At 44.6% G+C, this 108761-nt stretch overlaps 1 protein-coding gene and 22 non-coding genes across 23 annotated transcripts; 9 read left to right on the top strand and 14 right to left on the bottom strand.

The window, feature by feature from the left end:
• Positions 1–17226: 17226 nt before the first annotated feature.
• trnaf-gaa (transfer RNA phenylalanine (anticodon GAA)) lies at positions 17227–17299 on the top strand. Its single transcript has one exon. It is a non-coding gene; the product is annotated as a tRNA-Phe (tRNA).
• A 719-nt stretch (positions 17300–18018) lies between these two features.
• Positions 18019–18090, bottom strand: trnah-gug (transfer RNA histidin (anticodon GUG)). The gene has a single exon. It is a non-coding gene; the product is annotated as a tRNA-His (tRNA).
• A 2481-nt stretch (positions 18091–20571) lies between these two features.
• Positions 20572–20644, top strand: trnaf-gaa (transfer RNA phenylalanine (anticodon GAA)). The gene has a single exon. It is a non-coding gene; the product is annotated as a tRNA-Phe (tRNA).
• Positions 20645–20753: 109 nt separating this feature from the next.
• trnav-aac (transfer RNA valine (anticodon AAC)) lies at positions 20754–20826 on the top strand. Its single transcript has one exon. It is a non-coding gene; the product is annotated as a tRNA-Val (tRNA).
• Positions 20827–22166: 1340 nt separating this feature from the next.
• On the top strand, positions 22167–22239 carry trnav-cac (transfer RNA valine (anticodon CAC)). Its single transcript has one exon. It is a non-coding gene; the product is annotated as a tRNA-Val (tRNA).
• A 621-nt stretch (positions 22240–22860) lies between these two features.
• Positions 22861–22932, bottom strand: trnad-guc (transfer RNA aspartic acid (anticodon GUC)). Its single transcript has one exon. It is a non-coding gene; the product is annotated as a tRNA-Asp (tRNA).
• A 1030-nt stretch (positions 22933–23962) lies between these two features.
• trnaf-gaa (transfer RNA phenylalanine (anticodon GAA)) lies at positions 23963–24035 on the top strand. Its single transcript has one exon. It is a non-coding gene; the product is annotated as a tRNA-Phe (tRNA).
• Positions 24036–24144: 109 nt separating this feature from the next.
• On the top strand, positions 24145–24217 carry trnav-aac (transfer RNA valine (anticodon AAC)). Its single transcript has one exon. It is a non-coding gene; the product is annotated as a tRNA-Val (tRNA).
• A 1340-nt stretch (positions 24218–25557) lies between these two features.
• Positions 25558–25630, top strand: trnav-cac (transfer RNA valine (anticodon CAC)). Its single transcript has one exon. It is a non-coding gene; the product is annotated as a tRNA-Val (tRNA).
• A 621-nt stretch (positions 25631–26251) lies between these two features.
• On the bottom strand, positions 26252–26323 carry trnad-guc (transfer RNA aspartic acid (anticodon GUC)). The gene has a single exon. It is a non-coding gene; the product is annotated as a tRNA-Asp (tRNA).
• A 1028-nt stretch (positions 26324–27351) lies between these two features.
• trnaf-gaa (transfer RNA phenylalanine (anticodon GAA)) lies at positions 27352–27424 on the top strand. Its single transcript has one exon. It is a non-coding gene; the product is annotated as a tRNA-Phe (tRNA).
• A 3792-nt stretch (positions 27425–31216) lies between these two features.
• trnaw-cca (transfer RNA tryptophan (anticodon CCA)) lies at positions 31217–31288 on the bottom strand. Its single transcript has one exon. It is a non-coding gene; the product is annotated as a tRNA-Trp (tRNA).
• Positions 31289–36601: 5313 nt separating this feature from the next.
• On the bottom strand, positions 36602–36683 carry trnal-uag (transfer RNA leucine (anticodon UAG)). The gene has a single exon. It is a non-coding gene; the product is annotated as a tRNA-Leu (tRNA).
• Positions 36684–40463: 3780 nt separating this feature from the next.
• Positions 40464–40552, bottom strand: trnay-gua (transfer RNA tyrosine (anticodon GUA)). The gene is given in 2 exon segments: positions 40464–40500; positions 40516–40552. It is a non-coding gene; the product is annotated as a tRNA-Tyr (tRNA).
• A 1354-nt stretch (positions 40553–41906) lies between these two features.
• Positions 41907–41962, bottom strand: LOC148662999 (U7 small nuclear RNA). The gene has a single exon (XR_015939018.1). It is a non-coding gene; the product is annotated as a U7 small nuclear RNA (small nuclear RNA).
• A 10668-nt stretch (positions 41963–52630) lies between these two features.
• LOC148662998 (uncharacterized) lies at positions 52631–59723 on the bottom strand. Its single transcript, XM_088631334.1, has 2 exons — positions 59094–59723; positions 52631–55915 (listed from the first exon to the last, which is right to left on the bottom strand). Exons 1-2 carry the CDS (start codon positions 59479–59481, stop codon positions 53931–53933), a joined length of 2373 nt encoding a protein of 790 aa, XP_088487460.1. The 5' UTR covers positions 59482–59723; the 3' UTR covers positions 52631–53930.
• Positions 59724–64215: 4492 nt separating this feature from the next.
• Positions 64216–64288, bottom strand: trnag-ccc (transfer RNA glycine (anticodon CCC)). Its single transcript has one exon. It is a non-coding gene; the product is annotated as a tRNA-Gly (tRNA).
• A 450-nt stretch (positions 64289–64738) lies between these two features.
• trnae-uuc (transfer RNA glutamic acid (anticodon UUC)) lies at positions 64739–64810 on the bottom strand. The gene has a single exon. It is a non-coding gene; the product is annotated as a tRNA-Glu (tRNA).
• Positions 64811–68800: 3990 nt separating this feature from the next.
• trnat-agu (transfer RNA threonine (anticodon AGU)) lies at positions 68801–68874 on the bottom strand. Its single transcript has one exon. It is a non-coding gene; the product is annotated as a tRNA-Thr (tRNA).
• Positions 68875–73781: 4907 nt separating this feature from the next.
• On the bottom strand, positions 73782–73894 carry trnal-caa (transfer RNA leucine (anticodon CAA)). Its single transcript has 2 exons — positions 73857–73894; positions 73782–73827 (listed from the first exon to the last, which is right to left on the bottom strand). It is a non-coding gene; the product is annotated as a tRNA-Leu (tRNA).
• Positions 73895–76581: 2687 nt separating this feature from the next.
• On the bottom strand, positions 76582–76694 carry trnal-caa (transfer RNA leucine (anticodon CAA)). The gene is made up of 2 exons: positions 76657–76694; positions 76582–76627 (listed from the first exon to the last, which is right to left on the bottom strand). It is a non-coding gene; the product is annotated as a tRNA-Leu (tRNA).
• Positions 76695–79092: 2398 nt separating this feature from the next.
• trnal-caa (transfer RNA leucine (anticodon CAA)) lies at positions 79093–79205 on the bottom strand. The gene is made up of 2 exons: positions 79168–79205; positions 79093–79138 (listed from the first exon to the last, which is right to left on the bottom strand). It is a non-coding gene; the product is annotated as a tRNA-Leu (tRNA).
• Positions 79206–102585: 23380 nt separating this feature from the next.
• Positions 102586–102667, top strand: trnal-aag (transfer RNA leucine (anticodon AAG)). The gene has a single exon. It is a non-coding gene; the product is annotated as a tRNA-Leu (tRNA).
• Positions 102668–108761: the final 6094 nt, after the last annotated feature.

Here is a 108761-nt window from a genome sequence, read left to right as displayed (position 1 = left end):
AACCACAGCGTCTCGTAGCGTGGCTCCAGGTCGCAGGGCAGGGCGGCGGCGGCGGCCCCGCCCGTGCAAGGGACCCGTGTGGGCGCCACGGGCCTCCCATCACCTAGAACCAGGAGATGGGAGGAAGAGCTGAGGTCACGATTTTGGCGAAATAACTTCCTCCACAAGAGTCAAGGGTCCCAGCACTGCTCTCTCTATTCATGCTTTTTAGGTAGGATTCCTTTTTTTTTTAAATTGATCCTGTTAGAAATGTAAAGGATCAAAAGGCAGGGCCTACGATGTAAGCCTCATTTTCAGCTTTTATAATGGGGAAGTCCTCTGGCTGTGAAGTCTGTCTATTTCTGGATCGGTTTTAATCTTCTGTCTCCTTTTTTTGTATTTCTGGTGTTTAAATTTAAAAAAAAAATAAAAAAGAGCCGCAAAAGGAGGTTTTATAAAAAAACTTTTTAAAACTTTTACAGGATATCACCTAATATGAACATAATGAAGCATTCGACTAAATCCAGTGTTAACACCGGTGTCCTGGCCAAATCCCTCCTGGTCTTTACCCATCATGGCCTCCTAATAACCCCCCTCTCTGAACTGGCTTCATCCCTCTGCTCTCCTCCCCACTGAGAGCTGGTTTGTGGGGAGAGGACTGCAGCATTATCCAGGTGGGGCTGCACACTTGTGGTAATAGTGGGATCCCCAGGACCTGTAAAGAGCTCTGAGTGGAGAGTCCAGAAAAGCGCTACAGACGTGTAAGGATGATTGACTATTCATGTTGTTATTTCAATACAAAACAAAACAGAAGAAGTATGTCAAAAAGTATAAACGCACACACAAAAAAAACAACAATAACACACAACACAATACATTATTATTATTACAAATCAGGACAATGTTGTTTTTCGCTTGCTTAATGTTTATTTTTTAATGGGGTTGAAATAATATTGCATTTCCACCTCATACACATGAAAGGACGGAGTAGCGGCGCACTATTTCGTTGTGTGAACGCGACATGAATCCACACGGTGGAAACAAATATAACATATAAATATAAACTATATAAACAAATTATTTCTATTTCTTTCCCACATTAGCTTGCGAGTTATAATGTGATATCAAGCTCCTTATATCGAACACATTTACCTGCTTGAAGGTAAAGGTTTGCAAAACAGCGTTGTAAATGTTTCTGTTTTCGGCTCCACGGCCGAAAAGCTATGTCTCTCTTCTCTTTTCAGCACAGGAATCAACCTCTACTTCTTCCTCGGACGCAGCTCCCTCCTTGAACTTTGTATGTTTATATACACACACAGCGCAGGTGCTCTTGTCCAGCCGAACAGAGCGCACAGACGTCACCTTGCTCACGTCTGCACCCAGAAAGCTGCCCGGTTTTGAGGGGATACAGTTTTTGCACTAAACAGTAAACTCTCTGCTTACATCTGTTTTTTTCCCGTTTACAACTTTTTTTTTTTAGCAATAGATGCCAGGGACTTGTGCAATATATTTATAATGTGCAATACAACTTTTTGTGTACTGTTCTGGTTTGTTCTTTGTGTATTCTGGACTGTGAGCGACTCTTCTTTGTGCACTTCTCACTGACTAGACTGATTGGATTGGATTGTTGTATTATTGTATCATTTCGTTACACTGTCGCTGCGTTGACAGTGCTGCTGTCGCAGTGCAATTTCCCTCACGTGATCAATAAAGTATCTATCAGTTCACACGTAACAGGTTTAAATTCCCTGCTGAAGAGAGAAGAAAGAAAACAACGTTTCGACCATGGAGCCTTCTTCAGGTTCGACTCGACTACAGACTCCACACAGAAGGATCGCCGCCCAGTACTTGACCACTCGGGGAAGTGAAAACGGGTGGCAGCCGTAACACCCCCTGGTGACACGCCACACCGTCTCCGTCTGCGACTCGACCCCGCTCTCAAAGGCGGGGCGCCAATGAAAGCGTGTCGATGCGTTAGCGCGTTATCTTCCCGCACCGGTGCGAGCTGACCACTGCGGAAAATCTCTTCTGAAAAGTGTCAACACTTGAAGCCCGACGTTCAAACACGAAAAGTCCCTGCCGTGATCTATCGACAACCGGCGCTCGGCACGCTCGGCGGCCAGGGGCTCTGGCAGCGGCGACGGAAAAGCCGATTTGCGTCTTGGAAATGACGCGCCCACCCCCTTCCTCATCCACTCCCCTACTGCTCTTACCGCGTGTTACAACACTCATTCCCGCGCCCCTGCGTGACCTCACATTTCCACCCACCCACCCCAGTCTTCCTCGTCTCGCCACCTGGAGCAGGCCAAGTGCCGTGCGTCACGTTGTCAACCAGAGTTTCGGAGTCCAGCGAGCCACCGGGGTAAAGTTAGCTTGAAGTTTGAAAACAATTTTGGCATGCCTGTACCGTATACACGAAACCTCTTAGAGTTGCGAGAATACTTGCTTTGTGTATAAAATACATTGTGAATGCTTTCTCAGCCTTTACTTTTTAGTTTTATGACATTTTTTTGACCAAGCACGAATATTCTTTTGTCCATATCTTCGCAATGGAAGCACAGAACGACGTCAAACCAAATGCATTTTAAAGACCAAGACTAGTGGAAATTTCCACAGCCTCTACGTAATTACACACTAACTGGAACCTGGGGGACTGCTGTGTGCACGTTCACAACATGAGAAATACTGTTCAATACGGCTTCGTGCGAAAAACCCATATATGACCATAGGAAGCAGAACAGCGCAGTCTCCAATTACCCAGACTGTAAGCACGGGAATAAAGCTTTGTTTGATTTCTGAAACCCTTCCTTTACGTCCTGTTTTCATTCAGGTAAGGGTCAACTATATTGACAATACTACTGACAGCAGGAAGATTAAAATATTCTTTACTCAGCAGCTTATTAAAAACAGCTCCCATGATGTTCAAACCGACTTTATACACAGAACACTGACAGAGCTTTTGTGTTCTGAATCTCTTTTTCTCGGGCTTTTATTTAATGTGGCACAATGCACTGGGATAGGGGTATTCTGTTCACAAACCAATAGGATTTAAACCACAGCACCCACAATGCTGCAAGTAAGTGTTTTGCACACTAAGCAGGTCCTCTGACTTTTCCCAGCTTTGTTTTGGGTTGTGGAACCTTTATTTTTTTATGCTTTTTTGAAAACACTACAGGTAATACACTGGGACAGGTCGTCTTCATGGCTCAATAGCATTTCAAATACAACAGCCACACTGCTGAAACCAAGTGTTTTACACACCAGATAGCCCCCTTAACCTTGTACAACCTTGCTTTGAGTTGTGGACCATTTCTTTATTTTTTAATTATTTTCTGACTGTGATCAAGTGTTGTGCTCACTAGGCAGGCCTCCTGACCTTTCACAGTCATGCTTTGTTGTGTGAAACTTTAATTCTCTTTTTAGGATTTTTTGAACATGGCAACTTCCACTGAGATGCGTGGGGGGTGTGGGGGTGCTCTTCAATAGCTTTTTCATCTATACACACAAACGGATGTAACCAAGACACTCAGAACCCGTCACACAGGGGCTGACTGCTGAGGATAGGGATCCAATGCGGTGCCCTTGGTAGGGTTGGAGCGAGACGCAGGCGTAGTCGGGGTAAACAGGCAGGGGTCCGAGTCCGGGAAGGCGTAGTACAGGCGTAGGCACAGAATCGACAGGCGAAGGCGTAGTCAAGGGACTGGCAGGGGTCGGAGTCCGGGAAGGCGTAGAAGTTGCGTCGGTAGGCAGAGGCGTAAACGAAGAGACAGGCTGGGGTCAGGATCCGAGAAAGCGTAAAACAGGCGAAGGTACAAAATCGAGTGGCTAAAGCGGTAGTCGGAAAAGCGGGGTCGAGGTCCAGGGGAGAAGTCATAGTAAGGCAAAGGCGTAGTTAGTAGGTAAGCTCCGGGAGAGAATCTCAATCGTGAGCAATGACCGGGGGACAGATGAGGGTTTAAGTAGAGGACTGATTGACGCGTGGACGTTTGGTACGGGGAGAGCTCGAGGGAATGGGGGAGCGCTTGCCTGCGTGAGGGAGATTCGTGGCAAAACCAACAGAATCAACCTGAACTCACAGAAAAACAAGAATGCCCCCGAGACACCTGCACCCCCCCCGGACCACTCTGGTATCGACACCCCCAAACCCATCCATACCAGCTAACAAGACTCAGAATCGGTGCAACCCTCCAACCTGGACCAAGAGCAGGATGGGACAAGAACCTGCACCACACTACGCACCCCTCATCCAGACCAGCAGGACAACCAGACCACAGACAGCACCATCATGTAACCCCCCTGTTCATTCCAACAGAAAAGCCGAACTGACCCCCACCACCATGGCGACGCTGCAGCTCTGGTCACACCAGCAGGCCCAATGGGCTCAGAGCTGGGGGACATACAGATGCAGCCATTCAAAATGCGTGGGCGATACCGCATTATTTTCCGGTACGCTGTACGCAGTCTACCGCAAGTTACCGGTAAATACCGCGAGTTACCGTAAATTCTCCTATAATATGACAAGCAAAATAATAGTATCCGGAATTTCGGCAAGGTGGAGCTAATAAAGCTCAACCTCTCATGTTTGAGCTGTGGCCATCAAAGTCTTTAACGAAGATATTACTAATATTATTAATAATGAATGACCTTGGACAAGCTGTAAGTGTAAACTCAAAGTATTGCCCTGGTCAACATTCTTTTTTTCATTGACCGTCTTTGTAAAAGTAACACCACACCATTTCGCAATCACGCATTTGTTTCCAATCATGCAAAGTACAGTAATTTTTTAGAATCGATTCACCATGCCTTTCACATGCTCATAAAAGAGATTGATTTAGGAACATAAACATATTACTGTATGAAAACTGTACTGTATACAGTATGTATATGTAGGGAAAACCGGTTCAGGGACGCCAAATATGTAATCATAGTGGCTCTCTGAAGGCACCAGTTCTGTAGGGTTTGGGCATTTACTGAGACAATTATTAATTGTAGCAGTAAATCACAAAGTTGATTCTTTTGGTGGCTTTAGAATCCAACCATGCGACATAACTCAAACAACGCGCACACAGGTACTAATACACGAGGATACACATTTATTAATACATAGAATATGCATATAAACCTAACAGTTCTTATCGAGAGGGTTATCAGAATACAAAAGGTATATTCGGTCAGTTACAAAGAGTTACACATATCAAGAGGACATACGTTCAGTATATCATTCATTAAGACCGTTTCGTAAATGAACTTGGTTATAACTTCTACATTAGATACTCAAAACAAGTACATAACTCTTAGGAATTAAATTGATATCAACTGGTTGGGATAACAATTGAATTCTCGAGCTGTAATGCATTGAAGTTGAATACTCATCCAATCTTTGGGGATTCAGATCTTCCTGCGGGCACAAAGAAACAGTTGCAGGCTGTTGCTGTCCAATCCGCACTCGCTGGCTCCGTGCCAGGCTGTGTTGTGCGGCTTGCGACGGTGCGCTGCTGATGCTCACTGACTGGCTAGTTAGTGTTGGCTTTAACTAGCACAGTTTGCGCACAGGAGAAAAGATGACTGTGGGTCCCAGCAAGTCAGGAAGAGGACCGGTTCGTTCTGGCACTTGGACCCATTGGCCGAAACCTTAAATCAGCCTGCATGAATAGTTTCTCTGTGGCTGCACCACAGAGATGAACAGAGAAATGGGGCTTCATTTGGGAAAGCTCCAAAACACTTAATTCTACCTTATTAATAAGCCTCGCCGCTACATGACCGATTAAGCAGGTTTTTTGGACACGCACGAAAAAGTAGGGTTTTTGGAAACTACTTTTTCGTGCGTTTCCCAAAACCGTACGTACAGATACAGCCATTCAAAGTGTGCAGCACAGACACGTACCGCGGGTAATTGGCTACGTCCTCGCGCATCATGATGTGAAATACCGCGGTACGTGATTGGTTGACCGTCAGGGGCACTCGTGGTGTGTTGGTCGGTCGTAGAAAGATTTAAATGTCTTTACTGTGCCTGTTTTAGTATTGAATATTTATATGGAATTTTACCACTGAAGGGAAATCTTAGTAGCTGAGCATTAAAAGAATAGTAGCATACTGTAACGCGTGTGAAGGCCATAAACGATATTCATTTTGGAACAAAAACAAACAGTATATGGCTGGTCTCTGTACTTTAAAGAAAAAATACACACCAGTATTCCATTTCTCCCTAAACATTTTAAGCATCAAAGTCTTTAACTAACATGTGAAATAGCACGTATAAAAAGTGGTAGTTTTAAGCTTTTCTGCTAATATAATATGGAATCGTGTATCTAAAGAAATTAATAACAATAAAATTATATTTGTGTAGGGCTGTTTCACCTACACTCATGTGACCTTCCTGGTAGCCTGGTGGTCTATGTGCTGGATTAGTAACTCACAGGTTATATGTTCAAATCCAGTTGGTACTGTAACTTTCTTTTTAACAAACATTTCTTTGAAAAAATAGAATAACAATATTATGAACAATTAATTGACTTTTTATATTTCTAAATATCACAACATGATCGAATTTAAGCCATTTTTAATAACAATGAATAGTCACCTTCTTTCCTTCTGACAACTGTCCCTGCTTCTGCTTCCTGCTTCTATTGTGTGTGTTTGTGGGGGGATCCCTTTACATCTCCCTTCAGATTTAAAAGGTTATTAATCATATCTTCTGTGTCGCATCTTCCCAGTGTAGCTGATCTTTTGCTGCCTGGGTAAAGATATCACAAAGCTTTAGAAAACTTAACATTTCTATTATCAACAAATTGTAAATATGACGTTTACATTGGCATTATTAATTTTTCACTTGAGTGTATGGAGGATTGTCAGCTGTCACCGAGAGTAGACCCCCCCTCTTAGGCTGTGCAAACGATCTTTAAATTTTTATTTTGTCTTCTAAGTATCTTAATAAACTTTCAGCATAGCTTTCTCCCTATTTAGATGTATTTTTCTTGGGATTTTTGGATCAAACGTGGAAAGATTAGATTGTAATCATTTTTATTTTTAAATACATTTTAGAAAAGTGTAATCTATACTAAAAAGCTGTATTTATTTAATACCACTAAATACTTATATTAATACTAATTAAAAGACCGCGGGCACTTTCCCCTTTGACAGCTGGAACTCCTATTCTTACAGTAGCTCAGCAGCTCTTTGCAATATAGGGTGTTCAAACCGGTTTTTTTTACACAGTGACACAGCGTCGCGGTGTGAATCTGTTTTTCCGTGTTTAGAAAAAAGTGGAATATAGTGAGACTTCCTGCTATATAGATACATATGTTTAGATATTTAGACCCGGTGCAGCACCGAGAGAGGGAGGAGGCACGGTGCTCAGTTCTGCTGCCTGGAGCAGTTAATGGCACCGATTATTCTGAAAATTTTCTTCTGGAAATAACTCATTTCTAAATACCTTTTTTCACTGTTAACATCTTGCAGCAACTCTGCAACAAAATATACACTTAGCTCAACCTGACAGTTCATCCTGCTACCAACATTGAATAAAAAAATCTTAAGATTTCTATATTTATGTCTTTATTTAGTGGTTTCATTAGTGACAAAGGCTAAACTTTCTTGGAAAAATGTATTTTATGTGTTGCGGAAAAACCGACTTGCTTTAACAAAATATATTTACAAATCCTTTCACCTGACAATCTACCTGAAGGCCCAACTATCTGAGAAGCCCTCCATGAAACCATGTTTGCTATTAATTCATTTAGGGCTCACTGACAGAATTGCTGTTTTTTATGCATGCCAAAAAATGTCTGTGCCGTCGTCTCCACTTTAAAGGTACACCCGTGCTGGAAGAATTTGACCTCGGAAAGTTTGCCCAGTGTACTAATATAGGCACATCCCGGAATTTTGACTTCACTGTGTACTGAAGAAATTTTAAAGTCTACTTCTTAGCGTAGATAAAAAAGTTTGGATTCCCATGGACAGTATCTTATACACATATCTTTTTCTGTTGTCTTTGTTGATCTCTTGAGGATCCTTGTGATATTTTGAGCTTTCGTTGAATGATAATGTCGCAGTTTAATAATTTTCGTTGTTAGAAATTATGAAACGCTCTTTTAAAAGCAAGGAAATTTTTATTTTTTGTTATAGTAAAAAAAATGCCAGACGAACTAGGGATTGAACAGTTTTTGTCCCATGTCCCATCCTTGTTAGTTAGATCAACGAAATGCTGTGGTGGGTGTTACTTTTTGTCGATGAAAAAATAAAGTCTTTTCATTTAAAATGATGGTTGCAAATAGTGTGGACCAGCGTAATACTTTGAGTTTTACTGGTGGAGCTCATACAGCTGTGTCTGGATATCTTGGTCAAATATTCGGCTAGTGTGTATTGTCTGTTTATGGTTCTGTAGTATTCCACACGGCTGGGCTGATTGTTCCCCCCTCCTGCTGAAGACTCGACCCCTTCTACTTTGAAAATACCTGTGAAACCGGTTTAATTCGTCACAGCCAGCACTCCCGCAGAGAGTGATGAAAACCACATGGAGTATTGGTGTGTATTTTTTCTTTAAAATACCAATAACAGCAACATACAGTTTACATAATATGTTTATGTTCCTAAATTAATATCGTTTATGAACTTTATGACCTTCGTTATGCTCCTCTGCGTTTTATGCTTAGCTACTAAAATTTCCCTTTAGTGGTAAAATTCCATATAAATATTCAATACTAAGTGGATTAAAATGTGCACAGTAAAGAGATTAAATGATTAAATATTTTCACTAACGACCAATACACCACATTATCTTCCATGTCGCATTAACATTGGAATGTTTTTTTTTTTACGTTTTAATCACTTTTTTTACGCGTAAATACGTTTTAGCAAAGTCATGTACCATAAAGTATGGTAATTAAAAACCATTAATACTTTCGCTGTAGTTTAAAGTCGATGTTTTCTCTTTTGGCTAGACTTGACTATTTAGCCATGAGATAAACAATAGATTGTCATTAGACAACCTTATGTTTATTAATCTTCCTTGTTATGCACAGTGAGAATGATAATGTAACGAGAATTAATTTAATCACAGAGTGCTCATAAATTGTGCCAGGAAGAAAACAGATAGGTGTTCTGAAAGGTCACATATAAACAGGTTTTCGATGGACAGAATAATAGTGTTACGATTTTGGGTTCGGAAAGGACGGACCCAAAAACTCAGACTTGCGGAGTTAAAAGCTGGCTTTATTTTCTTCTCCGTCACCACCTGCCAGGGAGCTCTCCCACGCCCCGACCAGAGAGAGACACATGACGAGCCCTGCTAATAAAGCACCTTGAATTGAATTGAATTGAGAGAGGGGGGAGGGGGTGCAGAACCAGGGAACTATTAACATATTAAAACTATTTCCAAAATTTAATATGTGCTTTTCGATATTTATTGTAAATTTATTGTCCATAATATTGCTATTCTATTTTTTCAAAGAAATGTTTGTTATAAGAATCACTAGCTGGATTTGAACACACAACCTCAGGTTTACAAGTTGGGAACATAGACCACAGTACCACCAGCAAGGTCACATGAGGAGTTGTGAAACATGCCCTACACATACAGAATCAACAGACATTGTACAGCGTGTACTACTCTGTTGCAGTACATGAATATAATTATATCGTTATTAATTTCTTTAGATACGCCATTCCATATTATATTCCCTATTAATCAAATTCTAAAAGTATGCTTGTTGACTCTGGTATCGAGCGTATTCGCAGAAAAGCTTATAACTACCAGTTTTTATACACGTTATTTCACATGTTAGTTAAAGACTTCGATGCTTAAAATGTTTAGGGAGAAATGGAATACTGGTGTGTATTTTTTCTTTAAAGTACCGAAACCAGCCATATACTGTATGTTTATGTTCCAAAATTAATATCGTTTATGGCCTTCACACGCGTTGCAGTATGCTCCTATTCTTTTTATGCTCAGGCACTAAGATTTCCCTTCAGTGGTAAAATTCCATATAAATATTCAATACTTAAAGGGCACAGTTAAGACATTAAATATACATATACATACTGTATACAGTACAGTTTGCATACGGTAATATGTTTATGTTCCTAAATCAATCTCTTTTATGAGCATGTGAAAGGCATGGTGAATTGATTCTCAAAAATTACTGTACTTTGCATGATTGGAAACAAATGCGTGATTGCGAAATGCTGTGGTGTTACTTTTACAAAGAGGGTCAATGAAAAAAAGAATGTTGACCAGGGCAATACTTTGAGTTTACACTTACAGCTCGTCCAAGGTCATTCATTATTACTACTATTAGTAATATCTTCGTTAAAGACTTTGATGGCGACAGCTCAAACATGAGAGGTTGAGCTTTATTAGCTCCACCTTGCGGAAATTCCTGGATACTATTATTTTGCTTGCCGTATTATAGGAGAATTTACGGTAACTAGTGGTATTTACCGGTAACTCGCGGTAGACTGCGTACAGCGTACCGGAAAATAATGTGGTATCGCCCACGCATTTTGAATGGCTGCATCTGTATGTTCCAGCAGTCAAACACTAGGGTGTCAGCCGTCTCCAAACAGACCTTCATCTCCTGAAAAGTGCCCCTCCCTGCCACACAGGTTGCTGTACCTGGTGCAATGCGTATCTCCATACAACCCTCCGCCCCCAGCAGAGCACACCCCCTCAGGACACTCCATCCTGTCCTCTCTGCTCACCACCACTAATGAATTGGCTGGTGCCGTCCCCACTGTCTCTCTCCCCTCAGGAAGCACCATCTACACAGCAGAACTCACAGATGCCACGTACAGTTCTCCCAGATGTCCACCTTTTGCCCATCAGTCAAGAGAAGGAGGGATTGAATGTGCAGTGTGTCGGCACAGAGGGGACAGAGCCGACCGCTACGCCACTCTTCCGTTTCGCAATTTTGGGACTGGGGGTGAACCACATCCATAAATTTTGACTGGGCCAGAGGCAAAAGGGCTTTGCATTCTCCAGGAAACCATAGGTATGTTGAATTGGAGATTCTCAGAACTTACTTTGTATGATTGGAAACCGATACATGATAGGATAAACAAAATGCTTCAAAGAAAGAGGTGCTATTTCTCTCTGGTTTTAGTCTGTGCAGCAATAAAACAATCAGATTAAACAAGAGAGAGTGCGACATTACTTTTCGTCAATGAAAAAATAGTTTTTTCATGTTTATTTAAGTGTCCTTCTTTCGTTTGGATTGCATTAAACAACCCGGGAGTTATTGTTATGATTACTCTATTATCGAATCCTCAACTCGTTCACTTTTTGTTATTTTGGGAACATTTTGACATGTTGCTTTTAGCCATCGATTCTGTTGAATTCACTCAGTTTGTAATGTAGGGTAAGTTAAACTTTGATACAGGACAAATGTATTTCCCACAAGCTGTACTGTAGTAGCATTAAAAGTATACAACATGACACTGTATGCACGTGGCACATCTTTGTTCAACTTAAGAAAAAACAGGACATTTGATTGTTGGTTGCCTTATGTTAAAGGCCAACAATGACACCAGAAAACTGAAAGTTCCTTCCCCTCCCCAAGTAGAACTGTCTAATCTACATAAACACAGTGGGGTGTAACACCTAGCCTAGACTTTGTGAGAAGTATGGAGCTGCGTTGCATTGGAATATACATAGTAGGCAAAAGTTAATTTCAAGCTGAAAAGAAAAGACTCAACATGTCTCCTCTATACATCTTCCATTTAGACCATCCAATCATTTATCATTAATATCTTCCATATCCCATTAAAATCAGAAAGTTTCTTACAAGTGTAAATCCAACTATTTTCGAATCGCTTTATCCAGGACAGGTAACAGTTTCACCAATACTATTTGGCAACTTTTTACGATTGTCAGACTTCAGAATGCTTCAACTGATGTTTAAAGATATGACATAATGTGCACTGTGTTAAAGAGCTATTGAGCACAGAACATCTTTACACTTGTGAAAAGATTTGCACGTGCAGTTTATTCTTATCTGTGTGAAAACAGGAAATATCGATGGAGTTTCAGAAAGTAAACAGAGGTATAGAACACCATATCTCAGATGTTTAATAAATTCAAGATTGTGAAAACAGTGACAAATCACCCCAAACAAGATACAATTTTAGAATACAAGCAGTTTGAAATTATTAGTTGTTATTAATAAATCACTTAACTTTGAACATGTTGTGATATTTAGAAATAGCAACAAATCAATATAATTTACTATTTTAGTTTTTCAAAGAAATGTTTTTGTTAAAGGAAAACTCATGCCAGGAGCTGGGTTCAAACAAAGCTATAGCTGAAAAGGGCAGGCAGAATGTTTAAGTAATCGTGGGTGAATGAGACAAATTGATGCAGATGTTTAGAAAGAAAGTGGACTACAGTAATATTTTGAGCTTACAGCCTATCCAATGTTATTCATTATTAATCTTTCATATCACATTAAAATGAATGTTTTTTTTAATGCAAGACGAAATACACAATTTGTGTCCTCTATAACACTTCAGTGTACTGTTTAATCAGTTTAATGTTTAACAATGTAATACAAAGCTTAAACTTATTAAATTGTATATAGTTTTTAATTTAAGAATTGCATTTAGGCGACAATTCACCTGATGAGGCTACATAGTTATTAATGAGATACCCAATTATAATCAGTCATGAAACAAATGAGAACAGCAGCTGTGCATTTGAAATTAAACACTACTGTATTATTGCAGAATTAATTTTGTTAAATACTCCAGATGAATAAGCAGACATCATTACAGCTAAATCGTTACAAAGGACACCGACTAATAATCAGTAAAGTTAAGTTTTATTTTTAACAGAACTGGAAATTAAACTTATGAAAATACTTGAGCAAAAAAAAACAACAACACAACTATTGTTCCTCTGACCTTCTAAGCATTTTTTTAAAGGCAATACATTTCTTTAGCAGGGTGTGCCTTGTGCTTACTTTTCAGAACTTTGATTTTCTCTCTCTCCTGTGTCAGTTCAGATTAAGCTCTTTAATCAGTTCCAACATCTTCCTTTCAAAGTGGGGAAGTGCTTGCTGGCGTGTTGTTTTGCTAACTCATGCTTATCCTTTATAACGGTATCTTCTGACACCTGTGCACAATCCAACAACATTACAAGACCAGCACTATAACAGGAGTCATAAAAACACAAGAAGCCACATTGAACGAGCTTTCAGAATTGTAAAACATTGCTTTGCTTGTCTGTCATTTGGTTTGCATACCAGTCCATCAAGAGCTAGCACAACCCTGGCTGTTTCAACACAGTCATTGGATCACAGCCACAGGACAGAAAAGGGACTGTAAACCATAATAAATCACTTAAGATGCCGAGTTTTTTCCTTTAACATGCTTGGGTGCCACCTATTTCCTCCTCATCCCTGCTTTCCTCTGATAACCACAAATACGGAGACCCATCACTAAAATATTTAACAAATCTATCCAGTTGACTCCTCGATTTTATAGAACACATTAAAGCCTCACGCTACATTTATATAAATAATAGTTTAAGTTCTGTTCTCTTCACTCCCTAGCACCTTAAACTTCACAGCTACTAGTAATGATTAACATTCAACATAATTAGTAAATGTCACTTTTGTAAATACACATATTAATCAGCTTCATTATGAATAAATGTGGTATGAGTGTTAAGCAATTTTAATTAAATATTACAATGTTTTCAAGCGACGGATGCATAAATTCAGTACGTGGTAACGATATTATTTCCACTATATTCTGGAGCCTTCTAATGCAATTCATCGTTACACCAAGTATGGTACTAAGTTGCTCAAGCCATATTAAGAGGTGGTTTAAAATAATTCACTAGTTTAGTCACTTCTAGAGGGCAACAACTATTACTCTGTGTTCGTTGCAATTGAGAACAGGTTTAGTACGGTGCTGGACTAAGCACAATAGCAACGTTCATTGCAATTGGACTTAAGGTGGAGCACAACTTCAGACCACAGCTGCGTACTAAACACGGGTTGAACGCCTGTTAGTACTTCACTTTCAGTTTGTTGCAATTAACCCCTAGACTTTGCACTACTAAGGTCTAAATCAAGCTCAAGCAGAGACAACCCATTAATGGCTTTCATAACTTCCATTAGTCTCCACCTCTGTCTTCCCTAACTCATTCTTGATCTTTCTAAACTAGGCGTTTAACTGAAATTCAGCCCAATGATACTGTTTAGCCTGAGAAAAAAATATAATAAGCGCTATTCCTGACAGCCTGAGAGAAACACAGATTCCTATAGCCTCAACTGAGCAAAAGAGTCAGTTCCTGCACTTTCTGAAGTATTATTTAAAAAAAAAAACTCCAGCACTGGCTGGAGAGGCTGTGTCCGGGCTCAGCGGTTATATAGGACAGGACTCAGCGCGCAGCAGGTGTGACTCATTGCTCTGCGCTGCCCGTGCGGAATGCGCGTCTCCTCCCTCCACACGCCACCGCCTCGCTAAACCGCCTTCATACTCCCCAGCAGCAATAACATCTCCATTTATTACATTTATTCTTCCATCTTAACCTAGAAAACTGCTGGGACGTTTCTGTGAACCGATAAAGCTCTCTCTGTTGGTTTTCACACGTAGAAACAATGCACGAGCTGAAAGCAGGAAGTCAAGCACTCCTCCCTCACTGTATATCTGGGTCCAGACTTCCGAAAACTCCTAAAAGTGAATTTCCAGAACGCCATATTAAAGTCTCCCACCCGTTCGTTTCAAATACATCAATTAGATGAGTTCGGGTTCTTTTCTGATGTATTTTAATAGTTTGGCACTGTGCCTTGTTAAATATGTTACAAGCAAAGTTTATCAACTTCATGCGAGATTTTGCGTGGATACAAAAACATTATATGATATCTATAACACACGTGAAGAGTGAATCTGAATTAATCAGAATGCTTTGCTGCACCAGAATTGTTATTTACGTATTTTAAAAATACATCTGGAGCATCTGAAGACAGAATAAAACCCAGAACTGTAAAAGGACGACAGACCATTAAACTGTCTGGTGATATTGCTGCATGTATAATAGAACACGTTATTGTAAAAAATGTTTACATTCGTGAATGAGTATTTTTTTAATTATACCAAATGTCCGTTAAATAATGAATTACGTTTATCAGACCATAAACACTATTATATGAAAAAAAAACATTTACTATACATGCATTTAACTTGCTTTTTTAAAAAACATGACAATACGGTAGATGAAAATTGTTGTTCAGCGCTTTTGTATTAAATATACTCTACCAGCCTTTTAAGTCATGTGTCAGAAATAAAGTGTATAAAATTCGCTAAATCAAACAAAACACAAGCGCTACGAAAAAGAAAAAAATGTGTTTACCCTGCAATTTTATCTTGCTGAAACGTTTTTTTTTCTGTGGCACTAACGGGCTAACGGTTAGGATTCCTGGTTTCCTGATTACATAGAAATGTGTCTCTCTTGTCTTACGGTGTCCAAATGACCAGTTCAGTGTAGAAAGGAGCAGCGTAAAACACCGGGGGTAAAGTTAGCTTGAAGTTCGAAAACGATTTTGCCACGCCTGTAGCGTTTACACGAAACCTCTTAGATTCGCGAGAATACTTGCTTTGTGCATAAAATACATTGTGAATGCTTTCTCAGCCTTAACTTTTTCGTTTATATTACAGTTTTTGGACCAAGCACGAATATTCTTTTGTCCATATCTTCGCAACGGAAGCACAGAACGCCTTCAAACCAAATGCATTTTAAAGACCACGACGTGGATATTTCCACAGCCTCTACATCAAAGTATCAGTGAGCTAATTATCTTTTTTTAAACCTCCGGTTTTTCATCGATGCGTAATTACGCACTAAGTGGAACCCGGGGGACCGCTGTATACACAAGTTCACAACGCGAGAAATGCTGTTCAATACGGCTTCATGCGAAAAACCCGTATATGACCATAGGCAACAGAATAGCGCAGTCTCCAATTACTCGGACTGTAAGCACGAGAATAAAGCTTTGTCTGAATTCTGAAACCCTTCCTTTACGTCCTGTTTTCATTCAGGTAAGAGTCAACTATATGCACAATACTACTGACAGCAGGAAGATTAAAATATTCATTACTCAGCAGCTTATTAAAAACAGCTCCCATGATGTTCAAACCGATTTTTTACACAGAACACTGACACAGCTTTGCGTTCTGAATCTCTTTTTCTCGTGTGTTTATTTAATGTGGCACAATGCACTGGAATAGGGGTATTCTGTTCACAAACCAATAGCATTTAAACCACAGCACCCACAATGCTGCAAGTAAGTGTTTTGCACACTAAGAAGAGAGCGATGTCTTCCTCATTAGTATAGTGGCAAGTATCCCCACCTGTCACGCGGGAGACCAGGGTACATCAGGACATGCATTGAAGTGAAAGCAGGATGCGCTGCGACATCCACTGTGCAGATCCCGCCACACTAAGAGGTGAGTGGGTCTGTTCGATCACAGCGCTAGGCGAATCCCCAAACAGTGTGCATGGCAACAAACGAAACGGGCCTGTGTCCGCCCGGTTTCGATCCAGGGAAATCGGGCCCAGTAGTGGCGGGATCTGTACAGTGCATGTCGCAACGCTTCAATGTGCTTCCTGATGTCCTACCCCGAGAACAGAAAAGACAGCATCCACAGCAACAACAGCTCAGGTCTCTACACGGGAGCTAAGCTGCCCCCATCTCCTCTGCTCTGCGGCTCCTGCGGAGCGGAGTCCTGCCTGGAGCCGTGTTTGCAGGCGGCGGCTCCCCGCGCCCTGTCTGTGCGTCGTGTCCAAGAGCTCCTGGGAGGAAGAGAGAGCCCTCCCACTCGGGGGCTTTTCCACGGTCTGTGTGAGGAGGGGCGGGTGTGTCCAGTAGCTTATCGAGCGGAAGCCTGGGGCGGCGGAGAGCTGTGATCGTGCAGACCTTGAGGTGTCACCTCTTTGTCTACTTTCCCGCCCCCCCTCCGCCCAAGCTCTGCTCAAAAGTAGCCCGGCAACCCCTCACACCTGCACGTGTCACAACCTAAGGTGCGGTCATGAGACACCCATGGGGTGTCGTTCTGTTCTTGCTAATTGTTTCCTGCCCCTCGCAGGCAGGAGTCCATGCGAGGAAGATGTGCTGGACAGAGCTCAGAGGGCGCACCTTGGTGGCTTTCCTTCTGAGTGACGTTCCTGCAACACTCTCCCGCTACTCTTGGTGCGCTCATGCCACAACACAGGAAGGCTGGAGCAGGTGGCTGCGGGCTTTGCGCACTGCCGAAATAGCTCAGTTGGGAGAGCGTTAGACTGAAGATCTAAAGGTCCCTGGTTCGATCCCGGGTTTCGGCATTTTGTTTCATCGCGCCCTTTGTTCCTCTCTCCAGCGCCCCCTGCCTAAAGTGACGCGTCCCTTTCTCAGCCCGAAACGCAAGCGAGACACCAGCAGCGGTCCCAGCAGGTTTCCGTAGTGTAGCGGCTATCACGTTCGCCTAACACGCGAAAGGTCCCCGGTTCGAGACACACAGAGGTCTTGAGCGACCGGTCATTTGTTCCCAATGTATTTCCGGTGCCTTCGTGCACTCTTGTACCAAACGCACGTTCCTTCTGTACGCGGAGCCGATCATTTGCAATTGGGCTGTGCCGACAGACCAGGACGAGCTCTGTCGGCTCAAAAGCAGCGCAGGACCTGCAAGAACAACAGAAAGATTAGCATCCAGCGGGGGCCTCTTAGTGAGCCCAAGAGCTCATCAAGAATCGGCTCCAGCAACAGGGCTGGGCGCATTGTTCCATTCTCCGCCCACTCTCGGTGTAAACAAGTCCCTCCTGGTCTCTGCTTGAAATGCACTTTCCTGCGTTTGCTTTGGTGTAACTGGCTTCCCCTGCATGGGCGAATGTGAAGAAGATCCTTAGTAAGTCATTGAAGAAAACCGAGAAGAGCTCGGAGTGGCCTCTGTCGTTCATGAACGATCCAGTCAGGCAGTACTCCTCTGTAAAGCGCCGTTCGTTCACATCGATTGGCTTTTTTTTGCCTTCATTCGTGCGAGTAGTAAAAGCAGACGCCCCTATTCTGCCGTGACCCGGATTCGAACCGGGGTTGTTGCGGCCACAACGCAAAGTACTGACCACTATACGATCACAGCGAGTTACCGAGACACACGCGGCAGGGCAGAAAGGGCTGTGCTCTCTTCGTGTGACATAATTCGGAAAAGTCCTGACGTTGCATTTCAACTGAGCCCCAGTATACATCGACCCTTCGACACTCTGAGTGACAACTCTCTTGCGTGTTTTCTCATATTTATGTAGTTTGCTTGCATGATGCCGGGAACAGCATGGTTGTTCGCTGCCATATAGTCTAGCGGTTAGGGTTCCTGGTTTTCACCCAGGCGGTTCGACTCGGTTTTGCCTCCTGCTTTCCAAAAGATCAGCACCGTGTACGAAAGAGCCACATTAAAACTACTCGAACGTGCAAAACGTGCGAGAAGAGGGGGCGCTTGTTTCCAACCGAAACTTCTCGCGTGTGAGACGAGCTGATCATCGCTGTGGGAGGGTTACTCTGGTAGACAGGGCTAACCTTCGGCAATAGGATTTATAGTCTCCAAGATGATATTTGCACTTTCTGGAGAGGCGATTTTCTCCACTTCAGTAGCCCGATTTCGTCAATTGCGTGGAGAGGGCTGTAGAATGTGGCGCCGCCTTTCCTGCTCCGTCCATGACAGGCGTGCTGGTCTCTGGAGAGAGAGCACGGTCCATCAGCGCACTCCAATAAAGGCACTGGAAGCAGCTGAATCGCATTGGCGAAGCTCAGCACTGGGCCGCTGGGCATGTCTTACCACCGTTGCTGTAGTGTAGTGGTTATTACGTTCGCCTCACACGCGAAAGGTCCCCTGTTCGAAACCGGGCGGAAACAGATATCTTTTGTCGCCAGGCACAAAAGGGGATTGGGGATTCGCCTAGCGCTGTGATCGAACAGACCCACTGGACCCACCTCTTAGTGTGGCGGGATCTGCACAGTGCATGTCACAGCGCATCCTGCTTTCACTTCAAGGCGCGTCCTGATGTACCCCAGTCTCCCGCGTGACAGGTGGGGACAGGTGACAGGTCCTATACTAACGAGGAAGACATCGCTCTCTCCGACCCCCGGCATCGTGTCCCGACCCACCGTGCTGGAAGCCGACGCGTGCTGTGATTCCTTTACGGAGCAGAAATGACAACCGAGGAGCCGAGAGATCATTTCAGCATTTCGCGTCTGAACGGAAAACACAAACGACCAACTCGGAATGACTTGCCTTTGACGCTTCTCAAAGCGTTCTTTGTGCATCGAACAGACCCACTCACCTCTTAGTGTGGCGGGATCTGCACAGTGCATGTCGCAGCGCTTCCTGCTTTCACTTCAATGTGCTTCCTGATGTCGAGTCGTGTGCCGTGCGGAGGCTCTGAAAGCGAGAGCAATGAAAAGGTGCACGACGCTGTGAAAGAAAACAGAGAAGTGAAAGGCAGTCATTTCTCTAAGGAGGTGAAAGAAAAGCTACCCCCCGTCGGGGAATCGAACCCCGGTCTCCCGCGTGACAGGCGGGGATACTTGCTACTATACTAACGAGGAAGATATCGCTCTCTCCAATCCCCGGCATCGTGTCCCGACCCAGCATGCTGGAAGCCGACGCGTGCTGTGATCCCTTTACGGAGCAGAAATGACAACCGAGGAGCCGAGAGATCATTTCAGCATTTCGCGTCTGAACAGAAAACACAAACGACCAACTCGGAATGACTTGCCTTTGACGCTTTTCAAATCGTTTTGTGCACGACGACTGCGCCGCCTAGCAGATACAAATGGGTTGTACAACTTTGAACTAGCAAATGGAAGAGGGCTAAGCCCCCTCTCTTTTAGCCCAGGTTCGATCTGTCTCCCAGAATCACCAGGGCGCGCACACACACACACCCGTGCCGTTGAAGTGCTCTGCTTCATTTCTAAGGGCAACTCAACATTCACTCCTACCCCGAGTGCAGAAAAGACAGCATCCACAGCAACAACAGCTCAGGTCTCTGCACAGAAGCTAAGCTGCCCTCATCTCCTCTGCTCTGCGGCTCCTGCGGAGTGGAGTCCCGCCTGGAGCCGTGTTTGCAGGCGGCGGCTCCCCGCGCCCTGTCTGTGCGTCGTGTCCAAGAGCTCCTGGGAGGAAGAGAGAGCCCTCCCACTCGGGGGCTTTTCCACGGTCTGTGTGAGGAGGGGCGGGTGTGTCCAGTAGCTTATCGAGCGGAAGCCTGGGGCGGCGGAGAGCTGTGATCGTGCAGACCTTGAGGTGTCACCTCTTTGTCTGCTTTCCCGCTCCCCCTCCGCCCAAGCTCTGCTCCAAAGTAGCTCGGCAACCCCTCACACCTGCACGTGTCACAACCTAAGGTGCGGTCATGAGACACCCATGGGGTGTCGTTCTGTTCTTGCTAATTGTTTCCTGCCCGTCGCAGGCAGGAGTCCATGCGAGGAAGATGCGCTGGACAGAGCTCAGGGGGCGCAGCTGGGTGGCTTTCCTTCTGAGTGACGTTCCTGCAACACTCTCCCGCTACTCTTGGTGCGCTCATTCCACAACACAGGAAGGCGGAGCAGGTGTCTGTGGGCTTTGCGCACCGCCGAAATAGCTCAGTTGGGACAGCGTTAGACTGAAGATCTAAAGGTCCCTGGTTCGATCCCGGGTTTCGGCATATTGTTTCATCGCGCCCTTTGTTCCTCTCTCCAGAGCCACCTGCCTAAAGTGACGCGTCCCTTTCTCAGCCCGAAACGCAAGCGAGACACCAGCAGCGGTCCCTGCAGGTTTCCGTAGTGTAGCGGCTATCACGTTCGCCTAACACGCGAAAGGTCCCCGGTTCGAGACCGGGCGGAAACAGCCCTGTTTTGCACGCTCCTGTACTTCACAGAGGTCTTGAGCGACCGGTCATTTGTTCCCAATGTATTTCCGGTGCCTTCGTGCACTCTTGTACCAAACGCACGTTCCTTCTGTACGCGGAGCTGATCATTTGCAATTGGGCTGTGCCGACAGACCAGGACGAGCTCTGTCGGCTCAAAAGCAGCGCAGGACCTGCAAGAACAACAGAAAGATTAGCATCCAGCGGGGGCCTCTTAGTGAGCCCAAGAGCTCATCAAGAATCAGCTCCAGCAACAGGGCTGGGCGCATTGTTCCATTCTCCGCCCACTCTCGGTGTAAACAAGTCCCTCCTGGTCTCTGCTTGAAATGCACTTTCCTGCGTTTGCTTTGGTGTAACTGGCTTCCCCTGCATGGGCGAATGTGAAGAAGATCCTTAGTAAGTCATTGAAGAAAACCGAGAAGAGGTCGGAGTGGCCTCTGTCGTTCATGAACGATCCAGTCAGGCAGTACTCCTCTGTAAAGCGCCGTTCGTTCACATCGATTGGCTTTTTTTTGCCTTCATTCGTGCGAGTAGTAAAAGCAGACGCCCCTATTCTACCGTGAACCGGATTCGAACCGGGGTTGTTGCGGCCACAACGCAAAGTACTGACCACTATACGATCACAGCGAGTTACCGAGACACACGCGGCAGGGCGGAAAGGGCTGTGCTCTCTTCGTGTGACATAATTCGGAAAAGTCCTGACGTTGCATTTCAACTGAGCCCCAGTATACATCGACCCTTCGACACTCTGAGTGACAACTCTCTTGCGTGTTTTCTCATATTTATGTAGTTTGCTTGCATGATGCCGGGAACAGCATGGTTGTTCGCTGCCATATAGTCTAGCGGTTAGGGTTCCTGGTTTTCACCCAGGCGGTTCGACTCGGTTTTGCCTCCTGCTTTCCAAAAGATCAGCACCGTGTACGAAAGAGCCGCATTAAAACTACTCGAACGTGCAAAACGTGCAAGAAGAGGGGGCGCTTGTTTCCAACCGAAACTTCTCGCGTGTGAGACGAGCTGATCATCGCTGTGGGAGGGTTACTCTGGTAGACAGGGCTGACCTTCGGCAATAGGATTTATAGTCTCCAAGATGATATTTGCACTTTCTGGAGAGGCGATTTTCTCCACTTCAGTAGCCCGATTTCGTCGATTGCGTGGAGAGGGCTGTAGAATGTGGCGCCGCCTTTCCTGCTCCGTCCATGACAGGCGTGCTGGTCTCTGGAGAGAGAGCACGGTCCATCAGCGCACTCCAATAAAGGCACTGGAAGCAGCTAAATCGCATTGGCGAAGCTCAGCGCTGGGCCTCTGGGCACGTCTTACCACCGTTTCTGTAGTGTAGTGGTTATCACATTCGCCTCACAAGCGAAAGGTCCCCGGTTCGAAACCGGGCGGAAACAGACATCTTTTGTCGCCAGGCACAAAAGGGGATTGGGGATTCGCCTAGCGCTGTGATCGAACAGACCCACTGGACCCACCTCTTAGTGTGGCGGGATCTGCACAGTGCATGTCACAGCGCATCCTGCTTTCACTTCAAGGCGCGTCCTGATGCACCCCAGTCTCCCGCGTGACAGGTGGGGACAGGTGACAGGTCCTATACTAACGAGGAAGACATCGCTCTCTCCGACCCCCGGCATCGTGTCCCGACCCACCGTGCTGGAAGCCGACGCGTGCTGTGATTCCTTTACGGAGCAGAAATGACAACCGAGGAGCCGAGAGATCATTTCAGCATTTCGCGTCTGAACGGAAAACACAAACGACCAACTCGGAATGACTTGCCTTTGACACTTCTCAAAGCGTTCTATGTGCATCGAACAGACCCACTCACCTCTTAGTGTGGCGGGATCTGCACAGCGCATGTCGCAGCGCTTCCTGCTTTCACTTCAATGTGCTTCCTGATGTCGAGTCGACTGCCGTGCGGAGGCTCTGAAAGCGAGAGCAATGAAAAGGTGCACGACGCTGTGAAAGAAAACAGAGAAGTGAAAGGCAGTCATTTCTCTAAGGAGGTGAAAGAAAAGCTACTCCCCGTCGGGGAATCGAACCCCGGTCTCCCGCGTGACAGGCGGGGATACTTGCCACTATACTAACAAGGAAGACAACGCTCTCTCCAACCCCCGGCATCGTGTCCCGACCCAGCATGCTGGAAGCCGACGCGTGCTGTGATCCCTTTACGGAGCAGAAATGACAACCGAGGAGCCGAGAGATCATGTCAGCATTTCGCGTCTGAACGGAAAACACAAACGACCAACTCGGAATGACTTGCCTTTGACGCTTTTCAAAGCGTTCTTTGTGCACGACGACTGCGCCGCCTAGCAGATACAAAGGGGTTGTACAACTTTGAACTAGCAAATGGAAGAGGGCTAAGCCCCCTCTCTTTTAGCCCAGGTTCGATCTGTCTCCCAGAATCACCAAGGCGCACACACACACACACACAAACCCGTGCCGTTGAAGTGCTCTGCTTCATTTCTAAGGGCAACTCAACATTCACTCCTACCCCGAGTGCAGAAAAGACAGCATCCACAGCAACAACAGCTCAGGTCTCAGCACAGGAGCTAAGCTGCCCTCATCTCCTCTGCTCTGCGGCTCCTGCGGAGTGGAGACCTGCCTGGAGCCGTGTTTGCAGGCGGCGGCTCCCCGCGCCCTGTCTGGGCGTCGTGTCCAAGAGCTCCTGGGAGGAAGAGAGAGCCCTCCCACTCGGGGGCTTTTCCACGGTCTGTGTGAGGAGGGGCGGGTGTGTCCAGTAGCTTATCGAGCGGAAGCCTGGGGCGGCGGAGAGCTGTGATCGTGCAGACCTTGAGGTGTCACCTCTTTGTCTGCTTTCCCGCCCCCCCTCCGCCCAAGCTCTGCTCCAAAGTAGCCCGGCAACCCCTCACACCTGCACGTGTCACAACCTAAGGTGCGGTCATGAGACACCCATGGGGTGTCGTTCTGTTCTTGCTAATTGTTTCCTGCCCGTCGCAGGCAGGAGTCCATGCGAGGAAGATGCGCTGGACAGAGCTCAGAGGGCGCAGCTGGGTGGCTTTCCTTCTGAGTGACGTTCCTGCAACACTCTCCCGCTACTCTTGGTGCGCTCATGCCACAACACAGGAAGGCTGGAGCAGGTGGCTGTGGGCTTTGTGCACTGCCGAAATAGCTCAGTTGGGAGAGCGTTAGACTGAAGATTTAAAGGTCCCTGGTTCGATCCCGGGTTTCGGCATTTTGTTTCATCGCGACCTTTGTTCCTCTCTCCAGCGCCCCCTTCCTAAAGTGACGCGTCCCTTTCTCAGCCCGAAACGCAAGCGGGACACCAGCAGCAGTCCCTACAGGTTTCCGTAGTGTAGCGGCTATCACGTTCGCCTAACACGCGAAAGGTCCCCGGTTCGAGACCGGGCGGAAACAGCCTCGTTTTGCACGCTCCTGTACTTCACAGAGGTCTTGAGCGACCGGTCATTTGTTCCCAATGTATTTCCGGTGCCTTCGTGCACTCTTGTACCAAACGCACGTTCCTTCTGTACGCGGAGCCGATCATTTGCAATTGGGCTGTGCCGACAGACCAGGTCGAGCTCTGTCGGCTCAAAAGCAGCGCAGGACCTGCAAGAACAACAGAAAGATTAGCATCCAGCGGGGGCCTCTTAGTGAGCCCAAGAGCTCATCAAGAATCGGCTCCAGCAACAGGGCTGGGCGCATTGTTCCATTCTCCGCCCACTCTCGGTGTAAACAAGTCCCTCCTGGTCTCTGCTTGAAATGCACTTTCCTGCGTTTGCTTTGGTGTAACTGGCTTCCCCTGCATGGGCGAATGTGAAGAAGATCCTTAGTAAGTCATTGAAGAAAACCGAGAAGAGGTCGGAGTGGCCTCTGTCGTTCATCAACGATCCAGTCAGGCAGTACTCCTCTGTAAAGCGCCGTTCGTTCACGTCGATTGGCTTTTTTTTGCCTTCAATCGTGCGAGTAGTAAAAGCAGACGCCCCTATTCTGCCGTGAACCGGATTCGAACCGGGGTTGTTGCGGCCACAACGCAAAGTACTGACCACTATACGATCACAGCGAGTTACCGAGACACACGCGGCAGGGCGGAAAGGGCTGTGCTCTCTTCGTGTGACATAATTCGGAAAAGTCCTGACGTTGCATTTCAACTGAGCCCCAGTATACATCGACCCTTCGACACTCTGAGTGACAACTCTCTTGCGTGTTTTCTCATATTTATGTAGTTTGCTTGCATGATGCCGGGAACAGCATGGTTGTTCGCTGCCATATAGTCTAGCGGTTAGGGTTCCTGGTTTTCACCCAGGCGGTTCGACTCGGTTTTGCCTCCTGCTTTCCAAAAGATCAGCACCGTGTACGAAAGAGCCGCATTAAAACTACTCGAACGTGCAAAACGTGCAAGAAGAGGGGGCGCTTGTTTCCAACCGAAACTTCTCGCGTGTGAGACGAGCTGATCATCGCTGTGGGAGGGTTACTCTGGTAGACAGGGCTGACCTTCGGCAATAGGATTTATAGTCTCCAAGATGATATTTGCACTTTCTGGAGAGGCGATTTTCTCCACTTCAGTAGCCCGATTTCGTCGATTGCGTGGAGAGGGCTGTAGAATGTGGCGCCGCCTTTCCTGCTCCGTCCATGACAGGCGTGCTGGTCTCTGGAGAGAGAGCACGGTCCATCAGCGCACTCCAATAAAGGCACTGGAAGCAGCTAAATCGCATTGGCGAAGCTCAGCGCTGGGCCGCTGGGCACATCTTACCACCGTTTCTGTAGTGTAGTGGTTATCACATTCGCCTCACACGCGAAAGGTCCCCGGTTCGAAACCGGGCGGAAACAGACATCTTTTGTCGCAAGGCACAAAAGGGGATTGGGGATTCGCCTAGCGCTGTGATCGAACAGACCCACTGGACCCACCTCTTAGTGTGGCGGGATCTGCACAGTGCATGTCACAGCGCATCCTGCTTTCACTTCAAGGCGCGTCCTGATGCACCCCAGTCTCCCGCGTGACAGGTGGGGACAGGTGACAGGTCCTATACTAACGAGGAAGACATCGCTCTCTCCGACCCCCGGCATCGTGTCCCGACCCACCGTGCTGGAAGCCGACGCGTGCTGTGATTCCTTTACGGAGCAGAAATGACAACCGAGGAGCCGAGAGATCATTTCAGCATTTCGCGTCTGAACGGAAAACACAAACGACCAACTCGGAATGACTTGCCTTTGACGCTTCTCAAAGCGTTCTATGTGCATCGAACAGACCCACTCACCTCTTAGTGTGGCGGGATCTGCACAGCGCATGTCGCAGCGCTTCCTGCTTTCACTTCAATGTGCTTCCTGATGTCGAGTCGACTGCCGTGCGGAGGCTCTGAAAGCGAGAGCAATGAAAAGGTGCACGACGCTGTGAAAGAAAACAGAGAAGTGAAAGGCAGTCATTTCTCTAAGGAGGTGAAAGAAAAGCTACTCCCCGTCGGGGAATCGAACCCCGGTCTCCCGCGTGACAGGCGGGGATACTTGCCACTATACTAACGAGGAAGACATCGCTCTCTCCAACCCCCGGCATCGTGTCCCGACCCAGCATGCTGGAAGCCGACGCGTGCTGTGATCCCTTTATGGAGCAGAAATGACAACCGAGGAGCCGAGAGATCATGTCAGCATTTCGCGTCTGAACGGAAAACACAAACGACCAACTCGGAATGACTTGCCTTTGACGCTTTTCAAAGCGTTCTTTGTGCACGACGACTGCGCCGCCTAGCAGATACAAAGGGGTTGTACAACTTTGAACTAGCAAATGGAAGAGGGCTAAGCCCCCTCTCTTTTAGCCCAGGTTCGATCTGTCTCCCAGAATCACCAAGGCGCACACACACACACACACACCCGTGCCGTTGAAGTGCTCTGCTTCATTTCTAAGGGCAACTCAACATTCACTCCTACCCCGAGTGCAGAAAAGACAGCATCCACAGCAACAACAGCTCAGGTCTCTGCACAGGAGCTAAGCTGCCCTCATCTCCTCTGCTCTGCGGCTCCTGCGGAGTGGAGACCTGCCTGGAGCCGTGTTTGCAGGCGGCGGCTCCCCGCGCCCTGTCTGGGCGTCGTGTCCAAGAGCTCCTGGGAGGAAGAGAGAGCCCTCCCACTCGGGGGCTTTTCCACGGTCTGTGTGAGGAGGGGCGGGTGTGTCCAGTAGCTTATCGAGCGGAAGCCTGGGGCGGCGGAGAGCTGTGATCGTGCAGACCTTGAGGTGTCACCTCTTTGTCTGCTTTCCCGCCCCCCCTCCGCCCAAGCTCTGCTCCAAAGTAGCCCGGCAACCCCTCACACCTGCACGTGTCACAACCTAAGGTGCGGTCATGAGACACCCATGGGGTGTCGTTCTGTTCTTGCTAATTGTTTCCTGCCCGTCGCAGGCAGGAGTCCATGCGAGGAAGATGCGCTGGACAGAGCTCAGAGGGCGCAGCTGGGTGGCTTTCCTTCTGAGTGACGTTCCTGCAACACTCTCCCGCTACTCTTGGTGCGCTCATGCCACAACACAGGAAGGCTGGAGCAGGTGGCTGTGGGCTTTGCGCACTGCCGAAATAGCTCAGTTGGGAGAGCGTTAGACTGAAGATCTAAAGGTCCCTGGTTCGATCCCGGGTTTCGGCATTTTGTTTCATCGCGACCTTTGTTCCTCTCTCCAGCGCCCCCTTCCTAAAGTGACGCGTCCCTTTCTCAGCCCGAAACGCAAGCGAGACACCAGCAGCAGTCCCTACAGGTTTCCGTAGTGTAGCGGCTATCACGTTCGCCTAACACGCGAAAGGTCCCCGGTTTGAGACCGGGCGGAAACGGCCTCGTTTTGCACGCTCCTGTACTTCACAGAGGTCTTGAGCGACCGGTCATTTGTTCCCAATGTATTTCCGGTGCCTTCGTGCACTCTTGTACCAAACGCACGTTCCTTCTGTACGCGGAGCCGATCATTTGCAATTGGGCTGTGCCGACAGACCAGGTCGAGCTCTGTCGGCTCAAAAGCAGCGCAGGACCTGCAAGAACAACGGAAAGATTAGCATCCAGCGGGGGCCTCTTAGTGAGCCCAAGAGCTCATCAAGAATCGGCTCCAGCAACAGGGCTGGGCGCATTGTTCCATTCTCCGCCCACTCTCGGTGTAAACAAGTCCCTCCTGGTCTCTGCTTGAAATGCACTTTCCTGCGTTTGCTTTGGTGTAACTGGCTTCCCCTGCATGGGCGAATGTGAAGAAGATCCTTAGTAAGTCATTGAAGAAAACCGAGAAGAGGTCGGAGTGGCCTCTGTCGTTCATCAACGATCCAGTCAGGCAGTACTCCTCTGTAAAGCGCCGTTCGTTCACGTCGATTGGCTTTTTTTTGCCTTCATTCGTGCGAGTAGTAAAAGCAGACGCCCCTATTCTGCAGTGACCCGGATTCGAACCGGGGTTGTTGCGGCCACAACGCAAAGTACTGACCACTATACGATCACAGCGAGTTACCGAGACACACGGGGCAGGGCGGAAAGGGCTGTGCTCTCTTCGTGTGACATAATTCGGAAAAGTCCTGACGTTGCATTTCAACTGAGCCCCAGTATACATCGACCCTTCGACACTCTGAGTGACAACTCTCTTGCGTGTTTTCTCATATTTATGTAGTTTGCTTGCATGATGCCGGTGAAGTGGAAATCTAATAAGTAAATTGATTCTTAAAAATGTAGAGAGCTTTGAAAAAATATATTGGTGCTTTTAGATAATATATTTCAAGGATGTAACTGCTGTGCTACAGTGCGTGCAGAATTTTAGAAAACAGTTTGTCAACAAAGTACACTGTTTAGGTTAGTTTAGAAGACAATGTACCAAAACAATATATGCTGTCTGGGTCATTAGAATTAGCTGAAAGTAACTGATAAGCTTTGAATAACAAATCTAGTTTTTCTTCTCTCGCTCTATGATGTAATCTGTTTTCTCTTAGAGAAAGGGGAAGTTTTAGAAGGGACCAAGTGCTGAACTTTTTTACAGCGCAACGTCTTATAAAAACCCTGTACTGCTTGTAACAAATTGAGTCTCTGGTTGCACTTTGCAGGGCTCCCAATATTGCAATATTGAAATAAAGACCTTACTCAGGTGAGAACTCTCTCTTGTGGCTTCCTTGATAGTTATATTTCCATGACAATTTGAGGGCTCGTCCGGGATCACAAACCTGAGCGCGAACGGCTGCTGAAACTCCATCCGGACCCGGACAATTTTAGCAAATTGGACGAACCTCGGAGGATAAACTGTTTATCCTTCCAGAGACGCGTCTGGAGAATTGGCAGCTGTCTGACGTCAGTAAGTGATCCTTTAAAATTAATAGTTATATTTCCATGACAAGAGAAAAACCATCAACACCCCTACCACCTCCACCAATCCTAACCTTGTTTTTACTATACCCTCTGACCTTTCCCTTTCACCCCTTTGCATCCTCAGCTAACATATTTTAAAATTACAATAGACTGTATAGTATTTATGTTTAAAATTAAGGTAAATATGTCAAAATATCAAAATCCAACTGCACAGTGCTATTGTAAGAATGCTTGTCAAGTTCTCAAACAAACCTGCATTGTATTTTTAAAATATTTCAGCAGAGGATTCTGGATAACTGGAGTATAAATGAAGATTCGACGATAATTTTTTTTGAGTGAATATGGTTTTCTGGGGAGTTGCAATGTTGGGCATTATTGGACATTTCCCGGTGACCCTGACACGTGTTAAACACTCGCATTTCCTGCAAATATTAAAATGGTTAAGGTTTCGCTGAGAAATCCAATCGACTGAAGACAATGTTTATATTGCAAAAGAACCCCGTCCCTGGGTGGACTCGAACCACCAACCTTTCGGTTAACAGCCGAACGCGCTCACCGACTGGTAAGGTCATTTCTCGAATCACAAGTTTTCGGTTAAAAAAAAATCTCTTCCCGTTTATTTTGCCAGCCTGTAATATTTCTTCTGCACTGATAACCAAGAATTGAATTTCATTTTTCGCAAGCTGTGTGAATTTCATCAAAAACAAGTTTTCCAGAAAGGAAATGAACACATGCATTTAACGAAATCAAGCCCTTTGTGATTGCCCGAAATGATACGTTCTGTACTACAAGATAGGAAGAAAGACACGGCTGGGATTTGAATCTCGGTTCTTTTGTTTAATAGAGAAGCGCTTTAACCAACTAGGCTACAGTGACAGGGTACCCATCACCTTTTACAGCCGCTTGGACACACCGCTCTGAGACATCTGCGTTCAGTAAGCGCTGAACCTGCGCTCAGAGCAAATTGCCTCTTTTACATAGCAGCCCCGACACTGAGAAACGAAGAGAACTGGCTTTTATCTGCCATTTTCATGTCCAATGCGTTTGACATCTCCCAAGGGCGACAGAGTTCTTTTGCGACACTATTTCTTCTTCTTTTTTATTTCTGTACGCTTTGATAAAAAACGAGAAATCGTGCAACGGAAAAATATCTTTTTTTCATAGAGAAAACGTGCACCAGGAAATGTTGTGTTGAGAAGAAATGATTTAACATGATACGTGACCTAATTTATCGGAGCAATTGCTCGACCAGCAAGATCTGGAGAGGTTGGAGAGTCTGGTGGATATGATAATTATACGGTGTTGTGGAAGAAAACAGTCTTTCTTTGAATTCTCAGTCAATCGGAATTTCAGTGCGAAACATAAACCCCTTGTCTGATTTAAAGAGATTATATTTTAAAACTCATAAAAAATCAGAAAACACATGTTTCTCACTTTGAAATTTTAGACGGAGCGGTGCATGACTAGTAGCGGCGCTGAGCACACTTTGGGGGAATTCAGGTCATGTGAAATGCCAGCGGTTTAATAAACAACGCGTCTGATTCCGGATCATAAGATTGTAGATTCGACCTATACCTGGTTCGTGTAAATTTTATTCAAGCTCCTCAGTAATAGATGTATATTATGTAATGAACCGCACCTGAAAGCAAACGTTGGGTCTGTTTCCTTTGTTTTCCAGCATGAAATAGCAAATCGTTACAAAAAGCACCTGCTAATGTCCAATAGCGGGTTTTGTTTTCAAATTACAGTTTCAGGCTTCAGACACTTTTTAATAAAACAAAAGTGTCCGGAAACTCATTAACTTTCAGGTTTGCTTGAACCTGTATTAAAAAAAGTTATCTGAAACTTCCGGGATTCCATTATCTGATGTAGCTGTCTCTAAAGTTGGACGTGATGTTAAGCAGATGTGAACTGTGCCTTTTCTCTTAAAAAAAAAACAAAGTTCTTTTTTCCCCTCCACTCCAATGCTGGAGACTGTAAGCCTGTGTGAGCTCCACACTGCGTGTCCTGTACTGCTCTATTTTGTTTTGATTATCTATGTGGTGTACAGATAGAACTCAACTGCATGGGGTGAATTCCGTGTTCAGGACCAGCAGAACCTGAAAAAGTAACAGCTGACCTCGACATGATTTGAACACGCAGCCTTCTGATCTGGAGTCAGGCGCGCTACCGTTGCGCCACGAAGTCACGGTTGTCAGAGCTGTTGAATTTCCCAAAGGAGACAAATCAGCTTCACAAAAAAAAAAATCTCCTGTGAAGAGCGCAGCTCTCCGAAGAGAGTCTCTTCTTCACAGACCACATTTTATTCTTCCTGCGCAGCTCTTGTGCAGGTGTTGTTCTCAATTACAGATCCAGGAACACTGATTTTTTTTCTATTTTTTTTTTAATTAAGTACCCCATGGTGCAACGGTAGCACGTCTGACTCTAAATCCCCAAGTTCATTTTCAAAGTATATCGGAGTCAACTGATACTGATCAGGTTCTGCTGCTACTGAACCCGCAGTCTTCACCTTAAGGTTCAATTCCTCAAGACTTTTGACCTTATATGTCCATCCCTTCTCGTCAAAACTCGTATTTTCACAGAGTACCCTTCAGAAATCGCAGTATACAATGAAAAAACTCCAGTAGATCTCGGCCGCTGTTGGTGATTTTCCTTTAAAAATAAATGAATCTCTGGAAATTTTACGGAGTGTATCACTTTCACTGAGACCGAGAAGTGTTAAGCTGTACATGAGTCTTTGTGGTTCGGTTGTTAACCAAAAGGGTGGTGGTTTGAGCCCTCCCAGGGACACTATGAGCCTTTTAATGTACACACCCGTCTCACTTTATCTCCACGGCCGGTCTTGTACCGCAATCAAATACAGAGCCCGTAGGAGGCAGTAAGCTCGCATATATAGCTCACTGTGTATATAATGAAGAAGCAGAGGTTAGTTTCTCATCTGCGCGTTACAGAGCCTTACGCAACTCGTACTGTACCAACAGTTAGGGTTTGATCCCTGCACGGGCTATTAGTTGAAAAGCCATTGTAAATGACGTGTAAGAGATTTATAGATACTGTAGATCAGTAGTTCTCAAACTGTGGTACGCGTACCGGCAGTGGTACGTGGAATGCCACCAGGTGGTACGCCAAATGACCCTGGAACTGTGTAGTGTGCACTGAAAAATCGGGACGGGTTTTCATATTTTGTATTTTAATACTTGTCGAATACGCAGGCTACATACTACGATACAGTGCGTGCTAATACTTCAGTGGACACAAGAGATACTCTGTAATTCTATACCACTCTATAGGAATGCGTGCTACGGATGCAAGTGACCAATTGTATTTAAAAAAAGCTATTGTATCTCCAGCAAATAGGGAGAAAGGAGAATTAGCGTGATTTTGGAACAATGCCAACATTGTAAACACAGGAATGCATAGAAATACGTGCTACGAACGCAGGCAATCTTGTGAGCACACGAAAGCGTGATAGAAAAATATTTAAGAACTGTTCGAATTTGAGAAAAATACACCGAGCGTCTCTGTGTTTCGCTCCCATGCGCATGAAATAAAAACTTTAAATAAATACGGAAATAAAAACGGAAACGCGGAAAAAGCTTGCGGATTGCTAAAGCAGGTAAGCTACACTATTTTTGAAGAACCTTATTTACAGTTGGCAAAAGAGCTGACACATATTATGTGTGGAAAAAAAGCTGCTAAACAGCTCAACCTGCTGCCCCCCTCCCCCTGAAAGACACAGTCATTTATAGAATTATTGAAATGAAGGATTATATCAAAAGTACACTGATAGAGCGCGTTAAGATGAGCAGATGTTTTTCACTGCAATTAGATGAGTCTGTAGTCGATTTGGCCAATTTGCTCGTTTACGTTAGATTCGAGTTTGAGGGTATGCCTCATGAAGACTTTCTGTTCTGTAAACCGCTACCAACAGGAACTACAGGAGAGCACATATTTCAGCTTCTGAATGAATTTATCGAAGAGAATGACCTCGACTTGATAAAATGCATCTGAGTTTGTACCATTGTTCTCCAAGAAGGAAAGCTGTTTAACACTGACGTCACTCCTTTTTATTTAACCCAGATTGTGAAGACAACTCCACCCTATCAAAGGAAAATGTTGCACAAAAGTTGGAAAGCACACTCTGAATCCATCTGTACTGTATATTTGATTTCCGCGATCCGTTCAAGGCTGCTTGGTGCTTCGCAAGCAAGTCATGTTCAGGGAAGAAACTCAGCTTAGAGAACTACTGGTGCATTTTCACTCATTGAATTTGATCTTTGTACTCTCTTTACATTCTCAGCTATAATATTTCAAAATTACAGTTCGGATTTGTTGGAAAACTTCACAGGCATTATTAAGTTAGGACTGTACAATTGTATTTTAATATCTTGGTATATTTACCTTCATTTTAATATGGATGTAACCATAAATGTTGTACTTTTGTCGTACATTTTAACTGAGGACGCACGACGACTATTATACCTTGTGATACATGCAAGACATCTGTAAACGAAGATGTAATTAGTCAAATTGGCAATTAACAGAAAACCACAATTGTATAATATTATTTCTCTATGTCGATGATCAGTTGAAGGATTTGAAGAAACTATATATTATTCCTCGATATCGATGATCAGTTGAAGGATTTGAAGAAACAGCAGTGATAGCAGGTGATTTTGGTTTTGAACCCATCTTTACACCTCAATAATCCATTTGTCCTCGAAAAAAGAAAAGACAGGCATGTTTTGAGTCTCATAATGATCATCTTCTCGATCCAAAGAAACATATAAATTTGATTCCTTCCGTAGTATTTTGGATTTTCTTACGAAGATCTCACGAAGTATTGCCAGGATCTATATTTAGCGTTCGGTAGCGATAACACTGCTGATATTGATTGAGTAGAAATCTATGATGTATTGACAACTTTATCTGAAGTGAGAAGTCCTAGAACGCTGTCTATGAAGTGTTAGGATTCATACCAAGATATACTTTTTGTTTTCAACCCAAAATGCTGCTATTGCATTACACATTATATGAACATTACCAGTTTTGGTAGCTTCTCTGCATGATTTTTCAAAACTGAAACTAAATACAAAATTATTTAAGATCAACCATGACAAAAAAATTATAAATCAGGACTAATATTAATATCAACTGATGTTACTACAGAAAAAAAGATTTAACTGAAATATTAATAAGACTATGCAAGCCTAAAAAGTAGAACAATTCAATTTATATAACTTTTTTTTTTTAGAAATGGGCTCACACACCGGAAGACACTAACGTTTCTCTTCGTTAGAGTATGTGAATAACAGTTTAACCCAAAATATTTGGAGTCCAGAGGGAGGACTTGCTCGCTGAATGATCTCTCAAGAAATCCCTGGTGAGATTCAACAGGTGTTTTCTTCAACAGCCACTAAAAGTCTGATGACCTTCTCTGGATTTCCTGAATATGACGTAAAATTAGTTCAAATCATTTGGTAGTTAACACAATGAAATGCTTTGGAGGTACATTTAAAACAGCAGAGCAAGACTGTAGCACTTCGTGTGTGACTGAACTTAATTGTGTAAACCTGGCTCTCTATGAACACGAGCAAAGAGTTCTTACTCAACAGAAGATTGCGATGTGAGCACAATAATATAAGACATCTGGAGACACCAGAGATTGAACTCAGGACTTCATACATGAAAAGCATGCACTCTACCACTGAGCTACATCCCCTATTGCACTGATGGTGGAACTGACTTAAAGATGTGCATATGTTTACTGACCACAATCCACCCTTCATGAATAATTGAAATGAATAATTTATTTTTATATCCAGTCACATGGGCGACGGTGGTTGATTCTTCAATGGGGGAGTGCGTTTTTCTACCTCCTTACTCGACTGTCTTTCAATTATGTTTTCTTTGAAACCTTTTTGCATCTTTTAAGTGCTTGCAATTAAATTACGCATAGAAAAACAGCAGTACAGTTGATGTTCATGGACTGATGCACACAACTCCAGTGATAAAGCCCTTTTGTAAATATTGTAGAAGAATGTTAAAGGGCGAAACAACGCTCCAACCACGTGAATGGTAACAAGAAGGATCGTGTTCTTATTTAATATGTGCTTTTGAATTGCCTAGTCAATACACACAGGCTTTAGAGATGGACAAATAATTGAGTGAATCAAATTAGTTTTTGTTGGTCGTCTGTGTCTTCATAACTTTGTAGGTGAGAGAGAGGATTGCGAAAATGTGCAGGTGCTTCTCAGAAGTGCGTTGGTGGTATAGGTTCCTTCAAATAACTGAGCCAGTGCATCCCAAATCTTTTCAAGATGATCTGTGATCTGGTAACACATCTCCTGAAACTAACATTCGAGGTAGGAAGTGTGCTCTTAAACACCAAAACACTCAAAAAGGCAGATCTCTGTACACAAGACGGTAGTGCGATATTAGAATTTCAGAGTTCTTGACGGATTCAGGCTCCTTCTCAGAGGTCCTTGCTCGCCAAATAACTTTGCATCTGAGGAAGAGCACCACGGAAAAAACCCAAATCAACAAGAGAGCGCGTTGGTTGCTCTTGCTCTTAATGCAAGGAGCTGTTTTTTTTTCCTCGCAATAATAATTATTAACCAGAAACAGCAGCACAGGTAGGTCGCATTTGTGATTATGTCACTTCTCTGCTTCAGCAAGGTCAATAAAAGACTCTGAAAGTAGTAAAGCAAAACTGAACTCAAAATCATATTAGGAATTCTGAGCGATATCTCCATACAGGTATTCCAATAAGAACGTTAAAATATTTGAATATCATCTCTCTGTAGATTGCGCTGCTTTTTACCCAGAGTAAAACTATTGGATTGAAGGAATGCTAACCGCTGGGTTAAAATGTATAGTTGTTATTTGGAGAAATCTGTAAACTCGTGATCGACAGTGCTGATTATTTTCCGGAGACGGAGCACCGATGACCTATCCGAGCTAATTGATAAAGCTCACCCAGTGGATACTCTAGCAGAACGTCAAAGAACATTCACCTTTGTATCCAAAGAAACCACAGGAACAACATCAGGAAGCACAATCAATTCCCCTTTTAAATCTTTCCTGTAAGGTATGCTATGTGAATTCATGAAGTTAATCCTCTGATCTCTTTTGATCACGAACAAAGTACTTCTGATGGAGCGCTTTGTTCAAAGATTTAATTAGCTTTACCCCTGCCAACAATTCGGCGTGAAGAATTAAAAGTTTCACAGACAAAAGCAGCTCACCACCACAGCCAATATTAAATGTACTGTACTTGCCGGTACACTATCATGTGCACTGCCTCAAAAGTGATCTTGGCAGATGTTGTTCCCTACATAAAGCTGAACGTACCAAAGAGAATTTCTGTTGAGAAAACAAAATATTTTTTCTGCCTTGATGTTAAGCCTGTCTTTTAGAAAGTCTATCTCTTAACACCTCCTGCAGCCTAACAAAAAGCACTTTTACTGATCGTATTGCAGGTCTTAAAACACTAACATTTGGCAGCGGTGGGATTCGAACCCACGCCCCCAGAGAGACTGGAGCCTAAATCCAGCGCCTTAGACCGCTCGGCCACGCTACCTTCCTCCATGTCCATCTTCCTCACATTGCTGGCTTGGACTGGGGGGCTTCAGCTCTTGTCGTCGGATCTAATGATATCATGACATGTGGAAGTGACTGCACCTTCACCTTCCGAGATGCTTTCAATAGCACAAACGCTACTTTCACCGGCACAAACATAGCAATAACGAAGGAGGTGGGTTTCATCCTTTGTGCTGTTTGTAGGGGCGCAACTCTACGTCGATCTACTGACTTGAAGAGCAAAAATCAAAATCCTCTCCTACTACTATTGCTTTTTTCATAGTTTCTTCAAATCCTTCATTTGAACGTCGATTTTGAAGGATATTGATGATAATACCACATAAATTGTGGTTTTCTTGTGATCGCCAATTTTATTCAAATATCAGCCTTTTTTACGGTTCCTTGCGTGTTTCACAAGGTATAATAGCCCCCCTCGCATCCTCAGCTAACATATTTTAAAATTACAATAGCTTATAAAGCATGCATGTTTACATTTATATTAAAATTAAAGTAAATATACAAGAATACATACAGTACTAACCCAATAATTCTTGTCAGGTTCTCCAACAAATCTGCGTTGTTATTTTAACATGTTTCAGCTGAGGGTGCAAAAGGAGTATAAATGAATTTTCCCGCCAGCCATTCAAAGACCAAATTCCATGAGTGAACATTATTTTCTCAGAAGTTGCCGGCATTGGACTTTGCCGGTGGTATTGAATTATGTCCAAACTGTTGTAGTAGTTCCTTCTTGAAATTCGACACGTGCAAAGCACTCGTAATATCATAGGTGTTAAAGTTCGCTGAGTCTATTCGAGTCATGGTGTGTATCCCTGCCTATCATTGGGAGACAGGTAGCTTTTTTACACTCAGATTCCAATCTTCAATGCTTTGTGTGAGAGCTTACATAACTTTCATTTTCTCACATTTTCTGACGACTGTTCCAAAGGGGCACCCTGTCAATTCCGAATACTTTTCAAAAATCTGCCTGCATGTTTGATTATTGTCATTTCATTTAAAAAAAGTTCAATATTGATCATAACTAAAGAAAATAATGATCATGAACAAAAAAGGGATAAAGATGCGAGTCGATCTTGAATCACAGCTGGGTGACACGGGCTTCTGTTCTGATATGGTTGTACGAGAAACAGGAGGAATCGCCAATCTCCTATAGAACATGAGTTGAATCAGGAGTGAGACATTTCGTATACTCGTGCATATGTCAACGCCTGACCTACATCGTAAAACTAACATTAAGTTGTCAGAGACATTCATTTATATACAAACAAGAGACAGACCAAGTAATAATTCTACATTAGTTCAGGTGGGTAAACCTGAACTAACTAACTAATAAACCTATTAATAATTCTACATTAACGTGTCCTACACTGATCAGACTAATTGACATGGTCTGATTCAGAGCCTGTGCAGTTCGTGCTAATTACAACAACGACAGTTCTGAACCCTCATCACCGAACTGAGCACAAGTTCAGCTGTTCTCCAGTTTTGTTACGCATGGTTTTTCATTGCAATTGAGTTCAGAGCTGGAGCTGATCTCCAGACAGTACAGTGTTTTGGGTAAGTTGTCGATGCAGGAGGCTGCAGACAACTTACCCAAAGTGTTTTCTATAGCTTTCAGGTGCAGTTCATTTATATAAAAGAATGTAAGTGGTATAAACTCAACAAGCCAGATGGCAGTCGAACCCATAATTTTCTGACACAAGGCCTAACGCGTTATTCATTACGCCACTGACCCTGCTATTATAGTGTTAAAAAAACGCGTTTTCTACGTCTGTTTAAAAATCACTAAAAAAGACAAAGGGCTTGTGTGTTGCGCTAAAATTCTGCTTCATTTCGAATGCAAATAAAAACCGTTTTGTTCCGTGAAATCATACATTTGTCACATCCTTCATACTATACTTCTCTCTTGTATTAGTAAAGCATTTTGATTTAAACTGAACAATATATTGTAACGCAACAAGGGCGCATTAGGTCGGCCCCCCACCGTCGGGCGCTCGAACCCGGGACTCCCATGTCTCTCTGCAGCAACCCAGCCCGGTGAGCTGAAGAGAGATCTCCCCACATCCCACGGGCTGTGGTCCTGCTATCACAGGGAAGGGCAGTGACGTCACCTGCTCTGGTACACCGGCTCTTACACAGTGCCTGTCGGCCGTAAGCGTTACACTATGAAAGGTTTCATCTATACACTTACACATAATAAGTATACGAATAAATACTCGGAAGAAGCCGCAGCTCAGGTATTAGAGAGATTTAAAATCGGATCGGAGGATTTAGAGTCCAGACTGCAAACCAACAGCTGACACAGGTCTTTTATAGAACTGTTTTGATTTCCTCTACTTTGTCCCCGTGACGTCATTGTCCTGCTCGCAGCCGAGCCCGACACACGTCTGGTTTCTGTCGCTGGGCGCATACCCTGCGGTCCATGCGGGTCCTGATACCCCAGTACAATGACGGGGACGCTAAACTGTAAACAGGTGCCGTCCTTCGGCTGAGACGTAAAACCAAGGTCCTGACTCTCTGTGATCATTCAGGAGAATGGTGGTGGTGGCGGGGAGTCCCCATTACCTGTAAAGCGCATTGAGTGGAGTATCCAGAACAGCGCTATATAAGTGTAAGCAATAATGATTATTATTATTATGTAAAATGCAATAAAAAATAAAACAAAATATCAAACTTTGATTCAAAATAGATTAATATAAAACTGATAAAGCTAATGCTTTTTTCAGGGCTATATCTACTTTTTTTTTTTAAAAAGCGAAGTCTGTCGCGACTGAAAGTTAGAGAAGGTATACCAGCGGGTGCCTTCATATCGTGAGCGTCAGTCTCGCCCGTAGCTGCGAGAAGGTTAAAAGCGCACAAGTGATTTGTCTTTCGTCAAAGTAACTGCCGGAGCAGTAAGATGCAGAGCACAATCCAGCAGCTGTAGACGATGTTCGGGGAAGAGCTTATTCTGTTTTCAGCACAGGGAGTGAGAATGAGCTCAGTCCGGCTCCCAGCAGAATCCATCCTGGTTTGGTTACAGTGAGTCTGAGGCTCTTTGGATCGTAACGTAAAAAAAAACAATTGCTCACATCGTGTGACTTCCACGACAGGAAGGAAAGATATCACTTAAAAAAATCAGAACTGAAGATTTGGATCCGGGGCCTCATACTTATAAAATTATTAAAATAATAATTATCAAAATATCAGATTGTGTTTCTGCAAAATTTCGTGCACAGTACGCCATTTTTATCTAAAACAGTCACAACGAGGGCTTTACACGCAGTCTGGGGTATTTTCCCCTTTTATATTTTTGCCACTTTAAATCGAACCTGTTATACTCCCAGAAGTGCACAGTAGCTTGTACTTAATAAAAATGTACAATTCACCGCTGGTATAAACAGATGTGTGCCGTGTTTGCCTTTGTAAGCATTTGTTTAAAAAATAAGTTCACAATACGATAAAAACACAGAAAGCACAAACTTTATAATACAACGATACAAAATCAATACCAAATCATTATGCCAATTAAGTAACTATCCTTTGAAAACAGAGAACACCTTTATATCTACAAAAAACTTGACATTTGTATGTATTTTTGAATTACAAAGCAGACAGTGTAGTCCCTTAATTCAAAGATCAGATCTTGGCAAAAAAAAGACAATCAGACGTGGGCTGAATTCGGAACAGGAGCCTTTGCTTAGTCGATTATTGAGCTTTTGATCAATGTCTGAATAAAACAGTCGCTTTTTTAACTCTTTGATTAAATTACATGAAAAGCACCTTCCTTCGAGCCGGAATCAAACCAGCGACCTAAGGATTCCCTGTTGACTCCACTACAGTCCTCCGCTCTACCAACTGAGCTATCGAAGAGATGCGGTGGCATTGCTCTCTGGCACATACTGCCCAATGAAGTAAAATGTGAAATGGGTGATTTAAATCCCACTTCGACATCAAGTTTCCAACTCGTTTCCTTAGTCTCATTTACATTGAATTTAAGCCACGAACCAGGATTCTACTGTATAAACTTCCAGGGATATTACAAAATGTTTGATGGGGCATCAATCATTCCAGGCGGAAATTGATTCCTTTTTTTTCTCGAGGGATCATATTAAACATTTCATTAGTATCGAGAGGAAGATCACCAGTAGACACAAAACAAACAGTTTCTTTCTGTCTTTATTAGAAAGTAGCGTTTGTGCTACATAATATTTTCGTGGAAATAAAGAAGTTGTAAATTTTAAAAATTTATATTTGAATCGAAATGTGGTTTTGAGTTAAATATTAGCGTGTTCATGTAATTAGTTTGTGTTTGTCATTACTATATATATTGCCATGTTACTAGAATTTGTAACTGAAGTTTACTAGTTGTGTTTTTTATGATGATTAGACATTTGAATACAATATTGTATATAATGTATAATTTGAACTACATATTGTTCAGGTGTGAATAATTGTATATTTTAAGAATACATTTCTAAAACAAATCATTGGCTTTATTTACTAGTTTCTACACCTATAAAAATCTTTCTTTGATGTATAATAGACATCAAAGAAAGATGTCTATTATACATAAAAGATGAGCAGTGTGTGTCGTGTTCACAGCTGATAACTAGAAGATGTCTGGAAGAGGCAAAGGCGGAAAGGGACTCGGGAAAGGAGGTGCTAAGCGTCACCGTAAGGTTCTCTGCGACAACATCCAGGGAATCACCAAGCCCGCAATCCGCAGCCTGGCTCGCCATTAGGGAGTGAAGCGGATCTCCAGGCTGAACTACGAGGAGACCCGCGGGGTGCTGAAGGTGTTCCTGGAGAACGTCACCTACACAGAGCACGCCAAGCACGCCAAGAGGAAGACCGTCACTGCCATGGACGTGGTGTACGCGCTAAACCGCCAGGGCCGCACCCTGTACGGCTTCGGAGGCTAAACAGGAGCGGAGCTTCACTACCGGACCCCGACGTATAAACCCAAGTGACACAGTGACATTTGTCACTGCTGAGGTTGCTTTATGGGTCTATTTTCTATACTGTGCTGATCAATTGGAAATCAAATGGCAAAAAAGACCCGTTCCCACACCTAAGGTCAAATATTAGGAATCAAAACTGCTTGAGTGTATGGAAGCACACAGCTTTATCAAGATTTCCAAGTGCAAGATCTTTTTATTCATAAAAGACCCTATGTTGTATGAGAAATATTAATATTAATACAGAATCCTTTTTCACCAAATAAATGGGGTTCCTGACTTCAGAAAGCCTTCTAGACAAATACTAAAAGAGCAAAAATTCAATTTGGTAAATGAAATGAAAACACATACCCTACCAAACCTTGAGTACAGGCCATTCAGGATGATAATACAAAACCATTTATAATTCAACAAATAAAACCTGTCAACTGGTAATCACCACTTATCATAAAAAATAAGTAGCAATACACAGTAGGGGACTCTTGGGTGCAAGTTAAATCCATGCAAGAAGGGGTTTAGTGTTATATTTCCAAATCAGATATGCAAATGAGAGATCTGGCCCAGCCAATCTCAAAGCTCCCATGGTATGGAATGGAGCTGCTCCCCTCTTCTAGTTATTCACACTGGAGTTAGGTTACATATTAGCACATTTCATCTAACAGTTGCTCCAGAAACAAAAACGTAAACAAATGATCTGGAATGTGACCACACCTATGAGAATGTAGTTCAACAGATAACTTGTAAACCTTGTCATAAGATGTTTTTTGTTCTACAAAATATACTTTATTCTGCAAAAAAAACATCTCAAAAGGAACATCTCACACATATTAACACTCCATGTAATAAAAAACAACGGCGGAACGGAGATTGATTGTCCGTTATCAATCTTTGCGAGTGGGGGCGGATTTGCGCAATTAAGAGAGTCCCTCCAAATCTACCACTTGCTATTGTCCTTTAATCTCTGTATAGGGCCCAAAGTCCATTCCAGCGCTCCCTCGCCGTGGGGAAACCCCATTTGGCGACGTGGTGCTTCGTCCTCCTCCTGAGGTCCGCCAGGATCCTCTTCTCCAGCTCCCTCGCCCCCCACTTTATGTTGTGCCGGATGAGAGTGTTCCTCACCTTCCACAGTCCTTGTTTTGTGAGGGACAGTAGCAGCCCCCACAGGTCCTGTGTCCCCTTGTCCAGTCTGGTGGGTGCCAGCCCCCAGCAGAATGTACTGGTAACTGAGCACTGCATCCTTTCCCAGGAGTTGGATAATGTTGTCCATTCTGCCCCACACCGCCTTGGCGAAGAGGCAGCTCCAGAACACGTGCTCCTGAGTCTCCTCGACAAAACACGTGTCCCGGGGGCAATGCGGATTCCTGGTTAGCGAGTGTCTGTAGAGGACCTCTCTGGTAGCCAGTCTCTTGTGCACAGCCATCCAGTTGAGGTCCTTCAGTTGGTTGTCAAGTTCTTTGGGCTGTGTCCTTTCCCAGACTTGTCTGGGAACCTGCAGCCTTTCGTCAGCGACCAAATGCCCCCTCACCTCTTTGTACAGGGCTCTGTGGTTGGCCTCCTGCTCCACTTGACAGCGTGGGTGTAGAACTTCGGTCGCCTCTCTGCCTTGGGCCCAGTGTTTGACCACTGGACCAAGTGCCTCATCGGGACGGAGAGCCACAGCCTGACAAAGTACTGGTACTTGTGGCCAATGGGCTCCTGCAGCGCCCGACAGAGGTTGCAGTAGAAGATGCAGTCGAGTTTCAGGGGGAAATGTGGGACATCTCGAACCCCTTCCTCGACCGGCTGACACATCCGGTTTTCGAGTGATGTACTCGTACTTGCCGCCCCAGACGAGGCCGAAGATAATCCCTTGCAGCGCTCGTCTGAGTCTGGCCGGCAGCGGGTACACCACCGCCAGGTAAACCAAAGCCGGCAGGATGTCTGCTTTCAACACCATCACTTTCCCTGTGTAGGACAGCGACCGCGTTTTCCACAGACCCAGCTTCGCATTCACCTTGGCGATCCTCTCGGTCCAGTTGTTGGTCTCGTTGTCCTGGCTCTGGAAGGAAACCCCCAGTATTTTGAGGGGCTCCGTGCAGAGCTTGAGACCCTCCGGCGCTGTCGTCCTGTGCTTCCAGGGCCCGAAGAACTTCAGTTTTCTCTTTCGGCGGTTGAGTTTCGACCCCGAGGCTCTGGAGTATTGCTCCATGACCTGCAGGGCCCTCCTCAACCCCCTGTCCGACCTCAGGAACAGCGTTGTGTCGTCGGCATACTGGGAGATCTTCAGGGTTTCCCCCGCGCCTCCCGGTATCTCCCGGCCGTCGATGACAGGGTCCCGTCTCACCGTCTCTGCTAAGGGCTCTTGAAGAGGAGATGATGCCCTCCCTCATGGTGTCTCCGAGTTTCCCCCGGCGGAAGATCCACTTCCACCAGATCTGCCGCCAGGGTGTCCCAGAAGCAGGTGTAGAATTCCTTGGGGAGTCCGTCCGGCCCTGGCACCTTGCCATTCTCCATGGACAAGAGCGCCGCCTTCAGCTCCTCGGCCGCGATCAGACCCTCCAAGTCCTCCCTCACCTCCTCCGGTACTCGTGCCTTCAGCTCCTCCAGAAAAGCATCACCTGCCTCCACCTCCGTTTGCTTTTCTGAAAAGAGCTCATTGTAGAAAGCGGTGGCCGCTTCTACCTTGTCGCTCTTGTCCAGCACTTCCTCTCCATCTCCCCGTCTCAGGCCGTGGATCACCCTCTTTTTCTGACCTCCTCGGACCTGATTGAGTTTGCGGAGCCTCTCCTTCAGGTCCCGTGCCCGGGCTGAATTGAAGGCTCCTCCCCCGTTAGCCGAGCTGTACTCCTCCTCTAGTTGTCTCTGGAGTCGTGCAGCTTCCTTCCTCTCCCTGGCCGCCTTCCATCTACAGTACGTCTGCGCCAGGGTTCGGGTCCTGTCTTTCACCGACTCCCACCATTCCACCATGGAGCTGTAGCCGTCTCTCAGATCGACCCAGCTCGCGTAGTCTTTACGGAACAGTGCCTTGAAGTCGTCTTCCTCCAGTATCTCCCGGTTCAGCTTCCAGTACCCACGACCGAATGCTGGCAGGTTGGTGTTAACCACCACCGTCAAGGGCTTGTGGCTGGATTACCACTCCGGGGACACCGTCGCCGACTCCAGGGAGCAGGTCGTGTGCAGAAAGATGTAGTCCAGGCGGCTGCACACTCCCCGGGAGTTTTTCCATGTCGTTCTGGCGTCGTTAGGGCGGCACCGTCTGAAACCGTCTACCAGGGAGAACTGCTTGAGTAGCGACTCCAGCTCTGCCGAGCTAGCGTCGCTCCCCTTCTCCCGGTCGACATTGAAGTCCCCGCCAAGCACCACCTGTCTGTTGGTGGTGCAGCAGCTGGCCAGGTCAGCAAACACTTCCTTCCGGAGAGAGGGTTCCGTCGGAGCATAGACGTTAATTGCTCTCAACTTCTGCCCCCTCCAGTCGATGTCTGCGACCAGGATCCGGCCCTGCACCACCGAGAAGGAGGAAACCAGCGTCATCTCTGGGTTTCCGAGGAGGATTCCCACTCCGGAAGAGTGGACCCCTCCTACGCTCCAGCATGATTCTCCCTTCGTCCATTCCCTGGTGAATGTCAGCTGGTCGCTTTCATCCTTCAGGTGGACCTCCTGTAAGAACAAACTGAGAAAGACTTTGAGGCCAGATGATGAAAGACTCCCTGTCTTTTCATCGGGTCTCTTAGCCCTCTCACGTTAGTTGTTAGAAAGATAAGTTTCACAGTCATGATTAAACAAGTGAAAGTTGAACCTCCTCTCTTTGTGCTTACAGTGGAAAACTTGGGAGTCTACATCTGTGCACTGTTTAGCCTAGATGTAACTCCTCTCATTCGGGTCCTGGGGGGAATATGCTGGGCTCCCTCCAGGTCTCGCTGGGGACTGAAAGGTAAACATGCTGGACAGGTCCAGCCCTACCATCAGTCCCGGCTCCAGGGCGGCTTCAAAGTAATCCTCGTCTTCCTCGAGGATACTCTCCGCCACTGCTTCGGGAAGGCTTTTTTCTTCCCTTTCTCCAGGAGTTTCGGGGACCTCCAGTTGCTCCTGGGCCTTGGGGGAGGGGGGTTCCGACTTCCTGGGCTGCCTCTTCCTGTTGTCCCTGGGCCTCGGGGGAGGGGGTAACCTCTTCCTGGGCTGCCTCCTCCTGTTGTCCGTGGGACTCGGGGGAGGGGGGTTCCATTTCCTGGGCTGTCACTTCCTGTCGTCTTTGGGCCTCGGGGGGGAGGGTTTCCATTTCCTGGGCTGCCTCCTCCGGTTGTTCCTGGGCCTCGGGGGAAGAAAGTTCCGTTTCCTCTAGGACGAGGAAACGATTCTCCCTTACCACTCTTTTCTTTTGTCCTTCCGAAGTTGGATCCTCTTTCCCTTCTTGCTGGGAGTTATCCAGGGCCCTACCTCTGGTCAGCCATTTTGTCCGTCGTCCTGGCGGCCATCTTGTGGCACTGGTGCAGCTGGGGGTGTGGCCTCGGCAGTTTCGGTTCTCTGCGGGGGAGGTGTGGGTTCTTTGTTCTCACCTCTCTCCCTTTGTCTGGATTACTACTAACAAGCGCCGCCGCACGAGTTAACACACCTGCAATTGCTCTACCGTGCGGCACGCCGGGTTATTTATACTATTCGTACCTGATTCCCGTTGCTCGGTATTGAGTTCTCTACTTGTTGCTCAGCCTAGCGTTCTTACCCCTCTTTTGCCTTCCTGGAATTCTGCCTGCACCTTTTGCCTTCGGACTTCGGATCTCGTCTCGCCCCTTGGATTGTTTGCTTTCATTGCCCTGTAGCTCTCTTTTCGACTACGATTCTGTCTCACGTTTTGGATTGTTCGCCACCAGTGCCTTTACCGGATCTCGACTTACCTTCACCTTCGGACTACGACTCAGCTCCTGGATTTGCTCGGTACGTTTACTTACCTCCCTGCGACTCCTGCATCTGCATCGGATCCTTTTCACCTCTACAGAGCAGCGTTACAGGTACCCCCTGTCGGCTTCGATGTTGACTGTGATGGTCCTCTGGTTTGTCTTCCTCAAAAGACAAACCAGAGAAACCAGGGTGCTTACCTTTTTCTCTGATCATTTTCGTTGCCTTTTCATATGAGGCGTCCATGGCCATGTAGGCCTCCATGTATCTCTCTGCCTTGTTGTCTTGCAGGCAGTAGAGATCTCCGGCCACCAACTGCAGGATCCCTCTCAGGAAGGTAATGAAAAAGGATTTCGCAGTTGGCATCGTCTCTGTTTTCTTGGTCCAGTGGAACCGGATCAGTGTCTTCTTGTCTGCCATCTGGAAAGGAGAAAAAAGAAAAAAGGAGAGAAAGAGAGAGCAAAGTCCTGTGGAGAGGAGGGTTTAGCTGCTAAAGGAGCAGCGAGGGAGCCCTGGCCTTTGTCCTTGTGGGCAAAGCCCAGCTAGGTGCAGGCGCAGGAGAATAGAGAGAGAGGGAGCGGATAGTGCTTCCGAGTCTCGAGGAAGAAAGTAAGCACCACGGGCAGGCCACGAGTACCTTCTAGACCTTTGGAAAGACAAGAACTGCGGGCATGCCACTTGAACTTGATCTTAGCCAAAAGGCAGATAAAATTGGATTCCAGCTCACTGGTCATAGATGGCAGGTTGCTGTGTGCGGATGTGGAATGGGGGACCATTAACCTGCGGCTAATCAATGTGTATTGCCCTACTGACGTGGGAGGAAGGGTGGAGCTACTCAAGGCACTCTCTCCCCTATTGTTATGTAGCACAGATGTGATAGTGGGAGGGGATTTTAATTGTATCTTAGAGCACACAGACAGGCAGTCTAGCTCTCCGATAAAATTGGATTCCAGCTCACTGGCCCTGCAAAACTTAGTTCAAGACTTTAAACTCTCAGACACATATAGATGTATATATCCCACAACAGCAGGATATACATGGTCAGGGAGGAATAGCAGCTCCAGAATTGACTATTGCTTTGTCTCAGAGAGAGTGAAAGTTGTAGGGGTCACTCTTCAGCCTGTCTTCTTCTCAGATCATCAGGCTTTAGGGTGTAGAGTGGAACTCCAGGGTGGGACTGTCTTTGGCCCAGGCCTCTGGAAACTCAACACAAAGCTGCTAGAAAACGAGGGGGTAGTATCCTGCTACAAGGATAAACTATCACAGTGGCTGTCCTTGCAGTGTCTGTACGGGTCAGTAGGAGAGTGGTGGGAGGAGGTGAAGGTGAGGACAAAGGCCTTTTTCATGGCTGAGGGAAGGAAGGCTGCTGCCAGACGGAGAGGAGTGCTAGCCAGGAAACAGAGGCAGCTGCAGCGTCTCTACACGATGCTGCACAGTGGCTTCGATGTGCTCGAGGATATCACCCTTTTAAAAATGGACATCCGGAGCATAGCGGAAGAGAGTAGTCGAGGAGTGCTGCTAAGACGCAGAGTGCAGTTCTTGGAAGAAAATGAGAAGTGTACTCGCTTCTTTTTCAGGAAAGTGGTAGGCTCCAAGTCTGTCATGGAAAGTGTAGTTGATGAGGAGGGACGAGAGAGAACAGAGCCGAGTGCTATCCTCTCCTGCACCGAGGCCTTCTACTCAAGACTGTACTGCTCTACAGAGGTAAAGGATGAAGAAATTCATTTTTTTACCTCAAAGCTAGAAAACGTTTTGAGTGAAGAAGATAGGGAAGTACTTGAGAGGGATTTGAAAGTAGAAGAGCTGAGACAAGCTATGGAGAGCTTAAAGAAGGGGAAAACTCCGGGTGCTGACGGGTTCCTAAGGAATTTTATTGCACCTTTTGAGATCTGCTTCAGGATCCGCTACTGCTCCTATTCGAGGAAAGCTATAAGACAGAATTGCTGCCTGACTCCTTAAGAGAAGGCACTATCTCTCTCTTGTTTAAGAAAGGAGCAAAGAATGACTTAAAGAACTGGAGACCCCTCAGCCTGTTAGGCGTGGACACTAAGATCCTGTCCAAAGCCCTTTTCCTGCGCCTACAAAATGTAGTGGCCTCACTGGTAGGGAAAGAACAGACTTGTGGGATAGCAGGACGCCTGATGAGCGACAACCTGGCCTTGTTGAGGGATGTCTGTCTGTACTCAGAGGATCGCTCTCTCTCTCTCTGTGCATTTTAGGTGTAGACCTAGAAAAGGCCTTTGACCGCCTAAACCGGCAGTACTTAACATCGGTACTTGAGCACATGAAGTTTGGCCCCATCATGAGAAAGTGGATTAACCTGCTGTACACAGGTAGCAACAGCAGAGTCATGGTTAATGGCAATAGATCACGCCCCTTTGAAGTCTGTTCAGGGGTGAGGCAGGGCTGCCCATTATCCCCCTTGTTATTCGTTTTGGCTATGGAGCCCTTAGCCTGTGCCTTGCGCCAGGATCAGGCCATTAATGGGATACCAGTGCCTGGAAGTGGGGGAGGAGAGGTAAAGACATCTCTATACATGGATGACGTCACCCTGCTCCTCTCTGACAATGCCTCAATTAGCAGAGCTCTGCAGTGCTGTGATCGTTTCACTTTGGCTTCCTCTGCAAAAATTAACAAATCTAAGAGTGAGATATTTTTATCAGAACTGGAGGGAGCCAAAAGAAGGACATGATCTCAGGCTGCAAGAGAAGAGAATTAAGGTCCTGGGGGTGTATTTGAGAGAAGAGATGGGAACAGTAAATTGGCAGAACAAATTGCCAATCTTAAACAAAAAACTGATGCAATGGAAGGACCGAGACCTCACCATGACAGGGAAGGTGCTGGTCATCAAAGCTGAGCTCTTGCCTGTCTTGAATTTTCTGGCTTCTACCTTCCCAATCCCACACCGTGTTGCGGCGGTGCTGAGGAGATTGATGTTTCAATTTCTATGGGGTGGGAAGCAGGAAAGACTCAGAAGGGAAATAATGTACAGGTCGCTACTCTCAGGGGGGAAGTCCGTCCCAGATATTGCTACGAAGCTGCTGTGCATTTTCCTGGCCTCTGTGCTGAGAGGCTTTGCAACAGCACCTGCAGCACGTACCTGGACTTTTTTCCAGGCTCTGGGTAGGTAGGGAGGTGTTCAGAGTGTGGGGTGTCAGACCCAAGCTGGATGTCCCAGTCTCTGACACATGCCCTGCAATTTATGGGACAGTTAAAAGTTTTCTAAGATCTCACCCAATTGGCCATATTCCCCTCCAAGATGTCAGCGTCCAAAAACTGGAAGATTTCGTTGCACCCCAGAACAATAGGCAGACCCCTGTGGGCATTTTAACATCAGCCCAAACAAGGAAGTTGTGGAAACACACATCCTCTAAGTTTATGTGCAACATTCACAGAGATTTAGCCTGGAGTGTCGTCCACCAGTGCTTACCGGTATGAACTTTCTTGTACCGTAGGGGCCTCACCCCCAGCCCTCGCTGCGTTAGGGTGGGCTGCGATGAGCAGAAGACTGTGACCCATCTCCTGTGGTCCTGCTTTTTTGCTAAGACCTTCTGGGTCCAGTTTGAACACTGGTTGCAAGCTCTCTTGCCCCAATTTTCCCTGACCGCTGCTTTCGTTATATACGGCATCTCTCCTGACAAACTTCCTCCTGACATGTTTGACAGGATCTGGGCCGTGGTGAACAGTGGGAAAGACGCTCTGTGGAGAGTGAGGAACATGGGGGTGTTCAAAGGCATCGGGGTCCCAGTCAAGGCAGCAGGTAGCCTGGCCCTGTTCATCACCCGAGAGAACTATTACCTCAGAGATCTGTGGAAAGAAGGGAGGGAGGAAGCAGAAAATCTGTGGGAAATAGAGGGCATAGGTCAATATCTCAAGATGCTTGTGGTAGTGGGGGACTGCGTTCGAGCTCTCCCCCGATGTGCTTGGTCCAATATCAGATACAGAAGATTTCCGACACCACGAATCATGTGCTTGCTATAGGGTCCCAGTTTGAAAGGAATCGATGACACTACTAGTTCTATATAGTTCTATTCTATTATTTACTTATAGGTCCAGAGAACCAATTCAAGCTGGTTACACTACTCCTTCCGGACATTCATTCCCTTTTCAAAGTGGGTCTTTTTGTTGTAGTTTGCATTACTTAGGATGATTATAGAGGTTAGCCTTTATTTGGTCATGGGGGGCCTCGGTACTGTATGCTAATTCTAAAGACAGTTTCACCCATTTTCTGATTGCTAGGTTCTGTACCAGTGCAGACATGTCAAACAGTGAATGGCTGTACCTCTATTGTATCCGTGCATCCGTGCTCAATGAATGAAATCAGTAATAAGTGAATATATGTATAGTTATATGAAAAACAAGTGGTTTATTGACTGATATTCATTTACAGATTTAGAGGCAGCTTCGATATTCGTTTTACAAACAGGTTTTTTTATATGTATGAGTCACACACATGCCATAGCAACAAAACATCTCTAGAAATTAGGCTATAGATCACTTTTCTTGGAAATGTTAAATGTCCATACTTCAGGCTTTCCTCCTAAAGCCTACGGCACCAATGGCGACCTCTGCTGGCTGAGAGAGCAAGAGCTTACAGCACCTGGCATTCCCAGGCGGTTTCCCATCGAAATACTAACCAGACCTGACCCTGCTTAGCTTCCAAGATCAGATATGTTCAGGGTGATATGGCCATAAGCTAAAGCAATGGCACCTGACACGCTACTTGAAGCTGTTTGGCGGGGGTTCTGTGTCCCCTGAGGAGGACTAAAGGATCTTTCATTTGCAATTCTTTGGAAAGGAGCTTCTTTCGAAATCAATGCGTGGCTGGATGTTCGCAAATGTGCACCCTTGTGTTGGCTTGTCCTGCACTGGATAAGGACAAACAGGTATCAGCTTGTTCCCTTCTCCCACCCCTCTCTGTGTACAGTAGAGCCTCCTGTCCTGACTGGAGGACCTCATCCAGCTGTGTCTGAAGAGATACCAAAGTACCAGCTTGATCCACACCCAGGCACGTCTCTGTGTACAGTAGAGCCTCCTGTCCTGAATGGAGGAGCCTATCCAGCTGCGTCTGGAAAGAAGCCAGGGTATCAGCTTGTTCCCTCCTCCCACCCCCCTCTGTGTACAGTAGACCCTCCTGTCCTGACTTGAGGAGCTCACCCAGCTTTGCCTGGAGAGAAGCCAAGGTATTGGCTTGTTCACCTCTCCCATCCCTCTCTGTGTACAGTAGAGCTTCCTGTCCTGCTTGGAGGATCTCATCCAGCTGTGTTTGGAGAGATGCCAGGTTATCAGCTTGTTACCCCCTCCGGCCCCTCTGCGTACAGTAGAGCCTCCTTTCCTGACTGGAGGAGCTCACCCAGCTGTGTCCAGAGAGAAGCCAGGGTATCGGCTTCAACAACAGGGCTGGGCAGCTTGTTCCCTTCTCCCACCCCACTCTGTGTACAGTTGAGCCTCCTGTCCTGACTGGAGGTGCCCACCCAGCTGTGCCTGGAAAGACACCAGGGTATCAGCTTGTTCCCCTCTCCCACCCCCCTCTGTGTACAGTAGCGCCTCCTGTCCTGACGGGAGGAGCTGATCTAGCTGTGTCTGGAGAGGAGCCAGAGTATCAGCTTGTTCCACACCCCCACAGCTCTCTTTGTACAGTAGAGCCTCCTGTCCTGACTGGAGGAGCTCATCCAGCTCTGTCTGTAGAGAAGCCAGGGTATCGGCTTGTTCCACACCCCCACCTCTCTCTGTGTACAGTAGTGCCTCCTGTCCTGACTGGAGGAGCTCATCCAGCTGTGTTTGGAGAGAAGCCAGGGTATCAACTTGTTCCCCCCTCCCATCCCTCTTTGTGTACAGAAGAGGTTCCTGTCCTTACTGGAGGAGCTCACCCAGCTGTGTCTGGAGAGAAGCCAGGGTATCGTCTTAATCCACACCCCCACCCCTCTCTGTGTACAGTAGAGCCTACTGTCCTGAGTGGAGGAGCTTGAAGGCATCCTCTCACGAGGCACAAATAAATGTAGGTGTCTTGTGCATTTAACAGGACAATTATTAATTGTAGCAGTAAGTCACAAAATGATTCTTTGATGGTTATTATAAGACCGACCCAGCAGGATAACTCAGCAACGCACACACACATGGATACTAATACACGAGAATACATTTATTATTACATAAGATGTGCATATCAACATAACAGATCTTATAGTGAGGGTTAGCAGAATACAAAAGGTATATATTCAATCACAAAGAGTTACAAACCAAGAGGGACATACATTCCGTATATCATTCATTTAGACCGTTTTGTAAATGAACTTTGTTAAAACTTGTACATTAGATACTCAAAAGCAAGTATGTGACTCATAGGAATTAAATTGATATCAACTCAGGTTGAGGTAACAATTGAATTCTCGAGCTGTAATGCAGAATGTTGAATACTCATCCGCTCTGTGGGGATTCAGATCTCCCGCGGACGCAAAGAAGCAGTGGCAGGCTGTTGCTGCATGCAATCGGTGCTCTCTGGCCCTCTCTGGCTCTGCTGGTGCCAGGCAGTGCTGGTTCAACGTGAGAGAAGAAGAATAAGAGAGATTTCTGCTGCGGTGCGCTGCTGATGCTCTCTGAAGACTGGCTAGTCAGTGTTGGCTTAAACTAATGAGAGATTGCACACAGAAAAATGACTACAGATCTGAGCAAGTCACACTCTTTAGACAGGAAGAAGACCGGTTCGTTCCCGATGTAGCGCGAGTCCTGAATACTGATATTCAGCTGTCCACAGCTCCGACCGTAGTTCACTCGTTGATCAGGTGAGCGTTTGCGGTGGGTTCACGAGGCTTGCTGCTGGGCTAACCTCGGGTGGATCCTTTGGTTACGCTGGCAACCTCCGTTCTCGACTCTTAGAACAAGGAAAAGTCCTGGCACTCGGACACATTGGCCATTACGTGACTGTCTGAGCTGAGTCTGAGGATGTCCAGGAGGAGCTGGAGTTTTACCTGGAGGAACTACGGTCGCTCATTGGTTGAAAGTTCCATGGGCATTCGAGAATCATTTTGTGACTTACTGCTACAATTAACAATTGGCCCAGTAAATGCACAAGTCCCTACAGTTATTGGTGCCTCGTGAGAAGATGCCTACATTTATTGGTGCCCCGTGTGAGGATGATTAACCATGAACTCTGACCTTGGGGTTGTAAACCACTTGGGATGAGACTCTCCCTTGGAATCTCCCAGACAGTGAGGCACCAGAGATGACCATTAATTAGGGTGGCTGATGTGTCTCAGCTTTGGGAGTTGTTCCTTATCAGAACACTCTATCAGCTAGAAAAACACCTTAAATGTGAACCAAATGGAATGGCCTCTCTGTATCAAGCACCACTTGAGATGAGGGAGAGAGAGACTGGCAAGGGAGCAGCAAACTTAATTCCTGTATTTTAATAAACCCTGCCGCTACAATGGTCTCTCTCCTGTGTGAATGCGCTGGTGGGTTTTTAAGTCACTTGACCGACTAAAACTCTTCCCACACTGACTGCAGCTGAATGGTCTCTCTCCTGTGTGACTGTGCTGGTGTGATTGTAAGGAGTTTTTCCGACTAAAACTCTTCCCACACTGACTGCAGCTGAACGGTCTCTCTCCTGTGTGAATGCGCTGGTGAGTTACTAAGTTACTTGACCGACTAAAACTCTTCCCACACTGACTGCAGCTGAATGGTCTCTCTCCTGTGTGACTGTGCTGGTGTGTTTGTAAGGAGTTTTTCTGACTAAAACTCTTCCCACACTGACTGCAGCTGAATGGTCTCTCTCCTGTGTGAATGTGCTGGTGCCTTTTTAAGTGACTTGACTTACTAAAACTCTTCCCACACTGACTGCAACTGAAAGGTCTCTCTCCTGTGTGAATGTGGTGGTGGGTTTTTAAGTCCCCTGACCGACTAAAACTCTTCCCACACTGACTGCAGCTGAATGGTCTCTTTCCTGTGTGAATGTGCTGGTGGGCTATTAAGCTATTTGACTGATTAAAACTCTTCCCACACTGACTGCAGCTGAATGGTCTGTCTCCTGTGTGAATGCGCTGGTGGACTATTAAGCTACTAGACTGTCTAAAACTCTTCCCACACTGACTGCAGCTGAATGGTCTCTCTCCTGTGTGAATGCGCTGGTGGACTATTAAGCTACTTGACTGACTAAAACTCTTCCCACACTGACTGCAGCTGAATGGTCTCTTTCCCGTGTGAATGTGCTGGTGGGCTATTAAGCTACTCGACCGACTAAAACTCTTCCCACACTGACTACAGCTGAATGGTCTCTCTCCTGTGTGAATGTGCTGGTGGGTTATTAAGCTACCTGACTGTCTAAAACTCTTCCCACACTGACTGCAGCTGAATGGTCTCTCTCCTGTGTGAATGCGCTGGTGGACTATTAAGCTACTTGACTGACTAAAACTCTTCCCACACTGACTACAGCTGAACAGTCTCTTTCCTGTGTGAAAGTGCTGGTAGGGTTTTGAAGTGCTAGAATGACAGAAACGCTGCTTCTCCCTTTGCCATAATGGCAGTTTGTCCACTCCATCTGAGCAAGGCCTTGAGTGATTCTTCCTCATCCTCTGATCGTTTTGGGGTCTCTTATTCTGCAAATGCTCCATGGAATGGTCTTGCTCTGTGTGCTGAAACTGAGATTTGTTTTCTCCATTGTGTCCTTCAGTGTGCTGCTCAGAAGTGTGAATCATCTGGGACTCCATCTCCAGCTCTCTGAGACTTAAACCATCCAGTTCATTCAGTTGTTCCTCTCTTTGCCCAAGAACAGACACACTCTCCAGTTCATTAAAACTTTCAACGATTTTTTCAGTAACCAGATTATTAAACCCGTGTGTAAAGTCATCAGATGCTAAGGGATCATATGATTGTTTGAGACTGTGCAATGACAGTCTCTCCACTTGAACAGAACAAGGCCTAATTATCAAGCCCTGTAGGAGCTGCTGTTGCTCCTCCCTGTACTGACTCTCCTCTCGGTGCTGTAACTCAGTACTGTTCTCTTCACCAGGGACATCAGTCTGCTGCTCTGCAGGTTCAATCAACTTGGGATCCATATCCTGCTCTGTAAGATTTAAAACATCCAGTTCTTCACTGTGCTCTTGTACAGAGACACAGCCCAGTTCATTACAACTTTGTGTAATATTGATTGTGTCCAGATTATTCATCTTCTCTGTAAAATCATCACATACTAAGAGCCCCGGTGTCTCACTCTCAGGCTCCGTCTTCATCATGGGCACAGAGTCCAGATCCTTGACACTCTGTTTGCTGTCTGTGTGCTGCTCACTAAGTGCCTCTTTCCCTGCTGCAGCAGTGAGCTCTGTCTCCTGCATCAGACTGGAGCCCCACTCCTCCTGCTGTTCAAGGAGAGCCCTTTCCCCAGTGTCGGAGAGAACACTGGCCTCTGAGCCTGTAAACACAGGACAAGAAGACACAACCTTTATAAGAATAAACTATTTTATAGTTTTATACCTTTAGAGGTGGCTTCTCAAAGCATTTTACAGAATGCCAATTACAAAAAATACACAAAATTAGCACGATGAGAACACACAGTTAGAAGAGACAGTAGACAGTGGTCCTAAGCACAGTAGGAACAGAGGGGTACAGAACAGTTAAATAAAGTCTCTTCTGAGGAAAAAGTTTTTGAGTCTGGATTTGGAGTTTAGAGAAGGTGACTCTCTGATATCCTTGGGGAGAGAGTTCCAGAGCTTGGGGCAAAACAGGAGAAGGCCATGTCACCCATAGAGTGTAGACAGACTGGGGAACAAATAGATGAACACAATTAGAAGAGCGAAGATTGCAAGGTAGGGAGTAGGGTGATAATATCAGACCAGTATGGAGGTGCAAAACCAAGACATGGAGAGTCTTATAGGTGAGCAGGAGGATTTTTAAGTCGATATGAAACTTGACAGGAAGCCAGTGCTAGGACTCCAGGATAGGAGTAATGTGATCATTTGTACTAGACGTGGTCAGGGTTCTGGCTGCTGAATTTTGGACATACTAAAGTTTGTTCAATGTGGATTTAGAAACCCCAGAGAGTAGAGCATTACAGTAGTCCATTCAAGATTAGACAACACTTTTCAGCCACAGTTAGTGATAACATAGGGCGTAGTTGAGCAATATTTATGAGGTGAATGAAAGATGTTCTGACAACATGCTGCACATGTGGGTCGAACGTCAAATATCATCCCCAAGTTTTTCAATTTAGACTGAAGCTCAAGTACAAGACCATCTGCAGATAGAGTTACACATTGGTTGTACAAAGGTGATGGGTGGTGCCAATAAGCATGATTTCAGTCTTGTCACAGTTAAATGAAGGAAATTTTGAGTCACCCAAGTTTCTATATCGGGGATGCAAATAAATAGAATAGAGACAGCCACATCAGCGTCAGGTTTGGTATGGATGTATATCTGAGTATCATCAGCATAGTAGTGATAGCTGAGGCCATGTGATCTTAAAAGCTTTAAACTACACACACGCTTACAAGTACACTCACAATCAATTTGGGTTGTTTAAACATAGCAGAATATGTGGGTATAAGGGCATGTTCTGATTTAGCTTTGTCAGAAACCTAACTACCATGTAAAAAGTAAGACTACTGTAATAATATCACTATTACATTACATTTACATTGACACTGCACTGAGAGAGAGAGAGGTTAATACAGACACATTGACTGGACACTAAAGCACATTAACATTGCACTGAGAGAGAGAGGGGTTAATACAGACACACTGACTGGACACTACAGTACATTAACACTGCACCGAAACAGAGGTTAATACAGACATGCTGACTGGACCATACAGTAGATTAACACTGCATTGAGAAAGAGAGGGATCAATGCAGACACACTGACTGACTGGACATTCCAGTACATTAACACTGCAATCAGAGAAAGGGTTTAATACACACACACACACTGACTGGACACTCCAGTGCATTAACACTGCACTGAAAGAGGGATTAATACAGACACACTGACTGGACATAACAGTAAATTAACAGTGCACTGAGAGAGGGGTTAATAGATACATACGGACTAGACACTACAGCACATTAACACTGCACTGAGAGAGAGGGGTTAATACTGACACTGACTGGACACTACAGGACATTAACACTGCACTGAAAGAGAGAGGGGTTAATACAGACACACTGACTGGACACTACAGTACATGAACACTGCACTGAAAGAGAGAGGGGTTAATACAGACACACTGACTGGACACCACAGTACATTAACACTGCACTGAAAGAGAGAGGGGTTAATACAGACATGGACAAACTGGAACTTAGCGCATATTACCACTGCACTGAGAGAGGGGTTAATACAGACACATTGACTGCACAACACAGTACATTAACACTGCATTGAGAGAAAAGGGTTAATAGACACACACTGACTGCACATTACATTACTTTAAAACTGCACAGAGAGAGGCAGGTTAATACAGACACTGACTGGACACTGCAGGACATAAAGACTGCACTGAGAGAGAGGGGTGAATACAGACACAGTGACTGGACACTACAGTGCATTAACACTGTACTGAGAGAGAGGGGTTAATACAGACACACTGTGCACACAACAGGATATTAGTACTGCACTGAGAGGGGTTAATACAGACACACTGACTGGACATAACAGTACATTAACACTGCACTGAGAGAGAGGGGTTAATAGATACATACAGACTGGACACTACAGTTCATTAACATTGCACTGAGAGAGGGGTTAACACAGACTGACTGGACACTATAGGACATTAACACTGCAATCAAAGAAAGGTGTTAATACAGACACACTGCACACTACAGGTCATTAACACTGCACTGAGTGAGGGGTTAATACAGACACTTTCTGGACACTACACTAACACTGCATTGAGAAAGAGAGGGGTTAATATAGACACACTGGATTAATATTCAAGGACTCAATACAGACACAGACCCTGGACGACAGTAATACTTAAACCAATTAAATAATGTTTATATACACAATCATTAGTATACTTAGTAAAAATTTAGACCAATACAACGGTAATACAATATTTACAAATTTTCATGTGGATAGCTGCGTCAGCATGCGTAGGCTGCAAAGGGACAAGTAATAGGTTTATTCCATGCTGAAAAAAGAAGAGAGAAAAAACAAAACGTTTCGGCCGTGGAGCCGTGTTTTTTCTCTCTTCTTTTTTCAGCATGGAATAAACCTATTACTTGTTCATTTATAAATGTTGTTTCCTAATGACGTTGGAGTACAAATGAATTAAGTGAAAAAATTGTTGAATGTGAACTAGGTGTTTTCAGCACCGTAACCGGACAAAACAGTTCAGTTTCCAATAAAGAATCCCGCTGCTACATCACACAAGTCTTTCCCACGTCACCCTGCATCTCTCCACTATATTCTCACCACTGAGGAAAGTTTTTATGACACTTTGATAGTTTGTTAGATAACGAGAATGTTTACTCTTGCGAAATGTTTTCTTTAAAATAAAGTTTATTTAAAAAAAATCTCACCAGTGAGAAAGTTATAGACACTGGTTTTAAACACACATACTGACTACATACAAGTCACCACACTGACCTGAGAGCTGCAGTTCTGTGTCCATTTCTTCTTTTATTTCTGCAGTGACTTCACAGGGAAGCGTGTGTCCAACACGATCTGTCTGTTCCTTATCTCCTCCTGCTCCCGACTCCTTCTCGCACTGCTGCAATCTCCGCTTCAGGCTCTCGTTCTCCTTCTTAAGCTGCGCCATTTCACTCCCGACACTTTCTTCCACACACTGTGTGATTTTAAACACGGCCCGTCTCACCAGAGTTTGGGAGACGCTGCAGAGTTTGTCTTGAAACTCGTCCTCAGAGTCAGACATCATGTTTCGGAAAACTTCTGACACTTCATACACGATCGATTTGAGCAAAACCTGCATGAACGAGTCAAGCTGGGTTTGCAGATTTAACAAGCACTCCGCCATCCTTCTTCAGTCGGTCAGAAACAAAGGCTGACTTCCGAAGTTTAAACAGAACAACTTATTTTTTATTCTTCACAGATCCTGTTGTCAGGGCTGTGCTCTGTTCAAGCATAAACACAGTCGACAAGACGTTACGTATTCAGAACCTGAAGTTATTTTAAAGAAAAACAACAACTTTCTTTATCTAAAGAAAATTATTCAGTCACCCACACGTGGTTGAAGTACATGCAGGGTCGCGCAGTATAATGACGTCATTCGTTAGCGCGACCGCAGCTTCAAAACAATAGAGAAGCGGAGCTGAGAAAGAGGAGTTTCTTCAGCCGGATATAAACTTCTCTGCACCTCCTAGCGCCACCTAGTCAAGAGGAGTGAATCACCTGCGACGTTCGCCGTTCGTAACGGAACAGATGGATTTTTTTGCCCTTCCACAACCATCCCCCCCAACGAAAACTTCTCAAGTGGATTTTTTCAATTGGATTTTTATCTCCCTATGCAGGTTTTTGGTTAAAGAATAGAAGATTTCTCTTTCATATTTCACCAATTGTTAGAAATTCTCGAAAAACAAGTGGTTCCAAGAAAGGAAATAAATACTTGAATTTAACAAAATCAAGCCATATGTGGTCGTCCTTAATGATACATTCTGTATGACAAGACAGGAAGAAAGACACCTCAGGACTTCGGACACAGGATCTCCTGTTTATTGAGAAAAGGTTTAACCATCTGTCAATTTTCATGTCCAAGGAGCTCAATTTGCATTCCGTGTACAACAGCGTGTCTTCTACACCCGCCACTGAAGCACAGCACGGGCTCAGCATCTTGACATCTCCCAAACAGAGACACACAGAGACCTTTTGGTGGGATTGTGGCTCACAAGGGGAGAAGAGACAATTTCCAGAGCAGGATTTGTTACATTTGAGTATCATGAACACAAATCAGTGCCCGCTTGTATTTCTGTGTTTTTTTTTTAATTTTACAGAAAGTTTAAATGTGACTTTGAAGGCATTATAATTTTCACAACCTTGGCAAAAAATGGTTGTCCATAATTGTTGTTTATGTTTGATTAACAGACAAAATATGACAACCCCTCTACTGAGCATATACTTTATTTTCCTGATGTACAGTACGTTGATTAAACGCATACCTTAGATGTATAAATGTGGTCCGTAATTGGTCTAGAATGAAATTTTAATATACGTATATCATTATATGTCAATTACACATCTCTGATTATTCAGTATGTCCATTATACATAAATGGTTGGAGTTTTATTATACGGATACATTTAGAGGACTATTATACCTATATAGTTAAAGGTCTATTATACATCAAAGATAGGTCTCATAGGTGTAGAAACTAGTAAATCAAGCCAATGATTTGGTTTAGAAATTTATTCTGAGAATATACAATTATTCACCCCTGAAAAATATATAGTTCAAATTATGCATTTTATACAATATTGTAATAAACAAATGGCTAATCATCATAAAAAACCCAAGTATTAAACTTCAGCTACAAATTCTGGTAACATGGCAATATATATATAGTAATGACAAACACAAACTAATTCCATGAACACGCTAATATTTAACTCAAAACCACATTTTGATTCAAATATAAGTTTTAAAAATTACAACTTCTATATTTCCATGAAAATATTATTAATGTAGCACAAATGCTACTTTCTAATAAAGACAAAAAGAAACTGTTTTGTGTCTCATGGCGATCTTCCTCTCGATTCTAATGAAATGTTTAATATGATCCCTCGAGAAAAAAAGGTGTCAATATCCGCCTGGAATGATTGATGCCCCATCAAACATTTTGTAATATCTCTGGAAGCTCATACTGTAGAAACCTGATTCGTGGCTTAAATTCAAGGTAAACAAGACTAAGGAAACGAGTTGAAAACTTGATGTCGAACTGTGATTTAAATCACCCAAAACATTGGACAACATTGGGCAGTATGTGCCAGAAACAGATAGCTCAGTTGGTAGAGCAGAGGACTGTAGTGGAAATAGCGAAGCATCCTTAGGTTGCTGGTTTGACTCTGGCTTGGAGGAATGTGCTTCTTGTGTACTTCAATCAAAGAGTTGAAATAACAAATGTTTTTCACTCAGACGTTGATCAAAAGCTCAATAAACCACAAAGCAGAGGCTCTTGTTCCGAATTCAACTCCTGTCTGATTGTCTTGTTTTGGCCACAATCTGATCTTTGAATTCAGGGACTACTCTGTCTGCTTTGTAATTCAAAAGTATATACAAATGTCACGTTTTTTTTTTTTGTAGATATAAAGGTGTTCTCTGTTTTCAAAGGATAGGTACTTAATTGGCATAATGATTTGGTATTGATTTTGTATCGTTATATTATTAAATTTGTGTTTTTTGTGTTTTTAACGTATTGTGAACTTATTTTTTAAACAAATGCTTACAAAGGCAAACAAGGCCCACATCTGTTTATACCAGCGGTGAATTGTACATTTTTATTTACAAGCTACTCTGCACTTTTGGGAGTGTAACAGGTTCGATATAAAGTGGCAAAAATATAAAAGGGGAAAATACCCCGGACTGCGTGTAAAGCCCTCGTTGTGACTGTTTTTTTATTGTTAAATACGGCGTCCGGTGCACGAAATGTTGCAGAAACACAATCTGATATTTTAATAACTATTATTTTAATAATTTGATAAGTATGAGGCCCCGGATCCAAATATTCAGTTCTTATTTTTTGTAAGTGATATCTTCCCTTCCTCTCATGGATTTTGAATCAGATTTGATCCTTGTACATTACATTTTACATTGAAAAAAACGAGCATACCTAATCCACCAACGGACAGAGCAATCTTTTATGTTGCCTTCCAGAGCTTCCAGCTTGTGATGGATTTGTATGGGCGTCTTTATGATACCACTACAGCACTGGCGCAGGTGTAAAATCCACTTTCTCACGACTTTTTCAGTGTCTTCTCCTCTCACAAATGGTCCGAAGCACAGGAGCCAATATTAAAGAAAACAACAGGTGTTTAAACAGAGTATGTCCAAATGTCTGCGACAACGCATTGTCATTTTGTATAAACGCAAATGGTTCATCATTTAAAAGCCAACAACGTTCTTTTTCTCTCTGGCGCTAATAAGTTACAGAACCACACATGCGAGCTGTTGAGTGAAAGAAAATTCATATGTGCATAGGAAGGCAGAATAAAATCCAGAACTATACTGGTGATATCGATAAACAGGGCCCATGTTCACAATAAAACGTTATTGTATAAAACGTTAAGATTCATACATATATTTTTTTAATCATGCAAATTGTCTGTTAAACCATTCATGAACGATTTTTAGACAAAAAAAACACACCATTATATGAGAAAATATATTTACTATATGTGCATTTAACTTACTTTTTAAGAATTTCAATTTCAAGGTCGATGAAAATTGTTGCCCTGCTTTTTACACAAGCTTGTTATGTCTTATGTCAGAAATAAACTGCATGAAATTCGATAAAGCAACAAAAATTAAGCGCCACAAAGACTACAAACATTTGCGTTTATATTACACTGTTATCTCGAGCCTTTAAACTTACTTTAAACGCAATTTGTTTTTCTCTGTAGTTCTACGGCTTTGTCATTTAGGTGTGCTGTTTTTTTGTAAAAAAAGTCACTAAATCATACGAAACATAAAAGCTCCAATTGTAAACAATTGACCATTCATATTCCTGAATTTTAAACCTATGGAGTATTTTAAACCTTGTCTTCGTATTTGTGAATATTAGAGCTTCTTTTCAAAAGCTGTCACTATGGATTAGTGCTTAGGTTTCCTGTTTTTTTACCCAGGCGGTCCAGGTTTGGCTCTTGGTATAGGAGCGCGTCTGTGTTGCCTTCTGGATTTCAAATGACCAGCTCAGTGAAGAAAGGAGCCCGTAGATCAGCATGTACATTTGTCTGGATAGTAGAATTTTCAGAAAGTGTAGTTGGATTATAGCACGTGCCCCTGACGATGTTATTGATACGTCATATGTGCTCTTTTTTGTATAATATTTATTTTTGTTGTTCAAATAAAAAACGGTTTCTCCGTTTTCCTCTTCCTGTCGTTGTCAGCGAGTACAACAAGACAGGAAAAATGCAAGGGGGGGAAAAGGAAGCGGCTGTCAAGAGCCTTCTACCTCCTTTTGCTTTCACTTCTCTGTGTTTCTTTCCACAGCGCCGTGCACCTTTTCTTTGCTCTCGCTTTCAGAGCCTCCACACACCACACGACTCGACCTCAGGACGCGCATTGAAGTGAAAGCAGGGAGCGCTGCGATATGCACTGTGCAGATCCCGCCACTCTAAGAGGTGAGTGGGTCTGTTCGATGCACAAAGAACGCTTTGATAAGCGTCAAAGGCAAGTCATTCCGAGTTGGTCGTTTGTGTTTTCCGTTCAGACGCGAAATGCTGAAATGATCTCTCGGCTCCTCGGTTGTCATTTCTGCTCCGTAAAGGAATCACAGCACGCGTCGGCTTCCAGCACGGTGGGTCGGGACACGATGCCGGGGGTCGGAGAGAGCGATGTCTTCCTCGTTAGTATAGTGGTGATTATCCCCACCTGTCACGCGGGAGACTGGGGTACATCAGGACGCGCATTGAAGTGAAAGCAGGATGCGCTGCGACATGCACTGTGCAGATCCCGCCACACTAAGAGGTGAGTGGGTCTGTTCGATCACAGCGCTAGGCGAATCCCCAAACAGTGTGCGTGGCGACAAAAGAAGCCGGTCTGTTTCTGCCTGGTTTCAAACCAAGGACTTTTCGCATGGGAGGCGAACGTGATAACCACTACACTACGGAAACGGTGGTAAGACGTGCCCAGCGGCCCAGTGCTGAGCTTCGCCAATGCGATTCAGCTGCTTCCAGTGCCTTTATTGGAGTGCGCTGATGGACCGTGCTCTCTCCAGAGACCAGCACGCCTGTCATGGACGGAGCAGGAAAGGCGGCGCCACATTCTACAGCCCTCTCCACGCAATCGACGAAATCGGGCTACTGAAGTGGAGAAAATCGCTTCTCCAGAAAGTGCAAATATCATCTTGGAGAGTATAAATCCTATTGCCGAAGGTCAGCCCTGTCTACCAGAGTAACCCTCCCACCTCCTGCAGCGATGATCAGCTCGTCTCACACGCGAGAAGTTTCGGCTGGAAACAAGCGCCCCCTCTTCTTGCACGTTTTGCACGTTCGAGTAGTTTTAATGCGGCTCCTTCGTACACGGCGCTGATCTTTTGGAAAGCAGGAGGCAAAACTGACACGCTCCCATACCGGGAGTCGAACTCGGGCCGCCTGGGTGAAAACCAGGAATCCTAGCCGCTAGACCATATGGGAGCGCACATCCCCGCTGTTCCCGGCATCATGCAAGCAAACTACATAAATATGAGAAAACACGCAATAGAGTTGTCACTCAGAGTGTCAAAGGGTCGATGTATACTGGGGCTCAGTTGAAATGCAACATCAGGACTTTCCCGAATTATGTTACACGAAGAGAGCACAGCCCTTTCCGCCCTGCCGCGTGTGTCTCGGTAACTCGCTGTGATCGTATAGTGGTCAGTACTTTGCGTTGTGGCCGCAACAACCCCGGTTAGAATCTGGGTCACGGCAGAATAGGGGCTTCTGCTTTTACTACTTGCACGAATGAAGGCAAAAAAAAGTAAATCGATGTGAACGAACGGCGCTTTACAGAGGAGTACTGCCTGACTGGATCGTTGATGAACAACAGAGGCCTCTCCGACCTCTTCTCGGTTTTCTTCAATGACTTACTAAGGATCTTCTTCACATTCGCCCATGCAGGGGAAGCCAGTTACACCAAAGCAAACGCAGGAAAGTGCAATTCAAGCAGAGACCAGGAGGGACTTGTTTACACCGAGAGTGGGCGGAGAATGGAACAATGCGCCCAGCCCTGTTGCTGGAGCCGATTCTTGATGAGATCTTGGGCTCACTAAGAAGCCCCCGCTGGATGCTAATCTTTCTGTTGTTCTTGCGGGTCCTGCGCTGCATTTGAGCCGACAGAGCTTGTCCTGGTCTGTCGGCACAGCCCAATTGCAAATGATCGGCTCCGCGTACAGAAGGAACGTGCGTTTGGTACAAGAGTGCATGAAGGCACCGGAAACACATTGGCAACAAATGACCGGTCGCTCAAGACCTCTGTGAATTACAGGAGCGTGCAAAACGAGGCTGTTTCCGCCCAGTCTCGAACCGGGGACTTTTCAGGTGTTAGGCTGACGTCACAGCCACTACACTACGGAAACCTGCAGGGACTGCTGCTGGTGTCTCGCTTGCGTTTCGGGCTGAGAAAGGGACGCGTCACTTTAGGCAGGGGGCACTGGAGAGAGGAACAAAGGGCGTGATGAAACAAAATGCCGAAACCGGGATCGAACCAGGGACCTTTAGAGCTTCAGTCTAACGCTCTCCACACCCACCTGCTCCAGCCTTCCTGTGTTGCGGCATGAGTGCACCAAGAGGAGCGGGAGAGTGTTGCAGGAACGTCACTCAGAAGGAAAGCCACCCAGCTGTGCCCTCTGAGCTCTGTCCAGCACATCTTCCTCGCATGGACTCCTGCCTGCGACGGGCAGGAAACAATTAGCAAGAACAGAACAACACCCCATGGGTGTCTCATGACCACACCTTAGGTTGTGACACGTGCAGGTGTGAGGGGTTGCCGGGCTACTTTGGAGCAGAGCTTGGGCGGAGGGGGGGCGGGAAAGCAGACAAAGAGGTGACACCTCAAGGTCTGCACGATCACAGCTCTCCGCCGCCCCAGGTTTCCGCTCGATAAGCTACTGGAAACACCCGCCCCTCCTCACACAGACCGTGGAAAAGCCCTCGAGTGGGAGGGCTCTCTCTTCCTCCCAGGAGCTCTTGGACACGACGCACAGAGCGCGGGGAGCCGCCGCCTGCAAACACGGCTCCAGGCAGGACTCCACTCCACAGGAGCCGCAGAGCAGAGCAGAGGAGATGGGGGCAGCTTAGCTCCTGTGCAGAGACCTGAGCTGTTGTTGCTGTGGATGCTGTCTTTTCTGTTCTCGGGGTAGGACATCAGGAAGCACATTGAAGCATTGCGACATGCACTGTACAGATCCCGCCACTACTGGGCCCGATTTCCCCGGATTGAAACCGGGCGAAAACAGGCCCGTTTCGTTTGTTGCCACACACAATGTTTGGGGATTCGCCTAGCGCTGTGATCGAACAGACCCACTCACCTCTTAGTGTGGTGGGATCTGCACAGTGGATGTCGCAGCGCATCTTGCTTTCACTTCAATGCATGTCCTGATGTACCCTGGTCTCCCGCGTGACAGGTGGGGATACTTGCCACTATACTAACGAGGAAGACATCGCTCTCTGCTTAGTGTGTAAAACACTTACTTGCAGCATTGTGGGTGCTGTTGTTTAAATGCTATTGGTTTGTGAACAGAATACCCCTATCCCAGTACATTGTGCCACATTAAATAAACACACGAGAAAAAGAGATTCAGAACGCAAAGCTGTGTCAGTGTTCTGTGTAAAAAATCGGTTTGAACATCATGGAAGCTGTTTTTAATAAGCTGCTGAGTAAAGAATATTTTAATCTTCCTGCTGTCAGTACTATTTTGCATATAGTTGACTCTTACCTGAATGAAAACAGGACGTAAAGGAAGGGTTTCAGAATTCAGACAAAGCTTTATTCCCGTGCTTACAGTCTGGGTAATTGGAGACTGCGCTGTTATGCTTCCTATGGTCATATACGGGTTTTTCGCATGAAGCCGTATTGAACAGTATTTCTCGGAGGTTTAAAAAAAAGATAATTAGCCCACTGATACTTTGATGTAGAGGCTGTGGAAATATCCACGTCGTGGTCTTTAAAATGCATTTGGTTTGAAAGCGTTCTGTGCTTCCGTTGCGAAGATATGGACAAAAGTATATTCGTGCTTGGTCCAAAAAATGTAATATAAACGAAAAAGTAAAGGCTGAGAAAGCATTCACAATGTATTTTATGCACAAAGCAAGTATTCTCGCGATTCTAAGAGGTTTCGTGAAAACGCTACAGGCGTGGCAAAATCGTTTTCGAACTTCAAGCTAACTTTACCCCGGTTATCCAGAGGTGTTAAAGAAGTCGAGATCTCGCCATGAGAGGGGAAGCATCTCAGAAAAAGCAGGTGCAGTCGGTTCCACGGTCATAACGCCACTAAGTTGGGCGACAAGAGCAAAACCCACCCGGCTTCCTCCGGGCAAGTAATGAGACAAAGAGACAATGCACAGCAGGTAGCGTGGCCGAGTGGTCTAAGGCGCTGGGTTAAGGCTCCGGTCTCTTTGGGGGTGTGGGTTTGAATCCTACTGCTGCCAGGTGCTTCTGTCGAGACCCCCTTTCAGCTGGCTTCAGACGAAGGGAACTGCTTTTTGGCAGTCTCTCGAGAAACTAAGCAAAGTGTTTAAAGATACTTTCTCAGCTTGACATCAAGGCACAAAACAAAAACCTTCTTGCGTCCTCTCAACCCAAAAGCGCTTTGCCACTTTTTGCGTTATGCAGGGAACGACGTCTGCCCAGATCACTTTTGTGTCAATGCAAATCGTAGTGTGCCCTGCGTTTTAATTTTGGCTGTGCTGGCGTGCTGCTTCTGTCTGTGAAACTTGAATGTTCTGCTTCTTCACACCAAATCGTCGGCGGGGGTTGAGCTTGTTAAATCTTTGCGCATAGCGCTCCTTTGGAAGTACTTTGTCCAAGTTCAAAAGCAATCGTGGGATTTACTTCATGCGTGCAAAAAGCATGCCTAGCACGACAGATTTAAATGGGGAATGGAGCCTGCTTCTTGCTGTTTTTCCTGTGGTTGCAGTTACAAAGTTGATCGTGCTTTCACATTCTGTTAACAGTATTCACTGGCTGAGCTTTATCAGTTGGTTCGTAAAGGAATCTCTGCTTCGGTTCCAGAAAAGTCATCTGTAGTGTGTTTTTTTCCGTGCCCATGGCAGTCTTTTAAAGCTGGTAGTAATGGCGGCGAAGTTAATTTTTTATCCTCTTTAAAAGAATAAGGACGGGCTGGGGCGAGCTCCATTTACCACTCTTTCAGCTAACCGCCGAACTCGCGAACTGATTACACTGCAGAGCCACAGGCGCCTCGCTTTTCTCCATTCTCTGGGTTAGGGTAAAAAAAAACTTTGCTGGTATTAGCTGGCCTGCTGGGAGTACCTCTTCTTCACTGATAAGCAAGATTTGTGTTTCATCTTTCGCAAGCTGTATAGATTTCTTTCAAAACAAGTTGTTCCAGAAAGGAAACGGACACTTGCATTCACCTGAATTAAAAGGCATGGGATTTGCACATAAGGATAAATTCTGTATAGTAAGACAGGCACCGCTGGGAATCGGACCCAGGATCTCCTGTTTACTAGACAGGCGCTTTAACCAACTAAGCCACGGCGCCGGAAAAGTGCTGTCCTTTGACAGCCACTTGGACACGTCTCAACTGCTCTGAGACATCTGCGTTCGGTGTGCACCGAGCCTGCTCGCCTTGCAAGTTGCCTCATTTACATGCGATAGTTCCACCACTAAGAGAAAGGATGAGAAATGGCTTTTATCTGTCACTTTTCATGTCAGAGGATCTCAATCTGCTTTCCCTGTACAAGAGGATGTCCAACTCATGTAGCTAAAGACGTAGACGACAGTGCTCCACTGAAATCTTGATCTCACAACCCTCGGCATGACTCCGCTGTGTTCCGCTTTAGACAAAGGGGGGAAAAGACTTCTTTCATCACACGTTTTGCACTGTTTACGGTGTTTGCAGTGCTCTTTCTTAAATGAAAACCAGGAATCGGCACCATATGAGGTGAGACTAGATAATATTGGAACAAGTAGCCTCGCCATTCCATGCGTGACGTGAGCAAAGTGTAATTCCTGTCTTTATAGTGTGCTTGTTAGAGACATAGCTGGCACCCAGAGCGCTTTAAATCCGGGAGTCAGCAGCCCAAGACAAGAGAGTTTCCTTCGTCTATGTTTTTTGCGTGAAGGGGGAAACCATGCGTGTGCTGCAAACGATCTTAGTATCGAAGTGCCGTCCCACATAACCGATCCGAACAATCTGCTTTACAGAGGAGCACTGCCGGAGCTTATCGTTGGCAAACTGAAGACCAGGCTGACCTCTTCTGTGACTGTTGAGCACTGAGTCTCAAGGTTGTGAATTCAAGCTCCACGCTGGCGGGAAATTCCATAGGTAATGATCACATTTTCTTGCATGCTAATCAAAAGAAATATTAAGAAACTTTTCCCGATACCAGTTTTTTACAAAAGTAAAGGCACACGGCACATGTGTGCCACATCACGTCCGAGTTTAGTGACAACTACCTCAGAGATTGTAAGCTGGGTAGTCTCAGATCAGATCACTTTTTTTATCAAAGGTTCAAGCAAACCCAAATACTTTTGCAAGAGACATTTCAGAATCCCAGACAAATCCGGTACGATTGCTGGATCCTTTGAATTCGACTGAACTATAGCACAGATCTGCAGTCCACCATTAGAATACTGTGGGTGTGCTGTATAAGCCATACCGCCCAAAATAGTTCTAAAACAGGAGAAGCATCCTCGTTTAGGAATGTGGTATAAAGTGAAATGGTCTGGGAAGAGTCCTACATTTGAACAGTTCAAAATAGACGTAAAGGGGTATTTACGGACTCTTTCGAAATGTAAGAACAAGCTGTGCGGACCTTATCTTTATTTACTTTGTGTAATCATTTTTCATAAAGTGTCATTGTATTATAGCATGTGCCCCTGACGATTTTCTCGATACGTTATATGTGCTCTTGTTTGTATTGTATGTAGTTTTGTTGTTCAAATAAAACGTAAAAGACACAACTTTCCGGATGCGGCTGCTGTAAAAATAAAATGACATCAAGGGTGCTGTACGCAGAGGTCTGAAACCTGCTCCACAGAAGATCTTTATCCAGAGGTGTTAAAGAAGTCGAGATCTCGCCATGAGAGGGGAAGCATCTCAGAAAAAGCAGGTGCAGTCGGTTCCACGGTCATAACGCCACTAATTCGGGCGACAAGAGCAAAACCCACCCGGCTTCCTCCGGGCAAGTAATGAGACAAAAGTGCCCAGCGGGTAGCGTGGCCGAGTGGTCTAAGGTGCTGGATTAAGGCTCCAGTCTCTTTTGGGGTGTGGACTTGAATCCCACTGCTGCTAGGAGTTTTTGTGTTACAACCACCAAATGGAGCAATGTGTTAAAAGCTACTTTATCAGCTTAACATCAAAGCAGGGAGAAAAAAGTGTTTCTTCTTCTCAACACAAATTATCGTTTCCACCTTCAGCAGGGAAGTTTGTCTACCAAGATCACTTTTGAGTCAGTGCAAATCACAGTGCGCCCTCAATTTTAATGTCGGTTGTGCTCCTTTTTTCTGTGAAATGTTAATGTTCTGCATTTTCAAGTCGAGTCATCCTCAGGGGTAGAGCTGATTATGTCTTTCCGCATAGCGCTCCATCAGAAATAACTTGTCTAAGTTCAAAAGAGATTGTGGGTTTCACTTCAAGCAATCACAAAGCATACCTCACATGTCAGATCTAAATGGGGAATTTGTTGGTTACAAAGCTGAACGTTTTTCCATGTTCTGCTGAAGTATCCACTGGCTTGCCTTTATAAGCAGTCTTGGAAAGATAAGCTGTGCTTCATCTCAGGAAAAATCATCAGTACTGTCATTTTATTCTGTGTGTATGGCCGTTATTTAAAGTATATAAAAATCACGAGTTCATAGACTTATCCAAATATCAACGGCACCTTGTAAACCTGTCATAAGAATTCCTTCAATCCAATAGTTTCACTCCAGGGAAAAGGCAGGAAAACATAGAGAATTCTTATTTAAAGACAACATCCGTATTGGATTACATGTAAGCAGGCACCACTCAGAATTCCTAATATGATTTTGAATTCAGTTTTGCAGTGCTTTAGTGCTTTACTACTTTCAGAGAGTCCTTTATTGACCTTGCTGAAGCAGAGAAGCGACATAATCACAATTGTGACCAGTTTTTCTGCTGTTTCTGGTTAATACTGATTATTATTTTGTATTTTGATTAGTATTTTTCGTAGCGTTCTTCCTCAGCTTTTTAGTTATTTGGTGAGCAAGAACCACTGAGAACGAGTCTGAATCAATCAAGAACACATATGGTACTGCTGTCCTGTGTATTACTGCTTCATCCTAATTGAGCTTTTCAGTGTTGAAGAAGACGTTTCCAATTTCGATTGCTGGTTTCAGAGGATGTGCTACAAGATCACAGATTCATTTGAAAAGATTTGGAGATGCATTGGCTGGGATTCAAACCTGGCTCAATTGCATGAAGGCACCTATACTCAGCAACGAGAGGAAAGGAGAAGGGGCCAGAGGTAGTGTGGCTGAATGGTCTAATATGCTGGATTTTAGGCTCTACTCTCTCAGGGGCGTGGGTTTAAATCCCACTACTGCCCAATGTTTCAAGACCTTACTTCCTGTGATTTGTAATATGGTCAGTAAAAGCACTTTATGTAAGTATCTCTTATGTCAGCGCTACAAGTCACTTACTGCTCCACAGGACTGGGGTTCAATCCCTGGCATCTTCAGGTGTTTTTTATAACTGTACTCACATCGAAATCTTCTGTTGAGTGAGAACTCTTTGCTCGTGTTCATAGAGAGCCAGGTTTACCTTTTGAATCTCACCCGGGATTTCCTGAGAGATCATTCAGCGAGCGAGTCCTCCCTCTGGACACGGCATTGAGCTGAAAGCTGCACGAATTCCTCACTGCGTGTCCTGTACTGTTACAGGTGGTCCAGCGTAAATGTGCAGCACAGTGATATGAACAACTTGAACTTTTTCTGTATGTGAAGGAAAATGCAAAAGAGCATGTAAAGTATTGATCATATAAAATATCCATGGTACAACTCGAGAAAAAAGTGAAGCACAAAACAGCGACTGTTGATGATTACAAGAGATTCAAGAAACACAACCGTCCGCAGATGGGTTCAGATCCTGAACGCTTAAGTCAAAAGAACAAAAGCAAAGTAAACTCTCTTCATTGTCTTATAGTTTATGTAATAAAACAATTTTTTACTTTCTTTATAATTTCTTACTGTTGATAGACGATTTATTGAATTTTAACAGAATCACAATTACAAACAAATGGGGTTAAACTGTTATTCACATACTCTAACGAAGAGAAACGTTAGTGTCTTCCGGTGTGTGAGCCCATCTCTCAAAAAATAGCCTTTTCCTCTGTAGTAATTTCATTTGATATTAAAATTAGTCCTGATTTACAATTTTTGGACATGGTTCATCTTAAAGAATTTTGTAATAAGTTTCAGTTTGGGAAAATCGTGCCCAGAAGCTACCAAAACGGGTAATGTTCACATAATGTGTAATGCAAAAGCAGCAGTTGGGGTGGGAAACAAAAGGCATTTCTTGGTATGAATCCTAAAACTTCATAGATGGCGTTCTAGGACTTCTCGCTTCAGATAAAGCTGTCAATACATCATAGATTTCTACTCAATCAATATCAGCAGTGTTATCACTACCGAACGCTAAATATAGATCCGGGATATAATTCATGAGTTGTTTGTTAGAAAATTGTTTATGTTTTTTTTTAAACATATTTTCAATACCAGACAAAAAGTCGAAAGTTTCAATTTCATGCAACTGATGAAATCTCTCTTCGATGGAAGTTATAAGTACAGTACATCCAAAATACTGCGGAACCAATCAAATGTACATGTTTCTTGTGGATCCAGAAGATCATTTTGAGACTCAAAACATGCCTGTCTTTTCTTTTTTCGAGGACGAAGGAGTAGCAGCAGGAGTAGCAGTAATGGCAAGAACGTGTTTAGAGTTCAGCACTTCTCATTTCTAATGCGAGCCATCGACTCGGAAAGTACCGCCCGCGATAAAAGAAATTGCAGAATTGGTCTGTTAATGCTGCCTACACGCTTTGAATTGCTGGCATTTTCTGCAAGCATTCCTTTTTGAGGGTTCATGAAATTCCTCACATTTGAGCCAACACTAAAATATTTCATTCGGGGTCGCCTAATTCATAGTGCAAACCGAATCTACAGGGGAATGCTGTGGCACATGAAGCCGTTTGTTATTCTGTTGTGAGGTGTGAGGGGCGGAATGCAAATCGAGTTGGTGAATAGAAAATGAAACAGGAGTCACTTCTTGAGCTACGAAATCCAAAAAGTATGAAAACCTGTGCATTTTAACAGTGCAGAATACTTACAAATTGCACTGAGTTGCTTGCTTTCTTCTGCTGCTTTTATATTTCAGTCATTCACTGTCAGCTAGCACTGGAACAATTCAAGAGAGGTAAAAACGGAAGCTGTCAGGAGTGGGATTTGAACCCACGCCTCCATTTGGAGACCAGAACACCCAAGCCAGCTGGAAAGACACATGTCCTTGTGTCTGGCGCCTTAGACCACTCGGCCACCCTGACAAGCGAAAGCAAGTGGTGTGCTGAATGCACCAGTAGTTGACTAAACTGAGTTTCTTCCCTGAAATTATTTGCTTGCGAAGACCCAAGTTGCCTTGAATGGATCTTGGAAATCAAATATACAGATGTATTGTTATTCGGTTCTGAGTTTTGAGGGGTGTATTATAAATTGAGTTGGTGAAAAGGCGCTTTTTGTTAGTCTGTCGGGAAGCTGCACAAGGTGTTTATAGGGAGAACTTCTAAAAGGCAGGCTCTCTATGTTTAACATCAAGAAAGATTGTTTTTTCTCAATGGAAATGCTCTTTGGCGCTTTCAGCTTTACGTAGGGAACAACGTCTGCCGAGACCACTTTTGAGCCAGTGCAAATGGTAATGTGCCTTCAAGTACATTTAATATTGGCTGTGGTAGCGAGCTGCTTTTGTTTGTGAAGCTTTTACTTCTTTAAGCTGAATCATAGGCAGGAGTAGCTTATTAAATCTTTGCTCATTGCGCTCCATCAGAAATACCTTGTCCATGTTCAAAAGAGATCAGGGGATTTACTTCATGCTTTCACATGGCATACCTTACACGAAAGATTTAAATGGGGAATTGATTGTGCTTCTTGATGTTGTTCCTGTGGTTGCCTTGGTTACAATGGTGAACGTTCTTCCACGTTCTGCTAGAGTATCCACTGGGTGGGCTTTATCAATTGGCTCGGATAGGTCATCAGTGCTCCGTCTCCAGAAAAATAATCAGCACTGTCTTTTTTCTGTGCGCATGACCGTCTTTTAAAACATATAAAATCACGAGTTCATTGATTTCTCCAAATAACAACAATACATTTTAACCCTTCAATCCAATAGTTTTACTCCAAGTAAAAAGCAGCGCAATATATAGAAAGATGACATTCAAAGATTTCAACATTCTTATTGGATTGCCTGTATGCAGATATCACTCAGAATTGCTAATATGATTTTAATTCAGTTTTTCTCTACTACTTAAAGAGTCTTTTATTGACCTTGCTGAAGCAGAGAAGTGACATAATCACAAATGCAACCAGTTGTGCAGCTGTTTCTGGTTAATAATGATTAATGCGAAAAAAAAACCAGCTCCTTGCATTAAAAGTCCTCCCTCTGGATTCCTCTGAAAGCTGCGCGAATTACTCACTGCGTGTCCTGTACTGTGTAGCACAGTGACAAGAACGCCTTGAGTTTTTTTCCGTATGTGAAGGAAAATGCAAAAGAGCATGAAAAGTATTGATGGTATAAAATATCCATGGTACAACTCGAGAAAGAACTGAAGGACAAAATGATGACATTTGATGATTACAAGAGAAACACAACCGTCCGAACATGGGCTTGGATCCTGACCGCTTGCGTTAAAAGACAAAGCAAAGGATATAACCTGTAAATGTCTTCATGTCTTACAATTTATGAAATAACACAATTTCTTACTTTCTTGATAATTTCTTACTATTGATAGATGCTTTTTTAAATTTTAACAGAATCACAATTACAAACAAATGGGGTTAAACTGTTATTCACATACTCTAACGAAGAGAAACGTTAGTGTCTTCCGGTGTGTGAGCCCATCTCTCAAAAAATAAAAAAAATAAGTTCTATAAATTGAATTGTTCTATTTTTCAGGCTTGCATAGTCTTATTCATATTTCAGTTAAGCCTTTTCCTCTGTAGTGATTTCATTTGATATTAAAATTAGCCCTGATTTACAATTTTTGGACATGGTTCATCTTAAAGAATTTTGTAATAAGTTTCAGTTTAGGAAAATCGTGCCCAGAAGCTACCAAAACTGGTAATGTTCACATAATGTGTAAAGCAAAAGCAGCAGTTGGGGTGGGAAACAAAAGGCATTTCTTGGTATGAATCCTTAAACTTCATAGATGGCGTTCTAGGACTTCTCGCTTCAGATAAAGCTGTCAATACATCATAGATTTCTACTCAATCAATATCAGCAGTGTTATCACTACCGAACGCTAAATATAGATCCTGGCAATAATTCATGAGTTGTTTGTTAGAAAATTGTTTATGGTTTTTTTTAAACATATTTTCAATACCAGACAAAAAGTCGAAAGTTTCAATTTCATGCAACTGATGAAATCTCTCTTCGATGGAAGTTATAAGTACAGTACATCCAAAAATACTGCGGAATCAATCAGATTTACATGTTTCTTGTGGATCCAGAAGATCATTTTGAGACTCAAAACATGCCTGTCTTTTCTTTTTTCGAGGACGAAGAAGTAGCAGCAGTAGTAGAAGTTATGGCAAGAACGTGTTTAGAGTTCAGCACTTCTCATTTCTAATGCAGAGCCATCGAAAAGCACAGCCAGTGATAAAAGAAATTGCAGAATTGGTCTGTTCATGCTGCCTACACGCTTTGAATTGCTGGCATTCAGGGTCGCCTAATTCATAGTGCAAACCGAATCTACAGGGGAATGCTGTGGCACATGAAGCCGTTTGTTATTCTGCTGTGAGGTGTGAGGAACGGAATGCAAATCGAGTTGGTGAATAGAAAATGAAACAGGAGTCACTTCTTGAGCTACGAATTCCAAAAAGTATGAAAACCTATGGATTTTAACAGTGCAGAATACTCACAAATTGCACTGAGTTGCTTGCTTTCTTCTGCTGCTTTTATATTTTAGTCATTCACTGTCAGCTAGCACTGGAACAATTCAAGAGAGGTAACAACAGACGCTGTCAGGAGTGGGATTTGAACCCACGCCTCCATTTGGAGACCAGAACACCCAAGCCAGCTGGAAAGACACATGTCCTTGAGTCTGGCGCCTTAGACCACTCGGCCACCCTGACAAGCGAGAGCAGGTGGTGTGCTGAATGCACCAGTAGTTGACTAAACTGAGTTTCTTCCCTGAAATTATTTGCTTGCGAAGACCCAAGTTGCATTGAATGGATCTTGGAAATTAAATATACGGATGGATTGTTATTCAGTTGAGAGTTTTGAGGGGCGTATTATAAATTGAGTTGGTGAAAAGGCGCCTTTTGTTAGTCTGTCGGGAGGCTGCACAAGGTGTTTAGAGGGAGAACTTCTAAAAGGCCGGCTCTCTATGTTTAACATCAAGAAAGATTTTTTTTTCTCAATGGAAATGCTCTTTGGCGCTTTCAGCTTTACGTAGGGAACAACGTCTGCCGAGACCACTTTTGAGCCAGTGCAAATGGTAATGTGCCACCAAGTACATTTAATATTGGCTGTGGTAGCGAGCTGCTTTTGTTTGTGAAGCTTTTACTTCTTTAAGCTGAATCATCGGCAGGAGTAGCTTATTAAATCTTTGCTCATTGCGCTCCATCAGAAATACCTTGTCCATGTTCAAAAGAGATCAGGGGATTTACTTCATGCTTTCACATGGCATACCTTACACGAAAGATTTAAATGGGGAATTGATTGTGCTTCTTGATGTTGTTCCTGTGGTTGCCTTGGTTACAATGGTGAACGTTCTTCCACGTTCTGCTACAATCACAAATGCAACCAGTTGTGCAGCTGTTTCTGGTTAATAATGATTAATGCGAAAAAAAAACCAGCTCCTTGCATTAAGAGTCCTCCCTCTGGATTCCTCTGAAAGCTGCGCGAATTACTCACTGCGTGTCCTGTACTGTGTAGCACAGTGACAAGAACGCCTTTTTTTTCCGTATGTGAAGGAAAATGCAAAAGAGCATGAAAAGTATTGATGGTATAAAATATCCATGGTACAACTCGAGAAAGAACTGAAGGACAAAACAATGACATTTGATGATTACAAGAGAAACACAACCGTCCGACCATGGGCTTGGGTCCTGACCGCTTGCGTTAAAAGACAAAGCAAAGGATATAACCTGTAAATGTCTTCATGTCTTACAGTTTATGAAATAACACAATTTCTTACTTTCTTGATAATTTCTTACTATTGATAGATGCTTTTTTAAATTTTAACAGAATCACAATTACAAACAAATGGGGTTAAACTGTTATTCACATACTCTAACGAAGAGAAACGTTAGTGTCTTCCGGTGTGTGAGCCCATCTCTCAAAAAATAAAAAAATAAGTTCTATAAATTGAATTGTTCTATTTTTCAGGCTTGCATAGTCTTATTCATATTTCAGTTAAGCCTTTTCCTCTGTAGTGATTTCATTTGATATTAAAATTAGTCCTGATTTACAATTTTTGGACATGGTTCATCTTAAAGAATTTTGTAATAAGTTTCAGTTTAGGAAAATCGTGCCCAGAAGCTACCAAAACTGGTAATGTTCACAGAATGTGTAAAGCAAAAGCAGCAGTTGGGGTGGGAAACAAAAGGCATTTCTTGGTATGAATCCTTAAACTTCATAGATGGCGTTCTAGGACTTCTCGCTTCAGATAAAGCTGTCAATACATCATAGATTTCTACTCAATCAATATCAGCAGTGTTATCACTACCGAACGCTAAATATAGATCCTGGCAATAATTCATGAGTTGTTTGTTAGAAAATTGTTTATGGTTTTTTTTAAACATATTTTCAATACCAGACAAAAAGTCGAAAGTTTCAATTTCATGCAACTGATGAAATCTCTCTTCGATGGAAGTTATAAGTACAGTACATCCAAAATACTGCGGAATCAATCAAATGTACATGTTTCTTGTGGATCCAGAAGATCATTTTGAGACTCAAAACATGCCTGTCTTTTCTTTTTTCGAGGACGAAGGAGTAGCAGCAGGAGTAGCAGTTATGGCAAGAACGTGTTTAGAGTTCAGGACTTCTCATTTCTAATGCAGAGCCATCGACTCGGAAAGCACCGCCCGCGATAAAAGAAATTGCAGAATTGGTCTGTTCATGCTGCCTACACGCTTTGAATTGCTGGCATTTTCTGCAAGCGTTCCTTTTTGAGGGTTCATGAAATTCCTCACATTTGAGCCAACACTAAAATATTTCATTCAGGGTCGCCTAATTCATAGTGCAAACCGAATCTACAGGGGAATGCTGTGGCACATGAAGCCTTTTTTTTATTCTGCTGTGAGGTGTGAGGAACGGAATGCAAATCGAGTTGGTGAATAGAAAATGAAACAGGAGTCACTTCTTGAGCTACGAATTCCAAAAAGTATGAAAACCTGTGCATTTTAACAGTGCAGAATACTCACAAATTGCACTGAGTTGCTTGCTTTCTTCTGCTGCTTTTATATTTCAGTCATTCACTGTCAGCTAGCACTGGAACAATTCAAGAGAGGTAAAAGCAGAAGCTGTCAGGAGTGGGATTTGAACCCACGCCTCCATTTGGAGACCAGAACACCCAAGCCAGCTGGAAAGACACATGTCTTTGAGTCTGGCGCCTTAGACCACTCGGCCACCCTGACAAGCAAAAGCAAGTGGTGTGCTGAATGCACCAGTAGTTGACTAAACTGAGTTTCTTCCCTGAAATTATTTGCTTGCGAAGACCCAAGTTGCCTTGAATGGATCTTGGAAATCAAATATACGGATGGATTGTTATTCGGTTGTGAGTTTTGAGGGGCGTATTATTAATTGAGTTGGTGAAAAGGCGCTTTTTGTTAGTCTGTCGGGAGGCTGCACAAGGTGTTTAGAGGGAGAACTTCTAAAAGGCAGGCTCTCTATGTTTAACATCAAGAAAGATTTTTTTTTCTCAATGGAAATGCTCTTTGGCGCTTTCAGCTTTACGTAGGGAACAACGTCTGCCGAGACCACTTTTGAGCCAGTGCAAATGGTAATGTGCCACCAAGTACATTTAATATTGGCTGTGGTAGCGAGCTGCTTTTGTTTGTGAAGCTTTTACTTCTTTAAGCTGAATCATCGGCAGGAGTAGCTTATTAAATCTTTGCTCATTGCGCTCCATCAGAAATACCTTGTCCATGTTCAAAAGAGATCAGGGGATTTACTTCATGCTTTCACATGGCATACCTTACACGAAAGATTTAAATGGGGAATTGATTGTGCTTGTTGATGTTGTTCCTGTGGTTGCCTTGGTTACAATGGTGAACGTTCTTCCACGTTCTGCTAGAGTATCCACTGGCTGGGCTTTATAAATTGGCTCGGATAGGTCATCAGTGCTCCGTCTCCAGAAAAATAATCAGCACTGTCTTTTTTCTGTGCGCATGACCGTCTTTTAAAACATATAAAATCACGAGTTCATTGATTTCTCCAAATAACAACAATACATTTTAACCCTTCAATCCAATAGTTTTACTCCAAGTAAAAAGCAGCGCAATATATAGAGAGATGACATTCAAAGATTTCAACGTTCTTATTGGATTGCCTGTATGCAGATATCGCTCAGAATTGCTAATATGATTTTAATTCAGTTTTTCTCTACTACTTTCAGAGTCTTTTATTGACCTTGCTGAAGCAGAGAAGTGACATAATCACAAATGCAACCAGTTGTGCAGCTGTTTCTGGTTAATAATGATTAATGCAAAAAAAAACAGCTCCTTGCATTAAGAGTCCTCCCTCTGGATTCCTCTGAAAGCTGCGCGAATTACTCACTGCGTGTCCTGTACTGTGTAGCACAGTGACAAGAACGCCTTGAGTTTTTTTCCATATGTGAAGGAAAATGCAAAAGAGCATGAAAAGTATCGATGGTATAAAATATCCATGGTACAACTCGAGAAAGAACTGAAGGACAAAATAATGACATTTGATGATTACAAGAGAAACACAACCGTCCAAACATGGGCTTGGATCCTGAACACTTGTGTTAAAAGACAAAGCAAAGGATATAACCTGTAAATGTCTACATGTCTTACAGTTTATGAAATAACACAATTTCTTCCTTTCTTAATAATTTCTTACTATTGATAGATGCTTTTTTGAATTTTAACAGAATCACAATTACAGACATTTGGGGTTAAACTGTTATTCACATATTCACATATAATTATGAGACTCAAAATATGCGTCTTTTCTTTTTTCGAGGACAAATGGATTATTGAGGTGTAAAAATGGGTTCAAAACCAAAATCATCTAATATTGCTGCTGTTTCTTCAAATCCTTTAATTGATCATTGATAATGAGGAATAATATTATACAAATTGTGGTTTTCTGTGAATTGCCAATTTTATTGTAATTACATCTTCGTTTACAGATGACTTGCATGTATCACAAGGTATTACAGATGCAGCAATTCAAAATGGGTGGGGTATTTCGCGGCATACCCCGGTGGGCGTGTCGCGGTGTCACGCAGTATCACGCGGTTAATCGCGTCATTTGACGTCATCCCGGAAACTATCCGGCGTCACCTTGTAAAACCGCCAGGGGGAGCTTAACCTCTCATGTACAGCATTTGAGCTTTTAATTTTGAACTGTGTATTACAGCATGTTAATCATCAGTCATTAAAATGTTGGTATATTTTATGAAAGCAAGATTGCTCAGTTGGACAAAAGTACACAACCTACCTTTATCAGAAATATTTATGCATCAAAGCCTTTACTGAAGATATTACTAATAGTATTAATAATGGATGACTTTGGACAAGCTGTATACTCAAAGTATAATTTCTTTAGCACATTTGTACAAGCACTCGGAATCTGTCCAAGCCATACTTTGTCAGGCATTTTGTTTTACTTCAACGGGCATAAAAACTTCCTTGCTTTTAACAGGGCGTTTCATAATGTCTAACTACGAAAATGATTTAAAATGCGACACTTATCATTCAACTAGAGCTCAAAATATCACAAGGATCCTCAAGAGCAGATACTTGTATGTAGCAACGCTTTCTTTTCCATATACCAGATTTTATGGAACCACTTCAGAGGGGTGTCAGCCAGTCAGATTCCAGGAATCGGTACTTTAAAGGAAAAATACACGGCGGTATTCCATTTCTCCCTAACGATTTTAAGCATCGAAGTATATAACTAGCATGTGAAATAGCGTGTGAAAAAGTGGTAGTTTTAAGCTTTTCTGCTAATATAATATGGAATCGCGTATCTAAAGAATTTAATAACGATATGAGTATAGTCGTGTACTGCGACAGGGCTGTGTAGGGCTGTTTCGCCTCTCTCTTCATGCAACTTCCCTTGTAGCCCACTGGTCTATGTACCCGATTACCAACTCACGGGTTGTGTGTTCAAATCCAGCTGGTGCTGGACTTTTCTTTTAACAAACATTTCTTCAAAAAAATAGAATAGCGATATTATGGACAATCAATTGACTTTTATATTTCAAAATATCACAACATGATCGATTCTAAGTCATTTTTGATAACAATGAATAGTCACCTTCTTCCCTTCTGACAATGGTCCCTGTTTCTGCTTCCTGCTTCTAGTGTGTGTGTGTGTGCAATAGAGTAAATTTTTATAGAGAAATGCAGGCTGGACAGTATGCGTTACAATATAAACATTTATATTGATTTAAATTGTGTTCTGATTTAAATCGCAAACGCGAGTTTAATTATATGTGTTTTTTAATCATAATCAGGCTAATGCAACATAAATTGATACAGTATCTTTGTCTTCTAAGTATCTTAATAAACTTTCAGCATACCTTTCTACCCGTTTAGATTTATATTACTTGGGATTTTGGGATCAAACGTGGAAGGATTAGATTGTAATCGTTTTTATTTTTCAAATATGAGATTGTATTTCTCAATGTTATGTTACACCTACAGTAGTTCACTGCTTTAAATACATCGAATTAAGAAAGTTATGTGTAGCACTTTAGATATTTTTTTCTGAACCAGGGAAAATCTGATCATGTTTCTCTATAACAATAATAAAAAACATTATTTTACATATCACCTTTAAAAGTGGCATCTCAAAGCAAAAAAGTAGATGGGAAAAACAGTTAAAAGGGACCAAAGTAAATACCAGACAAACACAAACGTGTTTTTAATAAAATGCTTTTATTCATTCAGCAGAGAGTGAGAGGGACATCCAGCAGAGAGAGACACACACACCGGTTTCCATTGACAAAATTGTTTTTTTTCAATTCCTCTTGTCTAACAGGAATGTTTTGCTGTGGACAGACTGTTAGACTAGAGGAAAAGAGCGCCTCCTTCTACGAAGCATTTCCTTGATCCGATCACTAATTCTTTTCCAGTCGCACGCAGTAAGGGTTGAGAATCTCCGATTCACCATGCTACTAATGGTTTCCCGGAGATTGCAAGGCAAGGCACTTTTGCCTCTGGACCCATCGAAATTTACAGACGTGGTCCACCCCCAGTAAATTTCAAAAGTCACAAGATTTCGAAACACGAGGGCGGCGTAGCGGTCGGCTCTTGCTTTCCCGTCTATGCCGATGCACTGCAAGTACAACCCCCCCCCCTCCATCTCCTGAGTGATGGGTAACAGTTGGATATCTGGGAGAATTATTCGTCCCACTGGCGTCTGTGAATTCCGCTCTGTAAATGGTGCTTCCTGGGGGGAGATAGACGGCGGGGACAGCATCAACAAATTCCTGCGCGGTGGTGAGCGGAGAGGCCGGGATGGAGTGTCCTGAGGCGGTGTGTGCTCTGCGGGGGGCAGAGCTTCCGCCAGGCAGTGCAACCTGCGCGGCGGGGAGAGGCACTTTTCGGGAGACAGCTGCTCAACTGTTTGACTGCTGGAAAATACTGTCTCCTTCCTCTGCATTTTTAGGAGTGTCTCTAGCCTCCCAATCCTCCCCAGTAATGCGTCGTACTGCTCCCACTGCTGCCGAAAAGTCTCCACACAGGTGTTGCTTCTACAGGTTGGCACCCTGGCCAGTGGCCGAGAGCAGAGACCCACGGCCTGTGGCAAAATAACATAATTCATGTAAGAAATAAAGTCACACAGTAGTATTCATCAGTCGCGGAACAGAAGTCAAAATAAACTTTTCTTTTTTTCCGTCTTACCGCTTTCTTTTTTACTGTCCTGGTGGTAGATTTCGAAGATCGTTTCACCCGTGCGGTGTTTTCTTGAAGAACAGGCTACGAAGAAATAATTATAATTGAATTTAAAATTCAAAACGGCAATAATACCTTGTAATATGCGCTGTAATCGCGTATTTCAGATGAAGTCTGCTGTATTTGCTTACCCTTCGCTCTTTGGAAGCTGGGGCGGCAGAAGCACCCCGTCTCTTCCCGTAAAAGGTCTTGGTCTCCATATTGTACTATGGTCGCTGTAGTGCAGGTTCGCAGTTTTTTTTTTGTGATGGGAGCTCACCCAATCCCTTGGTGTATTTATGCTATATTCACATGTACGGCTAGAATGTTCATTGTCTTCCAATGAAAAGCGGGTGCCTTTTGCCGAAGTCGGGAGACATTAGAGGCTTGCCACACCCGGACTGTTAAACCACCGCATTAGCACGTCAAAGCCCATTGAGGACCCTGGCGCAATAGTTGTTTTGTCCCTTGATTTACTGATGTGCATTAATTAAATCTTGTCAGTCAGGTCTTTTTTTCTCTATTTGAATTGTCGTTTACACATGCACGACTTTAAAAGCTAGCAAGACAGGTTTCGATTCACATTAGCTGGCGAGCCTTGTTAACAAAAAAACGAATAATAATGTAACATGCCACTGTTTGTTCATGAACAAAGTTATACTGAGATTTCCTTAGATACGCAATTAAAAAATAAATAAAAATTTGAATCCCCTGCGGAACATTCCATAAGAATCAGCGGTTTTACAGTATATATCGCCTTTAAAGGTGGCTTCTCAAAACGCTTTACAGGATAAAAACAACCAGAACAGCAACTACAACAATATTGTATTTCATTGCACTTTGAAAACCAAGTAATAACTTAACTATACGTGCAAACGTTTCATATGTTGCTGTTGTGAATGCCTGTGGAGTGTATCTTATTTGCCTTGAGTCCTGGTTATCTCTCTCCCCCTTCCCCCCTCTCTCCCTCAATTCAATTCAATTCAAGGTGTTTTATTTGCATGACAGATGGGTACAATCAGTGTTGGGTATGTATATTTTGATATTTACACCCGGCGCGGCACCGAGGGAGCATCTGCATTTATAACTTAGTTTTTAAAATTAGTCAAGCAATATGAAGCATCTCCTTTTACTTTTAAGTCCCTTAAATACATTGAGCACAGCTTTCTCACCACTTAAGATTGCTTTTTGATACCATCCTTACAAAAAGCAGAAACTTTCCGATGACTCACAGTACAAGTGGAAAGATTACAGATTTTAATAGTATTTTATAGTACTAAACTAGCGCTTCGCTAGGCAAATAAGATACACTCCACAGGCATTCACAACAGCAGCATATGAAACGTTTGCACGTATAGTTAAGTTATTACTTGGTTTTCAAAGTGCAATGAAATACAATATTGTTGTTGTTGCTGTTCTGGTTGTTTTTATCCTGTAAAGCGTTTTGAGAAGCCACCTTTAAAGGCGATATGTACTGTAAAACCGCTGATTCTTATGGAATGTGTTCCGCAGGGGATTCAAATTTTTATTTAAAAGTAAAATCACCTTTAAAATTGGTAGTACCTTTTTTAGTACTATATTTTTGTATTATATTCCCTATTAATCAAACTCTAAGAGTATGTATCGGCTTGTCAGTCAGGTCTTTTTTCTCTATTTCAATTGTGGTTTACACATGCACGACTTTAAAAGCTAGCAAGACAGGTTTCAATTCACATTAGCTGGCGAGCCTTGTTAACAAAAAAACTAATAATAATGTAACATGCCACTGTTTGTTCATGAACAAAGTTATACTGAGATTTCCTTAGACAGCGATTAAAAAATAAACGTTTCATATGTTGCTGTTGTGAATGCCTGTGGAGTGTATCTTATTAAGCTCTAAATTGCATTTTGAGCGCGGTTTTTGACTTTTTTTAAATTGCATTTTGGGCGCGGACAGCACATACAAGGGTTAATGAGCTGCGCCAAGAAATTTAAAATAGTATTCTTTAGGTGTGAGGGTAGGAGTGGACCACAGCAGGCATAATCAGCAAACCAGGAAAACAAAGAACAGGACAGGTGAAATGTGTATCCAGAAAGCGAATGATCAGAAAAAGGAAATGGTGTTACGCCCAGGTTTTCGACCCAATTGTTTTAACTTGCTAATGCATCAGACACATTTCCTGGTGTATTGTGTTTTAAATAAAATAGGAGTGTCTTTCCCTGGCATTAGCTCATCGGTATGGTGTAAGTTTTATCTGTACCATACCATACAGTATATAGGTACAGAATTCAAGCTGCACCACTGTATAGCTTTGGTAAGGGGACGGACAATGACTAAAATCACGAAGACTCTCTCACACCAAATAATGAAGATGAAAAGAAATGGGAAGTCAACACGGGACATTGTACAGCAGTTGGCTTCGATGGACATCTTCGTTTCTGAAAGCACAGTGAGATGGCATTATAAAGGGGAGAGGAGGCAAAGAGAATCTAAACCGAGGACGATTCAAAGGTAAATACAGTTCTAAAAATACCTTTCTTGCATGTAAATACAACTACGCACATTATTTTTAAAACTAACTGCTGATCTCTTTTTTTTTCCAAGTCTTATTGTGCGAGCTGTCGACAAACTGACTGATGAAAATGATGAGCTACCGGCGATGCAAGTCCAAAGACGGCTATGGGCTGACCTCGGTGCGAACATTAGCCCGACATCGATAAGAAGAGTACGCAGGAGGCTTGGATGGAGATACAGAAAAACCAACACATGCCCCATGATAAGGCAAAAAAACAAAGAGGAAAGACTCAAGCAAGCGCTCCAATGGATTGAACAGGGGGAGGCATTTCAGGATGTACTTTTCACCGACGAAACAACAGTGGCTCTGGAACAGTTTTCAACAATGGCATTTTGCAAAAAGGGGAGATATGTGGACAAGCCAAAGCCCAAACATCCACTGAAGGTTCACGTCTGGGGGGGTATATCTAGAAGAGGCCCGGGACCACTTCTTATTTTCAAAGGAATTATGGACCGTGTATTCTTCGAGGAAGTTGTGGTCACACAGCATGCTGCCCCATATATCAGGGAGCAGTTTGGATCAAGGCACCGTCTCTTTCAAGACAACGATCCGAAACACACAGTAGCAAGGGCGAGGCTTATAGCAGAAGGAGTGAACTGGGTGAAAACTCCAACTGAATCCCCAGATCTAAATCCGATAGAGATGGTTTGGCATTCGTTGAAAGACTACGTTCGGAAAACTGCTAAGCCCGTCACAAAGCAGGAACTGATCGATGCAATCTGTAAATTCTGGGAGGAAGAACTGACCGAACAAAATTGTAAACATTTTATTAACAGGCTGTTTCGTGTTCTTCCTAGGATTGTTGACCGGGGCGGGGGACATTCGGGAATGTAAGTCTGAGAAAGACAGTCTCACGTTTGTGGACAGTCTGTCCACAAACAAAACATTCCTGTTAGACAAGAGGAATTGAAAAAAAACAAATTTTGTCAAATAATTTTTTTGAATCCCCGGCGGAACACATTCCATAAGAATCAGCGCTTTACTTCGCGCTTTACAACCCTTACTTCGTGCGACTGGAAAAGAATTAGTGATCGGATCAACGAAATGCTTCGTAGAAGGAGGCGCTCTTTTCCTCTAGTCTAACAGTCTGTCCACAAACAAAACATTCCTGTTTGACAAGAGGAATTGAAAAAAAACAATTTTGTCAATGGAAACCGGTGTGTGTGTCTCTCTCTGCTGGATGTCCCTCTCACTCTCTGCTGAATGAATAAAAGCATTTTATTAAAAACGCGTTTGTGTTTGTCTGGTATTTACTTTGGTCCCTTTTAACTGTTTTTCGATCTACTGTATTGCTTTGAGATGCCACTTTTAAAGGTGATATGTAAAATAAAGTTTTTTATTATTGTTATAGAAAAACATGATTAGATTTTCCTTGCTTCAGAAAAAAAGATCTAAAGTCCTACACATAACTTTCTTAATTCGATGTATTTAAAGCAGTGAACTACTGTAGGTGTAACATAACATTCAGAAATACAATCGAGAATAGTTTTGTGGTGTTTGTTTAGATGAAACGTTCCTAAAACGTATAACGTAACAAAATTAAAGACGATTAAAATCTGTAATCTTTCCACTTGTACTGTATGTCATCGGAAAGTTTCTGCTTTGTGTAAGGATGGTATCAAAAAGCAATCTTAAGTGGTGAGTAGCTGTGCTCAATGTATTTATGGGACTTAAAAGTAAAAGGAGATGCTTCATATTGCTTGACTAATTTTAAAAACGAAGTTATAAATGCAGACGCTCCCTCGGTACTAGTATTTTAGTACTTAGTACTAAAGTACTAAGTATTTATTTTAGTACTAAAAATAAGATACACTCTACAGACATTCACAACGGTGACTGTCAGAAGATAGGACACAGCGGCTCAGGCACCTGCTGAATGGAAAAGGGGCACTTTAATGTTCTGTATGGCTAATACTAAAGCCAATACTAATATTCAATACTTTAATATTCTTTTCTGTATGTTTAACAATAGTGGGTACTGGCCTTATTCGTCCCTGCTCCCGTTGTTAGGTGTTAATGTGTTGTTAAGTGTGAATTTGTACCTGTTTCCCTGAGGTCTGGCTTTTTTTCTGGAAAACCATAACTCTGGTCTTGTCCAGATTGACTGTCGGCGCCCAGGTCTGACAGTGCTGCTCCAGCAGCGCCAGGTTCTGGCGCAGCCTCTGTTCTGTGGGCGACAGCGGGACCAGGTCGTCTGCAAAGAGCAGGAACTCGATTTCCATAATTAATGCAGATCAGAAAAATCAAGGGACAAAACAATTATTGCGCCCGGCTCCTCAATGGGGTTTGACGTGCTAATGCGTTGGTTTAACAGTCCGGGTGTGGCAAGCCTCTAATGTCTCCCGACTTCGGCAAGAGGCACCCGCCTTTCATTGGAAGACAATGAACATTCTAGCCGTACATGTGAATATAGCATAAATACACAAAGGGATTGGGTGAGCTCCCATCACAAAAAAAACTGCGAACCTGCACTACAGCGACCACAGTACAGTATGGAGACCAAGACCTTTTACGGGAAGAGACGGGGTGCTTCTGCCGCCCCAGCTTCCAAAGAGCGAAGGGTAAGCAAATACAGCAGACTTCATCTGAAATACGTGATTACAGCGTATATTACAAGGTATTATTGCCGTTTTGAATTTTAAATTCAATTATAATTATTTCTTCGTAGCCTGTTCTTCAAGAAAACACCGCACGGGCGAAACGATCTACCACCAGGACAGTAAAAAAGAAAGCGGTAAGACGGAAAAAAAGAAAAGTTTATTTTGACTTCTGTTCCGCGACTGATGAATACTACTGTGTGACTTTATTTCTTACATGAATTATGTTATTTTGCCACAGGCCGTGGGTCTCTGCTCTCGGCCACTGGCCAGGGTGCCAACCTGTAGAAGAAGCACCTGTGTGGAGACATTTCGGCAGCAGTGGGAGCAGTACAATGCATTACTGGGGAGGACTGGGAGGCTAGAGACACTCCTGAAAATGCAGAGGAAGGAGACAGTATGTTCCAGCAGTCAAACAGTTGAGCAGCTGTCTCCTGAAAAGTGCCTCCCCCCGCCGCGCAGGTTGCAATGCCTGGCGAAAGCTCTGCCCCCCGCAGAGCACACACCGCCTCAGGACACTCCATCCCGGCCTCTCCGTTCACCACCGCATGGGAATTGGTTGATGCTGTCCCCGCCGTCTATCTCCCCCCAGGAAGCACAGCGGAATTCACAGACGCCAGTGGGACGAATAATTCTCCCAGATGTCCAACTGCTACCCATCACTCAGGAGATGGAGGGGGGGTTGTACTTGCAGTGCATCGGCATAGACGGGAAAGCAAGAGCCGACCGCTACGCCACCCTCATGTTTCGAAATCTTGTGACTTTTGAAATTTACTGGGGGTGGACCACGTCTGTAAATTTCGATGGGTCCAGAGGCAAAAGTGCCTTGCCTTGCAATCTCCGGGAAACCATTAGTAGCATGCTGAATCGGAGATTCTCAACCCTTACTTTATGCGACTGGAAAATAATTTGTGATCGGATCAACGAAATGCTTCGTAGAAGGAGGTGCTCTTTTCCTCTCGTCTAACAGTCTGTCCAAAATCAAAACATTCCTGTTAGACAAGAGGAATGTAAAAAAACAATTACTTTTGTCAATGGAAACCTGTGTGTGTGTGTCTCTCTCTGCTGGATGTCCCTCTCACTCTCTGCTGAATGAATAAAAGCATTTTTATTAAAAACGCGTTTGCGTTTGTCTGGTATTTACTTCGGTCCCTTTTAACTGTTTTTCCCATCTACTTTTTTGCTTTGAGATGCCACTTTTAAAGGTGATATGTAAAATAATGTTTTTTATTATTGTTATAGAGAAACTTGATCAGATTTTCCCTGGTTCAGAAAAAAAGATCTAAAGTGCTACATCTAACTTTCTTAATTCGATGTATTTAAAGCAGTGAACTACTGTAGATGTAACATAACATTCAGAAATACAATCGAGAATAGTTTTGTGGTGTTTGTTTAGATGAAATGTTCCTAAAACGTATAACGTAACAAAATTAAAGACGATTAAAATCTGTAATCTTTCCACTTGTACTGTATGTCATCGGAAAGTTTCTGCTTTGTGTAAGGATGGTATCAAAAAGCAATCTTAAGTGGTGAGAAAGCTGTGCTCAATGTATTTAAGGGACTTAAAAGTAAAAGGAGATGCTTCAAATTGCTTGACTAATTTTAAAAACTAAGTTATAAATGCAGACGCTCCCTCGGTGCCACGCCGGGTGTAAAGATCAAAATATACATTCGTCCCGGGCAGAGGCCGAAGAGTGCCCGGCTGGGGTGCGCGAGGAAGAGCAGGACAGGAGTGAAAGTGGTCAGGGCGGGGTTTAGGAAGGCGTACAGTCTGGGCAGGTATAGATTACACTTTTCTAAAACGTATTTGAAAAATAAAAACGATTACAATCTAATCCTTCCACGTTTGATCCCAAAATCCCAAGAAAAATAAATCTAAACGGGTAGAAAGCTATGCTGAAAGTTTATTAAGATACTTAGAAGACAAAAATACTGTATCAATTGTAGTGGAAATCTAATGAGTTAATTGATTCTTAAAAATGTATAGAGCTTTACAAAAAAATATATTGGTGCTTTTAGATAATATTTCAAGGATATAACTGTTATGCTACAGTACGTGCAGAATTTTAGAAAACAGTTTGTCAACAAAGTACACTGTTTAGGTTAGTTTAGAAGACAATGTACCAAAATAATATATGCTGTCTGGGTCATTAGAATTAGCTGAAAGTAACTGATAAGCTTTGAATAACAAATCTAGTTTTTCTTCTCTCGCTCTATGATGTAATCTGTTTTCTCTTAGAGAAAGGGGAAGTTTTAGAAGGGACCAAGTGCTGAACTTTTTTACAGCGCAACGTCTTATAAAAACCCTGTACTGCTTGTAACAAATTGAGTCTCTGGTTGCACTTGGCGAAGTGGCAGCAGGGCTCCCAATATTGCAATATTGAAATAAAGACCTTACTCAGGTGAGAACTCTCTCTTGTGGCTTCCTTGATAGTTATATTTCCATTACAGTTTGGGGGCTCGTCCGGGATCACAAACCTGAACGCGAACGGCTGCTGAAACTCCATCCGGACCCGGACAATTTTAGCAAATTGGACGAACCTCGGAGGATAAACTGTTTATCCTTCCAGAGACGCGTCTGGAGAATTGGCAGCTGTCTGACGTCAGTAAGTGATCCTTTAAAATTAATAGTTTGAGAAGCGAGCCACAGGGGTGTTCTCACGTGGGTTTGATGAGTCTGGGACTCATATAAAGAACTTATCTTAACACAGACGTGTGGTTTTTGCTCTGCGGAGTAGTTAATGTGATAAGGTTCTAAAGTAAGGCACCGATCGGTAAAAATGGGAAATTAAAATTCAAAGACGAAAATGGGACCGAGCAGTCCAGCAAAAGTACATGTACGACAAATTCGGAGAAACAATTATAGCCTGGGTTAGGGAAAAAATTATGTTCATGAACTGTAAAGCTAGGGTAAAAGGTGTAAGGGAACTTGCACATAATTTATATATGATAATTAGGGGCCCATAACTATGAAGGATCTTTGTAAGTGAATCAGAATGGACAGAGGAAAGTTGATTTAGGAAAAAGAAGTTTCCTGAAGAAGGGGAAACTTAGAAGAGAAGGAGAAGAAATGAAAGAAAATGAATTGGAAAACTTATTTAATGGAAAGAGGAATCACAGAAATAATGGGAAGCTTAAAAAAAGACTAGTCTTGAAACTAAAGAACAGCAAGCTGCAGCTAAAGTCATGGCCATGCGTACTAAAAAGAAAAAGTCTCCACCGAAATTAGAAAGCGGTCCGGATCCACTTGTTTGTGAAATACCAATGTGCACTTTTCCAGGTCCAGAAGGAACTCCAGCATATGTACAGTACATTGACATTGGTCTCCTAGTGAATTATTTGCATTAGTTAAGTCTTTTCCTTAATTGCCTGATGATCGTAAAGAATTTAGAAGAAAGGCAAGCGCCTTGTTCTTGATTGTCTTAAGCCTAATTACAGTGACATAACCTTGTTGCTAGATCATATTGTTCCTAAAGGTTTACAACGTCCTCTAAAAAGGAGGAGGCAGATTGGTGGATACGTGACCCAAATGATGAAGAAGTATCCATCTAAATGAAACCACACGGACATGGAGAGGAAAAGTTAGGCGGCCGCTTCTAAAAAGAGGTAAGGACTCCTCTTTTCTAAAAAGTCCCTTGTCCTCTCCATGTTGCTGTGGTGGGTTCAGGGTTTTCCTGAAGCTGAAGCGAGTACAACAGAAAACTGAGTTAATGGTGTATGTGTTTTAGATGCCTGTTTTGTGAAGGTGGGGTAGAAAAGGAGGGATTGCTGAAGGAATAGCATCTCGCCCTGCCCGTTCGAAAAAATCCAGGTGTTGCATCCTGGTACACGACTGCAGTACGCCTGAAGGTAGTAACTAGAATTGTACTCGCAGAAGAGCCGAAAATGGTAACTCGATTCAACTGTGTGTTTAAAGCCAGGATTTCGAACCTGGTCCGTGTTCCCGAATTGTGATAGTTCGTCAGTTTGTCTCGACTGGGGGATTCCGCGGGGCGCGTGGGAGACGTGAAAATGGTTTGGTGTGAAGGGAAAAAAAGTTTGATTAATCCAAAGTGAAACTTAAAAGAAATATTGACTGTCAGACGGAATTTAGGCTGAACAGGAATGTAGAAAAGTGTATGAACCTTTGGATAAAAATATTTAGAAGAATATTTGAGAATTCAACAGAATATCATAGATGAGATGCAAAAATCCCTGATGGAAAAGCTAAAAGCAATGGCTGAACGAAACGAAGTTGTATATGTAGAAAAAGAGAAAGCAAAAGAAGAAATAGAACGCCTTAAGAGAGAATCTGGGAGAAGGGTGGGAACTAGTGTGGAGATTTTGGAAAGAGCATTTCCCACCGAAAACTGATTAGAGAAAAGTAACAGCATGTCAGCAGAAGGAAGTGAGGATGTTTTCAGATTTTACAGAAAGGTTTATAGCTTTATGGATAGTATACTCGGGGTTAGCCGATGAAAAGGAAGTGAATGAAGATACTTCCACAGTAATAAAACAAATTTACTTGAGTGGGTTAAAACCTGATGTTGCCAAGAATGTGCAACTATGCTTTCCTGATATTACGAACAGAGACAGATGTGATTTAATAACTCGCGAAGCATGCATGCAGAAGTGGGAGCGCTGCAAATGGGTGGTAAAAAGACTCCCAAGGAGGAGAAAAGGGAGCCGCCAGTTTGTCGAAATTATTGTGCGACTTGAATGTTATACCGAGATATAAAACCTCAAAGACAAAACTACTAATAAGCTGGTGTGCAGTTACTAAAAAAATGTGTTTTTTGGAGAAATTGTAAGAAAGACGCTTGATTTCACAATTAAAGAACTTGTCAGAAGCTGAAACGAGAGAACTAACAGTTTTAATCGAGTAAACCCCTCTGTAGCCTTCCTAAATTTATCTCAGGATTTAAATAAAAGTGAAATAATCTTACAGTGTGCAGTAACTGTGGGGCACAGGAGCACAGCTGTCCTGTTTTTAGACTAAAACAGCATAAAGATCTGATATAACGTTTTCTAACGGATAACAGGAGGCTACAGGAGAAGGAGTGCAAGGGTTGTGTTTAAAGCAAATATAAGCTGTCACAGTCTGCTTGGGTAAAGATGTACAGTTTCAACTACTGATGTGGGTGGGGGACACCCCAGACCTATTTTAGGCCCAGACTGCAGCATTTTATAAGGAATTACTGCATGAAATAGCATTTATGTAAACTAACTCAATAGAGTTATGTGATATTGTGATTGTTTTACCTAATGAGGGAATCCATAAGGCCGGGCTACTCCAAGTATTGGATCTTGAGAGGAAAAAAAGGAGTATAAAACCAACTACATGATAAAGCCAGGGTGAATGCCTTCTCAGAACGAGCTTGTCTAGTGACGTATTGGTTTAAGGGGGGTAATGCAGTCTAAAGACAAAATTGCCTTGACCCCTGCAGCAGAAACCATTTTTGATGTTTTGAAACAAGCTTTCTTGCAGGCACTGGCCCTGGACAGGATTCCCTCAGACGGATCATCTGTATGTAATCTGTGTGTAAGTGAAAGAAATGGATCGTGAGCTGTTGTGCTGGTGCAGGAGGCATGGAGATAGGCATCGTCTGGTGGGTTATTATTATTCAGGACCCCTTGATGTGGTGGCCAAGGGCCCGTGTTTATGTGTTGTGCAGGCTACCTGCCTGGCTGTATAAACTGTGAATAATCTGGTGTAGAACTAGCAGACCGAATGAAAAGATTTAATTGAAACTTGTAAATATGCTAAATGGAAAATTGTAGCAATTTATATAGACTGTATATATACATTTGGTGTATGCCACAATTTTGGATGGCAGTGAAGGAATAGGGATTTCCCCAACATGGCAGGGACTCCAGTTAAGAATGCTGGGTTTGTCTCTGAACTGTTAGAAGCTTTGCAGCTGCTGACTGAAGTAGCTGTGGTAAAGTGTAAATCACATAATAAAGAAATGTTTCCAGTAACTCGAGGGAACAACTTTGCAGATGTAGCTGTCAGGTGAGCAGTACTTGTAGAACAGGAGTCTGAGACCCCTGTGAGACCTCTGTTGGGGAAAAGGGGACAGCTACAGGATATTCAGGCTGAGGCCTCTAAAGCAGAGAAAAGGACATGGTTAGAAAAGAGTGTGGTGCTGCCAGCACACTGGACACTCTGCAGGCCCTCACAGCCTAATGCCCTTTGTAGCTCGACAAATGCACTCTGTCGGACACCTGGGTGTGAGTCAAATGGTGTGCTGGTTACCCAAACCTGGGTGGGGACCGTGTTTGAAGCAGTAGCCACTTATGTGGTATCTCAATGTGATGCTTATCAAAGGAACTCAACTACAGTTCAGGTGCAGGTGCTACAGCTCAAAAGGCCTGCTCCTGAGAAACCTTTCAGGCAGTAGCAAATGTTTACAATTTACAATTGTAAAGGGAAACCTTGGCTCTTATAATCTGTTTTCCCAGTGGGTTGCTGTCACTGCCTCTGTGTCTACCAAACACTTGATGATGGAGATAAGCCCTCGGTGGGCACTGACCTACCGCTTGTATTATGATCAAGGGACAGGCTGTGGCTGGATTATTCGGGGTGAGATGGACTGAGATCACCCTCAGTCTGCTGGAACAGTGGAATGAAGGAACAGAACTCTAAAAGATCGACTAGACATCAGACTGAAGGAACGCCATGGAATGCGGGCTGGATCAAACAGAACTGTGTAATAGAGCCTGTTTGATATCATCACAAGCCAATCAACAAAACTTCCTGGAGGGATGAATTTGGCTAATGGATTGTTGAATTTGCTAATTCTCTATTGTAGTATTGTAGGTTGTTAATTGAAGTGGTGCATGGGGCTGGTGAACAGGTGCTGGACGCTTGGAGACCTCCAGTAGAGGGAAGACACGACCTGATACCTGGCGAGTGGGGTGTAGGTGAGGAAGGTATACCCTGCCAGATGTTGCAACCCTGCTGGGAAGGACCATATCAAGTGCAACTGACTACCGACTCTGCCATCTGAGTGACAGGATGAGATCGCTGGATCTACGCATTGCGCCGACACCGAACCACTGCACCAGAGACTGAGTGAACATTATTATATTGTCACTGTTTCTGTGTTTGTTGAGCTTCCTGAGGGGGGGTGACAGTGTACCTGTTAAGTGTAAGGAGTTTTACTTTAATAAATGGGGATATGGAATCAATACTTTATCAGTCAGCCACAAATAATAATCAGAGCTCCTGTTGGGATTGTATTGCTATAAAAGATGCTCATGGGAGTAATCCCCTTTGGTAGAGGTGATTATTTAGGTTTATTGGCATGGGTAAATAGCCCTGCTTTTAGTCTGAGTGTAACTCAGATGTATTAGAATGGAAATAACTGTATGCTCCTCGCTATAATCACAGTTTTAGGCCATTCTCTATTAAGGTGATAGACAGCTGTTTCGGTGAGCAAAGACTAAACAGTACTTGTATTCTAGACAATTATTAGCAAATTAATGACTTAGCAAAGCACATCTATGATGAAGAAAAATATATATCATAATTATAATCCAGATGATTGGGGCATTGGTGCATGGCTACAGTCTGTGCTAGGATCCTGGAGAGGGTCTCTGGTTCAATACATATTTGTGTGTCTGGTATTATTCGTTATAATCATACTGTTAATATCCTGCTGGAAAAACATGTGGACTAAAGCTGCTGCTTCTGTGCTAATTGTACGCCCTGAAGGGATCATGAAGGTCAAAAAATGATTTCATGGGAAAGGTTCTCTTATCTAGTGGCAGAACCTGATGGGTAGAACAATATAGTTTTAAGGGGGGGTTACCCTTGGGAGTGATTCCCCTAGATGCACATTATTATTATGATTTGTTTGTTCATAATAAGATGTTTTGCAGGAACGGGCCAATGAGAAATTTTACAACTTCAGCTACAATTGTTCTGCAAAATGGCACAGCTGAGGCAGTGGAACAATGTGTAGATTTTTCTAAGAGTTATTACTCTTCTGGTGAAAGACTTCAGGAAAAAGAAGTGGTGTTCACTCAGGTGGAGGGGGCCGTACCACGGCTGCTGACCACTGCGACTGCTGTGAAAGTCACGGAAAGGGTGCCCTGAATTCATGCCTCCCACTGTAAAAAGGTCACAAACGAACTGAGCAAAGCGCAGGAGTGATGTCTCCACAGGGATAGATGGGGATCACATGCTTGGGACTGATGTGCACAGCCTTTTTCCTTTTTATGTGGAAGCCTGTCACCACCCAGAAAGAGGAAGAATCTAAACGCGAAGCCTCTTTGTATACAAACTGGCTGAATGAAACTGATAATGAGGGGGATATGAGTAATTTGTGGTATAAACTTATAAATCATACTGTAAAGTTAAAGAAATTTAATGCATCTTGTTATGTGCTTTAATGCCTCACTCTACAGCCTCACCCATTTCTCTCCTGGTTAGAATCACTGTTTGGGCCAGGGGGAATGTTTTTCTTTAAGTTACTAACACCGATTATAGTAGCTGTGATACTTGTCTTCCTGTTTTTGTGTTGCTGTACGACATATATTATTCCAATGCTTTGAAATATGGTAATGAATATGTTTGCGCATCAGTATGTTCTGATAAGAACGCAAGAATCCGAAGTATGGGAGCCTCCTGGGAGTCCATATTGTAACGCCCTCGCCTGGTGGTGAGGAGGAAGCGCCCCTAGGCGCTCGTAGTACCGCTGGGCATGCTGGGAGTGGTAGCCGGGGAGAGTCTGAGGGTCAGCACGATGACAAGCGGCTGACCCTACCTGTGTAAATAATGTCCTAGTAATTCTAGTGCCCTGTGTAGTCCTGTAAAAGTATAGTGTGTTGTTAGGTAATTACCACCCTAAATGTGTGTACGTGTTCGTCAGTCTCCTCATGTGTGTGTAGATCCTGTGCTTGGTTTTGTGTGGTTGTAAACGAATAAAGCTAATGCTTGTTTGTTAATTGTGTCTCCACTCGTCCTTGTTCTGAAAAGAACCTGCAAACGCTACATTGGGCAGAATGGACAACTCGTGGTAGACACTACCTGATTCTGTTAAGCGCCAGCTGACGCTGGAAGAAACAGAACCCATCGGCAGCGCACATAGGGAGCCTGAGCAACTTCTGGGTGCGACAGGTGGCCACAGCCCCAGGGCTATTCAATAGTGGTTCTGCCGGTAGAATTGGGGCGACTGGCCGCTACTCCTGGTCAGCGGGCAACCCAGATAGAGGATACTCTCCCTGCCGGAGCCGATCAGCGATTCCCACACCCATCAGCGCGGGTGCGACCAGGTAGCTACAATGGGGAAGCGCCGTGGGAAATCTCCGAGGCGCAGTTCCAGCTCGCGGCCCGGACGAATGGCTGGGGCCGGGCGGAGATGGAAGGAGTAGCCTGCCAGGTGCTCCTGGACGTCCGGGAGGAGGACAGAGGTGAATACACGGCGCTGGCGGCGGCTCTCCAGCTGCGTTTCGGTGTAGAGGAGGCGCTGGACTTGATGCGGGAGAGGCTGGCCCTGTGGCGGCGCCGACCAGGAGAGCGACTGGGCCCGGTTGCCGCTGATGTCGTGTTCCTCGCCCGCCGAGGATACCCAACTTTCCCCCGGGAGGCGCAGTGGGAGATGGCTTTCCAGGCTTTTCTCAAGGCCCTCTCACCCGAGGAGCTGCGGCGCCACGTGCAGCTGGCCGGGCCAACATCGCTGGAGCAGGCCTTGGCCCTTGCTACACGGGCTGAGGCCGTGTTCGGGTTGACTGGAAGTGCCAGCAGACGCAGTGCACCCTGCCGGATGACCGAGACGGCGACGGAGGAATCCAGCGAGGGGGAAAAGGAGCCAGCCCGGGCAGCGACCCCCGCAGAACAGCCCCGCACGCTGATTTGCAACCGCTGCGGGAAGAGAGGACACCGAGCCCGGTTCTGCCGGGCACCCGAACCTCGCACTCCCCGATCGGCGTAGGGAAACGGGAATGGGGCGACTCAGCGTGGGGAAGGCCGCCCCTCGAACACCTCAACCCCCGCTCCGGAGAGCGCTGTTAAGACCAGCGCCCCTCACGCCACCGTGGGGCGAGTCGGCTGTAGCCGGGGCCTGTACCTCCACTGCAAAATCGAGGACCAACCCTGCCTGGCCCTACTCGACACCGGTTCATCAGTAACCCTACTCCGGCCGGGCGTCCTCCCCGACACCGAGGGCACCAACCCCCCAGGATGGGAGGCCTCCAACCTGCGGCTAAGGACCGTGACGGGACAGCTCGCTGCAGTCCGGGGGAAACAGGTGCTTGCCTTCCGTCTAGGTGCAGCGATGGTGCGCCACCCCTGCTACCTCGCACCCATCCAGGAGGACTGCATTCTGGGGCTGGATGCACTGCAGCGAGTGGGGGCCAGTTTGGACTTGAGCCGGCAGGAGTTGGTGTGGCAGGGGGAGCGACTTCACCTGGTGGAGGGCAGGCCCGGCGAAGGCCGAGGGACGCGGGCTTGCCGGAGCCGGGAGAAAAAGAGGCAGTGGCGGCGGCGGCAATCGCCGGGGCAGACCAGGCCTGTGAGCCGGGGAGCGAGCGTGCTGGATCCTGCTCCCGAGTCAGCCGGGGGGCCAGACAAGGCGGCGGCGGCGGGAGCCGAGCGTTGCGTGGAAGCGAGGCGCGCCGTTGAGGATCTCTACCAGCGGAGCTGCGAGGGGCTCGATCAGGATCAGCGGCAGCGGCTCCAGGCGCTACTCGCCCAGAACGAGGATCTCTTTGCGGCGATAGATGAGGACTGCACCCGCACTGCCCTGGTCCAACACGAGATCAACACCGGCGACACTCGGCCCATCTGCATCCCACCGGGACGCATGGTTCACGCCAAGTGGACCGCTGCCGAGGAAAAGATCCAGGAGATGGCCGCAGCGGGGGTGATTGAGCCCTCCGCGAGCCCGTGGTCGGCGCCAGCTGTACTGGTCAAAAAAAAAGACGGCTCGTGGAGGTTCTGCGTCAACTACCGCAAGCTGAACGAGGTCACCCGAAAAGATTCCTACCCCCTGCCGAGGATAGATGACGCCCTAGACTACATCACCGGGTCGACCTGGTTCAGCTCCCTGGACCTCCGCTGCGGCTACTGGCAGGTACCGCTCGCTCATGATGCTCGACCAAAGACGGCCTTTTCCATCGGCCAGGGCCTCTGGCAGTTTACTGTCATGCCCTTTGGCCTGTGCAATGCCCCGGCAACATTCGAGAGGCTGATGGAGAGGGTGCTGGCATCGGTCCCGCGGAACCAGTGTGTGCTGTACCTGGACGATCTGCTGGTTCATGCCCTGGGCTTCGACCAGGCCTTGACAAACCTCCAGGCGGTGCTGGCCTGCATCCGCCGTGCTGGCCTGAGGCTCAACCCCCGCAAGTGCGAGCTCCTGCTGCAGGAGGTGAGCTTCCTGGGACATGTTGTTGGACCGCGAGGGGTGGCTACGGACCCAGGTAAGGTCGCCGCAGTGAGGGGCTGGCCGACTCCACGCACCGTCGCGGAGCTCCGCAGCTTTCTGGGGTTGGCCTCGTACTACCCGGAGGTTCGTCCGGGACTTTGCCAGCATCGCTGCCCCGCTGCACCGCCTCACCGACAAGGGCCGCCGTTTTGACTGGGACTCGGGCTGTGAGACTGCCTTCGGCCGGTTAAGTGAAGCTCTGGTGGGGGCCCCCGTGCTGGCCTACCCCGACCCGCGGTTGCCGTATGTTCTCGACACCGACGCGAGTGACTCGGGGGTGGGTGCGGTGTTGGCGCAGGAGGGGCCGGATGGGGAGCGCGTAGTGGCCTACTATAGTCTCTGACTAGGCCTGAGCGGAACTACTGCGTGACCCGTCGCGAGCTGCTGGCGGTGATGGCGGCGGTCCACCACTTCAGGCCGTACCTGTTCGGGACCCGGTTCCGGTTGAGGACCGACCATGCGTCCCTCACCTGGCTGCTCCACTTTAAGGAGCCAGAGGGGCAGATGGCGCGATGGATAGAGATCCTGCAGGAGTACGACTTCACTGTCGTGCACCGTGCGGTGTCTCGCCATCTCAATGCCGACGCTCTCTCGCGGCGCCCCTGCGAGGCCGCGGACTGCCATCACTGCGCCCGGCGGGAGCAGCGTGAGGAGGCTGTCCGCACCGTGGCGGGGGTGAGCACCGCGGCCACGGCCCGGGAGGGGCCGCTGGGGGTGGGCCTGCCAGACCTGGCGCAGCGTCAGGCAGCTGATCCTGACGTGGGGCCGGTACTCCGCTGGAGGGCAGCAGGAGTGCGGCCTACGTGAGAGGAGCTCGCCCCGCACCCGAAGTCCGTCAAGGCCCTCTGCGCCCTGTGGGAGGCCTTGGAGGTAAAGGACGGGGTGCTGCGCCGGGGGTGGCGGGTACCCTCCAGTGGCGAGGTACGGTGGCAGCTGGTGGTGCCTCGGTCGCTCCGCGGCGCGGTGCTCCGAGCGGTGCACGGCCAGCCGGGTGTGGGGCACTTCGGCGGTAAAAAAACCCTGCAGGGGCCTCCCTGGTGTCCTGGCACCAACAGGACTGGGACCGCCACCTCCCCCTCGAGCTCTGGGCTTATCGGACCACAGTCCAGGAATCTACCGGGTGTACCCTGGCCTCACTCATGCTGGGCCGGGAAATGCGAACCCTGGTGGACCTGGTCTTCGGCCCGCCTCCCGGAGACGAGTCGGCACCACCAGCTGGACCGGACTACGAGTAGGACCTGCAGCAGCGGATGCGGCGGGTGCACAGCTTTACTCGGACCCATCTGACTCAGGCGGGAGTCCGGCAGAACTACGACCTGCGCTGCAGGGGGCCTGCCTTCCAGCCCTGGGACTTGGTTTGGGTGTATAGCCCGCACCGCCGCAAAGGCCTCAGACCTAAGCTGGCGCCTTTGTGGGAGGGGGCCGCTGAGGTCCTCGGGGTGGTAGGCAAGGTCTGCTACCGGGGGAGAGTGATGGTTCTGCACCGAGACCGCCTGGCCCCCTACTGGGACCGGGAGGAGGAGCCCCGCGGGGAGGCTCCAGAGGAGCAGCCAGGGCCGGAGCCGGCCGACAATGGGGTGACCGCGGGCCGCCGGCCACCACCGCTTCGTAACAGCCGCTCACGCAGAGATCCACAGCTTTTAGCAGAGTATGAGTATAGCCTGAGTGGGGTGTTCGATGTCGGCGGGACGCCAGACGCTTCAGGTGGGGACAGTGTAACCCCCCTGGCCCGGTGGTGAGGAGGAAGTGCACCTAGGCACTCATGGTACTGTGTAGCCTTATAAGTGTATAGCCTGTTGTTAAGTAATTACCACCCTAACGATGTGAACGTGTTCCATCAGTCTCCTCATGTGTCTGTATGTCCTGTGTTTGGTTTTGTGTGGTTTCGATAAAAGAATAAAGCTGTCGTTTGGTTTACTATCACGTCGCCACTTGACCTTTTCCTGAGGAAACCTGAAAACAGTACAATATTATAGCATGAACCCCTGACGATTTTCTTGATACGTTATATGTGCTCTTGTTTGTATTGTATGTAGTTTTGTTGTTCAAATAAAACGTAAAAGACACAACTTTCCGGATGCGTCTGCTGTAAAAATAAAATGACATCAAGGGTGCTGTACGCAGAGGTCTGAAACCTGCTCCACAGAAGATCTTTATCCAGATGTGTTAAAGAAGTCGAGATCTCGCCATGAGAGGGGAAGCATCTCAGAAAAAGCAGGTGCAGTCGGTTCCACGGTCATAACGCCACTAAGTCGGGCGACAAGAGCAAAACCCACCCGGCTTCCTCCGGGCAAGTAATGAGACAAAGAGACAGTACACAGTGGGTAGCGTGGCCGAGTGGTCTAAGGCGCTGGATTAAGGCTCCAGTCTCTTTGGGGGCGTGGGTTCGAATCCCACCGCTGCCAGGTGCTTCTGGTGAGACCCCCTTTCAGCTGGCTTCAGACAAAAGGGAGGGAACTGCTTTTTGGCAGTCTCTCGAGAAACTAAGCAAAGTGTTTAAAGATACTTTCTCAGCTTGACATCAAGGCACAAAACAAAAACCTTCTTGCGTTCTCTCAACCCAAAAGCACTTTGCCACTTTTTGCGTTATGCAGGGAACGACGTCTGCCCAGATCACTTTTGTGTCAATGCAAATCGTAGTGTGCCCTCCGTTTTAATGTTGGCTGTGCTGGCGTGCTGCTTCTGTCTGTGAAACTTGAATGTTCTGCTTCTTCACACCGAATCGTCGCGGGGGTTGAGCTTGTTAAATCTTTGCGCATAGCGCTCCTTTGGAAGTACTTTGTCCAAGTTCAAAAGCGATCGTGGGATTTACTTCATGCGTTCAAAAAGCATGCCTCGCACGACAGATTTAAATGGGGAATGGAGCCTGCTTCTTGCTGATTTTCCTTTGGTTGCAGTTACAAAGTTGAAAAGTCATCTGTAGAGTGTTTTTTTCCATTCCCATGGCAGTCTTTTAAAGCTGGTAGTAATGGCGGCAAAGGTAATTTTTTATCCTCTTTAAAAGAATAAGGACGGGCTGGGGTGAGCTCCATTTACCACTCTTTCAGCTAACCGCCGAACTCGCGAACTGATTACACTGCAGAGCCACAGGCGCCTCGCTTTTCTCCATTCTATGGGTCAGGGTGAAAAAAAACTTTGCTGGTATTAGCTGGCCTGCTGGGAGCACCTCTTCTTCACTGATTTGTGTTTCATCTTTCGCAAGCTGTATAGATTTATTTCAAAACAAGTTGTTCCAGAAAGGAAACGAACACTTGCATTCACCTGAATTAAAAGGCATGGGATTTGCCCATAAGGATAAATTATGTACAGTAAGACAGGAAGAATGGCACCGCTGGGAATCGGACCCAGGATATCCTGTTTACTAGACAGGCGCTTTAGCCAACTCAGTCACGGCACCGGCAAAGTGTTGTCCTTTGACAGCCACTTGGACACGTCTCAACTGCTCTGAGACATCTGCGTTCGGTGTGCACCGAGCCTGCTCGCCTTGCAAGTTGCCTCATTTACATGCCATAGCTCCACCACTAAGAGAAAGGATGAGAAATGGCTTTTATCTGGCATTTTATCTGGATGCGTCTGCTGTAAAAATAAAATGACATCAAGGGTGCTGTATGCAGAGGTCTGAAACCTGCTCCACAGAAGATCTTTATCCAGAGGTGTTAAAGAAGTCGAGACCTCGCCATGAGAGGGGAAGCATCTCAGAAAAAGCAGGTGCAGTCGGTTCCACTGTCATAACGCCACTAATTCGGGCGACAAGAGCAAAACCCACCCGGCTTCCTCCGGGCAAGTAATGAGACAAAGAGACAGCACACAGCGGGTAGCGTGGCCGAGCGGTCTAAGGTGCTGGATTAAGGCTCCAGTCTCTTTGGGGGTGTGGGCTTGAATCCCACTGATGCTAAGAGTTTTTGTGTTACAACCACCAAATGGAGCAATGTGTTAAAAGCTACTTTATCAGCTTAACATCAAAGCAGGGAGAAAAAAGTGTTTCTTCTTCTCAACACAAATTATCGTTTCCACCTTCAGCAGGGAAGTTTGTCTACCAAGATCACTTTTGAGTCAGTGCAAATCACAGTGCGCCCTCAATTTTAATGTCGGTTGTGCTCCTTTTTTCTGTGAAACGTTAATGTTCTGCATTTTCAAGTCGAGTCATCCTCAGGGGTAGAGCTGATTATGTCTTTCCGCATAGCGCTCCATCAGAAATAACTTGTCTAAGTTCAAAAGAGATTGTGGGTTTCACTTCAAGCAATCACAAAGCATACCTCACATGTCAGATCTAAATGGGGAATTTGTTGGTTACGAAGCTGAACGTTTTTCCATGTTCTGCTAAAGTATCAACTGGCTTGCCTTTATAAGCAGTCTTGGAAAGATAAGCTGTGCTTCATCTCAGGAAAAATCATCAGTACTGTCATTTTATTCTGTGTGTATGGCCGTTATTTAAAGTATATAAAAATCACGAGTTCATAGACTTATCCAAATATCAACGGCACCTTGTAAACCTGTCATAAGAATTCCTTCAATCCAATAGTTTCACTCCAGGGAAAAGGCAGGGAAACATAGGGAGTTCTTATTTAAAGACAACATCCGTATTGGATTGCATGTAAGCAGGCACCACTCAAAATTCCTAATATGATTTTGAATTCAGTTTTGCAGTGCTTTAGTGCTTTACTACTTTCAGAGAGTCCTTTATTGACCTTGCTGAAGCAGAGAAGCGACATAATCACAATTGTGACCAGTTTTTCTGCATTTCTGGTTAATAATGATTATTATTTTGAATTTTGATTAGTATTTTTCGTAGCATTCCTCCTCAGCTTTTAAGATATTAGGTGAGCAAGAACCACTGAGAATGAGCCTGAATTAATCAAGAACACATATGGTACTATTAGATAGAATCTCTATTAGATAGAATCTCTATTCTATCTAATTGCATCTCTGACATAAAAATTTGGATGACTCAAAACTTCCTTCATCTTAACTGTGACAAGACTGAAGTCATGCTTATTGGTACCCCCCCATCAACTTCGTAAAGCCAGTCCTGTAACCCTGTCTGTAGATGGCTCTGTACTAGAGCTTCAATCAAAATTGAAAAACCTTGGGGTTATATTCGATTCTGGCTTAACATTCGACCCACATGTACAGCATACTGTCAAAACATCTTTTTTTCACCTTAGAAATATCGCAAGACTACGCCCTATGCTATCATTAACTGTGGCTGAATAGCTGATCAACATATTTGTATTCTCCCGAATTGACTACTGCAATGCTCTGCTCCCTGGTGTATCTAAATCTACTCTGAACAAGCTGCAGTATGTCCAAAATTCAGCAGCCAGAATCCTGACCAGGTCTAGTACAAGTGTTCACATTACTCCTATCCTGGAGTCCTTGCACTGGCTTCCGGTCAAATTCCGCGTAGACTTTAAAATCCTCATGCTCACCTACAAGGCTTTACATGGCTTGGCACCTCAATACCTGTCTGAACTTTTATCGCCCTACTCCCCACCTCGCAACCTCCGCTCTTCAAATTCTGCCCTCCTTACTGTCCCCCAAGCCCGTCTACATTGTATGGGCGACAGGGCCTTCTCCTGCTATGCCCCCAAGCTCTGGAACTCTTTGCCCAAGGATATTAGAGAGTCACCTTCTCTAAACTCCTTCAAATCCAGACTCAAAACCTTCTTCTTCAGAAAAGCCTTTACTTAACTGGTTCCATTCTTCACCCCTCTGCTCTTCTTAATACCATCTTCCACGGTCTCCTCTATTTTTATTGTTGTATTGTTGTAATTATAATTGTGTCCTCTTGTGAAATTTTCTTATTTATTGTTGTAGTCTTCTTATTTATTGTTATTGTCATCCTGTAAAGCGCTTTGAGAAGCCACCTTTAAAGGCGCTATATAAAATAAAGTTTATTATTATTATTATATTACTGCTGTCCTGTGTACAACTGCTTCGTCCTAATTGAGCTTTTCAGTGTTGAAGAAGACGTTTCCAATTTCGATTGCTTGTTTCAGAGGATGTGCTACAAGATCACAGATTCTTATCACCTGCACTTAGCCATATCACTTAGCCATATCACCCTGCATCTCACAACTGGCAACCCACTGAAGCTAAGCAGGTGTGAGCCTGGTCAGTACCTGGATGGGAGACCTCCTGGGAAAAACTAAGGTTGCTGCTGGAAGAGGTGTTAGTGGGGCCAGCAGGGGGTGCTCACCCTGCGGTCCATGTGGGTCCTAATGCCCCAGTATAGTGACGGGGACACTATACTGTAAACAGGTGCCGTCCTTCGGATGAGACGTAAAACCGAGGTCCTGACTCTCTGTGGTCATTAAAAATCCCAGGGCGTTTCTCGAAAAGAGTAGGGGTGTAACCCCGGTGTCCTGGCCAAATTTCCAATTGGCCCTTACTAATCATGGCCTCCTAATAATCCCCCTCTATGAATTGGCTACATTACTCTGCTCTCCTCCCCACTGATAGCTGATGTGTGGTGAGCGTTCTGGCGCACAATGGCTGCCGTCGCATCATCCAGGTGGATGCTGCACATTGGTGGTGGTGGAGGGGGGTCACCATTACCTGTAAAGCGCTTTGAGTGGAGTGTCCAGAAAAGCGCTATATAAGTGTAAGCAATTATTATAATTATTATTATTGAAAAGATTTGGAGATGCATTGGCTGGGATTCAAACCTGGCTCAATTGCATGAAGGCACCTATACTCAGCAACGAGAGGAAAGGAGATGGGGCCAGAGGTAGTGTGGCTGAATGGTCTAATATGCTGGATTTTAGGCTCCACTCTCTCAGGGGTGTGGGTTTAAATCCCACTACTGCCCAATGTTTTAAGACCTTACTTCCTGTGATTTGTAATATGGTCAGTAAAAGCACTTTATGTAAGTATTTCTTATGTCAGCGCTACAAGTCACTTACTGCTCCACAGGTCCGGGGTTCAATCCCTGGCATCTTCAGGTGTTTTATATTACTGTACTCACATCGCAATCTTCTGTTGAGTGAGAACTCTTTGATCGTGTTCATAGAGAGCCTTCTGAATCTCTTCCGGGATTTCCTGAGAGATCATTCAGCGAGCGAGTCCTCCCTCTGGACTCGGCACTGAGCTGAAAGCTGCATGAATTCCTCACTGTGTGTCCTGTACTGTTACAGATGGTCCAGCGTAAATGTGCAGCACAGTGACATGAACACCTTGAACTTTTTCTGTATGTGAAGGAAAATGCAAAAGAATATGAAAAGTATTGATTGTATAAAATATCCATGGTATAACTCGAGAAAAAACTGAAGCCCAAAACAACGACTTTTGATGATTACAAGAAATTCAAGAAACATAACCGTCCGCAGATGGATTTGGACCCTGAACTCTTAAGTTAAAAGAACAAAAGCGAAGTAAACTCTCTTCATTGTCTTATAGTTTGTGAAATAAAACAATTTCTTACTTTCTTAATAATTTCTTACGATTTATATAATTTTAACAGAATCGCAATTACAAACATTTGGGGTTAAACTGTTATTCACATACTCTAACGAAGAGAAACGTTATTGTCTTCCAGTGTGTGAGCCCATTTCTCAAAAAATAAAAAATAAGTTATATAAATTGAATTTTTCTATTTTTTAGGCTTGCATAGTCTTATTCATATTTCAGTTAAACCTTTTCTTCTGTAGTAATTTCATTTAATATTAAAATTAGTCCTGATTTACAATTTTTGGACATGGTTCATCTGAAAGAATTTTGTAATAAGTTTCAGTTTAGGAAAATCGTGCCCAGAAGCTACCAAAACTGGTAATGTTCACATAATGTGTAATGCAAAAGCAGCAGTTGGGGTGGGAAACAAAAGGCATTTCTTGGTATGAATCCTAAAACTTCATAGATGGCGTTCTAGGACTTCTCGCTTCAGATGAAGCTGTCAATACATCATAGATTTCTACTCAATCAATATCAGCAGTGTTATCACTACCGAATGCTAAATATAGATCCTGGCAATACTTCATGAGTTGTTCGTTAGAAAATTGTTTATATTTTTTTAACATATTTTCAATACCAGACAAAAAGTCGAAAGTTTCAATTTCATGCAACTGATGAAATCTCTCTTCGATGGAAGTTATAAGTACAGTACATCCAAAATACTGCGGAATCAATCAAATTTACATGTTTCTTGTGGATCCAGAAGATCATTTTGAGACTCAAAACATGCCTGTCTTTTCTTTTTTCGAGGACGAAGGAGTAGCAGCAGGAGTAGCAGTTATGGCAAGAACGTGTTTAGAGTTCAGGACTTCTCATTTCTAATGCAGAGCCATCGACTCGGAAAGCACCGCCCGCGATAAAAGAAATTGCAGAATTGGTCTGTTCATGCTGCCTACACGCTTTGAATTGCTGGCATTTTCTGCAAGCGTTCCTTTTTGAGGGTTCATGAAATTCCTCACATTTGAGCCAACACTAAAATATTTCATTCGGGGTCGCCTAATTCATAGTGCAAACCGAATCTACAGGGGAATGCTGTGGCACATGAAGCCG

This window comes from Lepisosteus platostomus, chromosome 5, assembly GCF_059453375.1.
Source record: "Lepisosteus platostomus isolate fLepPlt1 chromosome 5, fLepPlt1.hap1, whole genome shotgun sequence".
In the NCBI taxonomy this organism is placed as follows: domain Eukaryota; kingdom Metazoa; phylum Chordata; class Actinopteri; order Semionotiformes; family Lepisosteidae; genus Lepisosteus; species Lepisosteus platostomus.
This window is presented reverse-complemented; position numbering and strand designations above follow the sequence as displayed.

Excerpts from the sequence above, each read along its gene's own strand:
- LOC148662998 (XM_088631334.1), bottom strand. The coding sequence starts at position 59,481 with ATGGCGGAGTGCTTGTTAAATCTGCAAACCCAGCTTGACTCGTTCATG. Across the intron at positions 55,916-59,093 it reads CACAGAACTGCAGCTCTCAG|GCTCAGAGGCCAGTGTTCTC; the intron begins GTCAGTGTGGTG and ends CTGTGTTTACAG.